Raw genomic sequence first — 126,813 nt, forward strand, 5'->3', positions numbered from 1 at the left:
GATACAGCATCCATTTATGACAAAAACTATAAATAAAATGGGTATAGAAGGAAAATACCTCAACACAATAAAGCCATATTTGAAAAGCCCACAGTAAATATCATTCTCAATGGAGAAAAACTGAAAGCTATCCCTTTAAGAACAGGAACCATAGGAGGATGCCCACTGTCACCACTCTTATTTAACATAGTATTGGAAGTTCTAGCCAGAGCAATCAGGCAAGAAAAAGAAATAAACGGGACTCACATTGGAAAAGAAGAAGTGAAACTGTCACTCTTTGCAGACGACATGATTTTATATCTAGAAAATCCTAAAGAATCCACTAAAAAACTTTTAGAAACAATAAAGGAATACAGTCAAGTCACGGGATACGAAATCAATGTACAAAAATTCGTTGCGTTTCTATACACTAACAATGAAGTAGCAGAAAGAGAAATTAAGAATGCAATCCCATTTACAATTGCAACAAAAAGAACAAAATGCCTAGGAATAAACTTAACCAAAGAGGTGAAAGATCTGTACACTGAAAACTATAAAACATTGTTGAGAGAAATTGAAGAAGACACAAAGAAATGGAAAGATATTCCATGCTCTGGGATTGGAAGAATTAACATCGTTAAAATGTCCATACTTCCTAAAGCAATCTATAGATTCAACACAATCCCAATCAAAGTTCCAACAACATTTTTCACAGAAATAGAACGAAGAAGCCTAAAATTTATATGGAACAACAAAAGACCCTGAATAGCCAAAAGATTCCTGAGAAAAGAACAAAGGTGGAGGTATCACACTCCTTGATTTCAAAATATACTACGAAGCCATAGTAACCAAAACAGAGTGGTACTGGCACAAAAACAGACACACAGATCAATGGAACAGAATTGAGAGCCCAGAAATAAACCCACACATTTATGGACAGCTAATATTCAACAAGGGAGCCAAGAGCATACGATGGAGAAAGGAGAGTCTCTTCAATAAATGGTGTTGGGAAAACTGGACAGCCACATGCAAAAGAATGAAAGTAGACCATTACCTTACACCATGCATAAAAATCAACTCAAAATGGATTAAAGACTTGAATGTAAGACCTGAAACCTTGAAACTTCTAGAAGAAAACATAGACACTATGTTTTTTGACGTCAGTCTTACCAGCATATTTTCAAGTAACACGTCTGCCTGCGCAAGGGAAACAAAAGAAAAAATAAACAAATGGGACTACATCAAACTAAAAACTTCTGCACAGCAAAGGAAACCATGAACAAAATGTAAAGGCAACCTAACAATTGGGAGAAGATATTTTCAAACCATATGTTAGATAAGGGGTTAATATCCCAAACATACAAGGGACCCATGCACTTCGACAACAAAAAAAACCAACAACCCAATTAAAAAACTGGCAAAAGATCTGAACAGAGATTTCTCCAAAGAAGATATACGGATGGCCAACAGGCAGATGAAAAGATGTTCAACATCATTAGCTATCAAGGAAGTGCAAATCAAAACTACAATGAGGTATCACCTCACTCCGGTCAGAATGGCTATTATTAACAAGACAGGAAACAACAAATGTTGGAGAGGATGTGGAGAGAAACGCATCCTCGTACACTGCTGGTGGGAGTGCAAACTGGTGCAGCCACTGTGGAAAGCAGTATGGAGTATCCTGCAAAAATTAAGAATACATCTACCATATGATCCAACTCTCCCACTGCTGGGTATTTATCCAAAGAACTTGAAAGCACAACGGCATAAAGATACATGCACTCCTATGTTTATCGCAGCATTATACACAATAGCCAAGACATAGAAGCAACCTAGGTGCCCATCAAGGGACAAATGTATAAAGAAGATGTGGTATGCATACACAATGGAATACTACTCAGCCATAAGAAATGATGAAATCCAGCCATTTGTGACAACATGGATCGTCCTTGAGGGCATTACGCTGAGTGAAATTAGTCAGAGGGAGAAAGTCAAATACCATATGATCTCACTCAGAAGATAAAAACAATGACAAACAAATACCTAGCAACAGAGATCGGATTAGTGGTTACCAGAGGGCAATCGGGGCTGGAGCAGGGCAAAAGGGGTGATTAGGTTCACATGTGAGGGGATGGACTATAATTCGTTTTTGTGTGTTGAACATGATGCAATCTACACAGAATTTGAAATATAGCATGATGTACATCTGAAAGCTATATAATGTTATAATCCAATGTTACTGCAACTAAAATGATAAAAAATAAAAACATAAATTAAAAATTTTTTTTTAAATAATGAAAATTTGCTACCAAAACAACACAGTAATGATTCATAGAGGTAACATATTAAGAGGATACCAAAAGTGCAAATGGAATATTTACTACATATACATTTTTTTTTAATCCCAGACTGTGCTTTACCACCTGCCTTTGCCTGGAGGAGTCACGCCTTGCATGCTGATAACAATTCTGGGCACAGTGAAGCCTAATGCAAACAGGTGAACAGCAAGATTAGCAAGTCTGACGTATTTGTTGATTGGATTAGAATTTTTAAAACTACACATTTAGAATCTTGGCTATACCACAGGACGGGATTATCCCATAAATCAATATGTATTCCCAATAGGGGGACAACGTTTCCCTCACTGAATCTTAAACCAGAAGAATCAAGAATAAAACAGAGTCCTACTCTCTGAGGACAAAGAGGAAGAGCAGGAAACCCATTCTGTTGGTAATTCCTGGCAGTGAAAGTCTTAGAGGTCAAGGAAACGTGAAGCTTTTGTAATGTGATACCTGGCCGTCCCTCCACCTCTGAGCCATACATTGTCTAAAAACTCAAGCATGCACTTTATGTCTACATGCCCGTCAAAAACAAGGTGTGAAAACAAAAAGACCCCACTGGACATTGTTCTGAGTTGGTCTGAGCACTTGAAAGTGATGCCACTCTGTCCTGATGTGCGTGCAAATCTCCCCGCAGTTGTGCAGGTCACAGTGCAGTCTCAGACCTTGCAAGCTCGGCTGCCATTTCCATCTTCATAGTGGGGGCAACAGCAGGGTCACAGATTCCTATGGCGTCAGCCTGGTCTACAGATGACAAGTGGCAGGATGGAGAACCCCAGTTTTTCTGAGCAGACTCTATATACTTAGAAGATTTGAACAGATTCCTCAAGTTACAAGACTTCCTCAAAATAAATCAACCTTTGCCACTGGAACTGGTTTGACTGAGGTGAGCTAGGATGGGGTAAGATTGGAGCTAACAGGTAAATCTGTGCTGATCCATGGCTGCCCTGGGATGCCTGGGCCTGGTGATCACCACTGGTTATACCTACGTATAGAACAAGAAGGCTAAGGATATCCTGAAGCTGTCCAGTACGCCCATCCCTGAGGTCAGTGGTACCAATAAAGCTACTGCAGCCATTAACTCATCTGTGTTTCTGGGTCTTATGGACAGAACACAAAAGGCACAAATTCAAGCTATGCACACAGGTTTATTCAATAATCTGCAAACAGACTCCATGAGTGTCTGTCACCTTGTTCCTGGTGAATCAAAGGGAGCCACCTCCTCTGTTAGCAGGAGATAGACTCAGCTCTGATCTGATCATTTTACATCCAAATGGCCCACTCACTCCAACCTCCAGCCAGCTTCTCTGGTTCTGCATGAAGGTCACCACCCTAAGCCAACTGCTACTTCCACACAGCCTATACAGCTTCTATAAGCACAGTTCTTCCCTGCACAATAAAGCTCGCCTCATAGCAAAGTACAAAACATATATATCCTCTGCCTATGTCCTCATCCATCTTTCCTCCCAACATAAGGTAGGACCCAGCACACCTTACCCTGTGCATACAGCACTCATGATTTGTTAATATCTGCTCTCCTCCCTGTACGACCCCGCTCATGCAGGACCACACTGATATATATATCTTTGCTTTATTTAGGGTTATTGCACTGGGAACGTTAGCTCCAGTAACACTAGAGATGCAGACTGACACTGCGGCCGGTCAAAACTAATTTTGGTTGAAGTGGTTAAGGTGGTCTAAACTGAAAAAGCTATTGCTTGGTCCTGCAAGTTCTATGTGAGGAATTACATGAAAAAAAAAGAACGCTGAAGGTGGTAGAGATGACAGTATCTTGCTTTTCACTGCAGAGGAAATATAGGCATTGGATATTCAGTGAAATACAAATTCTATTGCCATTGGCTCTCTTCGTCCTTTCCCTGTGAATTTAATCATTGGAAGATACAGTGTGGTGTATGTGTCCATTACTGGGTGAATCAAAATATCCAGAGAATCATTGTTAAAAGGTCTAGAGTGCAGACGTTGCTTTAAAACCAGAGCACCTGCTGATTCTGATGTCAGTGCTCTACGGGGTTCGCTGAGACACTGAGGGAAAGAGTCAGTGCTTCGACAGCCAGGACTTGTGTTTGCCTTGACATCCAAGTAAAAGAACTTGGGTCAAAAAGCCAAGCAGCACTTTCGTTAGTTCCACTTCACATCATGGAATGTTTATCACATTTATTGTCACGACTTTACAACTTAGCGACGGAATACTGAACTTTAACAATGTTGTCTAGTTCTGGCTGTGTCAGGACTCGGCTTTTGGTTAACATTAGGAAGCCAAGTATTTGAAAGCTCTTATTTGTGTGACCGGTTTGCCGTTAATAGGTATTAAAAGCAGGCTGGCAGGACAGGAAGGAGGTAACAGTTATTCTCTGCAAAGTAAAGCATAAAGTGCCCTCAAAGTGGCCCTAAACCTCTGTGAGAAAACCTTGAGGAGCTTTCATGGGTAGAGGCGGTAAAGAGGGAATGACAGCTGACTAGAATGACGTGACCAAGACAACGAGGCAAAAAACTCAGCACGTTGTCTTGCTTCCTGTCAGATGCTTCTGTGTTACATCCAGTCCTTGGCCCAGTGTACCGTCCAGTGTATTTTCTGTTTAGAAAATTGTCATGTATCTATACAAGGATTTGCTCTTGAGAAAACTGCATGTTCTTCACTTGATACAAATGCACAGCTTGAATCATATTACTAACTCTGGTTTTTGGTTTAAAACAGGCTTGCTTGAGATTTCAAGAGAGGGCATGATGTCGCCTTCCACTTTAACCCGCGCTTCAGTGAGAACAACAGGAGAGCCATTGTTTGCATTACAAAGCAGGATAATGTCTGGGGAAAGGAAGAAAGACAGGTGGTTTTCCCCTTTGAAAGTGGTAAACCAAAGTAAGTTATTGCTACTATGAGATATTGAAAATGTCTGTTGCTCATGGGACTCGCTCGAAACCACAATGCCCTTGAAATGAATTTTTATCAGCTCTCCTGAGACACCTAACTAGGACATCTCCTCCCCATCCCAGGGGACCAGGCACTGCAGGCTGGAACAGGGCAGGAGCGGCTGTCGTGCTTGCGGCCACCACTCTGAGTTTAAGCTCTTCTGGAAATGAGAAAGATATTATCCTTAATAAAGAAAGGCAGAAAGTCTTTACAGTGCAGTTGGACTGAGACTCGCTTCCTTGAATCAACACAGTTGGCACGGCAGTCAAAACTAAAATCTTTTTTTAATTCTAAAATGAATACGTGCCTGTTTTATGAAAAAAATTATATATTTTTAAAGTGGCTAAAAAGTCCTCCATCCTTCATCCCTTCCACCATCCTCACAAAAGCTGCAGCTTGGCGAACATCTTTCCAGTATTGTCTACGACACACAGCACACTTTCTGTGTTTAAGTGCTGCTTCAATAGATATTTCCTAGGTGCTCCCTGTTGGGCCGTGGCTGGCTGTAGAGTGGGCAAAAAAACAGCTTGACTGTAAGCTCCTCGAGGGCAGGGAGCGGAGGGACCCTATGCTACATCTGGTGGACGTCTTTTCCTCTTGAACATCGTTACCCAGTGCTATGTCATTGTTTACGTGTGTGATAATTCAACCGGTACTCTATTGATGAAAATTTGGAATATGGAAAATTCCAAACAAATAAAACCTGGGAAGGTTAATTTATTTATTTTACTGAAATGCTGTAATAACTATCCTTATAAATCTTTGCTCCCTAGAAGAACAATTTTATTCAAAGTATAGACACGTTTAAAATTTAGGGAAGATATTGCCAAAGTGCCCCTTCTGAAGGATGTGAGGATTAACAGAGCCACAAGCTCCTGGAAGAGTGTGTTTTCCCTGCTCTTGCCAAAACTGGTTATTACAGAGCTTCGTAACATTTGCCACTCTATTAGGGGTGTCCTACTTTCGTGTTTATTTTTTACTTTTATGTGTTTTAGACCATAAAAAACTTTAAGTTTTAATGTAAACTTTATGTTTTTATTAATGTTTTCCTTTATGGCTTCAACTATATATTTTTTCTAACAATTTTATCATTTTGTTTTGTGTAAATCTTTAAATAATCTAGAGTTTATTTTTGCTGTAAAGTTACTCTTTCTGCACTTTAATCAGTTCCACAAATGATCTTAAAGATGGAACATCGGGCATCCTGAGCTCAGGCTGACTGGTTTTGAAATTAGTGGGCATTTCTAACAGTTCTGCGTATGTGCCATTTCAGATACAAGTGCTGGTTGAAGCTGACCACTTCAAGGTTGCAGTCAGAGATGCTCACTTATTGCAGTACAATCATCGGAAGAGAAATCTCAGAGAAGTCAGAAAACTGTGAATTTCTGGTGACATAAATCTCACCAGTGCTTCGCACACTATGATATAATCTTAAAGGGGCAGATGCTTTTTAAAAAAATGAAATTGAATGTAAACTTTGCACATTTAAAGGGTTTATGTACACTATGAGTGAAGTTTTACCTCTATTCATCAATGTCCTACTTGTAAATCATCCATTTAATAAATACTGTAAGAGTTACCTATCTTCATATGTCATTTAATCATATGTGCATTTATTTTCAATAATGCACAACGGAAAAAGAAATATGTAGCAATATTAATACTGTGTTGGAGTCTCCCAAAGCTTTCTATACTTCCTAAAATATTTTTTAAGACAAGAAATAGAAGTAAATACTATCCTCAAATTAACCTCTCTCTTCCTGGGTTTCATAAAAACCAGGAGATGCCACAAGGAAATCATTCTCCCATTTTCTTACTTCAGGAAATAAAATATATTCAGGAAATGAGAAAAGCAGAAAGAGTTTACCCATAGATGACCCTTGACCCATAGGCAATTACTGTTAGCATTCTATTTCTTTTGACTCCTTTTAAATCCTATTTTGTCTCTAAACTATACTTCACTGCTTTCAAATCAGTATTGGAGACCGACATGAGACTATCTCCCAATAGGTTTTCTTGGTTTTTATGAAATCTCTAAATTTGTAGGGGGGAAAAAAGTCATTTCTTAATTAAACATATATCAGATTCAAAAGTTTAATAGTTCCCATTGTCAACATTCTTAACTATGCCTTTCTGCCCTTCCTTTCTCCCAGCAAGCCCAAAGAATAATAAAATTTCAAAACTAGGTTGTGGTCACACGACTTCATTTTATAGAAAACCAAAATATTATTGTATCTATTATTGTCTCTACAATACCATCTTCTCAAGTACTTTAAATTGCTCATTGTCACAGGCTGGTTTCCCCGGGAAGCAAAGAGATCAGAATGCAAGTGGTTTATGAGGGAGCGCTCTTGTGATCAACTGCTGTAGGGACAAGAAGGTACAGGATTGGGCAGAGGAGGACATGGGGCATGGATGCCTCAGCCCACCCTGCAGGGGAGCTGAAGCTGGGATGATCCTTTAGAGTAGTCAAGAGGGGGACAGGTCCTTATAGCTGAACTCTAGTCAACAAGTACCGGCCACCTGGGAAACAGGGCGGAAACGTGGGTGAAGGGTCTGTCTTCACCTGAGGCCGTTCTCACATGGGATGATAACTGACTGCGGGCTGTCTGCGCTTCCGATGACTAGAGGAGTTAATTCTTCAGTCCTTCAGAGGGATTGGGCAGCACATCACAGCACATTGTAAAAACTACATAAATCCCTTAACCTAACATCTGGTCTGGACCGCCCTTCTCCTATGGTTAAATGGAAGAACATAAGCTTTGGAGAAAAGAGGGAACTATGTTTACACAAAATAACTCCTCTGAGCCTCGGTTCCTTTGTCTATAAAATGGGCAGTACAGCACATCTTTTGTAGGGTTACTGTGGTTGCTAAATATTGTTTGCAAAGGGGTCGTCATGTAGTAGGTCTTCAATAAATGGAAATGCCCTTTCTTTTTGATTTTGGAAAGGCTCTTGTTCTACTCAAGCAGTTTCCTTCCATTTGGTCTTCACAGAGTTTTCTCATGCCTCATGGTTCTAGAGTCCAATAGCCCAGGAACACTCTTTCTAGTTGTAGGAGACACTGATGGCTGCCTTCCCATTTATTTCCCATTTCTATCCCCTACTGACTCCTATTGATCTGCAGATGGGCAAGTGGTATCAGTTGGCCCAACCGAAGGGAAAGACACAGTTCTGATTACCACCCACAGCCATCTTATGACCCTGAAAGGACCCAGCCTTGGAGAAGCCGACCACGAGGGTGACCAAATGAACTATGAACCGAATGTGGACCTTGATGCCATCACTGAGCTGCTGATAGTAAAGTGCCTCGAATCATCCTGATGACTTAGTTAAGCCAGTTTGAGTTCACTTTACTGCTACTTAACAGCCAAAAGCTTTCTGAACGATTCAGTAGTAGATCTTATTAAACCTACCACAGAGAAAAACCTTGCTTACAGACTCTGTCTTACTCTCATCTACTTTATCCTCGAGGGCAAGTATTATTTTATGTTGCATATTGTTACTTTGTACTCACCTCTTTTACATGTTCCTGGCTCTGCACCCTTAGTAAACCCTAACTTCTATATGTATTTCTTTGTTCTGCATGTCTTGCTTGAATTATTCATTGACAGACTTAATGAATAAAAGCTACCTTAATCTCGGGTAAGACTAGGCATTCTGGGAACATTCCTCACACAGCCTCCCAACTGCTCACATGGACTTGATAATAAACACCGTCTCCCCCACAAGCCGAACATATCTTCCTTTGACAACAGAAGTGGATGCGTTTTCTTTTCTTGTTTGCAAACCCCTAATCTTGAGGGGTTATCCATAAAGTTCCTGCTTGTTTGGTCAACACCTCCAACCCTCAGCCCATTTGCTGACAGAAACAACTGGACCCAGGTCTGGTCACAAGCTTTAGCTACTCCGAGTCTTCTTGCTGCTCCGTTATTCTGACGGTCCTGTCTTCTACAATCTCATAGGTGAGTCTCTTATAAAAGAACATTTCAAACCCATCGTGATTGATCTAATTCTCTTCAAAGGAAGAAGGCATTTCCTTTAAAGGTTGTCAGTTATGTCAAAGGAAAAAGGCAAAACTTTAATGGGCACCTCTAATAATTTGATCATTTGAAACAGCAGCATGTAAACTGAGTTCAGAATCCAGATAGCTCATCTAAAGAAACGCAGTACACCTGGAAAATGCAGCCTGCAAAGCTGCTCAACACCAGCAAATTTAAGAGTTCAAACTAAGAACAGCGTATGAAAGGATGTAAATATTTCTGTCAAAGTTTAACACATTTTGATTAAACTGAAGAATGTTCATAAGCTGTGAACATACTTAGCTTAAAGTTTTGTTTTTTTTAAAGATTGTCAACAGTTGTTATCTCAGTTGCCAATGTTTTTCTTTTTTCTTTCTCTATTTCTCCCCAAAATCCCGCCGTTACATAGTTGTATATTTTTAGTTGTGGTCCTTCAGTTGTGGCACATGGGACACTCCCTCAGCGTGGCCTGATGAGCAGTGCCATGTCCGAACGAGTGAAACCCTGGGCCACTGCAGAGTAGCGCACGAACTTAACCCCTCGGCCACGGGGCCGGCCCTAAGCTTAAAACATTTTAAACAAGAGAGGCTAGGCACAGTGCATTTTTTATTCTGCATAAAGTAAAAAATATCCCCACTTCCTCTGAAAAACAGTATCATATCTAAAACACAAATAGTTAATAGTAAATATTAACTATTAAGACATTACATAACACTATATACATGAACATGAATCCATATTCTTTAACTTTTCAGTATTCAAAGAATACACTGCAGCATGGAGATTACGAAAACAATGTTTTGCTTTTTTTTAATTCACAGTTCTTCTGGTTGATTTCCATTAGGAGGCGTTCGAGGTGAAAAGGCAATTAAGCCCCCACCAAAGGAAGAGTGTCTGGTGTGCTCCTGTCACCTCTCCTCCACCTGCATGAAGGGATCACTGCACCCCGGGCGTGGCTAGAGAACAAAGTCAGAGAAGTCACTAAAGTAACACTCAAGTTTCACCAACTTAGTCTGCAATATTGCAAGTTAATAGTGGATTAATTAATAACATAACATTTTTGTACCTAATAAAATTATTAACATAATGATTATGCTACTTTCTAGCAGATATAATGTCGAAACTATAGCTTTTTTCATTGAAAGGGTGATTAACACATAAATGGACTCAGCAGCACATGCAGAATGAATAAAACTGAGGCCACATCTTAAGCCACTTATGTAGAGTCCACAAATCCTAACCCATAGAGCCGCACTTAATATGCCTTTTACTAGTCGGATCCTGTGGGATCCTTTCCTCTGTTCCCCCTCAAGCCCCAGTTCAGGCTCAAGTGATGCCATGGAGCAAGTCATAATTTGGGTGTGAAAGGGACAGGGGGACCAACAAAAAACATATCAAAAAATCAAAATTCTAATATATACAGAAGTAGAAAAGAATTCACAAGGAGAGTAAATTATAAGGTACTAAGATTTATCAGCAAGATAATGTATAGATAACTGTAAAGTACTTGTAATCATATTACTAATATATGAAAAACAGAATATTGTGATTCATTAGCTTCCAGATTTACTTATAAGATCATATATTATCAGAACCTACCATTCTGAGTTCAGATCTAGGAACAAGATGAAGTCAAGTTTCTATAAATGGGCCTTATGCCGAAATGCCTGACCCTCTGGTCTCAGCCTGCGATTAAAGGCAGCTGGAACCAAGAAGGACCAGAGTGTGGGTCACAGTGACACACTTCCTTCTGCCCCTGAGACACCTGGCCACCCAGAAGCCTGAACACCAAGAAGGCATCTTTGAGAGCCAATGAAAGCCAAGATAACAGAGGTCCTGAAGGAACTGGTGGCTTCAGGAAGCCAAGCATTGGCCAGGCTTCATGAGGTTAACAACAGCTGCTGCTGTTTGATCCCACACTTGCCATAATGAATTGTTTACATTCTGAAATCAAAGATCAACAAACCAAGGCCATTCCCTGAGCCATTTTAGCAATTGCCCTGGAAAATTTCAAGGTAAGGCTGTACACCAGAGTTTCAGCCGGGCTACACATTAAAATGACCTGGCAAAGGTCTATCCCAGATCGCTGAACTGCAACCACGTGGAAGGGCAGAAAACCAGGGCAGCAAACACTCAGTGGGCAAGACAGCACTGCTGCATCGTGCCCGTGCCAGCGGCCCTGAACACGAGGCAGACGCTCTGCCTGAGAGGGGCAGAGGGTGGACCAGGGAAATGGAGCCCTGAAGTTACAACATGCTTTAGGAACATAACACATTCATATCCCTCTCCTCATAAGAGATTAAACATGTGCCCCTGTGCCTGGACATGAGGCAACACGGGAGAGACGAGAGCGTCCACGGGAAGGCTGCCCAGAGGGCTGATGCTGGAGCTGGAGTCAGAGGCAAGAGGTCACCAAAAGTAAAGGCTGGGAGCTTCCAAATAAAATAGAACATAATTAGAGTAATCTAAGCAAATTAGAATGAAAACAGCCAATGACACCTGAAGCTAGGCTAGACATCGTGTCCCCAAGCGCATGCTTCAGATGGGTGGAAACCTTGCCTTACACTTTCCTGCATCACTTAGAAACACCTGCATAACCCGGGCCACATGTTAGATATTCATGTACTCAACCGACTTGTCACAGCACATTTGACACATAAGTCACATAAGGAAATATACCTTCAGAGCTTAATACTAAAACAAACTATATTTTAAAGTATGTAAACATGAAATTTTGTTCCCATTTTGATAAAAATGAATAACAAATGGATTTCTGAGTTAAAAAAAAAGATCTAAATTTTAAACTGCATTTCAGTTAAAAACTGAGTAATATTCATTTTATAAAACAAATCTAGAATATAAAAGAACTTTTCAGATTAAGTTGGAAAATTTACTGAATCAAGATGATGGCACTCAGTCATGAGATTTTTATTATCAAATACTGCTGAAGAAAAGAATTTTTAACTTTTTAAATATTCTCACAGTCAAGGGTTATTAGAAATGGACAAAGCTTTGAAAGATATGAGAAGTTCCATATATCAAATGCTAAGACAAAAATATAGATTATCTTATGCTATAACAGTTTTTCAATGTTGTTAAATTTTTTTTAGCAAAATTCTCATCCTTAATTTCAGCATAAAAAGGGACTTCTACAAACAAATCTCATGCTTGTAACATTAAAGGTGCCCAAAACAATCTCAATGAAGAACCCAGCTGGGGAACATGAAATGTCTGGCCAAGGTGATGTTTATTTTGCGTTAGGCACCAGCCAGAAGAGCACCACAGAGCAGCAGAAGAGAGGAGGCAGAACTATCACACGCTATATTATAACAGAAACGCAAGAGCCCTTTCCTAATGCATGACAATCACAACAAAGTAGGTAGGAGTAGGCATTAGGGAAGAAAAATTGGTCATTTTGAAGAAAGGTTTGACGATGTGTGTTGAAAAGGAAGAGAACTAAAAAAACTTCAGGGAATTTCTCTAATTCTGAGTCTTTACAAACAATGAAGGATCCCAAATAGTTTGGTCTAATGTAAAATGCTACTTATATCCAACATGGATTAGTATCTGCTGTTGATTTTATTTTTTTTTTGGTGAGGAAGATGGCCGCTGAGCCAACATCTGTGGCAATCTTCCTCCATTTTGTATATGGGATACCACTGCAGCATGGCTTGATGAACAGTGTGTAGGTCTGTGCCCAGGATTCAAACCAGCAAACCCTGGGCCACCGAAGCGTAGTGCACAAGCCCAGCCACTATGCCACCAGGAAGGCCCAGCCCCTGTTGTCGATTTTTAATAGGTCTACCACAACTGGGCTCTACCTCAGCTGATTTCCTTGGAATATTTTGAAATTAGCACATTTACTGTGTTTCAAAAGTTCTGGGCAAAAGTTTTGATACAAATGAAGATAAAACAACATCCACCTTCCATAAGCATCATTTTTTAAGCACAGCCAGAGAAGTGTGATGGTTTGGTGCCTAAGCTTCCTTTGCATCTGAAATTCTCATCCAGCCTGGCACCAACCTGAAGGAAATCACCTCACTCCTCATCATCTCCCTTCCCTCTTGGGACCTGTGACCTTCCTCCCAGGACCGTGGGGTTAGGGGCTAATAACAGAAGTGAAGTTACTTAGCAAACACAGAAAAGCAACTTTAGGAGATTTGTCACTTCAAGTAATCTAATCCCATCCATCAAACGAAATCTGCAAGTGTTTGGTGGTGAGGATGTGGTCTATTTTCCAGAAATCACAGACAGCTTATATCACTTCCTGTGAAAATTTTTTCACCTCCTGTACAAGCTCCTATCCAACCCAAATACTTTTCTTAAGTAGTCTCAGCAGAAAAACTAACCTGAGAACGATTTAACGGGACTTTCGATTCTAAAATATCCAGCGTCAAAGGTTATATGACCAACTTCCTTCGGCCCTCAGCCTGCTCTCCCTGCTGCATCCTCTCTCTCATTGCCTTCTTCACAGCAGCAAGGCGACCCCCGTCTGGGATCCCAGCACCATCCGTTTTGGTTCACTCGCTATACCTGAAACAAATTTGTCCTACAAAGAGAAATTATGACATTTACTAAAGCAACTCGTTACCACCTTATAAGAAAAATAAATAAAGCATACCTGAAGTATTTCACACATCCGTCTTATACTTATCAAGTTCCTAGTTTGTGCTAAACGTGCTAGGGGTCAAAGGTAAAGGGCAAAGTTCCTGCCCTCAAGGAGTTAGTCTAGGCTGTTGTTGTCATTTAATGTAAACAAAGACAAGACCCCTCAACATGTCTAAAAACTGATGGAAAAGAGAGAACAAGGCTAACTGATGGAGAGGTCAATGAATAAGAGGTCTGAGGGAATGGTTTCAAAGTACAGATAAAAGATTAGTTTGATTTTACTTGTTCAGTAATCTTAACAGTGGCCTATACAATAAAGTAGGAGAGGACCAGGAGGAGGGAGAAGCCAGGAAGAAATGGCGGCAGCGCCTGCAGTGTCCCCCGGGGAGGCTGAGCCGGAGATGGAGCCCGTCCCCGCAGCGAGGCCGGCACGGACCCCCTCCCGGTCACGGCCACTGAAGCCTCGGTGCCTGACGGCGAGGCCGACGGCCAGCAGTCCTCTCCTCAGGCCGAGCCGCCGCCGCCGCCGGGGGAGCTCGCCCGCAGCCCGGAGGCGGCGGGGCCGGGGCTGGAGGCCGAGGAGAAGCTGCCCGCCCGCCGGGTGCTGGAGCCGCGGCAGCCGCGCTCAGGAAGGGCCCGACCCTCGCCTTCCCCTGCCCGCCGCCCGAGAGCCCCCGGCTCCCGAGGAGCGCCCGGAGCCGCCGCGGCCCCAGCCCGCAGCCCCGCGCTCGTGCCGCCGGCGGGCGGGACTCCGCGCTGTCGCAACTCATCCCCGCTCGGAGGTGCGGGTCACGCTGCACCCCGTCACTGAGGACGCGCTCGTCGTGTCGTCCCGCCTGGGGAGAAGCTCTTCTCCGGGGTCCTCATGGATCTGTCCAAAAGATAGGAAGTGCAGAGACTCCCTTTCACGGCTCTCCATTCTGTTTCCTGCAACAGCACACACTCCGATGGTTTGGGCCCCGTGGGACCCTTGTGACAGTATTTCCCAAAAGGGAATAGAAGGATAAACCCGAAGCTATGCAGCTTCAAAGTAACACATTCCAAGAAGGGACAGAAGTCCAGCGAGAAGTGAGTGGTGCTGTTCCTGGGGATCCCCCTCCTGTCCCGCCTCCCCAGCCGAGCTTGGCTGAAAGCCTGTGGACTTCCAAACCACCTCCTCTCTTCCACGAAGGAGCACCTTATCCTCCCCCTTTGTTTATCAGGGACACATATAACCAATCGATACCTCAGCCACCTCCGCGGAAAATTAAGCGACCCAAACGAAAGATGTACAGGGAAGAACCTACTTCAGTAATGAATGCTATTGAACTACGGCCCAGGCAAGTCCTGTGTGACAAACGTAAAAACAGTGTTGTTGCTGAAAAAAAGGAAATTAGAAAAGGTAGTAGTGCAAGTGACTCTTCTAAATATGAAGATAAAAAACAGAGAAATGAAAGCATAACTACTGTGAACAAAAAACTGAAAACTGACCATAAAGTGGATGGGAAAAACCAAAATGAAAGCCAGAAAAGAAACGCTGTGGTTAAGGTTTCAAATATTGCTCACAGCAGAGGCAGAGTAGTCAAAGTTTCTGCTCAGACCAACACATGAAAAGCTCAGTTAAGTACTAAAAAAGTGCTCCAGAGTAAGAACATGGATCATGCAAAAGCTTGGGAAGTGTTGAAAATTGCCAAAGCAAAGGCACAAAAGAAGCAAAGTGAAACCTCTACGTCCAAAAATGCACATTCAAAAGTCCCTTTCACACGCCGCTATCAGAATCCTAGCTCAGGTTCCCTTCCACCTCGGGTTCGTCTAAAGCCACAAAGGTACAGGAATGAAGAAAATGACTCCTCTCTGAAGACAGGACTTGAGAAAATGCGGAGTGGCAAGATGGCACCCAAGCCCCAGGCTCGCTGCACCTCTACCCGCTCAGCAGGTGAGGCCCCTTCAGAAAATCAGAACCCCTCAGACGGCCCTGAAGAGGCCAGCTGTGCGGTTCAGGACACAAACGAAGTGCTTGTGCCTGGTGAGTAGGAGGAACCACAGACACTGGGCAAAAAGGGCAGCAAAAGCAATATCTCTGTTTACATGACCCTAAATCAAAGAAATCTGACTCTTCCGGTGCGTCAGTGTGTAGCATTGATAGCACGGATGAGCTGAAATCCTCCAACTCTGAGTGTAGTTCTTCTGAAAGCTTTGATTTTCCTCCAGGCAGTATGCACGCACCTTCCACCTCCTCCACTTCCTCCTCTTCAAAGGAAGAGAAAAAGCTCAGTAATTCCTTGAAAATGAAAGTCTTTTCCAAAAACGTCTCTAAATGTGTCACAGCAGATGGCAGGACCACATGTGTAGGGGACATTGTTTGGGCCAAGATATATGGCTTCCCTTGGTGGCCAGCCCGTATTCTTACTATAACTGTGACCTGGAAAGATAACGGCCTTTTAGTTCGACAGGAGGCCCGGATTTCATAGTTTGGGTCTCCAACAACGTCTTTCCTTGCTCTTTCGCAACTCTCCCCCTTTTTAGAAAACTTCCAGTCATGCTTTAATAAGAAGAGAAAGGGCCTGTATCGCAAGGCTATCACAGAGGCAGCTAAGGCTGCCAAGCAGCTGACCCCTGAAGTGCGGGCTCTGTTGACACCGTTTGAAACGTGAACATGGACAGGAAGGTAGGCAAGAACCATTGGAAGGCGCCACAGATCTCCTAATTTAGTTAGGAGTAACTTCTATGAAATAGCCTGGCCAAATTGGAGAGAGAAATTGCACTCAGTTGGCTGCTTTTTTTATACTTACCTTATAGCCATTTTTAGACTGAGAAGCTTAAACTGAAGAAGCAATCAAATTTTGTCTTAAGGAAGTGAGATTTTAGCAGTATTTTTGAGTTTTGATGTCTAAAACCATCCCAAGGCAGAGGAGCCATAGCCTCAACTGAAAATGAATTTTTGCAGGGACTGTTAATTGCCATTTGTACCTAGTACTGTGTGTATGTGTGTATATATATGCAGACACGTACATATGTGTGTGTGTATATACACATATATATATATAATATAGCCTGTCACTATGTGAGACAGGTTGCATATTCGGGATTGCAGTAAGGCTGGTGAGCTGGGGGGAATAGTGTGGATATTTAATGACTACTTGCTTTTTAATTAACGAACACTTAGCCTTTCTATGTGCATAATGGTGCAAGAATGGCGCATAGGTGTCTGAAAAACTGAGATGCTTGCTATTCAGTTGCAGACTGGGTACCTAGCCCAGTATTTGAGATTGAGACTGTCACAGCTGGCTAGGTTTGAATCATCACTCTCTCTCTTTCATCCAATGGTAATTTAACAAAAACTTTCAAACTTCTGGTTTGGGAATTTAGATAGCTTTGTCTTTGGATATGTAAATAGTCGATTGCTGAATTTGGTCAGATTTCCTGACTGGCTGTTCCTAAATTCTTAGGATACGTCCTAGTAAATTACACTTTATGAATTAATTGTCATATGTGTAATTGTTGCATTTTGGACGTACCTAATTTGATAATTTTTAAAAAATATTTTCATTTAAGGTATCTGTTTGCAGGTCAGAAAGTGAGAAAATGTAATTGTGTAATGCTCTGAAATGTAAAAAAACAAGCCGTAAATAAAATCAACTAAATCCAAAAAAAAATAAAATAAAATAAAGTAGGAGAGAAACACTGGGGGTAAGGGGCAGAATTACAAGGCTCTGATATAATGCTATCTTGACACAGCCATTATCTGCGTAGCTGGTGGTGTTATGTTCCCAGGACTAAGCACCAGATAAAAAATGCCCACAGGAGGTCCAAATGTCCCAGCATCCTTCCTGCTTAACAGACTTGAAATTCATTCAGTCACTGTCCTCAGGGCCTTTGTCATTAGTAAGACATTACCAATGTCTTACTAAGACATTACTTCATTAGTAAAATAAGGAGACTTCATTAGTAAAATAATCCTAAAATAATCCTTTAATACTCTAACATCTTAAACTCCTAAGACAGAATTCAAAACACAGTTTTTATTTGGATTACACAGCATAATAAAGTACCAGTTTAGAAACCTGATTTTACAACCACAGGCGTTCTTCTAAAATCTAAAAGAAAAAGTGGCAGGGCTCCAAGGTGGCTTGAGAAGTAGCAATCTGAACCAAAAGCTTGGAGTTAAAATATTTTAGGAAAAAAATTACTACAAATAGATAAGAATGGAATCTATCATGTCAACAAAGCCAATTTTACAGAGAAAATAGGAACTTTTCCATGATAAAATTTGGGAAGAAGAGAGAGAGTCTAAGAGTCATTGTTCCTCTTTTCTCCTTAGAAAGTTCCTTCATTTTGAAATACATCACGCACAAGAGTATATAAAGCAGAGAGATGGCATAGCCTGTGGGTTAAGAACATGGGTTCTGGAGTGAGAAACCCAGCTCCACCTTGGGCACGTGCTCGAGTCTTCCTGGCCTCAGATTCCCCACCCAGGGATAATGGCACCCACCTCACAGGACTGCTGTGAGGATTAACTGAGTCCATGTGTGTAAGGGCCTGGGAAGCATAGTTGGCACATACTAAGCATTATATAAATTATTTACTACTGCTATCATTACTACAAAACAATGGATAGGTACAGTCTAAAGAATAAAACACACTGGTACATACCACTCCTTAGCAACTCAGAAGCTCTCAGGGGGACCAAATCCAATCCCAGCCACCCCCCCCCCGCCGCCCCCAGAAATGACCATCCTGAATTTTGTGTTGACCTTTCCTCACTCTTTCAAGACAATCAGGACATTGTAAGTAATAGATGACACGTTTTGTGAAATGATGAAAAACCTGAAGCTAAATGTTTCTAAAGCTTAAATTCATTAAAGTAAAAGAGTCTATATTAGAAATCCACAAATTTACCTGAAACACATCTTTGCTCGTATTGCTGGCTTTCTCCCATCCACACTCCTCAAGTATGGTCAGACTGTTGAATTTGTGGCGCAGATCCTGTATCTGTTAATAAATAAAGCACAAGTTTATCAGATTAATGCTAACCATATTAAATTTACAAACTAATGAACAAAAGTTTCAAAAAAATTGACAATGACTTGGACTGGTGACATAAATTTAGACTGTCATTTTCAATTTAGTATTGAAATCACTTCTTATGGTAAAATTATTCATTGTTACTTTATGTTATAAACCTCAAAAATCTACATAAAGGATGTCATATGTGAATAACTCTCCTAAATTATTTTGATGACTAAAATGGTAGGAGAGATATCCTAAATTATACAGTGTGAACACAATCTCTCTCCCTTTTGTTGTTCTTGTTGTTGTTTTTTACAGTTTATGTATCCCTTCTCCTACTGAAGAACATATTCGTTGCTTCCAAGTCTTGGCAATTATGAACAAAGCTGCTATAAACATCTGTGCACATTTTTGTGTGGACACAGGTTTTCAGGTCATTTGGGTAAACACCAAGGAGCGTGTCTGCAGCATCGTATGGTAAGACTGTTTAGTTTTGTAAGAAACTGCCAAACTGTCTTCCAAAGTGGCTGCTCCATTTTGCATTCCCAACAGCAATGAATGAGAGTTCCTGTTGGAGCAGAAATCAATGAAATTGAAAATAGGAAATCAAGAGAGAAAAATCAATAAAACCAAGAGCTGGTTCTTTGAAAAGATCAATAAAATTGATAAACCTTTAGCCAGGCTAACTAAAAAAAGTCAGCCATCACTGCTGATGCTATGAACATTAAAAATATAATAAGGAAATACTATAAACAACTCTATGCCCACAAATTTGATAACTTAGATGAAATGGATCCAATTTCTTGAATGATATCAACTGCCAAAACTCATATAAAGAAAAATATATACTCTGAATAGGCCCATATCTACTAAAAACATCAAATCAATAATTAATAACCCTCAATGAAAGAAAGGACAAGGCCTAGATGATTTCACTGGATCATTTCTACCAAACTTTCAAGGAAGAAATACCAGTCTATAATCTTTTCTAGAAGATAGATGCAGAGGGAACACTTCCTAACTCATTCTGTGAGGCCAGAATCACCTTAATACCATACCAGATAAAAACATTATAAGAAAGGAAAACTAAATATCAATATTTCTTATGATCGTAGATGTAAAAATGCTCAGCAAAATATTAGCAAATCAATTCAACAATGTATAAAAAGAATTACACACCATGACCAAGCAGAATTTACACCAGGTGTGCAAGGCTGGTTCAACATTTGAAAATCAGTTAATGTAATCCATCACATCAACAAGCTAAAGAAAAAAAATCATACTGTCTTATCAATAGATGCAGAGAAATCTAACACCCATTCATAATAAAAACTCTCAGCAAACTAGGAATGAAAAGGAACTTCTGCAACTTAATAGAAAATGTTTACAAAAAACCTACAGCTAACATCATACATAATGGTGAGAAACTAGAAACCTTTCCACTAAGATCAGGAACAGGACAATGATGTGCCCTGTCGCCGCTCCTTTAGAACATCGTACTGGAAGTACTAGCTAATGCAATATGATAATAAAAGGATATATACAAGGCAAACAGATTGAGAAGGAAGAAATAAAACTGTCTTTGTTCCAAGAAGACACAACTATCTATGTAGAAAATCCCAAAGATCAACATATAAACTCCTGGAGCAAATACATAGCCTTGTATCCTACAGGGTACAAGGTTAACATGCAAAACCCAGTTTCTTTCTTATATACCAGCAATGAACAATTGGAATTGGAAATTAAAAATACAATACCACTTACATTAGCACAAAAATTGAAATACTTAGGTAGAAATATAACAAAATGTGTACAGGATACACATGCAGAAAACTAGAAAGTTCTGATGAAAAAAAATCAAAGATCCAAATAAATGAAGATGTATCCATTGTTCATGAATAAGAAGACTCTGTTGTTAAAATGTCAGTCCTGCCCAACTTAATCAACACCATCACAATGAAAACCCCAAAAAGTTATTTTGTGGATATTAACAGAGTGATTCTAAAGTGTATGTGGAAAGGCAAAAGATAGTGAATGTACTATACTGACTGAGAAGAACAAAGTTGGCGAACTGACATTACCTGACTTTAAGACTTACAATAAAGCTACAGCAAGAAGACAGTGTAGTTCATGAAAGGACAGATAAACAGGTCAATGGATTAGAATAGAGAGCCCAGAAATACACCTATATAGTCAACTGTAAATAGTCCTTTAGGAATGTGATGATGAAGTGGGGGTGTGTGGGAAGAGGAAGTGTTCTATAGTCCTGTGATTAGGTCTCAGGATTTTAGTAAGCCTGTGCCTCAGCCATGAACTTGATAAGTGCTTCTCAGGACTATTTACAGTAGCTCCTTTTACTCAGTTCATCATGTCTGCCTAACAAGATACAGCTACAAGGCATACCAACAGGCAAAAAAGAAAATTTGATGAGACAGAGTAAACAATAGGACAAGACGTGGCAGGGATGTTGGAATTATCAGATTAGGAATTTAAAGTAACTATGATTAATATGCTACGGGCTCTAATGGATAAAGCAGACAGCATGCAAGAATGATGGGGAACATAAGCACAGAGATGGAAATCCTAAGAAAGAACCAAAAAGAAATGCTAGAGATAAAGAAACACTGTAACAGAAATGAAGACTATCTTTGATGAGCTGATTAGTAGACTGAACATGGCAGAGGAAAGAATCTCTGAGTGTGAGGGTATCCCAATGGAAACGTGCAAAATTGAAAAGCAAAGAATCAGACTTAAAAATACAGAACAGAAAATCCAAGAACTGTGGGACAACTACAAAATAGGTGACATATGCATAATGGCAATACCAGAAGGAGAGGAAAGAGAGAAAGGGACAGAAGAAATATTTGAAACAACAATGATTGCAAATTTCACCAAAATAATATTAGACACCAAACCACAGAAGCAGGAAGCTCAGAGAATACCAATAGGATAATAGCCAATAAAACCTATGCCCAGGTATGTCATTTCAAATTACAGAAAATCACAGGTAGAGAAAAAGTCCTGAAGAACCCAGAGGGAATAAACACCTTACCTATAGAGGAGCAAAGACAAGATTTACATCCCACTTCTCCTCAGAAACCATGCAAGCAGGAAGAGAGTGGAGTGAAACACGTAAGGTGCTGAGAGAAAAAACCTACCAACCTAGAATTCTGTACCCCGTGAAATTATCCTTCAAAAGTGAAGGAGAAATAAAGACTTCCTCAGACAAACTCAAATTTAGGGAATTTATCACCAGTAGGCCTGCCTTGCAGGAAATGTTAAAAGAAGTTCTTTAGAGAGAAGGAAGATAATATACAGATCAGCAACTTGGATCCATACAAGGAAAAGAGGATCAGAGAAGGAGTAAGTGAAGGTAAGATAAAAACTTTTAGTTTGTAATTACTAATTTCTTTTAAAGATTTTATTTTTTCCTTTTTCTCCCCAAAGCCACCCCGGTACATAGTTGTATATTCTTTGTTGTGGGTCCTTCTAGTTGTGGCATGTGGGATGCCGCCTCAGCATGGCTTGACGAGCAGTGCCATGTCCGCAGCCAGGATTTGAACCAATGAAACACTGGGCCGCCTGCAGCGGAGCCCGCGAACTTAACCACTCGGCCACGGGGCCAGCCCCTTTTAATTACTAATTGATCCAACAAATACGTTTGTTCAAAATAATAATAGCAACAATGTATTCAATTATGTATGCTTATGTATACATAATATGTACACATATAAATATATGCTTATGTATGCTTATATGTAAGTTAAGTGAATGACAGCAATGATGCAAGGGAAAGGAGGGAGGAATGGGGGTTATTTTGAAGTGGGATAGTGTTATTGGAAAGTGGACTTGGATTAGTTGTAAGCATTGTAAAGTTGAGTGAAACATTAGTTGTAAAGTTGAAAACTGTAGGGCAACAACTGAAAAAAGTAAAAAGGAGAGAAAGTACAATTGTGTAAAATGCTCAATTAAAATCACAAAAGACAGAAAAAGAGTGGAAGACAAAACTAGGACAAAGAACAAGGGTAAAAAATTTTTTAAAGTAACAAATATGGTAGATATTAACCAAACTATATCAATAATTACTTTGAATGTCAATCGTTTAAACGTATCAATCAAAAAACAGAGATTGGCAAAGTGGATCAAAAAACACAACCCAACTATATGTTGTATGTAAGAAACCCAGTTTAACATAAAGATACATATAGGTTAAAAGAAAGTGGATGGAGAAAAATATACCATGTTAATAATAATCGAAAGAAAGCGGGAGCAGCTATATTAATTTCAGACACAGCATATTTCAAAGCAAGGAAACTTATCAGGGATAACGAGAGGTATTACATAATGATAAAGAAGTCCATACCCTAAGAAGACATAACAATCCTTAACGTATGTGCAGCTAACAAGAGAACATCAAACTATGTGAGGCAAAAGCTGATAGAACAGCACAGAGAGGTAGATGAATCCACTATCATAGCTGGAGATTTCCACACCCCTATATCAGAAAAAGACAGATCTCACAGGCTGAAAATCAGTGAGGACATAATTAAATTCAACAACACCATCACATCAACTGGATATCATTGATATCTATAAACTACTTTATCCAACAGTGGCAGAATACACATTCATCTCAAGCTCACATGGGACATTCACCAAGATAGGCCACATTCTGGGCCATAAAACACACCTTAAAATTTTTGAAAGAATAGAAACAATACAATGTCTGCTCTCAGGCCACAATGGAATTAAGCTAGGAATCAATAACAGAAAGACAGCTGGAAAATCCCAAAGTATTAAATAAAACAACACACTTCTAAATAACACTTGGATCACAGAAGAAATCTCCAGAGAAATTAAAAAATATTTTGGATTAAATGAAAACTAAAACACAACTCATCAAAATTTGTGAGATGTAGTGAATGTAGTGTTTAGAGGGAAAGTTATAGCATCGAATATGTATACTGGAAAAGAAGAAAGATCTAAAATCTATAATATAAGCTTCTATCTTAGGAAACTAGAAAAAGAACATCACATTAAACGCAAGATAAACAGAAAGAAAAGAACAAGAATTAAAGCAGAAATCAATGAAATTGAAAACAGGAAATCAATAGGGAAAACCAATGAACCCCAAAGGCAGTTCTTTAAAAAGATCAATAAACTTGATAAGCTTCTAGCCAGGTTAACTAAAAAAAAGAGAGAGGACACAAATTACTAATATCAAAAATAAAAGAGAGACCATCACTACAGTTCCCTTGGATATTAAAAGATAATAAAGGAATACTACGGCAATTCTGTGCTCACAATTTTGATAGTCTAGATAAAATTAATCAATTTTTTGAAAGAAACAATCTGCCAAAACTCACACAAGAAGAAATAGACAATCTGAATGAGCCTGTATCTGTCAAAGACATTGAATCAATAATTCATAACCTTCCAAAACAGAAAGCACCAGGCCCAGATGGGTTCACAGGTGATTTCTATCAAACATTTAAGGAAGAGTTTATAGCAATTCTCTACAATCTCTTTCAGAAGATAGAAGCAGAGAGAATACTTCCTAACTCATTCTATGAGGTCAGCATTACCCTAATATCATAACCAAATAAAGACATTACAAGAGAGGATTACTACAAATCAGTATCTCTCATGAATATAGATGAAAAAATGCTCATCAAAATATTAGCAAATAGAATTTGACGGTATATAAAAAGAATTATACACCATGATGAAAGTGGGATTTATCCCAGGTGTGAAAGGCTGGTTCAACATATGAAAGTCAATTAATGTAATCCATCACATCAATAAAATACAACAGAAAAACACATGATCATATCAATAGATGCAGAAAAAAAATGTTTGAAAAAATCCAATACCCATTCATGAGAAAAACTCTCAGCAAACTAGGAAAGGAAAGGAACTTCAACTTGATAATCAAGAACAGCTACAAAAACCTTCAGATAACATCATACTTAATGATGAGAAAGTAAAAGCTTTCCCACCAAGATGAGGAACAAGGCAAAGATGTCTCCTCTCACCATTCCTTTTCAATATCATACTGAAAGTCCTTGCTATGCAATAAGGAAATAAAAGGTATAGTATTGGAAGGAAGAAATAAAGCCATCTTTGTTTGTAGATGACACAATAGTTTATGTCAGAAATCCTAAACAATTAACTAAAAAGCTCCTGGTACTAATAAGCAATTATAGTAAAGCTACAGAATACAAGGTTGATATTGCTTACCTATATGCCTGCAGTGAACAACCAGAATTTGAAATTAAGAACACAAGACTGTTTACATTAGCACCCCAAAAATGAAATAGTTAGGTATAAATCTAACATAGTATGTACAAGATCTGTATGAGGAAAACTACAAACCTCTGATGAAAGAAATAAAAAAACTAAACAAATGGAGAGATGTTCCATGTTCATGAATAGGAAGACTCAGTGTTGGTTCTTCCCAACTTTATCTATAGATTGAATGCAATCGCAATCAAAATCTCAGCAAATTATTTTGCAAATATTGATAAACTGATTATAATGTTTATATGGAGAGACAAAAGACCTAGGACAGCCAACACACTACTGAAGAAGAAAAAGCTGGAGGACTGACACTACTCAACTTCAAGACTCAGTAGGCTACAGTGATCAAGACCGTGTGTTATTGGCGAAAGAATAAACAAATAAATCAATGGGACAGAACAGAGAGCTCAGACATAGATCCTCATATAGTCATCTGATCTTTGACAAAGGAGTAAATGCAATACAATGGAGCAGGAATTTGACAATTGGAGCTGGAACAACTGACATCCACGTGCAAAAGAAAAGAATCTAGAAACAGACATTACACCCTTCCCAAAAATTAACTTAAAATAAATTATAGAGCTAAATGTAAAACACAAATTATAAAACTTCTAGAAGATAACAAAGGAGAAACCTTGGGTATGGTGATGACTTTTTAGATACAAAGGCACAATCCATGAAAGAAATAATTGTAAGTTGAACTTCATTAATATTCAAAAATCTGCTCTCTGCTAAGCACAATGTCGGGAGAATGAGAAGACAAGCCGCAGACTGGCAGAAAATATTTGCAAAAGGCATATCTGATAAAGGACTGTTATTCAAAATAGGCAAAGAACTGTTAAAATTCAGCACTAAGATAACAATCTGATTAAGAAATGGGCCAAAGACCTTGAGAGACACTCACCAAAGAAGATACATAGATGGCAAATAAGCATATGAAAAGATGTGCTACATTGTACGTCATCAGGGAATTGTAAATTAAAACAGCAATGAGATACTACTACACATCTATTAGAATGGCCAAAATCCAGAACACCGACAACACCAAATGCTGGTGAAAATGTAGAGCAACAGGAACTCTCATTCGTTGCTGGCAGGAATGCAAAGTGGTATAGCTACTTTGAAAGACAGTTTGGAGGTTTCTTACAAAGCTAAACATAGCTTTACTACATGATCTGGTAATTGCACTCCTTGCTATTTACCTATGGGAGCTGAAGACTTACGTCCACACAAAAACCTGCACACAGATGTTTATAGTAGATTTACTCATAGTTGCCAAAACTTAAGAAGAAACCAAGATGTTCTTCAGGAAGTGAATGGATAAGTCAACTGTGGTTCATCCAGACAATGGAATACTATTCAGTACTAAAAAGAAATGAGCTTTCAAGCCATGAAAAGACCCAGAGGAAACTTAATGATGTATATTGCTAAGTGACAGAAGCCACTCTGAAAAGGCTACGTGCTGTATGATTCCAACTATGTGATATTCTGGAAAAGGTAAGACTATGGAGACAGTAAAAGATCAGTGGTTCGGCGGGGAGATGAATAGCCAGAGCACAAACAGAGGATTATTAAGGCAGCGAAAATAGTCTGTATACTACTATAAGGGTAGATACATGTCATCATACATTTGTCCAAACTCATAGAATGTACAACACCAACAGTGGGCCCTAATGTAAACTATGGACTCCGAGAGTTAATGATGTGTCAATATAGGCTCATCAGTTGCAACAAATGTACCACCTGGTGGAGGATGCTGATGGTGGGGGAGACTGCATATGTGGCGGCAGGAGGTACATGGGAAATCTCTATACTTTCTGCTCAATTTCGCTGTGAATCTAAAACTGCTCTAAAAAATAGTCAATAAAAACAAACAAAAACCTACTATGAGCAGGAGTCAGCAGAAACAACAAATGGCAGAATTTGCCCTCTGAATGCTTCAGATACCAAACCGTGTTCAGTGTGACTCTAAAATGAGTGCGTTTAAATCAAACAGAAATGAGAAACACCGCCACTGAACTTAAAAAACAACAGACTGTTTATAAAGCAGATTAGGCACAGTTTATGGGAGAATTAGGGAACATCAAGTTAGAGCTGAGGCAAAAGACAGGAAGATGGAAAATATGAAAGAGAGGGCTAAGAGTCATGGAGGAGAGAATGCAAACGTCCAACCGAGGAATATTTGGAGTTCAAGAAGGAATGGAGGAGCGGCAATATTAAAAAGGATAAAATCTGATAATTTCTCTGAACAAATGAAATACAGGAGACCTCAGGCCAGGAATCAGTGAGCGCCCAGCAATGTGAGGAGTATGCAACGAAAGTCCCTCTAAGCAGAGAGGACCAAGGATATAAACCACCTCCGAAGACCTTTCCCCTTTGGCAGATGAAAGACTTGCTTATAACTGTGGCTTTAGTGATAAAATGTCTCAGTGTTTGCCATTTCCTCTCTCTCTAGGGAGCTGCCCTTTCAATAGAGGCATCTTTGTTGTGCTGAGGGAAGGCTGATTCAACGCATATGGCAGCCAGTGGATTTTCACTGTCATACCTTCTCCTTTTCCGCTTCCTCCTCTGTAATGAGGATTTGTCTAGTTGGTTTGAGGCTGTCTCATTAATTAGTGTGTTTGGGGGAGTGAGTTAGAATGAGTGAGGTTCCTCAATCAGACATGCATGCTGCAGGCCTTTGCTCGGGCTCATGGAGCGGATAGTCTGGGCCATGCACCGATGGCTTGTTCCAGCCCCATCCTGCCCAGAGCCTGGGTCAATGCAAGTGCACACACCCGCCCGGGCCTCAGCTGTCATTTCCCTTAGGCTTCATGAGCAAAAACCCAACACGAACGAAAACACGGTTGCAGGGTGGATACTTAGTGCGACCCATTTCCAAACCTTTGTTGGAAGCAGTGAATAAAACAGCTTTGTAAAAGAGGCAGTAGGCAGGAATAAAGCACACAGCCTGTCCCGGGGTGGGGTGGGAGGGCCAGTCTGAGGCTGGGCTGTGACAGCTCTGACGTGGGGCTCCTTTCTGCTCCCTCTAGTGCTAAGATTACCATAGAGGAGCCGTGCTTACAGCCCATCTTCCTTGGGCCAGGCTTTGAGTGCAGGCACAGGATTGGGGAAGGGGACTCTTGAGAAGGAGTATTGAGTGAATGAAGAGCAACTCAGGTTCTGCCAACAGGCACACAGTTCCTGTCTGTCCACCCGTGGATTCGTTCACTCCATAAATCTTGGCTGAGCCGCACTCTGTGCCAACCATGTGCTGGGCGTCAGGCACACAGAGCTGCCAGGCTGGCCCAGCCCTGCTCTTCTGAAGCTTACTGACTGTCTAGGTTTTGGTCTTCCCAAAGCTGACCTTGAGACAGGGATTAGGGTGAAATAGTTCATCCGGAAGGTGAAACTAGGCAGCCCCAGTAGGGAAGGGGGCAGGAGACAATGAAGACTGTGATCATGAGTGGGGTTTTCTGGGGCTCCATCCTGATGGGGCCCTTGGAGTGACTGTGCAGAGCCCACCCCTTGTTGCCCTGATTAGCAAGGATGCTGGGGTAATCGTCCTTCACGGGATGCTACTGGGGGCAGTCCCTCCCCACGATATCAGGCCTGGCCAGTGCACTCCTGGGGCCTGAGAACGTGATCAGAGAGTTGCAGTTGCTGAGGTAGGAAGCCATGCATGTGTTTGGGAACTGTCTATAGATGCTGCAGGTGCCCTGGATGGGCTGGTGGGCAGCCCACAGACAGTGCCAGCTACAGCATCTGGTAAGGGGAACAGGTAAAATGCAGTAAACCAGCAGACAAATGAACAATTACAATGGTGGGAGGTGCCTTGGAGGGAACCATCAGGGAGCTGGATTCAGTAGGAGAAGCAAGGATCTCCTTCAAATGGGGGGTGTCTGTGTCTGGGAGGGGTCCCCAGTGAGCAAGCAGGAACCTGCAGTCATACCTCCCTGGGAGACTCATTCTTGCCTTTACCCAGAGCCTCAGTGGTGACGTGTGAGCCAGGACTGTGATCATACATGTCTTCACTTCTGCTAGGAATTGTTTAAAAGCACATTATCATTTGACATCAGATAGTTTTTTCAATTGCCAGTAGATGACCTAATGCTTATTGCTGGAAACAAAACTCACCAAGAGCTCCTGCTTGCCCTTAGTGACCGCTCCCGTGATCTTTTGGCTGACATGGCCTGCATCATTGACCCTCACCCCACTCCATGCCCCAGGAGCGCACCTGATCCGCCTGCCAGTGTCTGCCCTGCCACCTGAGGAGACCACGTAGACTCTCTCTGGTTTCTCCTCTCTGCCCCAGGGATCCCAGCACAGGTGCTGGATGCTGTGCCCTCTCGAGTTTAATTTGGTCCTGGTCTTTGACTTACAAATGGCAGAGTGGCCATGAGCCCTTTTGATGGGCTGAAGTGAGAGGAGCTGAGGAGGAAGAGGGGAGGGAAAAAAGAGGAGAGAGGAGAGAGACAGGTATAAGCTTGCAGAAGGGGGAGGAGAAATACATTCCTTGGGGCCAAAATGTTACCTGGGTTCCTACCTGGGATTTCCCTATTATCTCAGGACCTAAAGAGAAGAGACCAACCAGAGGTGCTTGAGTGCCTCTCACAGAAAGCTGCCTCCAGCCCACAACACCATTGCTTGGCAGCAATTGGAGCAGTGCACGATTAAGACCTTTACAAGCCCTAAGCACTTGGAACAAAAAGAAAAAACAAAAGCAATACTAAACCCTAGACAAGTGTAAGGAACCCCTTGACATTGTCATTTTCCCCATCATGACTTTACTACTTCAGGCCTGACGGTCTGGGTTTGGATCCTGACCTCCCCACTTCCTGCCAGACTAGTCACAGCTCTGTGCCTTGCTTTTCTCATCCACAAAATGGAGATGATGATAGGACCTCCCTCATTATGGTTGTCACAAGTGTTAAGTGAATTGATATGTGTGAAACACAGCACAGCGCCCAGCAAAGAGCAGGTGCTCCACTGTTGGGGCCAATTAGTTTTATTACTAATATATTTTTTGATATGTAACATTTTAAAATAAAATGTTCTCCCTTCTGATTTTGGTGCCCTGATTTATCGGTTCCCTAACGTCACATCTGGCTGCTAACCACTCTCCTCGCACTGACCTTGAGCACTCCTCATGGTTCCTCAGAGCAGCTGAGAGTAACGGGGGGTTGTCTCCCACCACATTCATTAAACAAACGAGGACATGTGGTTCATGAAGCATTGCTAGAAGACCCTGGTTGTCAAACCTGAGTGGTCAGGATAGTACCCTGCAGGGCTTGTAATCACATAGATTGCTGGTCCCACCCCCAGAGGCTCTGAGTCAGTGGGTTTGGCTGGTGTCCACAGTTTGTATTTCTACCATGTTCCCAGGTGCTGCTTCTGCTGCTGCTGCTCCAGGGCCCACACTCTGAGAGCCACTGGTCTCGAGTGAGGAGACCAGTCCAGAAGCCAGCTGAAATGCACTGTCTTGGAAGGTAAAGAGCATTTTTCTGGGGGATGTGATAATTAGTAAGACTTGGTCCTGGGTACCTGAAGCCAAGTGAAGGATGACAACAGATTCAGAAGAACTGGAGGGCAGGACAAGATGGCATAAGGAGCATCAAGTCCTGCAGGAGTTCGGAAGAGAGTTTCCAGCTGGGTGAGAGGATCTGGACTGGGCCTCCGCGGCCAGTGACTGCAGTCCAGCACCTGGCCTTCAAGTGCAGTGTGGTGGTCTTCAAACACGTGCTCTTGCCGTAGAGAGGTGTCTCCTGTGGTCTGTCCCTGAAACCAGGTGTGCTGTGGCTGCTTAGACCACAGCAGGGCCCACTTGTCGATTTGGCACAGCAGGCATGGTGCCCAGGGCCCATACTTTTAGGGCTCATGAACATGTTTTAATTTCTTTTAAAATCAAAGGAAAGAAGAATTTGATAATAATGAATCCAGACTGGATTACATTTAAATAACGTAGTCATAAAACGTAATCTTAATATTTCTTTGGAGGAAGGGGCCCATGAAGGCAAGAATTCCGAGGACCCTAAAAAGTCATAAGGTGGTCCTGCCAAGTGAGTGTGATGGAAGCGATGCCCTGTGACTTCTGAAGCTGGGTCAGCAAAGGCCACACAGCTTCCGCATGGTTCTCTTAGGACGCTCCCAACTGCCCCGAGTTGGCCTTGCTGGAGAGGCATGAGGCCCATCAGTTGTGGGCATGGGAGCCAGCCACCTCGGACATCCAGCCCAGCTCAGCCCTCACAGGACCAAAGACAGATGGCAACCACACAAGGGGCTCCAAGCCAGAACAGTCCAGTGGAACTCTCCGCAAATTTCTGGTCCACAAAACAGTGACCAAAATAAATGGTTTATTTGAAGCAGGTACATTTTGGTCTAATTTTTTGCAACATAATTCTAACCAGAACGTTCAGCCAGGGAAGGGAGCTCAGAGGCTGGTTCTTTCGTAGGGTGACGAACAGATCGGTAGGTCCTGATCCCAGCAACTCCCGCAGTTTGGGTGAGTTTTATAAGAAACTGGGTCACTGACTCCTGATAGCCCACCTAGTCATTGAGAGCCCAGTGCGCAGAAGGAAGGAGACAGGAGTGTGCACTGCCTGTGGCAGTGGGGTGCTGCTGGGAATTTGAAGTTAGGAGCAACAGAGCTGTGCTTTACAGGGATCACTGTGGTGTGGAATAAAGATGGATTGGTGGGGGTTTGGGGAGGGGCACGGAGAAGGTGGGGAGACATCAGCAGTGGAAGCCAGTGCCTAGGACAGAGTTCTTGGGTGCAAACCACAGAAACGACATCCAGCCAATTTACGCAGCAAAGGAGTTTACTGAATGGCATCGTTTTTTTTTTCCCAACTGATGCAAGGCTGGAGAAAAAGAGCAGGGCCATGGTGGACCAGGCATCTGTGAACGAGGCCGGATCCCGCCAGGGAACAGTGGGGAGGGTGCCAGGGTATGGAGAGCAGCCACTGGACACTCACCACTGCTACTGTACAAAAATCTCCACCTCCCCCTCGCTCCCTGGGTGGCGGCCATAGGGGACAACTGAATTGCCAGGGAGTAGGAAGAGAAAGCATCTGCTCCCTTGTTTTTGTAGGGACCATCTCTGTAGGACACCCCCAAACTGAGGTTTGGATACTGAGTAGCCCAGACTGAAACATAAGTTCTACTCCAGCAAGTGAGAGCTTGGCCTGGTCCCAGTATGGCGATGGGCAGGGAGAGGGGACAGTGGCTATGCGAGGATTTGAGGAGGGACTTGGGGTAGCTGGTGGCCCAGAGTCAGGCTTTAGCCCCACAGTGTTTGGGTTCAAATCCTGGCTCTGCCACTTGGCAGTGGGGCTGGCAGTCGGCACTTTATGTGACTATTTGACTTCCCTCGGTCTTTGCTTCCTCGCCTGAAAGATATGGACACTAACTGTATCTACCCTACTGTTGTGGTCAGGAAGAATCGTGGGCATTTTGATAAGGTGTTACAAAGGTAGCTGTCCACAGGAAGACTCCCAGAGGTGTCAGCTGTTGTTTTACTCATTATTTTCAGTAACTGGCGGTAGTCCTGGGGGGGGACTGAGGAGTCAAGGATAACACGTGGGATTCTGTTTGGGCCGCTGGGAGTGGAGGTAAAGAAGACTTGGGGAGATGCAGACCTGAGGGGGAAGAGGATGCTTTCGGCACTGGTGGCTGCGTTTCTGTACTTCTGGGAAACTCTGGGACAGATGTCCAGGAGGCCATAGGAGCTATGGGCCTGGGCTTCAGAAGCACATCCCAGGCTGGATCCAGGTTTGGGAGTTCTTGGCAGGCAAATGGTGACTGCACTGTGGGATTCCATGTGAGGGAGAGAGAAGGGTGCTTCAAGGGAGCCCGGAAAACACCATGTGTCAGTCTGGGTTTCCTCAGAAGACTCTGAGTCTAGCACTCCAGGATCAGTTGTTTATCTGGGAGATGATTTTGGGCGACACCAGTACGGGTGTGAGGAAGCAAGATGGGAACAGGTCCCTAGAAACAGCAGAGACAGGGTCTGGATGCATGAGCTTTATTGGGGTAGAGAGGGCTCAGGGGTGAAAGAGGCCAGAGAGGAGGGGAGGAGCTGCTCAAGGATCTGCCCGTAAGGCCAGTTGAGCCTTGGCCTCATCCATGAACAGAGAGGGGTTTGGAGCAGAAATGGCTCTGCAGAGTGTAGCTGTCGAGGCAAGGGAGCAGCCCCCTCTCATGCCTCATGTACCAGCAGAGGAACCATGTGTGTGGGTGGTGTGGCCTGGGTTAGGGGCTTCTGTTAGCAGAGGGTAATTCTGCAGGTTAGGGGAAAAGGTGAGCTGTTAGCAGCCTACATTGAGGTGGTCGGCAAGAACCCAGGAAACGGGGTCTGGGCAGGCTGCCCACAGCACTTAGGAAGAAAGCAGTATGGGATGTGATAATCAGCAACTAATTGATGCACAACCCTGCTGGGGGCCTCTGAGAGGAAGACAGGAACGCATGCCCAAGTTAGTCCACTCTAGACCTGGGCTGGGGTATTTATACTCCAGCTCCTCCCAGTCTCTTGTCCAGGGCTTCTTGGACGTGTTTATCCTTAGCAACCGCTGCTAGTGGGCAATGTGAACTCTGGAGACCAGAGAAAGTTCCAAGGCGAAGATGTGCAGGTGTGGACACTGGAGGCCAGGCAAGCCCGGCAGTGGCACGGTCAGAGTAGGAGACGTGGACAGGGCAAAATAGCATCAGCTACAGCCACCTTTAAATGGCCACAAAAGCAGCCGAGAAGGAGCAGAGAGGAGGGAGGAAAATCAGAAGAGGAATGGAGCCACAGGACTCCTTTGTGCAGAAACGGCGATACATTCTATTCACGCGTGTGCATCCCACTGCTATTGTATCTGTAATTTCTAGGGCCAGTCTGGCTAGGGGAGGCTCCGAAAAGCCCAAGGCGGGTCTCTGCTGAGCCGCTCACGCCCGGTCCAGTCTCAGTCTGGCTCAGCGAAGAGCTGGGAGGCGCGAGGGGCTGGGGCGAGTGGAGCACATATGCGTGGTTGGCGACAGAGAGGGCCTGGAAACCTTCCCTGGAAAATAATGAGCGGAGAAAGCCTCACTGATTAGTTAAACCCCGGATAATCCTGGCTGATGAAGGCAGATCCGGACCCCTTAACGGATTTAGGGTTCCAAACGGGTCCGGGTGGTGACTTGGGGCGGGGCCGCTCTCGAGGGCTGGCTCTGGTGCAGACTTGTCTGTGGGGGGCGGGGGGGAGGGCTGGGAAGAGCCTGCCTCCCCCCTGCCCGGGCGTGGAGGACTTGCCCAAACGTGGGCGCCCACTGCATGGTCCAGGCATCTGCCGGGCGCAGGTGACGCGCGAGCGGTGGGTGGCTCCGGGGCCCGCTTTCTCGCTCCTTCTCAAGTCTCCTGAGCGGCTGAAAGCCCTTCCCCCACCTGGGCTAACGCTAAGAGAAGCGCTTCGTCCTGCCCGCGCCGATGCGTCCCATCCGTCTGAGCCGAGGATCTGAGCTGATCCCGCAAAGTCCGGCGCTGGAGTGGACGCTCGACCCCCGCAGCAGCTGGGGGTGGGGGTGGGGGCATGGACTGGCGCGGCGGGGGTGGGATGGTGGAGGAGAGGCGCTTCTCACTGGGGAGAGGCAGTGAAAGTGCCTGCGCTCCCGCCGCTGGAAGAGGCCCCAGGGTTCAGCTCTCCCCGCGCCCTGGTCTTGCCAGCCCCTTCCTGAAGATGGGGCGGGAGGAGGTGTTAGGAACTCCTCTAAACAGGAATTGCAGAGTCCCCTTAGAGCTCCAACCCGGGCTCCTTCTCTCCGGTCTCTGCTTCGCTTTCCTGGTTTCTCTCTCCCTGTCCGGTGTGAGCGGGTTAATAAGCTTCAGTTTCTTTCATCTGCAAAATGGGTTTTGTAAGATCCTTCCGAAGGGTTTGGAAAGCTGTGTGTTCTTGGCTCTGCGCGGCGCTCACCGTGTGGGGTGGCCCAAGTGGGGCTCCTCTCGCCTGGCCTTTTGGTACCTCAGGGTCCCTGGCCATCTATTTGCGGGCTGTCCTCTCGGTGAGCTGCTGCCTCCGCTGGCACAGGCTAGGGAACGGAGACTCTAAGACCCTGCCCAGGTGTGGGGGCGCCGTCTGCGCTCGGCCGCGAAAGCCGGTGAACCGCCTCTGAGACCCTCCGCTTGCGAATGACCCGGGTTGGGCCACCTTAGGGCCAATTGTCCTGCCTGCCCTGGATTCGGTCGGTAAATGTGTGGATCGTTAGGTTTCCTCCTTAACTGCAGCCCCAATTCTCATCTACAAACGACAAAGAGCCGGAGCACGTAGGCGGGTCCTGTGCTCCCCACGCCTTCCCCTGAACTCAGAGAGAAATTTGGGGAGAAATTCCTGGCGGAGCCAAAAACCACGCCAGCGTCTAAAGCCGCCCCCGACCCGGAGCAATTCACAGAGCAATTATCCCAAAGGAAAGTTATTGTTTTGCTAATCCCGAGAACAGCTTGCGAGGGGAGATTTGAGTCTTCCTCTAATAATGGAAAGTTAAGACCTAGCCTTGCAATTATCTTTATCGGAAGCCCCTCGTTTAATCTGCATGGGTAGCAGAGGGCCGGCTCCAAGGCGCCGCGAGCCGGAGACCCGCTTGCTGAGTTCGGGCTCCGGCCGGGCGTGCGCGCCGCTGGCGGCGCGGCTGGCCTGGGCGAGCGGCCGCCTCCCGCGGGGTGACCTCAAACTGCTGGGCCGTCAGGAGCTGCGACCGAAGAGATTCTGCTTCGGGGGCTCTGTGTTTGAGAAGGATGGGCTCAGGGCTCCGGGCGATTCGGGTTGGGCGGGCTCAAATTTGCCGCATGCGAGCCCAGGGCGGCTCACCCCCGTGCTTGGGCGCCAACATTAACAAATATGGGCTTTTCACGTGAAAATCAGGCTCTCTTTAAATAATCGTTAAATCGGACAATAATTTGTTGGCCTCCGTGAAGAGAGGTGGGTCCCAGCAGACAGGCCCTTAATTTCCAGTTTACTGCCCTCCTCCCCTTTAGGGTTGCCAGAGAAAATAGTGATACATATTATACTAAAATTGTATGTTTATCTGAAATTCAAAGTTCACTGGACCTCCTGTAATTTAGTTTGCTAAATCGGGCGCCCTTTCCCATCTTCTGAGCCCGGTCACTCTCCTCCCGTCTCTCTCTCTCCTCGTTCTTCCCCCGGCTGGTGTGGATTTTGCGACCCCCTACAGATCCGCCGTTAGAGCTCTGGGGGATGGACTTGGCTGGAGGTGGAGTGGGCGCGGATTAAATAAACGGGGATTTTCGGGGAAGGCCCTCGTGGCTCCGCAGGTGGAGTTGGAGGTCTGGCGGGGGTCATACTGATGGTAGCAGTGGGAGTGTGGCTGGGAGTGGGGCCCTAGATCTTAATGCGCGGCTGGAGGGTGGGAGGAGGCTTCAGGGCAGCTGCGAGCCGGGCTGCCACCCAGAGAATCTGGAAGGGAATCTGGAACCTGCGGCTTTTAGCTGACCGGCAGATAGCGGGGTCGCTGTCTCCTCCCTGCTTGGCTCCCACCGAAAACCGGGGTGGGGGTGGGCGGGGGGACAGCTGGAGAGGAGAGGGGAGAAGGAGGAGACTGCAGCTGGGAGGGCGGCAACCGAAGGGAGGGGAAGTGGTGGCGTCCCCATCTCGCGGGGTCCGGAGCAACGACGCGTCCGCGCCCGGCTGATTGGAGCCCTCCTGGCCTTCCGGGCCCGACGGGAGGTCCAGTCGTATAAAGCGCCCTCTGAGCTGAGCTCCCTCTGCAAAGGTGACCTAGGGAGGGTCAAGCCTAGCCGACTAAGAAGCCATGACGGGCCGGGACGCGCTTTCCGACGGGCGCTCCAGGAGCAGGGCGCTGGTGCCTGGTGGCTCCCCCACCGGTCCGCGCCCCCGAGGCTTCGCCATCACTGACCTGCTGGGCCTGGAGGCTGACCTGCCGTCGCCTGCCGGCCCCGGGCCGGGATCGGGCTGCGAGGGCCCGGCGGCCGCGGCCTGCCCGGATCCAGGGCTCGGCGGCCCCTGCCTGGCGCGTGGGGCCCTCCCGCTGGGGCTCGGCCTCCTCTGCGGCTTCAGCGCGCGGCCACCCGTGGCCGCTCGGGCGCCCTGCCTGCTCCTAGCCGATGTGCCGTTCCTGCCGCCCGAGGGGCCGGAGCCTGCTGCCCCGCAAGCCCCGAGCCGCCCGCCTCCCGCGCTGGGCCGCCAGAAGCGCAGCGAGAGCGTCTCGACGTCCGGTAATCAGGCCAGGTCAGCCCATCCCGCCCCTGCCCCTGTTCCCTCGGCCTTGGGCCGTGCAGGGGTAACACGCCGTCGCCCCCACCCCCAGCATCCCAGATCTAAAGGCAGCCGGGACACTGGAGCCTGACCCCGTCGGGGGAGGCGTGTTCTCGCAGCAGCATCCCCTGCCCCTTGCCTCTGCCCATCCCTCCCTCTCCTCCGGGATCTGGTCGCCGCAGCCTTGCGGATAACAGCGTCACCCGGCCCCGGACCTACCTGGGGATCTCGGCGACCCAGCAGCAGTTACCCGAGGGCCTTTCCGCCAGCGCCCCGCGCGACTCTCGGCCTCTGGGAACGGCGTAGGTCGGAGGCCTGGGCCGGTCTTGTTGGCCAGCAGCACAGAACCCTGTATTGGCCGGCGCTCAGACGTTTTCTGAAGTGATTGAATGATTGACAGGTCCTTGGAGGTCGGGAGGCCTGGAACTGTCCGTCTCCCGGGGTGCTGAAAAGGGAGTCCGGGTACCGTGCTTTTCTCCTCGCGCAGCCCTCGCTCCTCCCCACACGTGAGAAACAACCTCGCCAATTTCACTGTAATTATGCTCAGTGTTTTGTCGTGAGCCCGCCTATTTCCTCAAAGAAGTCGAGGTGGATTATGGGGAAACAGAAGGAAGCAATGAAATTCTGTAAAGGACAAGGGCCGAGAAATCAAGAGTTTTGGGTGTGGGGAAGAAAATGGAGAATTACGCAAGAAAACGTGAACTGAGAGAAACTATGTAGTAGAACCTAGAGCTTAGCATCCAGACAGCCAAAGCAAAAAGAGTCCGCGAGGCCTCCACTAATAATACGAGGGTGCATGCCAGAGCATCAGGCAAGCGGGCTTCCATCCTTTTGGAGGACTTTATTTCACAAGTCTTTGTGGAAGATAAAATGGATCCCCCTATTAGTTGTCTCACTAAAAATGCAGACCCACCTTCATAGGATGGGTTCTTTCCTTTGTGAGCACTGATTAAATGAAAGGCAAAATGCAACTACATCCTAGTCTGTGAGGCCATTTCTGGGAGATCAAGAGCAACACTATCCAATAGAAATATCACGCAGTTGTGAGTGCAATGAAAATTTCTCAAAGCCATATTAAAAAGGAAAAATAAACAGGTGAAATTAATTTAAATACTATATTTTATTTAATCCAATACATATAAAACATTATCATTTTACATGTAATCAATATAAAAAGTATGAATATTTTACTTTTGGGGACGTCCTAAGTCTTCTAAGTGCACTGACTATTCTCCAGTTGCAGTCGGGCTCAGTTTGGACGGGCCACATTTCACCTGCTCAATAACCTTATGTGTCTAATGGCACCAGCCTGGACAGCACGGATATTACAATATTATAATCCAAGCATACAGTTTTCTGGTGAGCTAACCGATGTAGGAGAAAAACTAATAGTGTCTTATTATTTTTGCCTTTATTAATTTTTTTTTTGTATTTTGAAGCAAATATACTTTTTAACAGTGAATCTGACAAGAGTTTAGTCTTCTAACCTTCTGGCCTGTGATATAATGAATATTGAAGGACAAAGCATAGTGGAGCAAGGCTCCTAAACATTTCCAAGTGCGTCTATGAGTCATCTGGGTGCACTTGTCGAGAATGAGTCCCTGCACTCCGTGCCCAGAGATTCGGAATTGGTACAGAGGCGCAGGGAGTGCAGTTCTGAGAGAGGTTCTGATGTCACAAACCTCAACCCTCCCTTTGAGAAATGCTGGTATATTGGCTAAGAGGAGGATGTTGGAGGCAGAAGGTAGCAGATGAATTTGGGAGCCCAGTGGGATTAGGAAATGCAATTAGCGGCCAAGTAGCCTTGACTTCACACAGTCTGGGGTTTGAATCCCAACTTCATCATTTACTACCCACGTGATTTGGGGAAAGTTACTTAATCTCTCTGTGCCTTGGTTTTCTCCTCTGCAAAAATATAATAATAATGATAGCAGCTACCTTGGAGTTCTTTTAATTTATGAAGAATAATTGCAGTAATGCATGGACAGTGCTGAGCACCATACCTGTAATATAGTGAGTGCTGCAAATGCTAGCTTGTATGGGTCAATACTCACATTTCCTGACAGGTCCATAGCTTCAATCCTCAAATGAAAAATCCAGAAAATAAAAGGAAAAGTGTGCTCACCTTTAAAGTCCTCTCTTTCTCCTTGTGCTAACAGATGAGGACAGTCCGTCTGAAGACAGGAGTGAACTGAAGGCGTCCCACACCCCAAGCAGGAGGAAGAGGTGGCGGCACAGGTATGGGGCCAGGCTGTCTTCCCTGACCCCTTCCTCGGGACTCAGCATCTGAAAATGCGTGGCTCTGCGTTACAGCAGGCCTAGCGGCCAACTGGTTGGCAGTGGGAAGGGAACAGTAGCCATTTGAGAACATATTTCTGTAGTTCCTGGGAGGCTGCAGGACAATCTTTGTAGCGCTTTATAGACACAATTTTGTGTCTTTAAATGGGTCTTAGAATGAGTTGATGGAATTCATTGAGGAGAAAAAAAGAGCTAAAGAACTCTGTATTGTTTGAACTGAACTTCTGTACTTTCCAGAGGCTAACCAAAGGTAGGATGCTCAGCTATTAGGAGGTGGCCTTTTGGGGTGTGGACAATGGGAGAGGCAGGCACAGGGGTCCTCTAGGCTAGGAAGCCTGTGGCCTCCTGTGGACATGTGCCCACGTGTGTTTCGGGCCTCCCCGCAGGACTGTTTTCACTGCCCACCAGCTGGAAGAGCTGGAGAAGGCATTCAGCGAGGCCCACTACCCTGACGTGTATGCCCGGGAAATGCTTGCTGTGAAAACTGAGCTCCCTGAAGACCGAATACAGGTGTCTTGGGTCCCCTTTCTCCTTTCCAAAGACATCACAGAGAACATCTTACCCTCACGTGCAGTGAGTCAACCCACAGCCACCTCTGAACAGCTCAACACATTCCCCTTCACAGCAAACTGAGGGTCATTTAGATGCAAGCACCGCACTGCTAGAACCTTCCTTTATGTTTATTCCCAGAGGATATCCCCGGTAACTCTCACGCCTTTTTTCCTTTTGTTAAATCATTCTTAAAAACTACACAATAATGGGTGCTGCAACTAGAAACTATATAAAGATATATCAGTGAAAAAAAATGACTATCCTTGCACTACAAACCCTTAAAGAAACCAATGTAGACATGCTGATGTCACCTTTCTACATACCATCTCCATGTCAGACATTTATCTGCCCCCCAAAATGTATATATACATAAATACACACACACATGTAGAATTTTGTTCTTTGTTTTTACAAAAAGGAGTATCACATGTTACTCCTTAGTCTCTTCACTGACAACACATCTTAGACGTTTGTCCGGGTCAGAAGATATGCCACTAGAGTAACTCACTCTTTTTTAACAGCTGAACAATATTCGATGCTACTCTTTAATGAAGATAATGCAATCCAATAACCTGAGATTAGAAGGGGCCGTTGCCAGGTGAACTGTTTCCCATCAGTGTGGAAAATGGGCTTCTTTACACAATGTAGGAATATTTAGATTTGATTTTTGTCATTCCTGACTCTGTGGACAACCTCAGTGGAAAGTGGCCATGCATTACCCCACCCTGTGAGTTTTGAGTGAACGGTGGCACAGCTCCTGAAAGGTCTGGGTCATAGATGCCACCCCGAGTGGATGGTCGGCCCTTTGTAGAGCCCTGAGCTACAGACGCCTCTAAGCATCCTTCTTCACCCTGTCTTCTCCTGTGTGCCTCTCTGCTTCCCTCTTGCCTCAAACCAGGTCTGGTTTCAAAACCGGAGGGCCAAGTGGCGCAAACGGGAGAAGCGCTGGGGCGGCAGCAGCGTGATGGCGGAGTACGGGCTCTATGGGGCAATGGTGCGACACTGCATCCCGCTGCCTGACTCTGTCCTCAACTCCACTGACGGTGGCCTGGTTGGCTCCTGTGCACCCTGGCTCCTGGGTAAGGAAGAGGACCCTGCAGCAAGCATGAGGGCCAGAGAAGTAGGGGGCGTACCCATGTAGGGCACTCATTTGTAAAGCAAAGCAATGTAAATTTACTCAGATTCAGGCTCAGAATATCACATCTGATTTTTAATTAATTACGAGGCTTGGACTATCTGGTCAGTTGCCTTATTTTTCACTGGAACCGTGTAGACTGTGGAAAGGTCACATCAGGCCATGGTTTTAGGAAAGGAATGATATACTTTAATTATGTGAAATGTGTTTCCCAAATGTCGAATGCAATTAGCACTTGTGGAAACCATACCACTCAGAGGTCACGGTAATAGGAATCAGGACCGTGCAGGGCATGGAACCTGCAGTCAATGAAGCCCCTGCACACTGGAGTCAGAGGGCAGGTTCCTGGTCCTGGTTCTGCCCTTAACCACCTGAAGCGTAGCTCTTCTGTTCCTTAGGTTTTTGGTGCTAGAGCTGTCTACACTGGTGAGGTCCGAGCTTCAGGGCTGGGTGTTCTGAGGAGGCGGCACCCTTATTGGTCCGTTTGCTGTTACCAGAGACCAATGGGCTTGGAGAAATGAGTCACAAGACAGCACCCCAAGCAGGGAGGGAGGCTGCAGTTAGGGAGCTGGGGCAGCATCTTAGGTGGGGGAGGGGGAGGGTTTTGTTTGGCAAACATTTTCTGAGCCCCCTGCCACCTGACACTGTGCTGGGACTGGAGAGTCCAGTCATAAATATGGTGTCGACTTTGCCCTCAAGGATGGAAGAGACTGAGGGAGAGAGTTGGGCAGGGGGCCGAGCCCACCCTCTGAACCTACACAAGCAGGTGGGTGGCAGGGTGGGGGCCGATTGGGGGGCTAACTGGCACGAGGTCTGTGGCCATACAAGAAAGAGGGCCCAGTGCTGCCAGACACTCTGACTTTTTGAAAGAAGCTGGAAGTCTGGTTTTTGATGTGCAATCTCCAATTTTAAAATGTTGGTAACGAATTTTAAAACAAAATTTAAAAAATCATCGTGTCATCCAAACAAGGCACCTTTACTGGCTGCACAGGACTGGCAGACACTAGTTTTCAACCCCTCATGGTGGGAGTTACCTACCTTACTCTCCCGGAGGCCCCGGAGACTGGCACCAAGGGCAACTCTAATGGCATCTGGAGAACAATGACAAGGAGGAAATTTACTTAGTTGCTTTATTTAGAGATATCTATTTTTATTTTTTTCTTTTCTTTTTTTGCAAGGGATGCATAAAAAATCCATAGGGATGATAAGGAAACCAGGAAGTGAAGAAAAGATGGCAGGACTCTGGGACTCTGACCACTTCAAGGAAGGTTCTAGCCCAAGTCAGGCAGGACCCCAGAAACGCTCAGACGAAGGCAGCCCTGAGAACGGCTTGGAAGATGTAGCCACTGACCTCTCCAGCTCCGCCAGGCAGGAGACCAAGAGAGCATACCAGGGGGCCAGCTCCCAAGGATGCTCAGACTCCGAGGGGCTGGAGGGGCTCCTGCCTGGGAGGGTGGGGGCTCTCTGAGGCCCACAGGTCCACCCTCGAAGGCTGGAAATGGGTGCCTTCCTCCCTGGTATTGTTCAAGTTGTCTAAGATGAATCATCTCAGTTGGATTTTCTTCTTACGGTGTCAGGATAAAACGCAATGCCACTTGCTTAAAGAAGACAAACAGGTGACTTAGGGAAAATTCTATTTCACTCTAGAATGGAAACAAATCCTTAAACGCACTTGAACCAATTAATCTGGTGTAAAATTTTACTTCTCGTTTGTAGAACTCGAGGAGGGAGGATTTAAAGTCCAAAAAGCCTATTTACCGCTGGCGTCATTCGAGAGTGGGTTCAACACACTGTGCAGATTAATAGTTTAGGTCTGATTCGCACCCCGAATTTGAAACTATGGTTATTTAACCCCCAGAGAATCAGATGTCTTTATAAATAGTGAAGACCCCGCACAGACGTATTGAATGAATTATTATCTTTACCTTGAACTTAGCTTTGGATATTGCAGTTTCCTTGTTTGGCAACAATTTTGTGTTCTGCTGAGTGTCACTTGATAGGCTCTGCACAATGGAACTCAAACAAAGCAAGCCATACGTCCCTTCCTTCTGGGATAGCACGGGGCCACACTGCAACAGCTGCTGAGCGTGTAGAAACAGTGTTTGAAGGGCAGATGAGGCTTCTCGCTCTTTTAAAATTTCCGTCTGACAGCACTGTGGTGGCCGGGACTGCATGCACGTTTCCTTCCCTGTATTTCCTCTGCTGCTCATTTAACAATAAATGTCGTGTGCTGTGTTTGCTTCTCAAGGCACTCCTTCTGTTACACACATACACACTGAGCCCCTGACACGGGCTCCCCTCTCTCACTCCTTTTCAATCTCAGAACGTCTCAGGCTGTCATTCTTCAGCCTGCAGCTCTAATCATGTGTAGCTCTGTAAACGTCTATGGGGCAGCAGCCACGTCAAATTCACCCTCCAGAGTTCAGAGTCCGGAGAGAGCTTACATCTCATCGAGGGGGAAATGTGGACGTTCATGAAGAAGGCAGAGCAAAGAAGCAAAGTGGGGAAGCGCACTTTCGAGGCTTCCTCTGGAAATCAGCACGTCGTAAGGCTGGGCCTGTTCTCCCTTTCTCCAGATGAGAAAACAGAGGCTCCCTTCGTTTGGCCTCTTTTTTATCATCCTAGGCTAGTTCCATACTATTGTGAGAACTAAGTGTCACCTGTTCCTTACTGCAGAATCGGAAAACGAGGAGCCCTAGCTGCTTCTCTTCATTCTGGCCAGTAGGGATCATGGCTGCCGCCCGAGCCTGAACGGTGAAAGAGCAGGTGCTGGTGAAGAGCTCTCAAGTCATGTCCTGTCTAGAGGCAGCAGACCAGGCTCAGAGCTACGCAGCCACACTTGTTCTGGACCGTCTTTGCCTACCAGCTGGCTCTCAGGTTCTCGCTTCCATCTCTCTGCCTTAGTTTATTCCGGGTTGAGTTTTGAGGAGGGAGCCAGTAACCTGTGCAACTTATATACATCACACTCATAAAATACAATAGTTTGCAGCCACTAAATAACAACAAAGCATATTTATTTATGTGGAATGATGTTCATGAAATATTGTTGAGTGAAAAACCCCTAAATAAAAGGAAAAAAGAGACAAGTAGAAATAAACAAATATGTAAAGCAGAACAAAAATGAAATAAAGAAATTTAACTGGTTCTGCATAGAAAACATACAAATACTGGACAAATTTCTATGTAATATTATAAAGAAAAAGGAGAAAACAGGAAGAGGCAAAGAGAAAGGGGCTAGAGCGAGTAACATAGACCGTTTTAAATGAGTCCGAAAATACTATTCACACCTGAAATGTAGATTAATACGTTTTAAACCCTTCCACAAATGCATACATTTTCTGGAAAAATACGTATTACTAACAGTGACTCCAGAATAAGCATGGCATAGGAAAGATCAATAACCAAGAAAGTCATAAAACAATTATACCATAAACTGGCTCTAGACCCAGATGGCACTCCACTGAATTCTAGAAGGTTTTCAAGGAAGAGTTCATTTGTATGGTAAAGTTGTCCCGAACAGGACACGGGTGGAAACGGTTCTAATGTGAACATAACCCCGGTTCTAAAACCCAACAGAGATAGTGCAACCCCTCCCCACAAAACTCTCTACTTAGCCCCATTAATGGGAATGTGAAAGTCCTAAATAAAGTACTGATGTTTAGAATTCAATGGTATACTGAAAATGATCTTGGAGTACAGAAGGTCTACCCCAGGAATGCAAAGATAATTTAATTTTGTGAAAGGAAATTATTTATACATTTTATTAACAGCTCAAAGAGTTTATCTTAATAGATGTTGAAAAGTATTCAATAAATGCCTGTTTCTTTAAAAAAAAAAACCTTAAAAAGTAGGAATAGAAAGATGCTTTCTTAACATGAGAACTTATTTCAAAACGGCATCTTAATATTTTATAATGTATACGTAGATACTTATGGATATATATATATGCACAGTTTCTGAGCTCTGTCACATTCTAGCTGTGTGACCTTGGATGAGTTACATAACCTCTCTGACCTCTCAGTTTTCTCAGTCATAAAACGGGGATAATAATGAAACACTCTCATTTTCCCGAAGATTAAATGAGAGGACACGAGTAATGTACTTAACGCAGTTTCTGGCATGGCAGAGAAAGAGCAAAATAAATACCGACTTCTTGTTACTACTCTTACTGCCATTCCTATTAATATCAAGACTCAAATAAGGATACTTACTATCATCATTATTAAACAATCTGGGATCCACCAAGTGAATCTTGGAATAACAACTGGCTGGAACGCTCTCTGTAAACAACGTTTAAGAAGAGCTCCAGGAACACAGCAGACACCCCCCTAAGCGGGGCAGGTGTGTCAGCCGGGGGGCCTCCGTCCCAGGAGCTCAACAAGCTGTGCCCATGCAGGAGAACCGTTCACTGTCTCGTATGACTTGAATGTGAACACGGGGTCTGTCAGCGGCTCAGGCTCATCACCGGGAACCCGGGAAGCTTCTGTTCTTCCCGTCTGCCATTTTCAGCCTTTCCGCCTCAAGCTCGTCCTTGCAAGGGCGCAGGACGCCCCTGCAGACCGCCTCTCCCTCCTCATTGATCAGAACTGCATGTCACGCTCAGGCCTAAACCAATCATAAGGCAAGGGGCCGCTGTGATCCCGCCTCCTCCAAGAGTTGCCCTAAATCTAAATCTAATTGGGCTCCTTTAAGGGAAGAAGGCGAGCGATTGCTGACGAGCCAAGCAAGAGGCCGGCCACGGGCAGGATGTAGAGTAGCGCGTGTTACATTAAAAGAGAAAAAAAGAAACCTGTGCGTAAAGACAAGAAAGCAGATGACAATCCTTTAAAATGTTCGTAGCATTTAGCTTTGGATCATGGATAAATGAATACTTTTTAAAAATATTTTCTAAGTTTTGTAAAATTAGTATGTAAAAGTAAAACAGCTATTATTCGTATTAATGAAGCAGTGATACCTCTCTCTCAACTTAGGGTTAAGTTCACAGAGGATAAAAACTCTTTTGAAGGTACGGTGTGAAAACTTTTTATGATGAAGAGTCCATGCTTTGCCTGCGTCTCCGGTCTGGTTCTCACAAGGGCCAATTTGATAAAGAGGAAAGGACCAGGCGTTTTCCACGTGGTCCTATTAAATCCTTGCTCAAATCATGCAACAGGTCAAACTGGAATCTGACCACAGACTGACAGCAGGACTGAATTATTTCCAGCTTTCAAAACTGTTTGCCAGCTGAAATGTGGCTGTAAAAGTTCAAAAGGAGATTAAAAAAAAATACAGTTTTAGCAAGGCCAATTTGGGAGGAGTCCTAATATGAACCAGGGTCGCACATCCAGCTGTCAGTAACAGGAGCCGGCCGTCAGTCCTGGAAAACACTTGCGAATTCAGGAGATGTTTCAGAACTGACAGAAAAACAGGCTATGGAGATCAACATTGTTTGCTTAGGTTTAGCAATATAAATACAATAAACTAAAACTCTGTTGTTCCCGGGACTCTACAAATTGTGTCCATATTTATTGTCTTTTTCAATTCTTCCAGCAGATGAGAAACTGGGCTGCAGAGAAATTAAGCGAACTTGCTAAGCTGATTCTCACATTTATAAGACTCAGAGTCAGGAAAGCTAAAACACCCTCGAAGATCAAGGTGGAGGGCCTGCTGTACCACATATCGATACTTTGATAAAGCTGTGATGATTACATCTGTATAGTTTTGGCTTGGAGGAGGCAGACAGATCAGTGCATCAGAATAAAGAGCAGGAATCCCACACACGTGTGGGTACAGAGAGGTTGGCCACCAAGGAAAGGGTTGACTTTTTGATGTTATTGGGACAATTACCTGTGTATATGGGGGAAATTGACATTGAACCTTGACTTCACACTTTACAGGAAAACACTTCTGGGTGGATCAGACATAAATGTGAAAGGCAAAACTATAAAGCTTTTAGATATTTGAGTTTAGAAGATGCTTTGGTTATCCCAAATTTGTGGCTTGAAACAATCATTTTATTTTGTTTGCAATTTTTTCAGCTAGGTTCATCAAGCCAGAGCACCTCGTTTCTTTATGTCTATCTACACATTATACATTTCTATATATTTTATAATTTTATAAATATATTTTATATATTTCTATATTTTTCTGAACGATTTGCAAGGAAGTTGCTCACATAATCTGCTCCTTTATCTTTTTTTCCCAGCCTTATTGAGACATAAACCACTGTGTACGTTTAAGGTGTACAAAGTGGTGATTTGATAAACGTATATGTCTTGAAATGTTACCACAATAAGGTTAGTTAACACATCCTTCACCTCACGGAATTATCATTTTGTTGTTGTTGTTGTTGTGGTGAGAATATTAAAGCTCTGTTCTCATAGCAACTTTCAAGTGTTACAGCACCGTATTGGTAACTGGAGTCACCGTGCTGTGCCTTGGATCCCAATAACTTACTCCTCTTATAGCTAAAAGTTTGTCCCCTTTGACCAACATCTCCCCATCTCCCCCACCCCTCAGCCCCTGGCAACCACCATCTGCTCTCCGTTTCTGTGAGTGTGATGTTTTCAGATTCCACAGGTAAGTGAGATCACACAGCGTTTGTCTTTCTCTGTCTGGCTTATTTAACTCAGCATAATGCGCTCAAGGTCCATCCAGGTGGTTGCAAATGGCAGGATTTTCTCCTCCTTGTATGAGTGAATAATATTCCTGTGTATGTGTGTACGCATGCACGCACGTGTGTACGTCACCTTTTCTTCATCCATTCATCTGCTGTGGACGCTTAGGTCGTCTCCCTGTCTTGGCTCTTGTGAATAATGCTGCAGTGAACGTGGGGTGCAGATGTCTCCTCAAGACAGTGATTTCACCTCCTGCAGATGGATGCCCAGAAGTGGGGTTGCTGGATCAGATGGTAGTTCTATTTTTAACTTTTTGAGGAACTTCCATGCTGTTTTCCATAGTCGCTGTATCTGCCTCTTTATATCTTAATACTGTGTGTATTTCCTAAGAATAAGGACATCTTGTTACAAAACCTGAGTAGTTATCAACTTCAGAAAATCTGAATCAATACTTTAATTTAAATCTGAGTACCATATTCTAAACCTGAATAGAATACGGTATTCTAAATTGGAATACTATACTTTTATCTAATACAATATGGTATCAATCAGGTACAATATCTAATACTGAATTAAATACAGTATTCTAACCTGAATGTAACACTTTCATCTAATAAAACACTGTATTGACTACAACATTCTAAATGTGAAAACAATACAGCATTCTAAATCTGAATAAAAGACTCTTTATCTAATCCACCATTTACATTCCAATTTTGCCAAATGACTCAATAATGTTCTTTACTGCAATTTTCTTTTTCCACACAGGATCCAGTCTAGAGTCACATATTGCATTTCTAGAAGCACACTTTGCTTCAATGTAGAACATTCCTCAACCTTTGTCTTTCCTGACACTGACATTTTTGAAGAACACACATCAATTATTTTATAAAATTCCCCCTCAAATTGGGTGTGCCTAGTGTATCTTCATGATTAGATTTCAGGTTATACTTTTTTTTTTTTGCTAAAGAAGATTTGCCCAGAGCTAACATCCATTGCCAGTCCTCTTCTTTTTTTGCTTTAGGAAGATTAGCCCTGAGCTAACATCTGTGCCAATATTTCTCTATTTTTTGGATGTGGGACACTGCCACAGCATGGCTGATGAGTGGAGTAGGTCTGCGCCCAGGATCTGAACCCGTGAACCTGAGCCATCAGTGCAGAGTGTGCAGAACTTTAACCACTTGGCCATAGGGCCAGCCCTAGGTTATACATTTTTGGTGGGAATACCACTGAAGTGAGCAGCTAAAAGGATGAAAAGGTTGACTCTGCGTGGAGAGGCTGGGGTGGGAGACAGGAGGGCAGGGGCTCCTATTATCTGCTGTACATCCTCCTGTGTTATTTGAGTTTTTAATGGGGACATATCATTATTTGATACAATTTTTTAAAAAAATGGATGCCTTGTTGGAAGGCACATATTTTGGAAGTAAGCAGGCATGCTAGTTGTGTTCCAAATCCTTTGAGTAGGCCAAAGGGGTTGCCAAGGCTGTGCATGATTGGGGACGGAATTCTGTCTGTCCAGGAGAGTGTCTCTCTCCTGTATTCTGGTGTTCACAAGCTCTTCCAGCAGGTGGCTAGGGATCCGCGTTATCAGTCCTCTGAGGGTTGAGAGACCCGGTCTTCTTTCTGCTCTGTGTTTCCATTTGCTGAGCTCATGCTGGGCCTGGAATGGTAGCTAATGAACTCTGGGCATTGATTCTGATATTGCTTTTGAGATTCTTCAGGCCACACTTTGGAAGCTGAGTAGGGGCTGCAAAGGTTTTCAGAATCCTGGGATTGTGACCAAGGGTCTTGTCGTGGGTACAGCAATTTCCCCAGTAGTCCCAGAGAGACCTGCCTTTCCAAGAATTGTTGCGAAATACTCTATTTTCCAGTTTTAGCTTCTGCTCATTCAGGCCCCTATTTACATGATTTTGTCAGAGGACAGGCTGCTTCAAACCCTGTTTCGGTGCATGACCACCTGCAGCTACACCCTCTCACGCTGCTGAAGTTTTCTCCTCGGGGAGTTTCTCATGCAGCTTTGTTCTGCCTACATAAGCATGCCCATTTCCCTGTGTCATCGCTGGGAGCCCTGCTGCTGGACTTCCCTCTTGCAGGACCCCCAGACATGCAGACAGCCCAGCGACCTTGGAACTGGAAGCACTGGTCTCCCAGGTTTATTATATTCCTCCCCATATCTGCTACCTAGTTGATGAGAGTAAAACCACATTCATGACATCTAGGTCCAAGTTACAGATGTAGAAAGCTTTCTTACAGAAACACCTCTCTGTATTAAAGGGCTTTGGCCATCGCTCTGAGGTCCTTCCACACAAGCCTCCTGTCGAGAGGGAACTGTAGATAGCCATGGCATAGTTCTGAGTCTTTTGGTTCCCCCTCCTTAAAAGCTCATCCAAGGCTGGCTGCCTTTTCTCTCCTCTTTCGAAAGAAAGAATGAAAGAGGGAGGGAGAGAGAGAGAAAGGGAAAGAAATATCATAAATAACACATAATCACAAATAACACATTGGTGCCACCTGCTGGCAGGCATGTTGATATGCTTTTGCCTTGCCTTGTAGCACAGCATCCATCTGAATGCACAGCCTGACCGTTTGTATGTAGAGGAATTTCCGTTCTTCTACGCCATCCTAACAACGTACCCTCTAAATCACCAGCTGCGTTCGTCTCCTCTTTGACTGCTGATCTTCGAAATGTCTTCGTTCACATAACGGCCCCATTAGCCACCCTTCTGGCCACTTGTTCAGTCTCATATTACCATTTCAGGACTTCTCTTTTGCTCCCTTCCACCGAAGACCGCCTACACCACCTCTTTCTCTTTCCCTCTTCACCACACTGTCAGTGACTAAAGCTGCCTTCAGTCCTGAGCAGATGCATGATGAATGCCCATGAGATGGGGAGATTCTGGGATTTCTTAACGTCATGTGTAGGGAGCCCCTGGAGGGCCAGGGATTCCATAATAACGCCCAGTGTAGGACCAATATCGCAGGGGAATAGGCGCATGTGTGTGTGATGGGGGTGTGCAGAAATCCATTTACTTTACCAAGTAATACAATGAAAAGTCCTCCAAGAGATTTCTGATCGGGACGCTCCTGTGCCCCACGTCACACCTTCTCAAATGTCTCTTATTCCAGCTTCAGCAACTGGCTTTGCAAGTCGGGCCACTGCATTGGGTACCTCTTGTTTCTGCCTGGGCTTCTCAGCCATTGAGGTGTGGATGCTTCTGGGAGCTGCCTGGTCCTCTCACCTGGGAGACATGGATGTGCAAGGCAGTCCACAGCACATAAGGGCACTTGGGTCCAGCGGGGTGGGATCCCTGTGGGTGATGCTCCCTTTCCACTTCCGCAATGGACGAGCCCACAGTGCAGGCTACAAAGCAATTTGAAGGGATTCAGGGGACCCAGCCCCAGTGGCCACAGGGGTGACAAACCGGAGAAATGAACCCTTGCTTTGGTGTTCCCTCCTTCTCTGTCTCACGCTCCCCAGTTCCCCACTCCTCTCCTTTCCCTGGATCACCTCCCAAACCAGGCCACCCGCTCACTCACCTTTAAGGGTCTCAGGTCGTGTACGGGGTGGGGCAACATTCCTAGCCACGACAGAAGCATCATGGAATCTGAAAGAACTATTATGACCTAAAATCCCTTCTGCACACACAAACCGGTTTTACTGAATTCAGTTTTGTAACCAAAGCTTGAATCCAGCGAAACAGCCACTTTTGTAAATCCGAGTGATACCCAGTCACTCTTCCGATTTTTATGAGATGGTTTTTCGGGTTGTGTATACATGGCCTGAAAATATTATGAGGGTCGATGTGTCAGTTTCTCCTTGTATTTCTGTCAATTTTTGCTTTATGCTTTTGGAGTTATATTTTTAGGTGTTTGCAATTTAAGAATTCCTGGATCCTCTTGGTGACCATTTACCATATGTAATTTCCCTTTTTATCTCTCCTCTTGCATTTTGAATTACTGTCCATTTTGTCTGCTGTCTAACCGATATTTATTTGATAAACATTTCCATGCTTTCACTATCAATATTTCTGAATATTTACACTTTAGGTTTAGGTATGTCTCTTGAAGAAGTATCTAGTTGGGACTTTTTATCTACCCCAACAATCTTTGTCTTTAAAGAGAGAATTTACTCCATTTATGTAGAATATAATTATTGACATTTTGAAATTTATTTTCACTAATTTATTTTTGTATTTAAAAAGATTTCCCACCTTTTCTTTTCTTTCTTTTAAATTTGTTTCTCCTTTCTTTGCATTTCTCAGATTTTCAGACTTTCCTTATTCCATTCTCCTCACCACTAGATTAAAAGTTACATATTCTGTTTTTATTTGTGGTTAATCTAGAATTTTTTTTTTTAAATAGGAATCTTTTATTTTTTTTTTAAGATTTTATATTTTTTTTGCTTTTTCTCCCCAAAGCCCCCCGGTACATAGTTGTATATTTTAGTTGTGGGTCCTTCTAGTTGTAGCATGTGGGACACCGCCTCAGCATGGCCTGACGAGCAGTGCCATGTCTGCGCCCAGGATTCGAACCAACTAAACACTGGGCCGCCTGCTGCGGAGTGTGCGAACTTAACCACTCGACCACAGGGCCGGCCCCTAATATAGAAATTTTAACATGTGTATTTATTTATTTATTTTTGAGGAAGATTAGCCCTGAGCTAACATCTGCTGCCAATCCTCCTCTTTTTGCTGAGGAAGACTGGCCCTGAGCCAACATCCGTGCCCTTCTTCCTCCATTTTATATGTGGGATGCCTACCATAGCATGGCTTGCCACGCGGTGCCATGTCCACACTGGCCAATCCCGGGCTGCCGAGGCAGAATGTGTGCACTTAACTGCTGCCCCACTGGGCTGGCCCATTAACATGCATATTTAAATTAAACTTAAAACTATCCCAAGCATCGGAAGGTCCTCCCTGTCATCTTCTGTGCTCCTGTTGTTCAGGATTTTGCCTCTGTCTTGTTTCTTTTAGCTCCGTGGTGAAGATATTATTGTCCTAATTTCATATTGCTAGTGTCTGTTTGGATTTACCCACAAGTGTAACCGTTTCCTTGGTCATTGTCCTACTTGCATTTCGGGTCTTCGTTTGGGGATGATTTCTCTTCCTCCTGGTCTAGAGGGTCTAGAGTGGGGAACTCTACTGGTGTGTGTTTGCTGAAGTGTATTTTGCACTTGTTCTTGAAGGAGGATCTCACCAACTACTCTGTTCCTGGTAGACAGTTACTTGTCTGTAACACTTCAGAGGTCCCCCACCTCCAGCTGTCGATGTGAGCACCATTCCTGGTCGGTGACCCTCCTTTTCTTTCTGTCTCTGAGCCCTCTGCTTCTCTGTGGTTTTCAACAGTTCCACTGTGACGTGTAGTAGTGCTGATTTCATCTATTTAACTTTGATTTTGTGTACTTTCTGAATCTGAATATTGTCTTTCATTAATTCTGGAAAATCTACAGCTTTTAACTCGGTAAATATTGCTTCTTCCCACTCTCTCCTTCTGGAACTCCAAATGTGTGTGCGTGCATGTGTGTGTGTGTGTGTACTCCACATCCCATGTCTTGTATCCTGTTTTCCAAATTTTCTGTCCCTTTGAATCTCTGCTACAATTCCTGTTTAATGGGGAAAAATTTAATTAATTCACAGCTATTACTGATATGATGTTTGGATCTAGCCCTTGACCTTATTTTCTATTTTCTAAGTTACCATCCTTGCTTGTTCCCTCCCCCACCCGACCCGTTCCTGCCTTTTTTTTGATTGACCAACCATTTCCGTCACCAATGGTTTTGAAGTTACACATTCTAGTTTTAGTTTTCTAAGAATTATCCGTACATTTTAAGCATATATAAACATGTTTCTATAAATATCTAGAGTTCACGGTGCTTATCTCATTCCCTTGGCCAGACATGAACTTTTGCGTGGTTTTCTCTCCTCTATCCTGACTTCTCCCTGACTCCCAACCAAACACCCGATGCTCCCCAGAGCGTCCTCCTGCCGCTCACGTCTCACCTCTCCAGGTCACTTCCAACTTCTCTGTGTGTTTTGGGCTGTAGCTTCTTCTCTTAATTCCATCCTGTCTGCCTCCCATCTGCCAGGAGCGCCTCCTCAGCATTTCTCTTCAACCAAGGTGTTAGGACTGAGTTTTTGTGTCCCCTCAAAACTCAGGTTGAGATCCTAACCCCCAGTGGATGGCATTAGGAGGCGGGGCCTTTGGGAGGTGATTAGGTCATGAGAGAGGAGCCCCAGGAATGGGGTTAGTGCCCTTCCAACAGACCTCAGGGAGCTCCCTCGCTCTTTCGCCCCTCTGAGGACACAGTGAAAAGCGTGCTGTCTGTTCACTGGGAAGTGAGTCCTCACCAGACACTGGATCTGCCAGTGCTTTGATCTGGGACTTCCCAGCCTCCAGAACTGTGAGAAGTAAATTTCTGTGTTTAAGTTGCCCAGTTTATGGTACCTTTTCTATAGCAGCCCAAACTGACTAAGATACAGGACCCCATCTTTTACCAGCTTACCAGATTTTTAAATAAATCTCATCAGTTACTTCATATACCCAGGCCACCGCCTTGATCAACTCTCTCTCTGTCGTGTGTGCAAGAGCTCTCTCATTTGCTTAACGAGAGTGTCCCTCCCTTGAGTTCAGGACTGCCATGCTGCCTTGAACACAGTCGGTCTCCGCTCTGTTGATGACTCACTGGAGACAAAGACTATTCCAAGGGCTTCACTGCTCAGGAAGCACTCCTGGACGTCCCTGGATGACGACTTGGTGAGGAGCGTGTTGTGTTCGTCTCGTTGGCTTTCCTGTGGATTATACACGTTAGATCCCCAGACAGGATAGAAAGTAGCCTTAAAGGTAAACGTGGAGTCCATCGCCAGGTGGCAGTGTTGGCCAGCTTTAAAATTTCTCAAACTCAGTGATGTAAGAAATTCAGGGGGGCCAGCCCCATGGTGTAGTGCTTAAGCCCGGCGCACTTTGCCTCAGCGGCCCAGGTCTGCAGGTTCGGATCCCGGGCGCAGACTTACACCTCTCATCAAGCCATGGTGTGGCAGTGACCCACATGCATAATAGAGGAAGATTGGCGCAGATGTTAGCTCAGGGTGAATCTTCCTCACCAAAAAATAAATAAATAAATAAATGAAAGAAAAGAAATCCAATTGATGATACTAGATTCCTTTTGTTTCCTATAACTCATCTTTCCATTCAATCAATCAATCAGTATTTATTGAGCTCCTGCTCAATCAATATATATTCTCTTGGATCCCCAGGGTGTACTCTTTGTCCCTGTTTAATCTCTTTTTAAGACTCACGGGGACTGGCCCCAGAGGGAGCAATGTCCCCAGAGGCGGTCAGCATGTTTGCTGGCTGACCCCTGTGCTGCCATGCTTTTTGTCTCAACGCCTTGCCCGGATCATAAACCCTCACACTTGGGTTGATTGCGCTGAGAGGCTGGGGAAGCCCAAGGGCTCCTGAGGTCACAGGCAGAGGCAGCAGCAGCAGTTTCAGCTGCCTTTGCAGCCTCGGGGCAGGAAGAGGGCACTGACAGCTCAGACCTGCTCACAGGCTGCTCCCTGGTTCTCGCCCTCCCCTTATAGCCTCTCAGGGAAGAGGCAGGCAGCCCTGGTGATCACAGCCAACAAACGCGGCAAGACAGCCCCTGGGCCGAGACCTCGCAGGGAACGCCACCGCTGCCGGTGGCATTGGGACCTTTGGCTCAGACTGAGTGGACTGTACAGGCTCCTGCTGATGATGAACCCACAGGACAGACCATGAGGACAAGTGGCCACTGGGCTTTCTGGCACACGTGGGAAAGCCACTTGCTGTTGAGGATGATTCAGTCTTGGTCTGGGAGTTTGCGTCTCTGAGCAGTGCTGAACTTGGCTGTCCCACCCCCTTTGCCGTCTGGAGTATAAGCATCCTCCTCCTGCTGTCACCTCCCCACTCTGAGTTGTCATTCGAACTCAAAGGAAACTCCGATAACTAGCTGAGAGCACTGTTACTAGCTGCCCACTCCTCAATTTGTTATTTTATGTGAGTCAAAACCAAACCTTCCCAGCCAGAAACGGCTGCTAATCTCAGAAACTCCTGGACTAGAAATGCACCAGAACATCGATCCCTGGTTGCATGGAAGTCCGGGATGAAGTTGGTTGTAGTAGGGCCAGCTTTAAAAGAAAACCGCAAAGGTGTCCCTGACTCCACCACTCAGCTGCGAGCTCAGGTAGATACACGCCTCTGCTGGAGCCCGAAAGTAGTGTGAGAAACAGTGCTGCCTGGAGGAGGGGCAGTGCCCATCGGGCTGAGGGTGGGGGTGGAGGGCATTCTACTGAGATAGACACCAAAGAAAGACAAGGAGTGGGAAGAGGCGGGACCTGAGATCTCCAAAGCTGAGGTGCAACAGTCCTTAAATACATCTGCGGAGTCCCCCAGACATCTAGGGAGGCCCCTGCACATCCGGGAGTCACATTCAGGGAGTCCCTCCAACATCCAGGGAGTCCTCCCACATCAAGGAGGCCCTACACGTCAGAGAGTCCCTCACACGTCAGGGAGGCCCCCACACGCCAGGAACTCCCTCACACGTCAGGGAGGCCCCACCTATCAGGGAGTCCTCCACCCGTCAGGGAGGCCCCCACCCATCAGGGAGGCCCCCACACGTCAGGGAGTCCCCCCAACATCCAGGGAGTCCCCCCACATCAGGGAGGCCCCACCCATCAGGGAGTCCCCCACCCGTCAGGGAGGCCCCCACTCGTCAGGGAGGCCCCCACCCATCAGGGAGGCCCCCACTCATCAGGGAGGCCCTCACACATCTAGGGAGGCCCCTACACTGGCAGAAGCTGTGATTTTATGGAAACAGAAGAAACTCTGGGTACTAAGTCTGGCATATCCTTATTGGGATGAATGTACCACTTGTAGTTTTAGAACTAAAGGATCCAGAATTTGGCTCCCATTTGTTCACTTTGCAGATGAGAAAACCAAGGCCTAGAGACGTGCGGAGACTTGCCACATGGTGGGCTGGGCTGATCCAAGGCTCTAGTCCAGGTCTCTTGGCTCCCTGTCCAGTGCTCTCTGTCCACTAGGGTTCCTTGGGGGCTGACAAAGGAAGAAGCCAGGGTTTGATCCACAGTGACGGCAGCTATGGCTCAAAGTGCTTCCAGCTCGGCCCTCGGAGGGCCCCTCATGTGTCTGTGTGATCTTCACCAGTAATGCCAGCCTGGCCTTGAGCAGGGGCAGACTGTGCTGTTGCCCCAGCAAGGGTGTCCCCTCAGGAGAGGCAGCTTGGAGCCCGAGGAGACAGGGGCGTAGGTAGGGGTCCTTGCTCTAGCTCCCCTTGGCCCTGTGGCCTCGGGGAAGTTAGGGGACTGGTTCTTCCAGGTATCAATGACTACTAGTCATAGGAGATGGCCATTGTCTTCACCAGTGATGCTCTTGACCACTGTGGGTTGCGCGGGGTCTCACACAGGCCAGTAGTGAAGCCAAAAGTTAAGGTCCTTTGTGGGCTGTGGACAGCTGACCACCCCAGCCTTTCACGCGCAGGGAGGGTTAGAGCGCGTGAAGAGTCTCCAGGGTTTGGTGTTGCTGGAACGTGGTCAGTGTGTTGCTAGAGCTGACCGACAGCAGACTCCACCACAAAGCCTGGCTGCTCCACACTTGGCACCGCCCTCAGGTGGGGGGTCCCCCAGCTCCAGGAGGATGCCCTGTTGCCAACCCAGTGACGTCTGAAGTCAGCGCTAGTTTTCATCTCCCATCTTCCTGCTCTTTGGTGGTGAACCGTCTGGTCCTGGGGTTGCAGTGCGCTGTTGGGTCTGCCTCGCAGGGTGTGGGGTGGGGCATGCTCCTCCACAGGGATCTGGTGTGCCGCGGTGTGGGGACCATGGAGTCCTGCTGCTGAAGTAGGTGTACTCAAGCCTCCCTGCACGTCATCGTCACCAGTGAGGGCACGGGAACCGCAGGGGAGGATGAGCCTGCCACCCTGTGATGCCACTCTCAGACTCCCGGCCACTTGGGTCGTCGCCTTCTTCTGACCCGATTCAAGGTTCTGGTTATGGATTTTTTGTTTGCATTTCAGTTATTTGAACTGGCATGTCTTTCTGTACCACTCCCTCCCTCACCCCCAAACAGTGACCTTGAGCTCAGGAGCTGTGTCTGGTTCACCCTTGTCAAGCTGACAGCCCTCAGCACTGGGCCGCGCACACGGGGGGCTCCACAGAGGTCTTTGTGTGTCACTGAAGGGAAGAAGTGGGAGAATGACGGGAACAGGAAGGGCAGAGACGCAGGGACGAGGACACAGAGCGCTCTGTGGGTTCTCGGGGGCAGCCGACTTCACAGTGAATGGATGTGCGACTCAACGCGGGGTCTCGCGGTCTGGAGGCAGCTGGGTCTCCCAGGAGACTGGTTACCAATGAAGACTGTTTCTTAGGAGCATCCAAGTGCCGCGATTCTCCGAGTAACGTGGGTGGTAGGACTTACGAAGGCAACAGCAAAGGACTACACCCCTAAAGCTGTTAAAACTGTAAGTTCTGGAGGCAGGAGGCTAAGGCTCTTCCACTTGCTGGCTGTGTGGCCTTAGGTGGGTGTCTATCCTCTCTGTGCTTGTTTTCCCATGTGAGGCGAGGACCAGAGCATCTATCTCTAAGGATTGTGAGGCTCAGTAATCACAGCTGAATCACTGTCTCCAACTTGAGCATAAGGTAAGTCCCAGGCTCCTACTGGACACCTCCCAGTCCTTCCTACTCCTGCACCTGCCAACTACAGCTTTCAGCTCTGCTCACGGTAAGGCCAGGGGCTTCTTGGGTCGAAAATGTGACCAGCACTGCCTGGATGGCCCGCTGCTCGCTCAGAACTGCCAAGGCCCCATGGGCAGCAGCCCTGTGGACGTGGCTGGGGTGGGGGTGGGTGAGGTGTGGCTCCACCTGTGGCAGTTCCGGGAGATCTGTTTCCAAGACACAGCAGGGATGGCCCTGGCCTCAGGGGCTGTGACACTCAGGAAGGAGGTCCTCAGTAGCCTCTTAGGTAAGTCTCTTGGGCTGCAGGAAGTGCAGTTCTGTACCACCTGGCTGGTTCTGAAATGTTTCATGTACACATAATCAATTCTCTTTATCTAAACTAAAGGAAATGGGAGCTGTGTGCGTCTCGGTTTTAAAGTACAATGTACTGTGTGCTTTTTTCATTGTTCTCGCTGTGGGCTCTCTTCCTCCAGAAGGCTACACCTGCTCCCTTACAGCATGGTGCTGGGTTCCAAGAGAGCAGGGGCTGCAGCCTCGGGCCCGGGCCTGTCAGGGCAGCCCACTGCCACGGTCTATGGTGAAGCAATCCCATCGGCCCAGATGCAAGGGGGAAGCAGGCCCCTCCTCTTGACAGAGCAGCAAGCTTTCACACACACACAGGGGTGAGGTCTTGATGGCCATCTTTGGGACGCCCTGCCACAGCTGTGGTCCTTCTCCATGAACAATTTTCCATATTCTACTAAAAATGGGGATTCAGGCCAAGTGGGGAAGCATACACGGAGGCAGGAGTGGGGTACCAGTGCTGCTCTTGCATCAGCCCGCCGCATGCTCTCCAGCCAGTCTACGTGTTTGGGCTCAGTTTTCTCATTTGTTCCACTAGGGGTTGATAATTGGTGAAGTTGATAGCGCTAGATAATTTTTAAACTAAGTAAAAAATGCTGGTCAAGCGCTTGGCACAGAGCAGGGCACATGTCCAGCGCTAGCTATGATCACTGGTTCTCCAGCCTCAAAACCCTCTCTCATCTGGCAGGAAAGAGGCACTCAACACCCACAGTGGCCTGGGGCGATGACTTCTCTGAACGCAGGGTCTCTCCCTCTGCAGATCTCTCAGCTAACAGGAAGGAATCTGTCCCAAACCCAAAGAACTCAACCAACCAGTTTTCCAAACCTCCCCAACGCAACTCCCTTGTTTATCATGTGTTACCTCTTGGGTGTTGAAATGTTTAAGAATCTGGTGGAGACAGGTTTCCATCTATGCTTCCCGTCTTGATGGCAAAAACCTCCCTCCACTGTTGAGCTTGCCGTGCTCCATCCCAGGCCGGACGGCTCACAGACACGTCTCATTTATTCCTCACTGTAGTTCCAGGGAGGGAGATACCACTCCCGTTTTCTAGAGAAAGAAAACGAGGCGCAGAGAGGTTAGGAGGCTGCCCAAGGTCACAGAGCTAGTACAGCCAGGGTTTGAGCCCAGGCTACAGATGCTGGAGCAATCGGAGAAAACGTACATGGTTCCAAATCAGCCGAGGTTAGTGTGGCAACTGCTTCTCTGTTACACTTCCCTCCAGGCAGGAGGCGACCCGGCGGGGCTGAGGGCGGCAGCTGGGTGCTAAGAGCACCGGACCCCAGACCACGCTCCAGATCCCCAGAGCCCCCTGGCCCGAGGGCCCCTGATCAGCCCGTTCAGCCCATGGGGGCTGTTTGTGTGTCTGGACCGTGGGCAGGCGGCCCGGCCGAGCGCGGGGTTCACGCTCAAGGGTGCACAGAGCGATGAACGCTTTGACTTCAGTCTCTGAGACGCCGAAGCGACGTAACTTCGGCAGTCCTCGGACCCCCTGTGCGCCTCGCTCCGCCGGCCGCTTACGTCCTGGGCCCGCTCCTTCCCGAATTTCCGACGGATCCCGGATCTCCGCCGGAGCCCGCGGCCCGCGACGCACGTGTCTCTGCTGTTCCTCGCGCCGCGCAGCCGTCGGAACTTGAAGACGCACAAACTGAAACCAAAACAGCCGGACGCCCAGCGTCAGGGCGGGAGCGCCGACAAGGGGGGCGCATAGCAGCCCCGCCAGGCCCGGGGACCCCGCTCCGCCCCGCGCTCCCCGGAGCCCCCTCGCTCGGCTGCTGCCCCTCCTCCCTCGCGGTCCCCTTCCCTACGGCGGGAGAAGAAGGGGTGGGGACCGGGGCGGGCTCCGGGAGGCAGCTGCAGAGCGGGAAGGGGCCCCCAGGAGTGGGTGGCGGCCGGAGGGCGGGGACGGGGCGGGGCCCGAGGAGACAGAAGGGGGCCCCTGCTCGCCGCTCGGCCTCGGGGCGCAGAGGGCCTCGGGGCTTCGGGCGAGATGGCGGCGCGCAGCGTGGGCCGCGGCGTCGGGAGGCTGCTGGGCAGCCTGCACGGGCGCTCGGGGCAGCCGGCACGGCCGCTGCGCGGGGGGAGTGTCCCGCACCGGGCGGCCTCCGGGCTGTGGGACAGCGCCCCCGCCGCCCCAGCCGCGCAGCCCGGCTCCTACCAGGCGCTGAGCGCGCAGGCCGCCCAGGAGCCGGCCGCCTTTTGGGGGCCGCTGGCGCGGGACACGCTCGTGTGGGACACCCCCTACCACACGGTCTGGGACTGCGACTTCAGTAGCGGCAAGATCGGCTGGTTCCTGGGAGGCCAGTTAAACGTGTCTGGTGAGTAGGCTGCGTGGCCCCAGGTGCCCCTGAGGGGACTCACAGAACCCAGCTGGCGGCAGCCACCCCGGGGCAAGCGGGTGGGGGCCCCACCAGAGTCCCCTCCTGCAAGATTCTGCCTCTTGCGCTCTAAACCACGTCACCCTCGCCCGCATCCCGCCGGGTTCCAGAGGCCCCAGCCCCCCGCCCACTGTAAACCCCCGTCCCGACTCCACCTTCCCAGCTCGGGCCGGTGTCAGCTTGGTCACCCAGCTGCTGGCCTTGCCCCAGCTGGCTCCTCGATCGGCCGACTCCTCCATCGATCGGTCGTCTCCGAAGTTTAACTACCGGCTTCCACCGCACCGCGGAGCGCAAGCCTGCGGGCAGCGGCGGGCGACACCTGGGCCAGGCTGAGGCGGAGGGTGCAGCGCCCCCAGGAGTCGGAACTTCCCCACTCCTGTCCCGGGACCGGAGACAAAACCCAAAAGCCTCTATCTGTTGTCTCCGCCAGCTGCCCTGCCGGCGACCCGCCTGGGGAAGAGAATCTGCCCACGTAAACAAATCGAGCTTCTGCCGGGGCCCGAGGGAGGAGAAAACCCCGGGCCAGCAGCGGCACTCAGTTATCTCCTTGCTCCAGGGCCTGTGTGCGGGAAGGAAGGAATGGCGAGGCCTCCCAGTTCTCAGTTTCAGCTGCAGCCCAAAGACCCACGGCTTGCTTTAGACCTGGTGGCCATTGAGGTCCCAGAAACCAGTTCCACTAGCCAGTCAGTCCTCTGGTATCTGCTGAGACTGAATCTACAACGGTTTTGCTAAGATTTGGGATTGGGGGGTGGGGAGAGTACACAGTGTCCCCACCAGCAAGGGGAGAATGCCCAAGAACTGGAGGCAGTGGGGCCAGACAGGATAGGCCTGGAGTTGGGGGGCCTGGGGAAGAGGGAACTTGCAGCCAGGGGTGGTGGTCAGCAGGGCTGTGATGTCAGGGACAACCAGTAACCCTGTAGGTGGGGTCTAGAGGGTGTGTAAGGACAGGACCTGCAGATTTTCTTGGCAAGGTCATTCCCTGACCACGCCCTAAACCTGAGGTCAGATCCGCCGGCTCACACAGCTCCACCATTTGCTGGCCCAGGTGTTCTCTCCTCTGAGCCTTGGGCTCCTCCTGTATGGACTGGGGGCAAGAAGCCCACCTGCTGGGCTGGTCGCGAGGATGGAGTGCTAGAAGATATGGCACCTGCCCAGCACTTACTAGTGACCACTAAGTAGTAGCAATTTTAATTTATTATATTCAGAAATAGCCATAAAATTATAGGTAGTGTCTTGCAGTTATCTTTCAAACAAAGAAACTTAAGAGAACTTTGGACCGGATTTTTTTTTTCATATTGTATATTACTTTGCTGGTTTAATCAAAATGAGTCATTACTAGATAAGGGTTTTCTCTAAAATTGAGTCAGCAGCAGGTGTCCTTGAACTAGTGGGAAAAAAAAACAAACCCTTCGGTTTGCAGAGTTGGTGGAATGTGCCCTTGAAAGGGAGGAGAGCGACTTGCAGCAGGAAGGGGGCAGACAGTGTGCAGCTCCTTTGGAAGCCGCCTGGGACTTGGGACACAGCCTGAGGCTGCTGTGGACGATCACATTGGCTCGCGCCCACTGCAATCTCTCTCTCAGATAAAACAGTGGGGTGGACCTCACGGTCTGGCAGCAAGGACCTTGTGAGCTGTGTGGGGTGTGGTCAGCAAGCAATTCTGCCTCCTTTTCCTTTCACTTATTTCTCCTGAGGATGCAGCCTTTATGGCTGCTTTAGCCAGAAACTGAGCTTCAGAAAACTGCCTTGTAGAAAAACAGCTTTTCAGCAGCATTCTCACCCCGGATGTGTATGCCCACCCGCTCACCTGTCAGGAATCTCTCTGCCCTTTCCCAGTGTCTGCACTGATGGCATGAACTACAGAACTGATGGCATGAAGAAGGACCTGGCCAGGTGCTGGCTGTCGTGGGAGCCCCTAGAATGTTGTGGAATGGGTGGGAGTGTTTTGGCCTGATCTGTCTGTGCGTGAGAGTGTGATGATGGCTTGTTCCGAAGGGGCGTCACTCTCGAAACTCCCATTATCCCTTCCGGAAGATCCGTACCAGTGGTTGTCACAGTGTGGTCCCTGGATTGGCAGCATCAGCATCACCTGGGAACTTTTTAGAAGCGCAAGTTCTCAGGCGCTATCCTAGACAGCCAGAACCAGAAACCCTGGGGTGGCCTGCTGCTGGTGTTGAGGAGGTCTTCCAGGCGCTCTGAGGCACACTTGAGGGGGAGAACCACTGACCTGGATACTCCAACGTAGGCAGATCAAGGCACTTCTAAAATGGGCAGAATTGGGATTAGTGAACTAGAGATGACTCTATGAAACAAACGAAAATGGTATGTGGGTGGTGTGGCACAGTTTAGTGGCTCCGGGTCTGTCTTTAGAGTCACACCTAGGTTTGAATCTTTGCTTTCCCCTTACCATTCCTTGCATGCATTCCCTCATCTGTAAAATAAGGTAATGTGTAACTGAATTCTGTTCTAGTTACTATTGTTGCATATCAAACAGCCCCCAGGCTTAGCGGCATTAAGACGACATCGGTTTTATTACTCACAGATCCTGTGGGTCAGGACTTTGGACAGGGCCTGACAGCTTGCCTCACATGGCTTGCTTCTGCTCCCGATTGATGTCTGGGGCGGGCGGTTGTCATCTGCCTCCTTCTCACTCCCAAGTCTGTGGCCTGGGCTGGGATGACTGCGGGCTGAGTTCAGCTGGAACTGTGGCCCAAAGCACCTACCCAGGGCTTCCCACAGCATGGCAACTGGGCCCAGGGGACGTCAGCGACCAGAGGTCCCAGAGACCAAGTCAGAAGCTGCTAGGCTTCTTCTGACCAGCAGTGTGTGACTTGGGGACACCCACGGCTGTCGTTAGCATCAAGTGAGAAATGCTCGTAAAGCACCCTGGACTGTCTTTAGCATGTACTCACACCCAATCGCTTGCCTTTGTTATTTATTAATGAATCGTGGGGGGAAGCTGTGACCTTGAGCCTGGCCTTCAGCAGTGCTGCTAAGAGCACTGCCTCCTCTGAACAGGACCACATGGGTTTGCATTTGATCAGCCTGGAATAGCTGAGAAGCAGGCTGGGGAGGGCATGCAGGTGGACGAACAGCATGGCTCTCGAAGCCCAGCCTGGAGCTCTGAGATAGCTGGGTCACCAGGTGTGGTCAGGGTGTCAGAGGTCCCCTGGGCAGGGGAGGTAGACCTCCAGCCCTTGCAGTGACTTGCTTCTATTATGTTTACATAAAACTGCTTTGCAGAGGTTCTTTGGAAAGCCAAGTTCTAAAAAGGATTCTTTCCAGTCTTTGCAGTTTGCCTGTGTCCTTCGCAGGGCTCAGCAGCTGTCTTTGCTCTGTGGTATGTAAACTCAAGATGTCAGGAAGTTGCAAGTACAGAACCGGAGGGTAACGACATGTGTTGCTTTCAAAACACGCCACTAAACTCTATTTTCTAAACACCAAGTTCTGAGTTGATTTTTTTAAAAGTGTATACATTCTTACTTTCAAGCAAGGGTGTAGAGAAACTATTTTTAACCAAGCATTGAACACAGAGGTTTCTTGGATGCTTTTTGGAACATTAGTTGCAGCAATGGAAACCGTTTTTGCTGCACTCCTCTCTCCTCTCAGTGTGCCAGAAGGCAGACACAGCGAGAATGGCAAGGCGCTACTGGCCTGGCCTTCTTTTTTCTCTCAGTGGTTAAAGTAACTTGTCTAAGGTCTCTCAAGGAACTCTAAATGAAAATGTAACCCCAGGTCTTCTGAAGAGAGTCCTCCAAAAGAGTCTGAAACGTCCCCAGTTGTCAGAGGCATGACTGACTTTAAATAGCAAATGCTTCTGGAAAGTTGGCAAATACAATTTTTGTGGCTATGTAATATCTTAATGTGTGCCAGGGAGATTTTCTATTTAAAGAAAACCCATTGTGAGCCCTTTTGTGAATATTAAGTCCCTCATTTCTTTTGATTAAAATTGAATTTCTGTATGAAGTTTCACTTAAAGTTGGGGAGGGGGAGGGCTGGATCCAAACCACCAACAAGAGTTCTTGAAAATTCCTACATACGTGAGCGCCACCTTTATAATGGAAAGGATAAGCCTTTGTAATCTTCATTAAAAACAACACCCCAAACCCCTGAACCACCAGCAGCATTTGCTCAGCCGCTCGCAGGGCTGTGTCAGGGCTGGGGCGCAGACCTGCACTCCGGTGAACACAGTGGACTCTCATCTCCTCTCATCCTCACGACTCCAGCGTGAAGTGGTTGGTGGTCCCATTGCACGGATGTGGAAATAAAGGCTCCAATTCATGGATAGTGACAAAGAGTGAGGAAATGCCCCAGTGCCACGGAGCCTGCATTCTAATGAGGAGATGGACCACAAATCAGTCAGGGAGCAAATCCATTCTGGGGTAACCTGTTCAAGGTTTTTACTGCCACAAGGGGAGAATTACGGTGTCATCCACCCCACCCCCATAATAAAGGAACCCTAGGGACGTGGTTCCTGCCCTCTGGAACCTCAGGGGAGGGTTTAGTAGAGCTCACCTTGTGTCCCAGAATGGGGACCACTGGGCAGAGGAAGCAGGCATTAAATAGTGTGAGCCACTATTGATGAGTGATGGAGAGGGAGAGATCGTCATGTGCTGGGAATTTGGAAAAGGCTTGAAGCAGGAGGCAGGGCTTGAGCTGAGCCTTAAATTGTGCTTGGTCCTTGCCCAACTCTTCTTGGAAATGCTTGGAAATGGAATTTTCTTGTCCCACTGCCCAGTTCTTTGGTTGGAGCTATTTTTTAAATGGGGACATGTAAGAATTCCTTTCTTGCCTCCCTTCTTTTCTCCCTGCCATTGAGGCAATAGCAGGAACTATAAATATGTGTTTTTATACATACATGGCATTTTAGGGCCCTGTCACCCCACACCCTGCACTGTGCTTTCTCTAGGTGCCCGTATCATCTGAGTGTCATTCACGGAGCAGTGAACTGTTTCCCTTGGGAACACTGCCACACCATCTGACCCCGTGACAAGAAACTCTCCAATGGTATCTAACTCTTACGGTCACTCCCAGAGTCAGGAGCCGTTACCCCCCACTATGGATTAGGAAAGTGAGATTTAGATTAAGTTACAAGTGCATTGTCTGTGGCTAGTGACTGGTTGGACAGGGGCCAGACTCAAGAGCGTGGTTTCCCCGTGACTCCAGGCTGCCATCCAGTGAAGGCGTGGCCAGATGTCCTACAGAGCAGGCAAGCAAGTTTAATTACTTCTGTCCCCATAGGACAGGAAAGACCCTCTGGAATCTGGAGTGTACTTACAAAGGAGACGTGCGTGCAGACGTGTCTATCCGTCAGCATGGTCCTGCACCAGCAGCACGGTGTCGCATCAGGTCTTCTTCGAGGTGAAGATGCTCAGGCCCACTCCCACTGCTCATTTGGAGCCTCAGGGCAAGGCCTTTCCATCACTGTGCTAACAAGCCCTCTGGGGGACTCTGGGGGCCTTAGAAGTGCTGATTTAGGCCAAGAAGAGACTTTCTTGAGGGACAAAGCCACAAAGAGAGGAAGAGGTCTATTCCCTCCCCTGGGCATGGGGTCAAGCTATTGTCATTTGGACCCCAATGTCCCCCTCAGCTTGAGGACTGGAATGCTGTCTGTCATGCAGGCTTTGCCACTCTGTCTGCTCTGTTCTTTGGGCTACCTGCACTTGTACGACCGACCGTGAGCAGGACCTCTGGCCCTGCCCACGATGGCTGCAAGCTGTAAACATCTCAGGAGAGACAGAGGGAGGCATGAAGCGCTCAGTGAGAGAGTGAGGACACGGAGGTGCAGACCCACATGAGGGTGGGAACCAGGTGAGGGGCTGCAGTCAGGGAGTGGGACAGCATCTCTCAGGCAGGGAGAAACTGTGCAAAGGCCCTGAGGCAGGAAGGTGCTCACCCGAATGAGCAAGACCAGTGAAGAGAGGTAGTTCATTTGGGGCCTTGGTGGCCACTTGTCCAGCACCTTCTGTGTGAAGGAAGGCACCTAGTGGACACTGCACCTGGGGCTCAGTGCTGACCTGCCTGGATTCCTGCCATCTGTCAGCCCTGGGAAGAGATGACACACAGTCGGTCTCATTCTGGGTGCTGTCTGTTCTGTGGCAGGTCCTCTCCCTCCACCTGGCGCAGCTCTGCCCTCCTACTTGGTGTAAAGCAGGTGCAGGGGGCCCTGCTGGGCTCCAAGGCTGTGAGGGTCTTGCTCCAAGTCGGGCAGTCACTCTCAGAGTGAGAGGTATGGCCCGGGGCCCGGCTGCCCGGGAGCAGGCAATGAGGGGAGATGAGTCCTGGGTGAGGCGTCATGCATGTTCTGAGGCCCTTCCTGCCGCTTCCTGGCTGGACTTTGGGCGGGTCACCAGATCACCTGGACACTGTTTCCTAAGCTGTATCTGAGTTGGCCACTTTCATGGTGACTCAGACGGTTCAGCGTAGAGTGGGAGAAGGTGTGCTGCAGCAGGCTTCTTGGATAAGCACGTGTGCACACATCTCCTGGGGTCTTCTTGGGGCAGGTCTGGGGTGAGGCCGAGTGTGTGCATCTGTAACTAGCTCTCCAGTGATGTTCATGTGCACGTGGGAGCGGCGCCTTCCTCCTGCGGGACCCCTGCTCAGTGCACGGCTGTAACCCAGTCTGTTGGTCCTCAGCTGGGCACTCCAAGGCTTGTCATGACCTGCTCAGGGGCACCACTTCCTGTTCTATCCATCAGGTCCTCCAAGGCCAGGCAGCAGGGGTAGGGGACAGGGTCTGCCCCTGCTGAGGGGTGGTCACCACCTCAGTTCTCAAGCGAGGGTGTGGACTTATCTGCTGATTGTTCCAGAGAAGCCAGAAATCCCTGGTTTTAGTATGAACACTCTTGCTTTCTAAACTTGGGACCAGATTGACACACACACTGATGTCGGGTTTGTCACACAATCCAGGTTTGGCCACCCAGCTCCTTCTTGTCAGTTTGTCTTCTTGCTTTTCCTCTCTTCTATTTTTCGGGCATTCCTTCTCTTTTTCTAGTAATTCAAAGAAGTTTTCTGCATCAGTAAGTAGTATTGGTAATTTTTTCCATGACCTCTATCTTCCTTTATTAAATTTTTTGAGGTATAATTTGTACACCTGTTAGGAGCCATAAAGTGGAAATGAAATTTTTTAAATTATGAGAGTAAATGATAGATAAAATAACCCAAGAGGAAAAAAATGTAGTTCACACACACACACAAGCTAAAGTATGTAACTGTTTTCATGTGAGTCCCCTCAGGAATCGGGGGATCATGTGCTCTTTGTGGATAGGCTCTTCCATAACTTTGTCAGAAGGGCATTCCAGCAGGAAGTATTTACGGAAGTCTGTGCCTCACAGCAGGGAGCTCGCTCTGGTTACAGGACCTGTATTCACATAACAGCACTTTGACATCAGTCTTCCACTTGATCCTGATCATTGCCCTGGGAGGGATACGTGACAGAGATTGCATCTCCCATTTATATAGTGGAGATTGATTTGGGGAAGACAAGTAACTGCCCTGAAAAGGAAAAAAGAAAAAAATTATATACTTGGACATGGGGGTGATCCTAAAGACCAGGGGGGCAGATAGCAGCTGGCCCCCAAAGCTATTCGTGGCAGTGAGGGCTGGTTGGAAGGGGGCATGTGCTGGCATTAACCAGCCAGAGCTACGCTCCCTTTGAAATCAAAAGAGTAGTGAACAGGATGTTAGCAAGTGAACATGATCCCACTAATCTTCAGGTTTACAGTAAACTCGCAGAACTGACCTGTGTTTTGTGGGCAGTCATGTGATCTGAGCTTTGTTAGTGGAGGGGGAGAGGAGCAGAGCCTTCCGGAAAACCAGCGTGGCACTTCCCCATTGCTGCATGGCTTCTTGGAGCAGAGGCTGGTTTGTAGGGTCTGTCTGGACACCTGAGAGCCTGTGTGGGTCCTTGTCCCAGGAGCTGCAGACTGAATTGGGGGCGCGCTCTGTGCATGAAGTTTTCTCTCCAGCAGCTCAGGCTGCTTCGCTCAGCCCCAGCTGCCTAGTCCATCCCCAGGGAGCCTTGGAAACCAGGTGGCCAACTGGGTCTGGTTGCCCTGGGGTGGCCAGGTGATGCCAATGTGTGGCTGGGGTGGGACTACTGGCATGAAGCGCCTGCTTCACAGTGTTCACAGGATCACCCTGTATGTGTGAGGTCGTATTTGTATAGGATCGTCTCGTTTTCCCAGGCTCTGAAAATCACCCTTCTCCTGGCAAGGAAGTAGAACCTTGCCTTTCTCAAGGGAAAGGTCCACCTCTGGGGAGTGTAGCACGGGCCGCAGCAAACCAGGTCCTCCCCAACTCTGACTCGAAGAGCACCAAGTGTAATGTCCCTAAACCTATTTTTGTGCAGTCAATTGCCTGGACCAGCATGTTCAGAAGTCCCCGGAGAGCGTCGCTTTGATCTGGGAGCGAGACGAGCCTGGAACTGAAGTGAGGATCACCTACAGGTACCGTGTGTCCCCTGATGGCGGGCATGTCAGCGCCCAGCAGCGTCTCCTGGGCCTCCGCGTCTCTGAGGTAGACACTGGCGACAAAGCCCTCTGCCGGGCTGTGAATAGGAGCAGGATCGTCCAGCCTGGAGGAGGCCAGCCTTCTCGGTCACCTTGGCAATGCTTGGTGTCTTTAGATCCCCGCAGAAGGAACTGGGTCTTGGAAACAAGGATGAGGAGTGCTCACGGCACGGGGAGGCTTTGCACAGTCCTGTGTGCTGGGTTCGGTTCTGGGCGGGGGTTATCCGAGTATCCGGGGGCATGTTTCAGCTTTGGAAATGTTCTCTGGTCCCAGGAAAAGTAAACGTGAATGCAGGCTGAATAAAACACGTGCTGGAGTAATGACGGTCAGCCCCGCCTCCTACTTGTGGAGCACTTACGAGAGGAGGACAATAAATAAGACGGAGTCTTTTAAAGAGGGATACACCTGACATCTGTATTCTTTGATTCCTTAAACAAATTCTTCACATTCTCTGTGACAAGCGTGCTTCTGGATGTTGTGTGCATGTTGGGGGTTTGAATGAACGGCAAGTCCAGGAACAGTGGCCCTGGACTTCTGAAGCACTGCCCCCTGCCAGGACTGCCTTGCCCAGAGGTCCTTGTGGTCTGTCACTGTGGGCGTGGGTTCCCCTTCATCGAGGTGGAACCCCCTGCGCTTAAGCCTCAGCATACCTTTAGGACGCTATCTCAGACCCACCGTGAACCCAAGCTGTGTGTCCTATATCACCAGACCCCGCCTCCATGGAGAAGTCATGAGCAGGATTACTCTCCTGCTGGGTGGCTTACACCTTTTCAACAAGTTTCATTGAGTACCATTCTATCAGTCAGGACAGGCTCCGTTATGTTGTAGTGACAAACAATCGCCAAACACATGGCAGAGTGTGGCTGGGTGATCACTTTAGATTGCAGCAGTCAGAGAAGGCCTCCCTGAGGAGGTGACATTTAAGCTGAAGTCCTACTGACAAGAAGGAGCAGCCTTGAGAACACTGGGGGAAGAACATCTGGGCTGTCCAGGGCCCTGAGAGGGTAGCACGGGCGTGCTGGGGACAGGGAGGAGGTGTGTGTGGTGGGGCCACAGGGGGTGGGGTCGGAGAAGGGGGTCCAGACCCTGGGACCTGAGAACAGCCATCAGCCTGTCACGAGTGACTTGGGGACCACTGGGCACCCCACGTTTCCTGTTTGTTTCTCAAACTCAGGTTTTATCACAGACCAAATTCACCAAACCTGGTAAAAGTGTATTCAAGTTGACTTTTGGATACAACAAAGTGACCTTGTTAACCTGCTGCCGCTTCTAGGGGGCACTGCCCTATTTCCCCTGCCCTCCCCAAACAACTTTGCCTCTCAAAGTCCATCACAGCCTTGACTGCCATTCATTGTATCCACCTCTCCTCCTGTGCATGTGACCTCCTGGCTCCGTGTGGCCCACAGACCCGCAGCATCGTTGCCTGGGAGCCTCCGGCCCCCAGGCGACGGAGGCAGAGCCCCAGGGGCCCTGTGCACACTGGAGTCTGAGGAGCGCTGCTCTAATAAACAAACTGGCTACACTGTTCTTTGCTATTATTGGCCCAACTTGGTTCATATGTGCTTCTTCAGTAAAAGATTAAGACGCTATGAGTTGGGGGTGGAGGAGCTAACCACTTGGATGCTGGAGATAGAGCAGGTCCGGCGATGGACTGACTTCCTCCCACAGCCCCTCCAGCATGCCTGGACCCTGGGGCGGGTGGGCCCTGTGCCATTCCGCCTTGGCCCTCGCTGGCCGCCGTGTGCACATGGAGCCAGTGTGCAGCTGCCTAGAGCAGTCTGAGCCCCTGTCGAGACATGTGGTTAAACATAAACCATGGGGGAGTTTCAGGGCTGCAGCGGAATGTTACAGCGAAGGACAAGGTTGGTCCCACAGCATCAAAGCAGCCCCAGGCAAGGAGAGACTTAGAGCACAGGCAAAGGCTCTGCTATTTCTCTCCGAAGATAAGCAGCCTGAAGTGGTTTACAGACTTAGGCGGGGCTCGGGGCCAGATGACTATTTCCATCTACTGTGTGAGTAGAAAGAAAAGTCTGTGTACAGGTTGTCTGTAACTGCAGTGGGTTTTTGAGGGACTTGGGTTAATTATTTTCCTGGTCATTTTAGGTTTTTGACATGAGATTTTCTTCCTCTTCTCTCAGAGGAAAGCCACCTACACACTGCTGCTGGTTGTCCTGCCAGCACACAAGCCGCCACTAAAATAAGTGCTGTCCTGCCCCGTGTCTCGTGGTGGCACCCGAGGTGCCCCAGGACGGCCACAGGGCTTGTTGGCCTGAAGACCACATTCCGGACTTGTAGCCGGGGCCCTTAGGAAGCCCCGTGGGGTGCTGGCAGCAGTGCAGTTTCCTGGGGACCATGCCTGCCTTGTCTGTCTGAAGATTGGGGTGCCCTGTCTCATTCCTCAGGTGCCACAGCCTCTCTGTGGGAGTCTGCTGAATTCGTTTGACGAGGCGCCTTTCTGAAGAGTCGCTGTGGAGCTTGTAAGGTGGCCCAACGACCCCTCCCCCGATGACACTTGGTGGCACCTCCACCCCCTCACTGCAGTCGCCTCTGTGGCTGTGTCTAGGCAGACACACACGTGCACGCACACGTGGGCACACGTGTGTGCACCTAATGCAATCACACACGGACATTTTAAACGTGCTCATTCTCCAGACACATTTCTCCAGCTGCTCTTGTGTTGGAGGATCCGTCTTGGCAGTGTCTCCCAGGGTGCAGGGCGGCCCTGCCCATCCTGGGAGCTGGGCCCGTCCTGGGAGCTGGGCCCTGTGATGACTTGGCTATGGCCTGTGGTGCACTCTTAGGTTGCCTTCAAGTGTCTGCTCTTCTGAATACTGGCGTGTATCTGTAACCTCACCTCCCTTGGGTGGGGGAGGCCTGGGAGGATCAGCTGTAGGAACCTTGCAGAGGCCCCAAGTCCCACCCTGTCCTCACCCCACCTGCCCCATCAGTTCTTTCCCTCTGCGACACCAGCTTCACCAGTTCCCAGGAGCCCCCTGCCAGACTGCCAAGGCTGTTGGGGTGCACTCACAGTGTGGTGGGCCTTGGGCTGGCGTGGCCACGTGGCCCCAGGGGTAGGAGAGCCTTGTCAGCAGTGGCTCTGTGCAGCTCTGTCCCGCAGAAGTGCGGTACTCACTTCCCACTGGGAAGCGAAGGGGCAGGAGCGCTTTGCCCGGCAGGGGTCAGCCTGGGATGGTCTGTGCACATCTCCCAGGGATGACGGCAGCCTGTGACCTCAGGCTGGAGCCAAGGCCAGAGGGCTGCCCCAGCCCGATTTCCAATCTCCCTCTGCCCATCGGTGCGTTCAGAGCTGGCCTGAGGAAACTGTTTCCTCATAGTGAACCAGCAGGACTGCAAACCGTGGGCCCCACTTGAACTGCCGGAGGCCTCCAAGGCCATGTGGGTGCAGATAACCCGGGTGGCTCCCCGGGCTGTGCAGCCAGATAGCACCCTGGGCACTGCTCCTTTCAACTGTCCACGTGAGCTTCTCTGGTATGGTGCCTATTTTACAGGATTGTCCTTCATGTCCAGTTGGAGTAGGCAGACTCTAGAGGCCCTGGGGATGGGGTGTGGAGAAACACGAATCCCTTTCCTTCAGGAAGGTGGAGGGGGTGGGTCTTGGGTAGATTCATGAAGCTTCAAGACCACTGCCTGCCTGTAGCCCAGGGGTCTGGGCCAGGCATTTTCAAGCTGGGGAGGGACACCAGGTGAGCAGAGCAGACTGAGGCCCTGTGTGCAGGGGTGTGGGGTGTGCATGGCTACCCTGAAACAGAGGACAGGGCAGGTAGTGGGTGCTGTGCTGGAAGTATTTACCAAAGCTCTGAACTAGCTCATCTTTTATCTGAGTTTCTCTGAAGACGGCCTGAATTTGAACCTGAGCCCAAATGTGACCCTTTTAATTAAGCTGGAACAGGTTTTAGCCCTGGCCAATTCTGTGACCCAGAGGCCCGCCAGCTGTGGGCCTCAGTGTCTTCATCTATAAAACAAGGGACCAGAGGAGACCAGCGCTGCCCCAGCACAGCAGGCATGGCTCAGGGCGGTGGTCGCAACCAGCGCTGTGAAACACTGCAGTGGAGCTGGGCATCCGTGTGCTGTGCCAGGAAGGGCAGACGTTTTGCAGGCGCCTGCAACGTGAGCTGAGTGTAGTTTTCATTGTAGGTCGAGCCCCTGGGGGGGGGCAGGGGGTGTGCGTGTGATTTCGCGGTTGTTCCATCTGGGCCTTCTTCCTGGGCAGGGGAGTTGTGCACAATGAGGGACCATGTCCAGAGGAGCAGAGGGGACGCCAGGACCCCTCCACCCGGCCTGACTCAGAGCCCCTCAGTATGCCAAGGGGGCAGCTTTCTCCCTGGGCATGCCAGGCCAGGCATTAGGTGTTGCTGAGACTCTATGTGGCCTGGTGCCTCATGTGTAGGGCCCACAGAGAATACAAGATGGGGCCTGGCCCTTTGGGGCACCCCTCTGTCTGGGGCAGCTAGACCAATACATGTGGGCTGAGGGAGCTGGGTGGGCCTGCAGCCTGGAGGCACCTACCCGGGAGGTTTGTTTGTGTCCTTGGTCCTGGGTGTCTTCGAACGTGGCCATTTGTTAAGGTCACAGATGTGGCCGGTCCCTGTGGGCTCCAGCAGTAGGAAGCAGGAAGCCTAACCAGGGACCCCCGGCTGGAGAAGGCCTTGGGGGAGTCCTGCGGAGGGCTGGGTTTGAGAGGCAGAGGAGGGGAAGGCATGCTGATGAAGGCAGAGGGGGTGATGGCAGGTGAGTGTGCCAAGGGCTGAGGCTGCCAGCTTTCGGGAAGGTGGAGGCCTGCGCTCTGCACCCGCTCTGCCCCTAGCTGTGGGACCCGCAGCAGACCCTCCACCTGTCTGACCTCAGTTTTCTCATCTGCAGAATGGAAACATGCTTCTCCTTCCCTGAGTGGCTGAGTGTTGAACAGCACATGGGCATGAAAGCCCAGAATAGTGTCTGGAGGGGCGTCTGTTTTAGCTATAGGTCAGAGCCAGCTGAAGGGAGGCCAGCCGAGGATTTCAGATTTGATCAGGGGAAGGCATCAGAGTGGCCCTGTGGCTCCTGGGTTCCGGAGCGGATGGGGTGGCATGTTCAGGGTGAGGACTCCACCTGGGAGAACAATCGCCCGTCAGCTAAAAGGGGGCCCCTCCCCTTCTCGTGGGCCCAAACCTTGCACCTCGCTCTTTTCCTTACCCTCACATTAATTACTTTAGTGAGCAAACGCCTTTATTAAAATATCAGGGCAATTGAGTGGGAGGGTCCTTAATAGGCATATAATGAGGTTGGGTGGGGTGCTTTGAGGTGAACCAGGGCCAGTGATCACCTGTCACACAGGGCAAAGTCGGCTTGTTCAGCGGGCTACCCTGGGCGAGGAGAGGCCAGTGACTCCTGGGCTCACGTGCGGTATCCCAGCTTCCCCGCCTAAGAGGAGGGCATGTCCTGGGCAGATCTCCTTCCCCTCTGACCTCTGAGTAACTCTGATCGCCAAACTTGGCTGGGAATCTGCATGCTGACTCCCAGAATCCGGTAGAAACCCTGGGTCACTTGGATGATGCTGGTTTTAAACCCGTATCTACCTTTCCTTAAGACTGCTCCAGATACTGAAGCTGGGAAGTGTTTTGAATCCTTCACTATGTGACCACACATTTTTGTTTGTCCTTTTGGGCAAGCTAAGGCTCTTGGAATTTCGTATTTTAGAATGGCCATATCTTGGGACTGCAGGAAGAATGACCCACACCGAAAGAGTCTATCTTTATGTCCAGGGAAATCTTCTCGATGGGGACCTTTCTGAGAATTTTCTGGGGTCAAAAAGGGGTAGAGATTTACTTCAAGGAGCACACACAGGCAAACACCTCCTTGGAACTGGATCCCTGCTTTTGTGAACCCCTTTCTGCCATGTAGGGGTATTGGGGGGGCTGGGTTATGGGAGGTGGAGGGTGCAGCCTTGTAAGGGGGGATGCAGGCTGGGGGGGCTGCCAGCTGGGGGGGCTGCCGGCTGGGGGGGGTGCGGGTTGCTGGCTGGGGTGGGTGTAGGCTTGGGGGGTGGTACAGGCTTGGGGGGTGCAACCCTGCAAGAGGAGGGTGCAGGCTGGGGGGGTTGCAGGCTCGGGGGGCGGTGCAGGCTTGGTAGGCTCCTGGGGGTTTGCAGGTTCCCTGGGTGTGCAGGCTCATGATGGGGGGCCGGGGTGGGGCGGAATGCAGCCCTGCAAGGGGAGGTTGCAGGCAGGCTCTGGCGTGGGGGGCAGGCAGTGCAGGCTTGGGGGAATGCAACCCTGCAAGGGGAGGGTGCAGGCTTGTGGGGGGAAGTGCAGCCCTGCAAGGGGAGGGTGCAGGCTTGTGGGGGGAGGTGCAGCCCTGCAAGGGGAGGGTGCAGGCTTGGGGTTGGGGAGCAGGCTTGTGGGGGTGGGTGCAGGCTCTGGGGTGGTGCAGGCTTGGCGGGGATGTAGGCTCAGGGGAGGCTGCAGGCTTGGGGGCCGGTGCAGGCTCGGGGGAGCGTGAAAGCTGGGGGACAGTAGGCTGGGGCAAGGGGGTGGGGGGGAGTGCAGGTTCCAGGTCAGTGCAGGCTGCGGGTCCGGGCTCATGCAGCCCTGCAAGGGGAGGGTGCAGGCTCAGGGGGATGCAGTCTCAGGGGGTAGTGTAGGCTCGGGTGGGATGCAGCCCTGCAAGGGTAGGGTGTAGGCTCAGCGGGGAGGGTGCAGGCTCTGGGGCAGTATAGGCTTGGGGGGGTGGTGCAGGCTCGAGGAGGGGTGGTGCAGGATGGGGGGCTGGTGCAGGCTTGGGCAGGTGGGTGCAGGCTCTGGGGTGGGGGGTTGTAGCCCTTCAAGGGGAGGGTGCAGGCTCGGGGTGGGGGTGCAGGCTCGGGGTGGGGAGGTTGCAGGCTTGTGGGGGTGGGTGCAGACTCTGGGGTAGTGGAGGCTTGGGTGGGTGCAGGCTGGGGTGGGGGGGATGGGTGCAGGCTCAGGGGAGGGTGCAGGCTCTGGGTGGAGGGGTGCAGGCTTGCCACTGGTTGCCTGGAGATGAATCTTCTAGAACAGGGTCTGTTGTTCCTGTTTTGTTTTCTCCCTTCTGCTTCTGGAGGGTCAAGACAGCAGGGTAAGCCTGACTTACAGCTTTGCTGTGGGCTGTGCTGTGGTGTCACGTGGCCCTGCCCGAAGTCCAGTCCCCATCAGGGCCTGCCTGGGATAAGGGGCACCAGGAACAAGTCCTGGGAAGGTTGTAGCAGCCATCCTGTAAGCTAGCTTGGGAATTGGGTGTCCCAGCTCTCTGTCCTCCTGAAGTCACACCTGACCCTGTGGCCTGAGGGCCAGCCTCTGGCTGATGAGGCAGGAGCTGATACAATGATCGTCGTTCATATTCACGGTCACCCCTTGTTTTAAAGCCCAGGACCTGATGCCCAGCCAGTTTCAGGAGCTCTCCTGCTCACCAGCTGGAAAGGCCAGAAATAGGGTTTGAATTCAGCTTAGCTTGGCTCTGACAACGTGCTGAGGAACCTGAGTCTTTCATCCTCAGCCTGAGGGAGGAGGTGAGGTGTAAATGGAGCCCCAGTGCTCTGCAGCACTGACTTGATGACAGGCGCGAGGCTGGTGGTTCCTGGGGTTGTGTGCAGAGGCTGAACTCTGCTGTGTGCAGATGATATGCCCTTACACTGACCAGGGCTATGTGTTCCAGATGTCGTCCCCCCACCCCCAGGACAAGCAGACACACATTAAGTTTTTATGCCAGCTGGGGAGGAGGGGGTTCATCAGTGCCGGAGGGACAAGGGACAGCTGCAGGAGAAGGCGAGGCCAAGGGCTGTGGGGTCTTGGTGTGATTGTGGGACATCGAGGAGCAGGAAGTGCATGGGCTCGGGTGCCTTGGAGGCAAGGCGGGGTGTCACTGTGTGTGCCAGAGGAAGGGGTGGTGGATGGGTGCTGGCTGCTCTTCAGAACAAGGGCTGCCCAGCCTGGTGCTCCTGCACCCTTCATTCTTTCTCCTGACCCTCCCAGTGGCTGTCTTGGACCTCATCTGAACGTGGTAACAGTAGGGGGTAGGGCTGGGTGAGAGGCTTGACAGTTTCTCATCAGCACATCCAGTCAAATTTCCCCTGCGAAGCCTGGAGCAAGGTTTCTGGGCCGCTGGCGGACAGGGTGGATTTGTTTGCTCCCTGCCCGGGCCACCACAGCTTCATTCTCCCTGTTGGTTCTGCTTGGAAGGGGACTTGGGGAGAAAAGCCTTGAGCAAGTTGATGAAGCCTTGTGGACATGGAATTCAGAAGAGGCCATGCGGGGTCTTAACAGACGCAAACATCTTCAGAAATTCCCTGTGGTCTCCAAACAGCCAGAGCTGGAGTGAGGTGTCACTGGTGGTATCAAAAGCAGTGACTTCCAGCTCTGGGGAGGTTTCTAACAACACAATACCCAGGCCCTGCTTGGGCCCCGCTGAGTCAGAATCTCCCAGTGGGGCCTAGGAATCTTTATTTGAAGATGCATCTCTGGTAATGAGGCTGCCTGCCCCAGTCAGCAGGAACGGATCCATCAGGATTCAGTTGCAGAAAAGGGAAGTCACTGCCGCTCTTTTAAGCAGAAAGGGTCTATACAGGGTGCTTACAAAGCCACTGGGCGGAGGAGCAGCCTCTGGGCTGACACCCAGCCCCAACCTCTGGCACAGTCAGAATGGACTCAGGAGACCCCACAGGCACTGCTGAATTTCCAAACTCGCCGCTGTAGCTTTGGTCCAGGGGTTGGGAAACCATGATTACTGCTGGTTCAGTGCCTCTCAACACCCTCGCAGCTGGTGGAACCTCTCCAGGAAAACCCCAGCATCGCCGGACTGTGCTGGCTAGCAGCAAGGCAGCAGCTTACCTTGCATCGCTCTTGCATGCAGCTACCTGGTGCAACCTGAGTCACATGTAGAAGCCCAGATGTGAGGTGTCTGATGTAGAGGATGCACCCTGGGGAGGCTCGACTAGACACCAAATGAGAGAACACCATGGTGACCACAGGTAGGTCCAGTCCAGGATGGGTTTGTGGACCCATATTCTGCTTGATGCTTGACTGTTACATTATGGGGACTGGAGCCGTAGCTGCCCAGATCCTAGGCTGCTCCAGTGGGGCCTGGTGGTGATGAAACCCTCTGAGTCACTCCTGTGTGCAGGGGCCTTTGGTCACCGCAGCTGTTCAAGGTGTTCTCTAATGAATAGACTCTGGTTTTCACTCTGTAACTGAGTACTTCCACCCAGGGTGGGCCTGACTAGATGTAGATTCATTGCAGGCCAGGCCGTTTTCCAAAGGGATAGCCTTCAATTCTCACATTATAAGCCAATTGTTTTCCTGGACTTTACAACTAAACTGTGGACAGTTTTCCAGGCTGATGTTCTACATGAGGAGGTTTTTGGCATGTTATCAGTCTTGTGCAATTGGGGGCACTTTTGTGGAACTACAGAAGGGTGCCCCTTCTAAAGGGGTGTGAGCCCTACTGTGGACTTCAGCATCCTGGGGTCAGTGCCCTGGAGCAGGGTGGAGCTGCACAGCCATCTGCAGTGGCCCTGGTGATGGGGCTGCCACAGGGTGTGTGAGGGTGCTCTCCGCCTTTGTCCCAGGCATGGGAGTGGAGCCTGTGGAAGCCCAGTTTCTGAACCTACACAGAACTTAGTGCCTTAACCCCAGGGTCAGGGGCCTGTGGCCTGGAGGAAGAGGTAACCTGGAGTGGAATAAGAGAGGTGTGCAGGGGCTCCTCGACCCTTCCTTCCAAGTGAATGATTTTCATTTTTATTAGCAATTATTTATTATTAAATGAATGATCATTAAATAAAATGAATTAAATAATTAGTCAACAATTATTGTTTTTTATGAAGGAAAGAATTAGTTGAAGTGGCCTTTAAGGACAGCCTCATGGGGGTCACAGGCTGCTTTTGGGGTGCTGAAGGCCCCCAGGCAGGGTCTGGTGTCACAGGCTCCTCCTCCCGATCCCCTGCTCAGTGCTCAGTGAGTCGTGTTGCAGCTGCAAGTGAGCATGGTCGGAGCACTGACACCACAATAACTGGTAAATGCTATACATCAGGCTTTTTTAACCTGAGAAAACTAGTTGTTAAACATTTGCCGGCACAACACTGGGCTCCACCTGCCTCCTGTTCCTTTCAGCAGATTTCATGTTTCTCCAAGCTGCCACCAAGAGGCCAGGAAAGCAGTATGGGCCCTTGGCAGTCACACCAATTCTTGTACCCTCTGAATCCCACGTTGTGGCCCTGTCTCCCTGCTTACTTTTCTCCAGGCACTAATTTGGAATGTGCCGTGGACTCACAGTAAAGCCTGAGAAATAGGGCAGCCCCCTCCTCACGTCTCATCTCAAAGTTTCCGTGTAATCTCGCCTGCCCTGTGTTTTGTTGTAGTCATTGCAGCCCCGTGGACTTGCGTGGAGCAATGCAGAGAGACCCACTTGATGACATGTGGGCATATAAACCTGGAGCAGGACCTGAAAAACATCCTGTGGTTTTTTTGGTTTAAACCACAGGGGAAAGTAAATGTTTTTAGAAAGTTAAAACCTACATCTTCTTCCAAATTCTGCCAGGGAAAGCACATCACTTCTGTGGCTTTCCCTGGGAGGTAAACAAGCCTGTCTGGTCCGTGGGTGAATGTCCTGCTAGGGCCCCAGCTGTTTTGGTGCTGGTCTCTAGGACTGGAGTCACCAGTGCACTCTTGCCTGGGGTGGCCAGCCTGCAGGAGCTTCTGGGGCTCTTGGTGCACTGGCTCCTGGCTCCCTCAATGATGCGAGCTGGGCTTTGGGTCTGGAAAGGAAGGAACTTCTTTTCCGGAGACAAGACTCAGGCTGAAGGCCAAGTGCTGAGGTCCAAGATGTTAATTAGGGAAGAGGACAGAGCTTTTCTCAAGTCTGACCCTTACTTCCATTCTGCGAGGGCTTGTTTGGAGGCCAGCTGCAGGCGGGCTGTGTTGGAGTTGGAGAGAAAGACTCAGGATTGGGGTTCGACCTGGACATGCCTAGGGAGACGAACCCTGGGGCAGGTGGTCCTGAGGGTGAAGGTCCTGAGTGTGAGTGATGAAGGAAAAGGCCATGCACTCCCTCTCCCCATTCTCCTCCATCCCAATTATCAGAAAGGCTCAATGTAACTACCAAGAGCCGGCTTTTAACTCTTCTCTTGCTAATTTCCCTTTTGAACACGGTCAGCCTCAGAGCCTTTAGTTTATTCTTAAAGTAAATTTACATTAAAAAAATAAGCCAACCCCCGCCACCCCTAAATGTTACATAAATAACAAGAGAGTTAGTGGATGGCAAAAATCATGAAGTTTGGGAAGCTGTGCAGTGGAAGATGGGCTGTTCTGATGCTGAGGGTTATGTGAGGAGCTGATTAAGAGCAAGACCCTTGGAGCCAGGCCTGGGATCAACTCCTGCCCTGACCCTTTCAGCTGAATAGTCTTGAGAAGTCACTTAACTTTTCTGTGCTTCAGTCTCCTCATCTGGAAAATGGGGGTGGCAGGGTGATAATAGCTCATAGCCCCCTGGCTGTTGTGAGGGTTAAATGGGTGTTGAAGGATTCAGAGCAGGCCTGGGCACAGGACATTTGCTGAATCGCTGTTACTGTCATCCTTCCACAGGAGGGAAATGTGAATAGGAGTAGGGAGGCAGGAGGACAGCATTCTGGATAGTAACACGTTGGGGCTGGGGAAGGAACCAGCTCCCTTGACGCTGAGGAGGTAGGACACGGCGGGCCTGAAAGTGGCTGTGGCTGGCCTGAGGAGGAGGCTCCCTGTGCTCACATTGGGCAGCAAGTGTGGCTGGAGAAGGTGAGGCAGCTGGTAGAGATGGCAGGGTGACACAGTCGGTGACAGCCTGGTGGCATGCGCAGAGCATGTGGGTGGGCCTGCCTTCTTGCAGCCTCTCGGAACCACAGGCTAGGGGCCAGGTGGCTGGCCCTGCAAGCTGGTAACAGCCCCCTCCTGGAGGATGCGTCCTTCTTAGGTCCACCCCAACCCCAAGGCGAGGACTCCTCATCAGCACCTGCTGCGGGGCATGGAGCGGGTGGGCTGTGCAGGCAAGGGCTTCACGCAAGGCATTCGAATACACTCGTGAGTCTCTCTGCTGAGGTATCCAGTGACATGGATACCTGCGACTTACAAGAATGTAAACTGGCATTTTCATTCTCCCTCCTGAGAAGCAGCACTGAGGTGCCAAACTTGTACTAAGGAACCACTGATTTTCACTAATTTTCTTTTTCTGCCCTTTTCTGCAATAATTATAGCTCCTGTTTGTAGGGTGCCTTTATATGCACCTGAGACTCCATATTTGGTCCTTGTCTTAAGTCTGTTCCAGCCGCTATAATCAAACACCACAGACTGGGTGCCTCATCCATAACAGATTCTTACTTCCCACGGTTGTGGAGGCTGGAAGTCCAAGATTGGGGTGCCAGCACGGTTGCATTCTGGTGAGGCCCTCCTCCCGGGTCAGAGCCAGTGCCTTCTCACTATGTCCTCACATGTGAAAGGGGCGAGGGGGCTCTGTGGGGTCCCTTTTAAAAGGGCACTAATCCATCTAAGGACCTCCCAAAGGCCCAGCTCCTAATGCTGTCATCCTTAGGGGTTAGGATTTCCACACATGAGTTTGGAGGGGACACAAATGTTCAGACCATATCAGTCCTCACAACTACCTTGGTAGTAGCTCCTATCATCAGGCTGTTCTATAGACGAGGTAATCAAGGCTCTAGGTGTGGGGATCTGGGGTGGGAGCCCCATCCCTCTGATCAAGGAGAGACTCTCCTGAGAGAATTCCTCCAAATCCAGTGCCATCCACAGAGTATAGAAGCATCTCAAGGAGAATATATTTCTGTAGGAAATTTAGAAAATATGCAGCTTTTGTGATCCCAAGTTCATGGGTTGACCTGGTGCCCTCAGTGGCAGTTCATCTTCTCTCCTGCGAAGCCTGACGTGCCTGTGCCCTCCTTGGCAAACAGAGCTTTGGGAGTTTTTTGGTTGTGTGTGCCTACTACTTTATATTCCACCGCAGGTTTTTTTTGCTAAAGATCATGGTCACAAAATCAAATAATGATGTGTGAGGAATTTCACACTTGGCTTATGCGCCTACTCAGTTGATTCCCTGGGCTTCTGTTCTCTCAGTGGCAACAAGTACCAGAGCGAGTAAATCTCATCACCATTAAATCGGATCTGGTGGGTGCAGTAACATGTGGGTCAGAGAAGGCTGCCTGAGGGCAGGAGTTTGTCCCTAGGCCTGGTTCTGAGACAGGATTCATGAGCCATCCATGTGCCCTGCCCGGCCCTCCACACTCTCCCTGTGGGAGAAAGAGTCCCTCCTGTTATGTTCTGTTTTCCTAAAGCTGATCCTTTCTTCTCTCACTACCTCCGACTTCCAGAAATGGTTTGCTGAAGAGACTATCAAATTCTAGAGACAGTGTACTGAGGACAGATGGGTGTCCCTTCACATTCTGCATCTGGACCATGGAGTGGACCCTCCTGTCAGCACCGAGGCTTGGAGGGGAGCAGTCACTCTGAAATGCTTTGTATCTGTCACTGGCCTTCCATTCACATATCAACACGATTACCTGGCTCTACTTCCCTTATTGGCAGAAGAAAATGAATAGAAAAGTAGCCAGGGGTTGGTTTATCAGTGGGGATGGTCCTTTCCATTTGCCTCTCAAAGGGTCAGGACATTTTCCTGCCAGTGTGATGCTGAGGTGATGGCAGCTTCGCCCTCTCTCTCTCTCGAGGAAGATGGAAGGCATCTGCAGAGTGGACACCTTGTGCCTGCCAGGGCTCTTCTCGTTTCACTTCCCTACTGTTCCCATTCATTCAACAGATATTTATGGAGCACCTTCTCTGAGCTGGGCTCTGCACCAGGCACTGGGAGGAAGGCAGTAAAGCCCCCAATTCCTGCCCGAGTAGAGCTTGTGATCAGTGGGGCAGATGGCCAGGGAAGAAGGTCAGTCTGTCAGCTAGTGTTTATTTAATGAACACTAAGAGTTAGAGTTACTGTAGGAAGTGAGCAAATCACACACTCCCGATTTGTTTATTTCTTAAATACAACAACACACACACGTGGCTTATCTTATTTCCCCGGGCTGTCACTGGGAAACAGCTAGGAGGGAAAGAGACTTTCAAATAGTAACTGTGAAAAACAGCTCTGATTGGAAGATAGATAAATAAATAAATATGAGTGTATTTCTTCCTCTTTTTTCTTCTGAACTCTGTTTCCAGCTATGTCCGGTTTTGGACTGAGCTGGGCCAGGGGGCCTCTATACCATCTGAGTCTGGGCAGGTGTCATGTTGGTTACAAATACTTGTGGTCAGATTATGTCTTTAGCATTGGATAAATGTTATTCCCAATTATGTTCAATAAGAGCTGGCTAGAGAAGGTCTCCTTCTTTCCGCCAAGGCCAGTCAGCATTTTACTGGTGTTAAGAAGCATGAATACAAGGCCAAATTTATATATTTGTGCACATTATTTGCATATGTCTACACTGAAAGGTTGGCCATGAGGAGTCTATATTGCAAACTTAGATATCTTGCTCAGTGCCTGAACAGATGTTATATTTCTCTTTGCACTTGAAAACATAACTTTAACTCATTTTAGTGAGATCATTTCTCAGAAAGCTGCACGTCACTGTCCCTTGGAAAGATCCCACAGGCAAGGAGGAAGCCAGTGTTTCCTGTAGCGACAGCCCAAAGCACTGGTTACTGAATGGCTGCATTATCTTTTTGATACAGAAACAGCAGCATTTTAGTTTGTGGAAGTCTTTGAGAAGTCACCAAAGAACATGCTTTCGAACAGTTTTTGAGTACTTGGAATAACATTTATTTTTCAATGATTTGAAGACCTAGGTTTGCTAACTATTTTTTCCATTGGTAGAAGTCTGGAGGCAATTGCTAATGAAAAGCAAAAGTTTAAAATGAAAAATCCAAGTTTAACAAATAATGGGTTAGCTGGAAAGACGAGGAGAAACTGAGATAGACTTAAATAGGGACAAATGGAAAGGCTGCTTTAAAAAAATAATTCCCTGATCATAATATGGGAAAGCCCTGGTTAAAGAGCAGCTGTTCTGTGTTTTGGGGGATGAAGGTGGGGTTGGTGACCTCATGTTGAATTTGAGCCACCTGTATCAGGTATTAAAAAATTAACGTCCTCTTAATCTACAGGGTTAAATATAGAGTTGAAGTCTAGAGTCTGGGTGTGCCCATATTCTGCTTTGCACAGACACCATGGGAATGTGGGGACCATTTGGTAACCTGCAGGTGTCTAGAGTGGGGCCCCCGAGGGCTGGACCAGAACCTGGGAGTGGAAAGGGCTTATGGGGCAGTGGGGGGAGGGGGCGGGTACTGAGGAATCTGAAGAGCTGTTGTCAAATGACAAATGAGATTTATTCTGGGCAGCTTTAAAGGGCAGAGCTAGGATCAAGGGGTGGAATTTGAACAGCTACAAATCTTGGTCCAACGTTAGGAAGACTGTTTCTCTACTAAAGTGACAAAGACAAGGCAGCCCTGTGAGGTGGTGGCCTCCAGCAATGTGATGTTTAAGCAGAGGCTGGACTGCTGTGCGCAGGATTCTGGCAGACAGTGTAGCCTCCTGCCCTGTCTGACCTTCAGGGAGCCCTTCGACCTTGAGGTTTATGGCCTTGGCAGAGTGCATAGGAAGCGGAGTGAGCTCAGAGATTTACCCGGATCAAATTCTTTATCAGAAATTTCTCCCATGGATGCAGCAGCAAGAGTGTGGGCCCCACCAGACACCCAGTTCCAGCTCGGGTGTACATGTCAAGGCCCCTCAGTCCTCCAGGGAACAACACATGGACTACCTTTGCTTGGTCTCCAGACCCTTCCCCAGGGCTGTAGGTCCACTACCCAGCTCTGACATTCCGGTGACTTCTGATTGTGTAAGCAGAACTCACTCCTTTCCCTTTTGCTGCCTTGTTACCCTTCCTCATAGCCACCCTTTCCAGAAAGCTGCGCCTTCACTGGCACGCATGTGCCTTCATCTCCCCAGTCCGAGCTGTGCTCCTGGAGGACACTCCCTCTCATTTCCTTTGTCTATGCCCACTCACCCCATGGTGCCTAAAACGGAATTTTTAACATCTTAGGAATTCACCAAAGTGAATTTTAGAAAATGATTCCAAATAAAGACATCTGATGGGAAACATAATACCTACTGAATGTTTGGGAGAGTCCTCGGTGGGTGACGCTTCTCATCAATACTTAGGACAGTTACCCAAGGTGACGGCGCCTTCTGTTTCTCAGGTGATCTCATGGCAGCTGAGACGGGTAAGCTTCCACGCCTACGCGGCTACTACACAAAGCCAACCAGGCCTCTGTCTGGACAGTTCACGTTTGTTTTCACTCCAAACTGCTGCCTTTGGCCTGCAGAATAAGGGCTGAATTTCACCACCACTGATGGGACACACACACAAGCCTCTGTCTCCTACAGCGCTGCCCGGACGCACAGGTCCTTAGCGCTGAGAAATGGCGCCCACACTGGACCCGAGTTACTCTTCCGCATTATTGACCACAGCTGCCTCCTCAGCGGTCAGAGGCCATTCCAGCCGCCTCCTCAGCAGTAGGAGGAGTGTTTCTGGACCCAGGACTCTGCGGAGTTTGGTGCTGAGGGCTGTCGAGGGGGGCTGCTCTTCCTTTCATCATAAACTTAGGCGAGGGGTGGGTGGGGTGCCACTGAATGGCGCCTTTGTCCTGCTTCTGAAAGCTTTAAGGAGAAAAGGAGAACGCAGCAGCAGAGGCGCGCTGGAGCCAGCCTGGCAGGAGTCCCGGCGGCCGGCGCGCAGGCTGCACTGGCTCTCGGCTGGTCTCCACGCACGGTGGCTCTGGGCAGTGACGACGCCCGCCGAGGCCCCTGCCTGCGAGGCCGCGGCCTGCGGCGGCCCGTTCATTCCCTTCCGCGGCGGCTTCCGGGCGGCCTCTCGTCGAGCTCTGCCTCCGGGGAGCCCTCCCGGCCGGGCCTTCGCCCTCGCACCCCGGGGAAGGAGCCGACGGGCGGCGGGCGTCCCGGGGCCGAGGCCGGAGCGCGCGGAGGGCGGGCGCGGCCTTGGTTTTCCCTTATTCTGTCCTTCCTTGCTACTTCTTTTTACTAAATAATAAATTTAAATCAAACTGTAGAGCAAAAATGGGAAAACGGTTATTTGCCGGGTCCACGTTCGTCAGAGCCAGGGGCGAGCGTGGCTCCCGGCCGCTTCCCCGCTTCCGGCCACGCGGCAGGGGCCGCCGCGGACTTCCGGCTTTCGGGGGGGGGGGGGGGTCCTGTCGTGGGCTCTGGTTGGGCCGGGTTGGGTCCCGTGCCAACCTCTAAGCCAATCAGCTTGCTCAGGGAGCAGTGGGTTCTGACCGCTGGCTGAACCTCGCGACGTCCCGGGGAGGAGTAAGGGGTGGCGGGGGCGTGGGAGGTGCCGGCCGGGGTGTCTGCTGGGCCTGCCAGGCCCGGGTTCTCCGAGCGCCCAGCACGGAGAAAGGTGGGGTGTTCTCTCTCCCGACAGCCCTGCCCCGGCGCTGCACGGGGAGGCCATCCTGCGCCGCCCCCTGTGCCGACCCGCTGTGGCTTTGCAGCGTTGGGTCTGTCGCCTGAGTCCAGGACCCTGCCTGGCAGGAGCTGGCGTGGTGCCACTGCAGGTGCCGATTCAGAAAATTGGGGCCTTACCTTCCCCACTAAATATCTTACTTCTGAGGTCTTTCGGAGGCGAATGTATTCAGAAGTCTCAGGATATGATCATCTAGGCTGTGGGCGCTGTGGTCTCTGGGAAGCCCTGCTCTAGATGATGCAAGGACCACCATTTTACCTCAGCAGCGTGGAGGGAATCTGTCAGTACCAGTCTACAAAGTTAAAAACACTGTTTCTGGAAAAGAACTTCCCATGCAATGAGTATTTGATTGCCCGCAACCCTCCAGGCAGTGGTTAGGTGTACAGAACTTGAAGTTTGCAGAATGGTTCTGCCCCCAGTTAGTCTGCGTTTTGGCCTTCCCCCATCTCTGATAGCCTTCTCTTCTCTGTGCTGCAGGGAACTGCTGGAGACCACATGCCGCCTGGCCAACACACTGAAGAGGCATGGGGTCTGTCGAGGGGACCGTGTGGCCATTTATATGCCTGTGTCTCCAGTGGCTGTGGCCGCAATGCTGGCCTGTGCCAGGATCGGAGCTGTCCACACGGTTGTCTTTGCTGGCTTCAGTGCGGAGTCCTTGGCTGGGAGAATCAATGATGGTGAGCTTGTGGGCAGGGTGAGGGAGGGAGGAACCCAGAATCCCCTGCTCTGTGTTCCTTGGGGTGTGGCCATCAGGGAGTGAGAGTGGAGACAGACATTAATGAAAGTCACACAGACAAATGACAGACACTACCAGGGACCGGCACATGGCTGAATGAGCATATGTTCTGTGAGCTGAGATCTGAGTGTATGTGTGGGATTTGACCAGATGAAGAAGGGAGGGAAGATTCTGTGGAGGGAACAGCATAGGTGCCCGCTGAGTGGTGGGAGGAGCACAGTGTGTGTGAGGGCCTGCAAGAGGCTGGCATGGCTGCAGGGGAGGAGGGAAGAAACATGTAGGGTGAGGTGGGCCTGGGGATGTACAGGGAAGGTCGCATGGGTCAACAGCTGGAAGGCTTCCTTCGTGGAGGATGATAGGGACCATCTCTGGAGGCCTGGAGTCAGGTGTGGGGGCCTCTGATGTATCTTTATGACTTTCTGTCCATAGGTGGGTCAGCGTCTCCTGGACAGTGTGCAGAACGATATACTTCCTTTTTCAGGTGTCAGAGGGCCCAGTGTTTCAGTGGTGCCCCATGTTCATGCAGTCTGAACCCTGCTCCAGTGAGATTCTAAGAGTCCCTGAGCTGGCTCCCCAAGGAGGGTGCCAAGGGGGCCACTGAGAGTTCTTTGTGTCTCATAGAAGACTTGCCTTTTGGTAGTGAACAGAGCTACAGGGTGGAGTTCTCAGACCCCTGCTGACCATGGGATTTTAGACAAGGCTGGGAAACCTTTTCCACTCCTTCGCCGTGTTTCTCCCTCCACTTTCAAGGGTTGGTGTTGCCATCCCTCTTTCTCTTTCTCTCTGTCAACTCTGTAGCACCTACTATGTGCCAGGCACTGTTCTAAGCACTTTGCAAAGGTCATCTCGTTTAACTAACTTAGTCCTCGTAAGTGTTGTATGAGATAGTGTTCTCAATATCCCCCCCCTTTTATTACCATTGTAACCATTTTTAAGTGTATACTTCAGTGGCATTAAATACATTCACAATGTTGTGTAACCATCATCACTGTATATTCCAGAACTTTTTCATTACACTAAACAGACATCTCATACCCATTAAGCAGGTGTTCCCCATTTCCCCCTCCACCTAGCCTCTGGCAACCACTAACCTGCTTTCTGTCTCTATGGTTTACCTATTCTGGGTGTTTCATATGAATGAACTCATACAATATGTGGCCTTTTGTGTTCAGCTTCTTTTACTAAGCATAGTGCTTTCAAGGGTCAGTCATGTTATAGCATATATCAGTACTTCTTTTCTTTTTATAGCTCAATAATATTTCACTGTGTGGATATACCACATTTTGTTTATCCATTCATCTGTTGATGGACATTTGACTTGTTTCCACTTTTTGGCTCATGTGAATAGAACTGCTATGAATGTTCGTGTGGAAGAACACCTGCTTTCAATGTGTTGGGTGTGTACCTAGGAGAGGAATTGTTGGCATATATGGTAATTCTATGTTTAACTTCCTGAGGAATTGCAAAACTGTTTTCCAAAGGAGCTGCTCTGTTTTACATTCCCACGAGCAATGTATGAGGGTTCCAGTTTCTCTGAATCCTCATCAACATTTGTTTTCTTTAAAAAAAAAAAGAAGAAAACTATAGCCATCCTAGTGGGTATGAATCTCATTGTGGTTTTGATATGCATTTTCATAATGATTAATGTCATTGAGCATCTTTTCATGTGCTTATTGTCCATTTGCATGTCTTCTTTGGAGAAATGTCTACTCAAGCTCTTTGCCCAATTTTTAATTGGTTGTTTGTCTTTTTGTTGTTGAGTTGTAAGTTCTCTATATATTCTGGCTGCTAGACATTTATCAGGTATATGATTTACAATTATTCTCTCCCATTCTATAGGTTGTCTTTTCATTCTCTTGATAGTGTCCTTTGATGCACAAAAGTTTTTAATTGTGATGAAGTGTAATTCATTGATTTTTTCTTTTGCTGTTTGTGCTTTTGGTGTATTCTTTAAGAATCCGTTGCCAAATCCAACGTCATAAAGATTTGCCTCTATGTTTTCTTCTGAGTTTTACAGTTTTAGCTTGCACGTTTAGGTCCTTGATCCACGAGTTAATTTTTGTATGTAGTGTAAGGTAAGGGTCCACCTTCATTCTTTGGCCTGTGGATATCCAGTGGTATCAGCACCATTTGTTGAAAAGACTATTCTTTCCCCCGTTGAATGGTCTTGGCACCCTTGTCCAAAATAATTTGACTATATATACGAGGGCTTATTTCTGAGTTCTCTATTCTGTTATACTGATGTATACATCTGTCCTTGTGCCAGTACCAAACTGTTTTGACACTTTAGCTTTCTAGTAAGTTTTGAGATCAGGAACTGTGAGTCTTCCAACTTTGTTCTCCTTTTTTGAGATTGTTTTGGTTATTCTGGGTCTCTTGCATTTCCATATGAATTTTAGGATCAACTTTTCCATTTCTGCAAAAAAAGGCCGTTGGGATTTTGATAGGGATTATATTGAATCTGTAAAACAATTTGGAGAGTATTGCCATATTGACAATATTAACTCTTCCAATCTATGAACACGGGTGTCTTTTCTTTTATTTATCTCTGCTTTAATTGTTTTCAGCAATGTTTTGTAGTTTGCAGTGTACAAGTCTTGCACCTCCTTGGTAAAATTTGTTCCTAAGTATTTTATTCTTTTTGAAGCTTTTGTAAATGGAATTGTTTTCTTAGTTTTTTTGGTGGATTGTTTGTTGCTAGTGTATAGAAATACAGCTGACTTTTGTGTGTTGATCTTGTATCCTGCAAATTTGTAGAATTTGATAATTAGCTTTAGTAGTTTTTGTGGATTCCTTAGGATTTTCTACATATAGGATCATGTCATCTGTGCATAGAGATAATGTCTTCCTTTCTACTTTGGATGCCATTTCTTCCTTTCTTTCCTTTCTTTTCGCTTAATTTCTCTGGTTAGAATTTCCTTCACAATGTTGAATACCAGTAGTGAAAGTGGGCATCCCTGTTTTGTTCCTGATCTTAGTGGGGGAACTTTCAGTCTTTCACTATTGAGTATGATGTTGTCTCTGGGTTTTCATAGATGATCTTTATCAGAGGAAGTTCCCTTCTCTTCCTAGTTTGTTAAATGCTTTTATCATGAAAGGGTGTTGGATTTTGTTAAATGCCTTTTCTGCATCAGTTGAGATGTGGTTTTTGTCCATCATTTTATTAATGTGGTGTATTACGTTAGTTGATTTCTGTATGTTGGACCATCTTTGCATTCCAGGAATAAATCTCCCTTGGTCATGATGTATAATCCTGTTAATACGCTGCTGGATACAGTTTGTTAGCATTTTCTCGAGGATTTTTGCCTCAGTGTTCATAAGGGATATTGGTCTGTAGTTTTCTTGTGACGTGTTTGTCTGGCTTTGGTATCAGAGTAATGCTGGCTTCATAGAATGAGTTAGAAAGTGTTTCCTCCTCTGAAATTTTTGGGAAGAGTTTGAGAAGGGTTGATATTAATTTCTCTTTAAATGTTGGGTAGAACTCACCAGTGAAGCCGTCTGATCCTGGACTTTTCTTCATTGGGAGGTTATACTCATTTTTTAAAGATAAGGAATCTGAGACACAGAGATGTTAAGTGACTTGCCCCATGCCACATTGTTAGTGACAGGCAGGATTTGAATGCAGGCATCCTGCCACCAGAGTTCATGGCTTTTATAGCATTACACTGGGCTGCCCCGTCCTCTCTTCCTGATGTGGCCACAGTTACCAAGTGTTTCTGTGAAGATCCTTTGAAACAAGCAACAGCAGTTGACTCTGGGGAATTTAGCATATGGGGATTTAGTAGCTGGATGCTGAGGTAGCTCCAAGTACTACAAACCTCAGAATCATAAACAACCAGGCCATCAGAGGGCAGGGGCCAGGTCAGCTCTGAGGGCCTCAGTTGGGGCACTCCTGTAACTTTTCTGTAGAACTTTGCCATTAAGAGGGCTCTTCCTCAATACCCTTCAGCCTTCATGTCCACCTGTTCAGGTGGCAGGTTCCTGGGGGCAAGACTGTGTTGGAACAGGGTCTGTGTCCTCTTCGCTCATTGAGGGGGTGGTTTGGTTGTCTACTGCTGTGTAACAAACTACTCCAAAATTTAGTGCTTAAAACAGTAATAAATGTATAATAATAAATAAAATATAACATATAAATATAATAAAATATAGTAATATAAATAATATAAAACTAATGAATTTTGCTGTTATATTTCATGATTCTCTGGGGTAGGAATCAGATGGGCAGAGTGGGAATGGCTTTTTTCTATTCCATGATGTCTAGGATATCAGCTGGGTTGGGTTGAATGATTGGAGGCTGGCCAGGCATCTCTTTCTCTTCATGTGGCCTCTCCACATGGCTAACTTGGGCTTCCTCACAGGATGGCAACCTCTGAGTCAGACTTGTTATGTGGTGGCTCATGGCTCCAACAGGAAGGAAGTGGAAATTGCTGGTTGTGTTAAAGGCCAGGCACAGAATACACATGGCATCATTTTCACTATACTGCATTGGTTAAACCAGCCAGCGGCCATTCCAGATTCAAGGGGAGGGGATCTAGACCCTATTTCTCCATGAGACTCCGTCAAAGAATTTGCACCTATCTTTAATCTGCCACTGGGGTGAGATTCTGAACAAGGCCACCAGGGGCTCACCAGGAGCTGGGCAGCCACCTCAGTTAGTATGTACTATTCTAGAGTTCCAGTACCCTAGCATGGCCTCCAGGCTCTGACCACTTCTCTTCCCTTTATTTTCCCTCTTACTTTAGGCTGTGTGAGGAGTAGAGAGAGAGGGAGGTATGGTGGATATGGTGGGGGTCAGTCAGGAGAATGGCTCTGAGAGGCAGTGTAGGGACAGAATATGGCCCCCACGGATGTCCCTGCTCTAATCCCCCAGAACCTGTGAATATGTTACCTTATAGCAAACGGGCTTTGCAGATGTGATGGACCTTAAAATGGGGAGATTATCTAAGTGGACCCAATCTAATCACATAAGCCTTTGAAAGTAGAGAACATCTCTGGCTGGAGGCAGAAGACATGTGGCAGGAGGGGAGGTCAGAGAGATTCAAAGCATGAGAAGGACTTGACCTGCCACTGCTGGCTTTGAAGATACAGGAGATCATGAACCAGGGGATGTAGGTGGCTCTAGAGGCTGAGAATGGCCCCTGGCTGACAGTCAGCAAGGAAATGGGGACCTCAGTCCTACAGTCACATGGAACTGAGTTTTACCAACACTCTGAATAGCCTGGCAGCAGATTTTCCCTGAGGGCTTCCAGAGGAGACCCCAGGCCCTGACATCTTGACTTTGGCTTTGAGACTTTGAGGAAAGAACCCTGCTGAGCTCACTTGGACTACAGAACTGTGAGCTAAAAATGAGTGTTCTGAGCCACTGAGTTTATGGTGATTGGCTCTGGGAATAGTAGAAGACTAATACAGATGCCAATACCTGCTCAAAAACCAGGGAGGTAAAATGGAATCCTCTCAGCCAAAGCATCAGGCTGATCCTGCCTGTGCCCTGATGCTGTGCACTTGCCCTGTAGCATCGCCCAGCCTCAGGGAACCACAGGCTGAGATGCGCTCCCCAAGCACCTCTCGGGCCAGGCGTGTGCACAGGTTCCTGCCTTTGAGAACTGCTCCAGTGGGAAGGTCTCAGACAAATGAGCACAAGGAATGAGGCATGTGCCATGGGAGGCCGCAGAGGAACTACAACCCACACCACATGATTCCAGCACCTGGGATGGACTGGGGCTGCTGTTTTCTCCTGGGGGTTCCTGAGCTTTCTTAGTCATTTATCCGCTTGAGAAGAGTAACTTCTCCCTGCTGAATCATCTCCCTTCCTCCCTCACAGGGAACTTACCTGGACCAAACCCATCTCCAGGGCTGTAGGCCCAGGGCGTCTCAGACAGTGTCTGCCTACCTGACTTTGTTGCCTCAGGGCGACAGATTGCCAAGTCCCGAAGAGCAGTGTGTGCAATTGGGGGTCCCTGGTGTGCAGAGCTAGATAACACTTCTCTTGGTGTCCCAGGAAGTCTGGAGTATCTCTCTGATCCCTGATGACCCTCCTGAGTCATCCAGCTGCAAAGGCCTGTGCTAGAGAATTCTCAGGTCACATTAGACAATCCTCAAAGCCACGTCATCTCTAGGGCTCTGGGGAAGAAGAAAGGGTGTATGTATGTTGCTAGAAAGCACTTTCAAATTCAAAGGCTGAGGGCAATTGGTGCCTCGGTTAGGGCTTCCCCAGAGGCAGATGTTGAGTTGAGAGTTCAAGTGGAGGCAGTTCATTTGGGAGGTGGTCCCGGGAAGCGCCGTGGGCCTTAGGGAGTGAGGCTGGATGAGGAATCAAAGCAGACCAGCTTCCACAGTGGGTGCCTGGGGCTTAGTCCCACAGGGAGAAGCTGCAAGATGATGGAACCACATGCATCAGGATGACCCCCTAAGGGGTGAGGTCGTTGGTTGAGGGCTGCTGTGGTTGGGGTAATCCCCCAGCACTTCTGCCTGTGGCTCCAGAAGAAGCCCTTGGTGCAGAGTGATTAAAGGTCTGAGGGATGTGTGTAGGGTCCTGCCAGTCGGTACCACAACTGAATATTTGTTCCAGGATCTTCCTTAGAGGCGAGTTGTATTGATAACCCACAGCAGCCTTGATCTCTCCAGGTCATCCGAGGTTGGGGCATGGTGTGGAGGGTCATTCTTTTGTCTGTGGTCCTGTGGCTCAGTTTGTGTCTATACCTGATTCCCTGCTCTTGGCCTCGCCATAGGTTAGCAGTGGAAGCTCAGGTCTCCGGGCATTGCCCTGGGCCTGGCTGAGCCTAACTGGGTCGTTGAAGAGCAGGTGTGGAGCCTGGAGGGCCTTCCCCTGAAGGTGAGGGTGGGGGCTGGCAGCTCCTGCATCCCCCAGGGCTGTGGTCCCTGTTCTCTGGGCAGTGAAGGTTCTTGGCCCTGGACAGGGCAAGGACCGCACAGGGCCTCTTGAGGCTTGGTCTCTGGCTGCCCAGCTGTCTTGGTCTCTACATCTTGGTGTTGCTCTGCCACCAGGGTGGCTGTGGCTGGGGGCAGTGTGATGGCATCTCACCTGGGAAAGTGCCCAGGGCAGGTGGGAGGGAATGGGTAGAAGTATGGAAGAGTTGAGCTTCAAAGTAACTTGCCTCCAGTCACTTCCCACTCTTCCTCAGAGCTGGGAAAAGGGCTGGTGCGTGTGCACTGAGCACAGAGATTGCATAGCAGGCAGACCCCTCACTGTTTTGTCAACTCTTTGACCCAGGATTGGACTTTGTTGATCACACTCTTAGGCCTGGATGTGTACCTGTTAGTCTGGGCTGTGAGGGTCACAATGGGGAGGAAACCTACCAGAAATGTCTGTGTTTGTCTCTGTTAGCCAAGTGTAAGGTGGTTATCACCTTCAACCAAGGACTCCGGGGAGGACGAGTGGTGGAGCTGAAGAAGATAGTGGACGAAGCTGTGAAGCAGTGCCCAACTGTCCAGTGCATCCTGGTGGCTCACAGGACGGAAAACAAGGTCCACATGGGGGATCTGGACATCCCCCTCGAGCAGGTGGGTTTACCTGACTTTGTACAGTTTGAGGAGGAGAGGTTATTATTGGGTTAACTGGGTCTGAGTCTTGTCAGATTTTGGTTCTCAATCTGGATCCCCCACAGGTGCTCAGGGTTCCCCTGTGGTATTTGATGGGCTTATATCCCAGCTGGGAAGATGGAACTCAAAGACCACAAATATACTGAAACACTTAATGTAACAGAAATTATTAGATCCATCCTTTCATTTTTTGTCTTTTTCACATCTGGAATTAACCTAGGGCAGGCCAGAGAAGGTGAACTCTGAATCTGGTCTGCCGAGTCCTACAGCAGCTGAGGGAGAGCTGTTCTCAGGGAGGCTGAATGGAGGGGAGAGGCTAACTGCCATGGATGGGGCTCTTTGTGTCTTCCCCTCACAGGAAATGGCCAAGGAGGACCCTGTGTGTGCCCCAGAGAGCATGGGCAGTGAGGACATGCTCTTCATGCTATACACCTCTGGGAGCACCGGGATGCCCAAAGGACTCGTCCACACCCAGGCGGGCTACCTGCTGTATGCCGCCCTGACACACAGGGTACGTGCCTCTGTGGAGGCTGGGGGGTGAGGGCACGTGGGGCCATGCCTCACTGGCAGGGCTCTGGGCAGGGGGCAAGTGGGGCTGGATTTAGGGCTATAACACAGTGCCCATGGGGGCTCCTCTTCTCCCGTAGCGTGTTCATGAGCAGGGCTACTGTGAGTTGTGGCACTAGCGCAGTGGACTGGGTGGGCAGAGGGGCCGTATTTCTGTCTACTTTGGAAGAGTCTGACTCCCAACCCTGAGTCTCAATGCTGGCCTTTAGCCCCTTCGCGCCTGTGCCTCTGCCGTCTGTCTGCTCGAAGGCCTGCAGGAACCAAGCCCTCACCTGGTCTGACATGCTCACTGGCAGGGCCACGTTCTGATGCTTGGGGACCCGGGTGCTTTGGCCTTCCTGGGCCCCTTCCTCCATTAAAAAATGTCAAAAATTATATTTTACAACTGTGTTGGTATAAAGGTGAATATATTACTTTTATATTAAAAGGCTTTCTTCCTCTTAAAGATCATTTTTTTTTCTGATTTTAAAACAAAGTGAAACATTTTCTTGGGCCCCTAAAAGTATTGTGGCCTACAGGTCCTGCTCACTAGGGCCACATTTTAAAAGTAAAATTAAAAAAAATTTTGGGGCCTGCCCCGTGGCTGAGTGGTTAAGTTTGTGCACTCCACTTCGGCAGCCTGGGGTTTCGCCAGTTCAGATCCTGGGTGTGGACATGGCACCACTTGTCCCGCCACACTGAGGTGGCTTCTCACATGCCACAACTAGAAGGACCCATAGCTAAAATATACAACTACGTACTGGGGGGATTTGGGGAGAAAAAGCGGGAGAAAAAAAAGGAAAAGGAAAAAGAAGATTGGCAACAGTTGTTAGCTCAGGTGCCAATCTTTAAAAAAATAAAATAAAAGTAAAATTAAAAAAACTTTTAAAAGATCTACTTTTACAAGGAAGCTCAAATTTAGTACACGGAAATTGTATTATAGTGGACCACACTTTAGGGATTATAGCAAGTGATATGGTGCATTTTTTATTCCAATAAATGCATTTAAAAATCAGAACTCATTTAAATGTGATTGGGGGGATTGCAGTTGAATGTGGCATCCTTGCTCCCCTTGGGGAGTAGTGGACACTTCCCACTTGGGGAGTGGGATTGCCTTTTGAGATACCATCTGTGGACCATGCCATCTTTGATGCAGAAGGCAAAACTAGCTCCAGCTGGTACAGCAGCAAAGGGAACTGACTGGCCAGGTGACAGGAAGGCCCAGGCCCATCCAAGCGGGGCTCAGACGCTGTCTTGGGTGGTGGTATCTTCCCTGCCTTGGCCCCCTTCCTCTGTGCCAACCAGGATCCCCACCAGGTTTGATTCCCATGTTTGGCTGCCCCAGGGGCTGGAAGGAGCCTTGACAATCCCAGCAAAATCACTGGCCTGGTTAGGGTACAGGGCCCCATTCCGGCCCAGTCAGAGGCTGAGGGTGGGGGTGGAATGTGTGGATTGGCCAGCCTGGGTGGAATGGGAGGCGAACCTCTTGGAATGCGTGTGGATGAGGAGCAGGTACTGGGAGGTAGAAACAGCAGGCATGCACGCTGCACCGGTCCTACTGGTGGCCACTCATGCCCAGCACTAAGGAAGTTGAAAGTGAGGCAGGAAGACAAACGTGGTACAGAACCAGGCTGAGCAGAACACAAATCTATATTAAAACGGTTGTCCTCTGGCCACTGGGTAACCTTGAGCATGTCACAGAGCTTTTCTAGATCTCAGTGTTCTCATCTGAAAAACCCCACCCTTCCTCAGTTCTTGGTGGGGAAGTTACAAAGATTGATACATCTTGTAAGTAAAATGCTTTGGAAAACATAATCACTGAGACGAGATATGAAGAAAGTCACAGAATGGATCAAATTGTTTCCGTCAACTTATGATAAAATTAACATTATGGAATCTGTAAATGTGCTGAGATTCTTAATTTTTTTGTGTTTTCAGAGTGTTTTGAGGACACTGTTTATATGAGCAAAAGAAGTGGGCATCTAGGATGGGGACCATCTTTTGAGTTTCTCTTCAATACATTGAGGTTTTTTTAAGCATTAGGAATAGAAACTTTCAGTTTTCTGTAGATGAGAGTATGTGTGTGTGCACACGTCTCTGTGTACACGTGTGTGTGCACACATACAGAGGGTATTAGGGATGTTGGCTTCTTCAGGGATGATGGCGTGTGAGCAGATTTTGGAGGTGGGCAGTGGGGTTAGGGCGCCAGCTGCCTGCTGGGCCCTTTGGAGAGTGGCTGGCCCCAGGCTCCTGCTCTCCATCCAAGAACTGCAGGAAGAGACATCTCCAGCCCTGGGAAGACTTGGCATTTCTGTTCCTGCATGCCGTGGGGCTTTGGGATGTGGGCATCCTGCCTCACCACTGTAGAGAAAGTGCAGTCTTCCTTGAAAGAACCCTCTTTACCCCTTGGGGACGTGGCCATCTAGAGACCACCACTGTGCTGTCTGGCAACTCCTGGAGAATCTCAGCGCTCGTGTACAGCAGCAGAAGTTTGGGGCCACTCACCCAAAGAATTTAAAAAAATCCTTTTATTGCAAAATAGAACACAGATACAGAAAACCACCCAAATCAAATTTGTGCTTAATGAATTATTATAAGGAAAACCCTACTTCACTTGGGAAATGGAATGTTGCCAGCCTCACAGAAGCCCCTCCATGGCCCCTCCGACCACAGGCCTGCCCCCACATCCTGGCTTTTAGAGTGACACTGCCCTGTGTTTTCCTTTTCCTAATTGTCACCCAAATGTGCATCCTTGGATACTGTAGCTTACTCTTGTCCACTGACATTTTTGGAATATGTTAAAAGGGGATCTTTTAAGCCTTTTTTAACCTGTAGGCTTCCCCCCATCCCCTCCATTTCCTTAAACTTTGCCTGGCTGTCTGCCCCTCTGTCCTCTGTGTTTCCTGCAATGGGGCAGCTGGATCCAGAGACAGGGTCAGGCTCAGGTTGGACCCTTTGGCAAGAATGCAGGAGTGTCCCTCCTCTTAGGCTCTTAGGAGCTGGTGAGGTTTGAGGCATTTCTTGGTCTTTCTGGCTTTTATTTTTTGTAGTTTTTAAGAGATTTTTTAAAACTATGTCATAATGCAGACAGGTGCTCATATTTTAAACATACGACTAGATGAAGTTTCACCTGTGGGTATGCTTGTGGCCACCACCCCTATCAGGACATGGGGCGTTTCCAGCTCCCAAAGGCCCTGGCTTGCCCCTCACAGGCAGTCCCCCAGCAGGCCAGCACTAGCGAGGCCTCCGGCACAGATCGGCTTTGTCTGGTTGGGGCGCATACCATATCCACTCTAGACTGCGAGAGTCAGCCGTTGTTGTGTGTAGCAGTAGCTCTGTCTTTTTACTGCCGAGGCTGTAGGAAGCCACCACTGTGCACTTACTCATCCCACTTTCAGTGGCCGCTGAACGACTGTGTCTCGCAATTAGAGCTCACTTTTAGTGACATGTGGGAACGTGCGGCAACAGGCTCCTGATGGCCTCTCCTCCTGTTTCTGCAGCTTGTGTTTGATTACCGGCCAGGCGACATCTTTGGCTGTGTGGCTGACATCGGTTGGATCACAGGACACAGCTACGTAGTGTACGGGCCCCTCTGCAATGGAGCGACCAGCGTCCTTTTTGAGAGCACCCCGGTTTACCCTGATGCTGGTGAGGACTGGGGACCCAAACAGGGTCCCCAGAAGGGAGCTTGAGAAAGGAGGAGAGGTTCATAGGAGGGTAGAGTGGAGGCCTGTGCTCTGGCCTGGCTGTGGTTCTCGTGGTCCCATGGCATAGCTGCTTGGTCTTTCACCCTGCCGGGTGGGCTGAAGCCAGGTGTGCAATAGAAGGGGGTCTAATTTGGTGCTGGAAGCAGTCTCAGGACCACCCACTCCAGCGTTCCTATCCCTCTAATATAGCTGCCTGCCTTGGGCCCTCTCCTTAGCACTGTCTCTCTCACTTCCATGGCCACTTGACCAGATCCAGCCCTTCTGGATCTGCCAGCCTCCCCAGGTCTCCACAGATGGAGGGGGCTTTCCCTGCCACCTGTGCTTTCAGGGCCGTTCTGTCAGAGCACGTTGTATGTGGCCTGGAGCCACCTCCATGAACTGAGATCACTTCGAGGGCATGGCCATGTCTTGCTCACCTTGGCATCTTCCTCTCACACAGCACAGTGTCCCCAAGTATTTGTTTTAATGTAGCTAAATAGTGGTGGCTCTGCCAGAAGCCTCTTGCTCATACTTCCCACAGTGCTGCCAATTATGTCCATGGAGCTTGTCACCTCTCCTTGCTGCTCTCCAGCCTCCCAATAGGACTGGTTGCACTCTAGGCAGAATGTTCGGGGGCATAGCTAGGCAGTAAGAGCCATGTCTTAGGTGTGATCTTAGACACATCACTTCAGCCACGCTAAGCTCAGCTTCCCGTGTGTAGAGGGGTGGTGGTGAGTTGTGGGGGTTTATGGGAAATCAGGTGTGTGCTGGGCAGTTGCCCTGCTCCCTGGGGTCATGCAGTGGTAGCCACTGCTGCACCAGTCACCACTTTAGAGACCATTTAAGTGTGACTAAATGAAAGTTCTATGTTAATGCCACATGAGTTATTTTTAAGATCAAGGCACTAGCCCTTTGAACTGATTTCCTGCTATATCATGTGGGATACACCACGTGGCTGCAGCCGTCCGGAGCCAGGTAAAGGCTGGTTCCAAGTGGGCCAGCCACAGGTCGGGGTGTGCTGGGAGGTGACTGCCCTGCAGAGTCCTGTCCCAGAACACCCCCCTCCCCTTTCAGTGGTGGAAGTTGAACCCCAGTTCGTGAACACATTCAGTTTTTTGCATGTATTCAGCACACAGCATCTGCTGACTGCTCTCTAAAAAGGTTTAAAATAGACAATGTCTGGTGGGCTCTCAGACCGATAGGGAATTTGGGCCTTTTTGTAGGTCGGTATTGGGAGACAGTACAGAGGTTAAAAATCAATCAGTTCTACGGCGCCCCGACGGCGGTGCGGCTGCTGCTGAAGTACGGCGATGCCTGGGTGCGGAAGTACGACCGCTCCTCCCTGCGGACCCTGGGGTCAGGTGAGCGGCCTGTCCCGCTGCGCGAGAGGGTGTCGTGCCGTGTCAGAGCAATGCAGGCCTCAGATAGTTTTAACCATGGAAGCTATGCATGTGGCTGCGTCTGTGGTGGATTCAAACAATGCCAGGCGCATGGAGTAGAAGCAGAGGTCCTGCCTGTGAGCCCCTCCCAGGGGCCCACTGCATTAACGGGCTGGGGCACAACTGTCCAGATATTTTCTGTGCCTGAGTTCTACGCTTTGTCTCTGTTATGAATCCTTACCAACTCCTTAAGGTAAGGCCAAGCCCTTTCCTTCACGGCTGTCCAGGATTGCAGGATGGTAGTCAGTTCACTGAGCATTCCCCTGTGGCTGGGTGTCACCATGGCCGAGTACTGTCATGAATGTCATTCTGCCCTTGTGTGCTGCCTTTACTGTAGACATTTCCAGCAGAGAGTTGTGAGATCAGAGGTTATCTCTGTTTGTAATTTTGATAGCTGCCACCAAGTCACATGATGGTAGGGTGACGTGGGGTTAGTTCAGACAGTACCAGGAGGTGGAGGGTACCCAGGCCTGTTCTCTCTCCTTTTCCCTTCTGTGTTTCATTTCTGCCCCTATGCGTGTTGTCACGTGTGGTCAGCAGGGAAAACAAGGTGGGGAGGCTCCTGGGGTGAATACACAGTTCTGCTTGGTGGTTTTTCATGGGGAAGCACGTGGGGCAGGTAGCACTGGGGGTGTCTTTCTGCCAAATATGTCCAGGGAAAAGGGAGGTGGGTGACGGTGTGCGTGTTACTCGGTGATGTGGCATGTGGTGCTGGGACAGGTCTTAGGGCCCTGGTTGGCTCTGCTCCCCTTGCCTGCAATGCCCTGCTGTCCCCTCCCTGCCTCTTAGGATTCCGACTGTCCCTCAAGGACCTTCTCTGTGCCTCGTCTATCCATGGATATCCTTGGCTGCGCTGGACCTCAGGCTCTTGGATGAGCCTATGCTCCAGTCACAGATATCTGTCCTCACGTTGACCATCTTGCTGGGTGGCGAGCTCCCAGTTGCAGCCATCTGTCTCCTCGGCACCCCTGTGCCCACACGCAGGGGAAATGCAGACGGTCAGGCGAGGGTTGACTGCTCATTGTGAAGCTGAGCGGCTGACCCTGGAGCAGGAGGCCCAGACAGTGCCCTGAGGGCTCCACACGAGACTCTGGCTTCTGGAGGGCACTGCTGCCTCCCTGTCCAGGACGGGCCGGGGCCCCTCCCTGGGAGACACATTTTCATGCTCCCAGCTCCTCCCTCCTCAGGGCCTGCCTCATGGTTTAGGTCAGTTTGTGTCTGGATGACCAAGTACTTTGAATTTTCCAGGTGGGGTGAGCAGAAAGAGTGTTGGGCTCCTTTCTAGATGGTGGTGAGTCTGAGATGCCTCTCTTGGCATGTTGGAGCTTGGAGGGTGAGGCCTGTGTGTTCCTGACTGGGGGCCAGTGTAGCTGAAGAGGACTTGCCCTCCACAGCACAGGGGCTCCACAGTGTGCCCCTGCTCTCTGGGCCAGGCAGTGCTGGGGCATCAAGAGAAGTGAAGGGGTGGCCAGGGCCACAGAAACCATCTCAGGTCCTCTGGGTATCATCTGCAAGGCCACTTGAGTGGGCCTAGGGAGCTAGGAGGGGACAGGGGTAAAGAGTGAGGTTTGATTTTCCAAATGCACTCGTGGGATTTGGTTGCTAAAGAAGGCTCACAAGGACCTGAATGACAAGGCGCATGCTCTGAGCATGTCAGGAGAAGGAGGCGCTGTGTGGCTCATTCGAGTGGGCACCCCAGCTGAAAGCAAGCTCACCCAGGGGTTCCCCGGGGCCCAGTACAGGCTCCTCTGGTACCCCCTCCATAAGGGCTGTGGCCACATACACTTGCTGTCTTGGACCAGGCACCACCATGTGCACAAAAACCTCTGCACCAGGGAGCTGACGGGGGTTCGGCTGGGCTCTTTGTATTTTGTGGGTCTTGTGGGAATACTCCTGTCATGTAATCAGAACCAACAGGAGAGCCCTGCATGGGTTTCCCTGGGCCCAAGTTATTGATAAACAGTACTGGCAGGGAGGTAGAAAGCACCTGGCAACTCCTCGAATTGGGGCACCAAGCAGCACTGTGGAGCAGTATGCTTCCTGCCTTGGCCAGAGTCAGCGTGGTGCTGGTCTCCTCCTTCGGTACCACAGCTCAGGCTCATCCGAGGTGGCTCGATTAGCCCTCACAGCACACCAGGCTTTGGGCATTTTGACTTCTTTTAATCTTCCCAGTCAGCAGAATCGAGCTCACTCAAGACTTTTACCCCAGGAGTAGTATTTCTTAAAAAAATTTCCTTTTAGCTTTCTGTTTCACAAATAACACAGATATATTATTGTGAAACGAAAAAAGTGGAACGTGGAAATGAAAGCTGACGTCCTCCATGAGCACTGTTCCTGGGGACCCTGCTGCTTGTGCACCTTCCGGAGTCTTCTTTGCAGTTGTATTCTTGTGCAAAAGGCACAGCTTGGTTCTGAGACGATTTCTTTAACATGAACGTGTTCACACTGTACTATTATCCTGTAATGGTTATTTTAACTCAACAGTGTGCAAAGTTTTCCATATGGTTCTGCCCGCTTGTTCGAAAACTTGCTCATACCCTCCTGTGGGGATTGCTGCGGTCCATGCAGTCACATCCCTGTGGTTGGATATTCGGGCTGCTGGCAGTTTCCCAGCCTATCAACCAGTGCTGCAGTTTTTACCTCCTTGCGGTGTGTGTGGATGCAGGGGTGAGACACCCAACACCCAGCCACCCTGCCAGGACCGGCCTTGTTAGCTTCTGCATGGTGGGTGGTCCTGAGCAAGAGGCAACCAGTATTTCACCCTTTAGCAAAAGCGTATCTAAATTGTTACATTCTGGCTGAATGCCAGTCTAGTATGGGTATTAGGATAGTGTCTTAGCTGCTCAGGCTGCTATAACAAAACCCCACAGACTAGGTGGCTTATAAACAACAGGACTTAGTTCGCAGAGCTGTGGAGGCTGGGAGTCCCAGGTCAAGGCGCCAGCATGGTCGCGTTCTGGGGAGGGCCCTCTTCTTGGCTCACAGATGGTGCCTTCTTGCTGCGTCCTCATGTGGTGGAAGGGGTGAGAGAGCTCTTTGTGGTCTCTTTTGGGAGAATACTAATCCCATTCCTGAGGGCTCCACTCTCATGATCTAATCATCTCCCAGAGGCCCCACCTCCTAATACCATCATCTTTGAGGGTTAGGATTTCAGCATATGAATTTTGGGGGCACACAAACATTCAGATCATGGCTTGACACTGAGAAGTCAGGCTACAGAGTCAGAGGCCATAAGCACATTTGTGTATATGTATATACGTGTATATAACTACCACCCAGCTCAAGCCATGGAAATTGCCAGTCCCCAGAAGGCTCCTTCTGCCCCCTCCCTGGCAGTTACCCCCAACCACGACCACTATTTGACTGCTCTCACCGTGGATTCATTGGCTTGTTCCTGAACTTCATCAACATGGGCTCGTGCAGCGTGTGCTTCTCTTGTGCCTGCTACCTTCGCTGGGGCTGTGACTCTAAGGTGTATCCCTGTTGGGTGTGGCAGCCGTTTGCTCATTTTCATGCTGGGTGGTATTCCACTGCATGAAGGTACCACCATTTGTTTCTCCATTCTACTCCTGAGAGACAGTTTTAGCTTTCGGTTGCTGTAAACATCTTTGTTCGTGTCCACTTTTGGTGGAGATATGCTCTTATTTCTGTGGGGTATATGCCAGGAGTGGCATTTTTGAGTAATAGGGTAAACATATATTTAGATTCCATCCCAAACAGTTGTCCAAAGTAGTTGTATCGGGTGTATGCACTTTTAAATATTAAAACGTGCAAATTGCTCCCCAAAATTCCTGTACTAAATTCTACTCCCACTGTGCATGTGACACTCTGTTTCTCCCACATTCTTGCCCTCTCTTGGACTTTTGAGCCTCTAATGATGAAAATACCTCATAGTAATTTGTATTTCTTTGATGACCTTAACGTGACGGATCTCACTGCTTTTTCGTCTTCTTGTATGTCCTTCAGGAAAATGATAGAGCTGTTTTCCCCTTAAAAATCTATTTTTTTGGTTTCTGGTTTACTGAGGTCTAGTAATATCTTTTTTCTTTCATGTGTGGTTTCAGTGGGAGAGCCAATCAACCTTGAGGCCTGGGAGTGGCTCCACAAGGTGGTGGGGGACAGCAGATGTACGCTGGTGGACACCTGGTGGCAGACAGGTGAGAGCGTCCCTCAGGAGGAGGGTCAGGGCGTGCCTGGAGGAGCAGGTGCAGGCTCGCTCAGCAGGCACCTCCTGTGACAGCTGTGCTCTCACATTAGTGAGCTGAGAAGGTGCAGCTAACTGCCCAGTGTGGAGGGTCAGTTGTGAGGCTATGTGAATGCAATCCAGCTGCCCCTCAGCCTGTGTGATTGCTGAAAACCTGGTGTCTGGAGTGAGAAAGCTCAGAGGTGTAAGACTTGGGATGTGTCGTGACCATGCTGAGCCTTGGCTTCCTCATGTATGAAGAGGGGGTGTTCACTTATAGGCCTTGGCTGAGGATGGGATAAGATGGTGCAACTAATGCATGTTGCCCCAGGACTGACGGCTAGTTGGTGCTGAGCTGAATGCCCACCTTCCTTGTAGGGCCGCCTTGTGAACACAGGCACACTGGATGAGCATGGGCCCTACTGTTTACAAGACCATGAGTCTCATTCAAGTTTTAGTGGGAAAGGAGTTTTTCTGTGCCATTTTGTTTTGATTTGCCCACTCTTCTCTTGGGTATCTGACTTTGGATGTTTAGGGCAAGAGACCACCACAGATGTAGTAATTGTGGCTCTCTGAGGTCTCGTCCTTCAAGAAGCCAGAAAGTGAGAAATTCCATGTAGCTCAATTCTCATCCATTCAGGAAGGCACAGGACAGAGACCCTTGACAGCTGAGTCTCATGAGGCATTTCCACTCAGGCTGCTGGAGCAAAGTGTTTGGGCCATGTGGAATGGGCACTGGCCCAGAGGCAGTTCTTTTCTTCCCTCTTACTCTGCAAATAGCTGGGCTCTGCTCTTTCCCACCAATGCAAGAAATCAACAGGCAGGGACCTCAGATGAGGGGGAGGCAGCAGCCACCCCGCTGGGGAGCACCACAGCTTCTGGAACTGAACCCTCCACCTTGGGCCCCATTCTTATTTCCAAAGTGGAGGGGACCAGAACCTGAGTCTGGTTTTACCTCAGACAAAGGTCCTTACGTCACTGAGAACCTGTTTCTTTGCCCCAAACAGGGGCAGTTCCACCCACCTCCCTCTCTGGGAGAGGACCTGTGTGTCTGTCATGGGCTTGCTGACGGCATGGCCTGGATAAATGTGTCACTGGTCCCTCGGCCCATCTGGCGTTTCTTCCCTTTCCTCCCTGCAGAAACAGGTGGCATCTGCATAGCACCACGGCCCTCAGAAGAAGGGGCAGAAATCCTCCCTGGTATGGCAATGAGGCCCTTTTTTGGTATCATCCCGGTTCTCATGGATGAGAAGGTGAGTAAGGGCCTCGCAGAGGCATCTCCCTCCTCTGCGTGTGCCCTTCTGAGCTGCCTGGTGCTCCCTTCCCCCTTCCTGGCCTCCTTTGCCCCTCTCCCACGTCGTGCCTGCCCAGGTCTGGCAGGTGGTGGAAGGGCAGGCGTCCTCATGCAGCGTTCACTGCGCAGGCTCCTCTCAGAGACCCAGTGGATAAAACTGCCTTGTGGGTAAGCCCAGGGTCCTCCTCAGAAGCCCTCGTGGGCAGCTTCCTTGAAGAGGAGAAAGCTCTGGGCAGTGCCTTTTGGGACACGCTCATCATTTTTCTGCCTCAGGCCCAGCAGTTAGGAGAACTATGCTAACCGTCAGTTTTCGTTTCTCATTTCGCCTGTTCTCTCACACATGTGTCTCCTGGGTCTGCAGGGGAATGTCGTGGAGGGTGGTGATGTCTCTGGAGCTCTGTGCCTCTCCCAGGCCTGGCCGGGCATGGCCAGGACCATCTATGGAGACCACCAGAGATTCCTGGATGCCTACTTCAAGGCTTATCCAGGTGAGCCGGCTGCAGTGGATCAGATCGTGCCTTCTTCACACACTGCTGGGATCATGGTCTCAGAGAAACGTCTGGAAGGTCGCGGTGACGGTACTGTAGGGCAGCCACGAGAACAGGCTCTTTGGAGGACAAGTTTGAATCCTGCCCCCTCCCCTTTACCTCTCTGACTTTCCAGTTCTCTGAAGTGGGAACAGTCCCACCTCAGGGACCTCCCTGGGGTCAGCAGGAGTGCTCGCAGAGCCCTTAGCACCTGGCCTGTCGGGTGTGCGCTCCTCGGGCTATTAGGAAAGAAGAGGGAAGACTACTCCCATGGCTGTGAGTTTTCTTCCGGTTTACTTTTGATTTTTTTCCCAGTTTGCTTTCGTATCACTGAGGTGAAGTTCATTTACACAGTGTGCCTCCTGGAACCAATCATCTTCAGTCTCAAGCTTGTAAACGAGACTCACTTTTTGAGGAGTTCAAGTGTGCTCCCTGTCTATCTTCTTCTCTCTGGACAGATGCAGTCTTGAATCCTCATGTTCTGCTGTTTCTGAGCCATCTGCCCTGTCACTAGCACACACCAGACAGCACCAACTAGAGAGTGTCCCCACGAGGGGGCAAGGAGGGCCACAGGGCACAGGCTTCAGTGCTTTCTTCTGTAGAGTGAGGTTAGGACGTGGGTCCTGTTGTGTCCCTCGTGGAACAACGGGAGCCCCACTGCGTCCTGGTTCAGAGGTACTGGTCCTGAAATCCCTTGCTGTGGTGCAGGCTACTACTTTACTGGAGATGGTGCTTACAGAACCGAGGGCGGCTATTACCAGATCACAGGGCGGATAGATGACGTCATCAACATCAGCGGCCACCGTCTGGGCACTGCAGAGATCGAGGATGCGATGGTGAGCACAGGCCAGGCCTTCTCCTTCGCTCCTGTACCTCCATGAGGCCTTGTTGGCCTCAGATTTGGAGTGATAATTTGCATGCTGTGTCAGGTGTCTCACCTCCCACATATTTTGCCTTGTCGTTCTGTCGTGCACAGGCTAACCACCCTGCAGTGCCAGAGACTGCTGTCATTGGCTATCCCCATGACATCAAAGGAGAAGGTGAGCATCCACAAAAGGAACTCCTCTAATTCCTGGTCTTAGACCCATCAAGGCACCTCTGTAAAAAGAACAGACTCCAGAGGATGGACAGGTGGTAGGGTTTTTTATGAGTCAAGCTGTTGGTTTTCTTCTCTCTCAAGTGGGGATTTTGGGTGGGAAGGCTGAACAGCACGCATGTTAGACTAGAGCCAGATTTCTGAAATGCCCTAGCTCTGCTGTCGTTCAAGGACACGCATCTCTGAGCAGCCGTGACCTGTCTGGCGCCCAGCTGAGCTTGAGGAGTTTCCTCCTCTGTCCATAGCGCCTCTGGCGGCCCTGTTACGGAGGACTTATAATGAAATGCCCTGCCCTGCCCTCAGTGTCTCCTTGTGCGTGCTGGTCCCAGCAGCTGGTGCCAACTCTGCAGCTGTCACACTGCCAGCAGATGGGAGTGTGCCCTGGAGCAGCCCGTTTGCCGCTCTGGGACTCTTTGTGGAGGAATTTGACCCACGGTTCCCACGGCACAGTGACGCGCCAGGGAAGGGCAGAATGAGTGAGAATGGTCTTTATTGGGGACACACTGTTCCAAAGCCTGCCCTTCCTAAGCGGGTGGGGCAGGATCACCTGAGTGTTATAATACCAGGTGCACGGTGGCCACACTAGCTTGGCTGGTGTGACCTGGACACTTGCTGACCCTATGCTGCACTGCTGGGCAGACTGACCTCTAATGCCCCGCCGAGTGGTGTGCAATTGCACGCTCTCCTTCCTGCTGTCAGGGACATCCTGTGTCAAAGTATGTCCCAAATGTCACTTGGCTCCCTGCCACGTTTGTGTGGCATTGTTTCATTATTTATTCAAACACTTTCTCTAAATTGATCTATTGTAAAATTTAACATTTATTTAAGTGCTTTAAAAAAGCATTTTCAGTTGCCATGAGAAGGATGAGCCCAGGATGGGGCTGTCCATTTCTTAACAGGAGACTCGGATGTGTGGGAGAGCTGTTAGGGATCGGAAAGGGCCAGAGGCAGGAACAGGTCCTCACGTGTGACTCTCAGTCGCCTCGGGCTGCTTCGTGCTCCCGTCAGCAGCTCTCAGCACCTCTTCCTGCATCCTCAGAGACTCTGGTATTGCCAGGTCTTAATGTCTGCCAGGCTGGTGGGGGATAATGTGTATATCATGGGTATGATGATATGCATTTTCCTAATTTCTAACAAATTTGAGCATCTATCCATTTTAACACATGAAAAACCCATCAGCAGTTCTTGGTGACCTCTGAAGCCATCTGCAAAGGCTGTTGTGTATTTATTTGTCCTCGCTCCCTGTTTGCACTTGATCTGACCAGTGTGCTGCACCTGTGCCATCGGCCTGTCTCAGCAGTCCCTGAGTTCAGCCTTGTGCACCAGATCCTATCTCTCAGCCGGCTCCTCCTCCCATGTTGAGGCTTTCCTGACCCATCTCTGCTCTCAGCACTCAACAGTCTAGGCCCACTTCCAGTCTCATCTCACTAGAGATACAAGTGATTGCAGGGAAGGGCACCAGCTAGAGACGGGTGGCTGGGGGGACATGGCAGGGCATGTCCACTGTGATCCCACTAGGGTTTAAAAGATGGTTGTATATACCTAGAAATTAATTTTAAATTTGGGTCTGGGAACAGCAGCCAGCAGCCCCCGAGAACCTGCTCAGTGTGGGCTCCATGCAGGGGCTGTCACCATTCAATCCTGACATGCAGCTGTGAGGCAGCTACTGTTAGCTCCCCATCTTACAAATAGAAAACTGGGCACAGAGTAGTTAAGTGGCTTTCCCAAGGCCACACAGCTAGCAGTGGCAGAGCCAGGATTTGGAGCCAGAGCAGTCTCTCCTGATTATCATACCGCACTGCCTCTGAGGGGAAGGATGAAAGGAGAGAGGCAGAGAGGGAAGGCATATTTTTGTTTTATATACTTCTATAGTGTTTTAATTTTTGGTAGTCAATATGTGTTGCTTTGGTGGTTTTTACATTTTAATTAAAGTCGGTTAGACCCTAGCAGACCTCTCTTGGTTGGCCTTCCCAGCCAGCTCAGGTGTTGGCTTTGCCCTCTTCCTCTGAGCCCCTGTGGTATGGACCTAGACTGCCTGCCCTCTCAACTCCCAAGGTGAACAAATGCAGCTCTTTCCCTCAAAGATCTCACAACCTAGTGGAGCATGAGGGGACCAACAGCCATTCACACAGCAAGTGCCCAGCCCGAGGCAGGGACAGAGTCAGGAAAGGTAGCTGAACACAGAGTGTTAAAATGTGTTAAATGGAACACACAGAACTGGGCCTTGAGGGATGAATAGGAGTTGGCCAGGTGGAAATCAGGGGGCCTTCAGGCAAAGGTTCTAGGTCTTTACAGACAGTAGGTTATTCAGGAAACACTCATGTACTGATGCATTTAGCTGATGCTTGTTGAGCACATACTCTGTTGCAGGCACAGTTCTGGATGCTGGAGACACAGCAGTGAGTGAAACAGACAAAAGTCCCTGCTCCGTAGGGCTGACATGCTGGAGGGTCAGGGAGTAGAGGGGAGAGACAGACAATCAACCATAAACATGGTCAGTGAGGAAACTACCTAGTGTGTTAGGTGATATGTGCCAAGTTAAGATGGGTGGAGCTAGTGCAGGAGTAAAGAGGCTAATGAACAACGGGAGGGCTGCACATAGAGGAAAACTTCATGATGAGAGAGGGGAGACATTGCAGGTCAGTGGGAAAGGGACAGGCTGTCCAAAATGGTGCTGGGACAGGTGACTCTCATATGGAGAAAACATGAAATTAGATCCCTGTGTCACACCACATACCAGATTATTCCAGATGGATGGAAAAGCACTGTATTTAGAGACCTGTGGGAGCCACTGTAAATCCTTTCTGGAACGTGGTAGGATATCAACAAACAAAACATAGTGTCTGTGCTAAAATATGAGTGAGCCAACTCTGCCTAGCAGAGCTCCCTGCCATGATGGAGCTGGTCTTCATCTGTGCTGTCCAGTACAGTAGCCACTAGCTATGTATGGCTCATACAACTGAGGAACTGCACTTTTAACTCGATTTAAATTTAAATAGCCACTGTGGCTAGTGCTTACCATGTTGGACACAGGCCCATGAGGTTAATGCCATGTGCCATATTCCCATGCACTGTCTCATGGGAGCTTCTAGTAAATCTCCCATCAGCCCACGTTCTGGGCTATTTCACAGGTGTGGGGACAGTTAGAGAGGTCACATGCACAGCCGGTCAAGACCACAGGGGTGGTGCCAAGCTCTCAACCGCACATGCTTACCCACCTAGGATGTTCAGAGGAGCTGTGAGAATTGCTTCCAGTTTGATGAAAATGATAATGCATCTTTAGGGCTACAACTAAAGAAACCAGCTGCTACAAGGTCACCAACAGGTGATGGCAAAGTCCTTTGGATTTGTGGTGATTTGTGTACAGCACTCTGCCTCAGGACGTGGTTTGGAGTCTGATACATCCCAAACCTCTGCTTTCCTTCCAGCTGCATTTGCCTTTATCGTGTTGAGGGACGATGCAGGTGACTCTGACGTGGTGGTGAATGAGCTCCGGTCAGCAGTGGCCACCAAGATTGCCAAATACGCCGTGCCTGATGAGATCCTGGTGAGTGGAGCTTCCGCCGCAGGTGCGACTGCGCTGCTCGTTTGAAGTCTCCTTTTCTGATTCCCGCAATGAACAAGTAACCATGATCCCTTCCATCAACAGCAAAACTGACGTTAGCGTTTGGTTTTCTGGGTGGTGGGCAAGGATGGCAGGTTGCTACATCCTCAGAGAGACAGGGAGTGGGGCAGAGCGACAGCAGCAAGAGTTTACACAGCTTACCTGTTTAGGGGATAGTGCTGGGCAAGAGGAGGTGCTGTCTTACTTTGGTATATGGAGGCTAGTTACAGGAACAGGAAGACAATTAGGGGTTTTATAGAGAGAAATATGTGGAAAGGACTAGAGTTCTCGAGCCCCTGTGTGCTTTCTGAACACATTTCCTGGTGCCAGTGAGGGAGCTACCGCCAGAGCCCTGTCTGAGGGAGTCGGTGTCCGAGTCAGTTCCAGGGAAGAATTGGGCCACCTTTTCAGCCCTGCTAGCGTTTTACTCCTTCCTTTGTTAACGTTTCCCTCACAGTGTTCTTTGGTTTGGAGATGGTCCTCCGAGGCAGGAGAGGCCCCAGCTTCACTTGTTGTCATAGGGGGTCAGACTGTCAGCCTGGTGACCAGAGTTTCAGGGAAACCTGAACTCCCCTTAGGTCACTATTAAAGACCCCCAACACAGCTTTTAATGTATTGCCCTTGCCACTGAATGGGCTGTGGTTGTTTGAAAAGGTTAAATGCTAAATTTTAAACACTAAGCAAGACAACATTTTTCTCTTAAGTAGCTCTCACCTCTTATGTAAGATAAAAGTAGCTGCGGCCTGCACCACGGGGTGCCGACGAGGTGCCAAGTCACCTGCTGGGTTTGGTTGCTGCCTGGGAGCCCTCGCTGCAGTAACTGAGGAGAGGAGCAGATGTAGTGGCAGTGAGGGAGACCCAGGTAGCGGTAGACTGCTGCCTCCGGAGGGCTTCAGCATGACACATGATTGATTCTTTCGGTTTGATAACAGCTTTCGGTCCAGATTATAGGAGGATAAAACCAGAGACCATGGGCCTGCACCATTCTCTGGGGCGGGATCCTACATATCAGGCATTCATTATTGATTCCCCAGGGAGGGGGTCATCCCTGAGCAGAGCCCCTCTTATCACAATGCCGTCTGACGCTGGCTGGGTGTGAGGGCGCCACCCCAGACTCTAATGCTGCACCCCTTCTTTGCCAGGTAGTGAAACGTCTTCCAAAAACTCGGTCTGGAAAAGTCATGCGGAGGCTCCTGAGGAAGATAATCACGGGCGGAGTTCAGGATCTGGGGGACATCACCACCCTGGAGGACCCCAGTGTCATCACAGAAATACTGAGTGCCTACCAGAAGTACAAAGACAAGAGGGCTGCTGCTCATTGATGGGCTCTTTGACCAAGACCCAGTGCCCAAGCCCCTAACTTGTCCTTCTAGAACACAGCTCTCAAGTTGGTTTATTCCTAGATGTCCCAGAAGCAGTCCTTTCCCAGCACATAAGCTACACTGTCCCTAATGTGAAGTCTGTGCCTAAATCTCTTCCTTCTTTCTGTTGGAGAACCCGTGAAGAGGTACTCTCAGACATGGTCAGGATTGGTTCCACTTGTCCCGAATTTGGTTTCCTGGAATGAAAAGTCATTGTCAGCTGTTTTGGTGTTCTCTGCAGACAGCACAGGAAGGTGAAAAACCTGCTAACGTGTGCCTCCTCAGATGACTGAGAATTAGAAATAACCACGTTTTCCCCAAAAGTTTCTAGATACAAAAGGCAGAGGTTTTATTTTTATATTTTGGAAAGATAATGTGCAAACACACACAAGTAATGAGTGGATTTACTTGTACATGCTTTTTTCAACATTTAGAGATATGAAAATCACTTTTTTTTTTTTTTGCCTCTGCTCACGGGGAAATGTGGAGAGGATCAGAAGGTGCACTTTTAATTATTGTTTGATGTATTTGGAAGTCTGAATTGGAAATGTTTGTACCTCTGTCTAAACACAGCTATCTTGAGAACTTTCAAGCTTGCAGCATCCTTTTTTGGTGTACATTTCTACTTGCCTTGGTTTGTGTATAATGAAACTAACTCCTAAAAGTGATGGCATGAATGTGTCCACCTCTTTAGTTCTCACACTCCTCCAGTTGTGTGCTCTGTTCCTCAAGCTTGGATCCGGAAGGATTCCCCTCCCCACTGTAGATGCCTCTTGGTAGGAGTTCAACATGCTCCAAATATGTGGAGTCGTTCAGGGAAGCTAATGAAAACTCAGGTGACTTGTGAGAGCATTAATTCGGCTAGAACTGGGTCCTTGTAAACTCTGCCTGTCCTTCATTCTGTGGCTGGGGTAGTAAGAACCACTGAGACTTGGAGCTCTCGATCAAGTCTCTCTCTCTTTTTTTTAATGTGCCTTAATACTCTGAACATTAGCAAGATGATGTGAATCATTAGGTTACAAAGTGCTTATTTATTAGCCAAGTATACGAGGACCCTTGGGTCCTTGAGGACAGAGAAAGATTGTCTTTATCTTTATGCCACAGTATGTGGTGCCCTGCAGCTGTGTAGATGTTCAAGGGGTGTCTGGGGTGCTGAACACCTACCGCGGACAGTAGCTGTGCTGGCCTCTCAGCGAATAGGCAAGTACGCCTGTGACGCCCAATAGGGTGGCCACTGCTGTAGCACACAGATACAGAGTGATCATCTGTTGTTCCAGCACTGAGCAGCAGAGAACCACGCACCTGGACCTGTCGCATTTGTGCTGGACTTGGTGGACAGTAGTTATGGCGCTGTTTGTAAAATGGCTTAGATATAAACTTGGACAGTGACCAGAGCCTCAGAATGATCTACAGGGAAGTTCAAATAAAGCTTTATTTTGTTCATTCTCTTCTGTGTGGTGATGTTTTTGATCAAATAATACCATTCTTTGTTGCTGAATATAATCCTGAGGGCAAAACTGGAAGGGGCCTATTCACTCAGAAGAGAACACTTAAAAAAAATCCATCATCTTACAGGGAGGAAATATACAATAAGAAGTCACCTATCTTAGACTATTACTTGGTAAATTTACCTGCCTCTAGATTGTTGTGCTGTCCAATACACTAATCACATGTGGCTATTTAGAAATAAGTAAAAAAAATAGGATAGAGTAAAATAAATAAAATACTCAGTTCTTAGGTCGCACGTGGCCAATAGCTACGAGATTGGACCACACGGGTAAGACCATTCCTATCATCACACGTAGCTCTGGTGATGAGTGCTGGCCCAGAACACAGATGAGAACAAGGAAGCAAAAAAGATCTCCAGGCAGCCAGAATCGGTATCAGACTACATCCATGAGGAGCACAAGCTCGCCTGTGAGAGACATCCCAGGACCCAGGTTGTCCTTACTGCAGACGTCGGTGGATGAGGTTTTCTGTCTCCACTGAATGAAGAAGCAGATTTTAGGAGAACACATTGGACTGGGTCCATGACAGGTGGGATCTGAAGGCTCACGTCAGCTTGTACCAAAGCCTAGACCAACTGCTGCTTCCCAAGCAGGAGCAGGGCAGCTGTTCCTGGGGACAACATCTGTTCTTGGGCCCCAGGGATGGATTCCCAGAGGCCTGTCTGAGGTAGATTCTGAATGCAGGGAGAGGCAACTCATTAGGAAAAGACATGTTTTTGCACTTCTGGATGCTGTGGGAAGTCACAGCAGGATTGCTGTCTTTCTGGAATAGTGTAGCCGCACACCCTTCCCTGGGGCAGGGCACCACGAGAGGGTTACAGACAGACTTACATCAAGTCATGTTGTCCTGGCCACCCCTCTTCTGGTAAAGCCACCCTGACTTCAGTTGGGGACCATCCCGTCCCCTACTTTGTCAGCAACCCACCCCCGGCTGCTTGGGGGTTATGATGGCCATTCCAAGCATCACAGTCTCTGGCCTAAGTAACATTACAGGCCTGGCCGTGTGATGCTGTCAGGGCCACCAAGAAACAGACACAAAGACAGCTTTGGGAAAGAAGCCATTGCCCATCCACCACTGGATAAGTCAGGATGTGGATTTGAGCGACAGCAACCTCCTGGCTGCCATGGGCAGGGCCTGACTGAGAGGGGAGAAGCACAGGAGAAATGGAGCCCCCAGGGGAGACACACAGAGACCTGGTCCACCCTACACCAGCCTTCACTTCCTGCTTGAAATGTCCTGACAAAGACCCAAGTCAGTGCCACTGAGAAGCACAGAAAAGATCAGGCAGCTACAGTGAAAGCAGAGGTGAGACCATCTCCTGGTGTGGAAACACAGAGGGATCAGACCGAGATTCAGAGACAGCTCATTTGAACATTAAGTACATCTCCAGCCTAGCGTGATACATTACATTCCTAATAACGATAAGTCCTGAAGACAAATTATATTCAGATTTAGAAAGAAGCAGTACGCAGTACCTTTTACGAATAATTCCCATATAAAGTTACTAAAACAAAAGTTCTCCTTAGGGGGCCAGCCCGGTGGTGCAGCGGTTCACATGTTCCGCTTCGGTGGCCTGGGGTTCGCGGGTTTGGATCTCAGGTGCCGAGACAGCACCGCTTGTCAAGCCATGCTGTGGCAGGCATCCCACATATAAAGTAGAGGAAGATAGGCACGGACGTTAGCTCAGGGCCAGTCTTCCTCAGCAAAAAGAGGAGGACTGGCAGCAGATGTTAGCTCAGGGCTAATTTTCCTCAAAAAGGAAACAAACAAAAGTTCTCCTCAAAGGGAAAATTCAGTTTTTCAACATGATTAATCCCCAAAGGGAAATATATCCCTGTTAAATACAAAAATAGAAAAAAGAAATCACGGCGAACGTTCATGATCTGACTGCACAACATTTAACTAAAAGTTAAGATGAGATGATTGAGGAACACACTCGTCCCTGGTTCTCCCGTGGCAACTGAGTTTATGGCGAAGAAAAGGTGGTGTGAACTCTTACCACATTCCCTCGGCCTGACAGAAGAGTGGAGATTTGGCTGTGGACTTAACAGCCTTTAGTCCTTGCAGAGCTGACGTGCACCTGCTGCGTCACTGTCCTCGTGATTCCCAACACTGGAACAATGACAGGAATACTTACATAGCTGAGCACCCTGTGCCGGGAGGCTCTGAGCAGGTTCTCGAGTCCATCACCCCCGTTTGTCCTCATGTCGCCTTCCAAGATAGACACTGCACTTTGCAAAAGAGCTGGCAAAACTGGCAGAGCTGGGGTTTGGGTGGAGCCCGTCTGACCGCAGAGCCTACACCCTGGACACCCCATGCTCAAATTAAAGGCGGGGCCCCTTTGTGAGAGAGCTTTTGAGGAATATCAACAGCATTGCATTTTGCTTTTTTTAAAATTATTTTATTATTTTTTTAAGGCACTTTACTGTTGACCTTTGAGCAGCTCTGTGAATTACCATCTTGGATAGGGGTGAACAGCAGCCTAAAGCCAGGCCAAGAGGAAGGCTTCCTGGAGACGGTGATTTTGGCGGCGAGGAGAGGTGGTGATGCCAACTTGAGTTTTCGTGACCTCTAATCTGAGTTATACATGTTTTTCATTTATCATTGTTTGGGGATTTTGGTGCATAACAGGACTGAAGTAAATATATCATCTCTGGGCCTGTAAGTAACAATTGTCCTTGCAGTATTATTTTTTGTTGACTATTTATTCTGCTTGGGCTCTGTAGGGCTTCTAGGATCTGTGGCTTTATGTCAATCTTAATCAGTTTTGGAAGTATCTCAGGTTTTTGCCTATTCTCTCCTCTTTTTTGAGGACCCCAAACTTCTCATATGTTGGAACTTCTCATATTCTATTTTCTCTCTTACTGCCTTAGTCTTGATTGCTCTGAAAGCAGAGCCAGATATAAAGGCTCGCATACAGGTAATTTACCTAGGACTGTAATTCCAGAAACAAGTGTTTCTGGAACTGGGGGTGGGAGTGGGTGTGAGATGGGAAGGAGGAAAAACCAACAGAAGCACGTTACTGAGCTGGTGAGCGCTGTGGGCAACTGCTGCTCCATCTTGTTGCCGGACTCACAAGGAATCTTATCAAATGTGTCTCTGAACCAGCTAACTCAGAACTGGCTGTCAGAAATGTGGCTTGGCCTCTCAACTTTCTCCTCTGAAACCTGCAAACGCACTCAGGGCGAAAGTGACTCCCAACATTGGGCGCAAGCCCTCCTGGATCCTGGCCCAGCAATTCCTCACCATATTCAGGCTCTCCAACATCTTCAAGCAAATGTTCTAAATGTTTGCTTCATCACTATGCCCACTGACAGTGTGAGTCTCAGTTATCTAATTTGCCATCACATGAAAAGAACGTCTTACATAGTATTCCTAAAATGTGGAAGATTCTGAAGTCCAACATACATTTCACCCAAGCCTGTCCCATAAGTTATCAAGGACCTGTATACATTACTTTATACTTGGTTTTTTCCCTCCGAATATAACATGAATATCTCCCCCCTCAGTACACGGGGACCCATCTTCTTTTTTGTAATGACTGCATATGGCAAGCCATTGAATTTAGTTAATCATTTTTAATGGATATTTAAGGTGATTCCAATTTGTCTACATTAGAAACAAGACTGAAATGGATATCCATGCACATCTTAGTAGCATGGATCAAAAGGTATACTTGACCACTGCAAAGGACTGAATGTTTGTGTCTCCCCGAAATTCCTATATTGAAATCCTAACTCCTAAGGTGATGGAATTAGGAGATGGGGCCTTTGGGAGGTAACTAGGTCATGAAGGTGGAGCCCTCATGAATGGGATTAGTGTCCTTATGAAAGAGGCCTCAGAGAGCTCTCTTGCTCCTTCCGCCACACTGGGACACAAGACAGCTATCTAAGAACCAGGAAGTGGGCCCTCACCAGACACCAGATGTGCTGGCTTCTTGATCTTGGACTTCTCAGCCCCCAGAGCTGAAAGAAAGAAACTTCTGTTGTTTATAAGCCCCTAGTCCATGGTATTTTGTTATAGCAGGCTGAACAGACTACGACAACTGCTAACCTACAAATGTGGATATTCTTGTGGACAAAACCCAAGAACTACAGACTGTACATAGATTCTTATGCAGTATAGGTGAGAAATGTAGCACAAACAGGAGGACCATTATAATACAAATAAATAAAATCTTGTATGAGATTATCTCGATCCTGAAGCTTAAAGAGCTGGAAATTACTGATAGGGTGTATTATAAATCAGTCATTAGCTGTTGAGGTAGATATTAGTCAGTGACCAAATGTAACAGAATAATTTTCAAATTGTGACTTTTCTAGCCATTCCCTTTTTGGGGAACATTTTCTCTAGAGGGTTGCAGTTAATAATGTAACCTTGAGATTTGCCTCCATGTAGAACTTCGGTTCAGAAATAGCTGTTATGATTTGGTCATATGAAGACAGTTTGTATTACTTTCATATTCAAGGCACAAGAGAGACATTTTATTATGAAATTCTCTTCTAAAAAATCATGTTTTGGAAGCAACTTATTATGTTAACATTTTATTTCCAAACTCCTGGGCTGGATGGAGATTTCTGCTTTCTTGAGTTCAAGTAATTAAGACAGCAATAAAAATAAATTCTATTTTCTCTCAAAAGTGGCTCTAAACCAGTTACATGCCAATTGCTATTCCCAGAATTGTGGATTCTTCGGGTCCAGAGGGCTCTCAACATCCACGTGCCCTGCCTGGCCTCTGTTCATGAGGCGCTGCCGTCCGTGGAGGGTGTGGTCACCAGGCAAAGCTTCCAAGGGCCAGCACCAGGCTTACCTGGCTGCTTGATGAAAACACAGATTCCTGGGCCCAACTCAGAACTGCCCAGCTTGAATCTCAGGAGGCGGGCGTCTGGAGATCTGGACTTTCAACAATTCCCAGGTGTTTTACGCAGTCGGCCACACCCTGGTGACCAGCTTTCAGGGATCACTGATGAAGCCCAACACCAACTGTATTTTCTTCTATTTCAATTTAAGAAAGCGACCTGGATAAAGAGAGCTTTCAAGCCAGGCAATAGCTTCTTTTAGACTTTTTTGGTGAAATAAAACAAACAAATAAAAATGTATACAAAACATAAATGTACACAAAACATAAATGTACAGCTTAACAATTTGATGTAAAATAACAACCCAGGTAACCCCCAGCATGTCAGAAGCCACTCCCCGCCCATTCCTCCTCCTAACTTGTGTTCCCACTGCCAGATCACAGCCCTTCAGGGGCCCAGCCCAGAGCAGGGAGTTTCATCCAGTCCCCCCAGCCCCTCTCAGCCAGGAGGTGCCTCTCAGATGCTTCCTGCGGGCAGGCAGTCCTTCAGGCTGGTGGGGGATGATTCTCTGGGTCTCCAGTCTTAGGGGCACTGGACTCAGACCCATGTCCCTCCCTCAAACTGGAGTGTCAGATATATTTCCCTGTTTCCCATTTCCCCTCTAAGCAGTGATGCTCAACTTTGGCTTTTACAAGTATCTGGAGAGCTTTAAAACTCCCAATGGCCAAGCCACACCCCAGACCCATTACATCAGGATTTCTGGGGCGGGATGCTGGCATCAGTGTATTTTAAAGCTTCCCAGATGATTCTAATGTGCAGCCAAAGTTGGGAACCACTGTCTTAAAATTCAGCACCATGCGTGACAGAATTCACGATGACCAGTAGAGGCACGAGCCACCACTGCCTAGCATACGTGTTTATTTTTACCTTCACGTGATGTCTTGACTCCAGTTGCTGACACTGTGAAGGCCACAACACTCCAATTATGGCGTCTAACCTCTAGGATGGTTCTTGTGGCACAGGTGACTTAAGAGGAAGCAAACTAGGAAAACAGCACCATGAAGGGGGAAGGCAAGGAAGAATTGCCCATCTGCTCAGTGGTGTCTCTGGTGTGTAAACGCTGGACAAGGAGCAGAACAAGAAAATGCCCCAGAGAAAATGTAAATACTTAGAATCAGTTTATGGGTTCAGGAAACCTTCCTTCTGTGAATTCATAAATGCCTTGCATTCCAGACTCCTTCCCTGTAAGGACTTTGTGGCACTCAGTGAAATGAAACTGGAGTGTGTCTGCAGTCACACACTGGTAAACAGTGCAAATAACACCAACACCAGAGCCAGCAGAGTGATCTTCCCACTCCAAGGCAGCACAGGGCCTCGGGAAGCGTTACTCACAACTTAGCATCCATTGCTTCGCCCTTTCCACCCAATGCCCAACAGCAGCTTCCAAACTCCCCGCCCTCCTCCCCGTCATGAAGCATGTGTGCATTTACAGTGACCTTCCTCACGTGGAGGGAAGCTCCCTGAGGGCAGGATTCACCTCCTGTCCCCAGTGCCCAGGTCGGGGCCTGACACACGGCAAGGGCTCTGTATCTGCTGAATGAGTCCACAGACGTCACACCTGCCTAGCAGTGTGTGAAGAATGGGGCTTTGGATTGTGCGGTGGAGTCAGGCATCGAACTCTACCGTGGAATGAGGGGAGTGGGCCCTGTGAAAAAACGGCACAGGCCTGGGAAGAACGCAACGGTTTTGACCAAAGCCCTGCGGGCCACCTGCGTGACACAAAAACCCTCCTGCCTGCTGCCTAGGTTTCAGAGCAAGTATCAGAGCAGGGGGATAATTTTGTTCTCACCCTCTTTGCTCTCTGGAGGGAAAAGAGGAGGAGGGGAAAAAAAAGCTAGGCCTCTATTTCTACAATTGGGGTGGGGAAAAGGGTCACTCTTTTGCTCATCTGCCCAGATTCCTCTTCTCCCTCTCTTAAGGACATGGGGAGACTGGGGACACCTCATGCCAGAGGCAAGCTGTGACCCTCCAAACACACCACCTGAGGGCTCCATCATGGTGGCTGTTGCTCACATGAAGCTGAAGCCCCCGCCTGCACCAGTCTTTGTTCCAACTAGTGGAGAAGGAGTTGGTTAGTGCCCCCAGGACCCGCACCAAAGGGTGCCAGCCATGGCCAAGGAGGTGATAATACAGAGGGCGAGACTCCTGCTCTAAATGAACCCAGAAGTAGAAAAGGGAAGAAAGCTGGATGTTGGCTGTCCTAGTACATTACTAACCAATCGTAAGTACTAAAGAGCTTAGAAAACCTGTTGGAACAGTCAGCCTGCCAAGTTCTCTTGCAACAAGGTGGGATTTTCTTGGTAAGAGCCACCAACTGGGTAACCCTGGGCTGTCAAGTCCCCCTGCTCCTGAAGGCCCACACTTCTGCCAAGCAGCCTCCTGGATGAGCAGACACACCTTGGGCTGATTCCCTTCTCAAAGAAGGACATTACCTCACCCAACCATATATCTCTTTATTCCTAAGAGTCAAGGAAACACTTCACGCTGATAAGTATGTACACGTTTGTTCAAAAAGGCAGAGCAGGAATCACCCAAAGAGAAATGATTAGCTGCTTTCAAGAAATGGTTTCTGGGTGCAATGAAACAACAGGTTAATGAGTGACCCAAGCCAACCATGAAATGTCAGTGTTAAGAGTCCCCAGGGAATAGTGGAGCTGGCAAGTTCACTTTTCAACAGAGAGAACAATTACAAACGTCCATGCACATGGCAGACACTGACCGCCGAATATCTTTCCTACTGAGTCTGGGTTGACCTTAAGAATTCTCTTCATTAGGGCAATTAATGTAGTTTTCTCCAGTCAACCTATGTATAATCCTCACCTCTATCCCTACCTGCTTTTCGCTGGGGCAGACATCATTCAATGTGCTGGTCCTGCCCTGCTCACACTGATACTGCCTAGTCTCCTGTCTTGGTGAATGTTCAGCGGTCCATGGGATCTTGTCGTCTAACACAGATAATCAGTCAGGCTTGGGCACTTTACCAAAGTGGGGAAAACCAGATTCTCAGTCCAGGCATTTGGACTTGGGACAAACAGACTGTAGTTACTTGGTGTGGGAAACTTGAAATGGAAAGTAATGGAGAGCTGGGCTTGAGGCAGTCATTTTCTGCCATGCGCATGTCAAGCAGAGAATGCTGGCATATCGTTATGGAACGCATTCAGGTGCAAGCACAAACTGCTCAGTTGACAGTGGCTCAAATGCACAAGGGACTGTTTCCCTCATGTAACAAGAAGCCCAGGGTAGGTGGCTGCTGGCAGTGGGTCAGCAACTCAATGGTCCCACCAAGGACCTAAGGTTTTCGGTTCTGTGTGTTCTTTTTTTATTTTTTTTTATTATTTTTTTTTTTAAAGATTTTATTTTTTCCTTTTTCTCCCCAAAGCCCCCGGTACATAGTTGTAGTATTCTTCATTGTGGGTTCCTCTAGTTGTGGCATGTGGGACGCTGCCTCAGCGTGGTCTGACGAGCAGTGCCATGTCCGCGCCCAGGATTCGAACCGACGACACACTGGGCCGCCTGCAGCGGAGCGCGCGAACTTAACCACTCGGCCACGGGGCCAGCCCCTCTGTGTGTTCTGTTAGGCCTCAAGTGTCACCACAGTCATAAGACACTGCTGCCACTCTAAGCATAACTCTGCAGTTCAAGGCAGGAGAAGAAAGGGCAGGGCCAGTACCATCTCTCTCTTTTACAGGAAAAGCAAAAACTTTCCTAGAGGTCAAAAGATTTCCTAGATTTCTGCTTTTATCTCACTGCCCCAGAACCCTGCCTGTGACCACCTTAGCTTTAAAAGCTGGAAAAGTGACCATCTATCTTTTCTGGCTCTACAGCGGGGGGCAACAAAAGAGAAGGGGGCCAGTCAAATACCAGGGATTGCGGCAGAATCACGGAAAGAATGCAGAGACAAAAGGCTACAAGGCATCAGGCAGGTGGAGAGGAACTTTGCTCCTGTTTCTCTAGGCCCTCGCCCCAGTTCCTGCGAGGCCTGGCTATCCTTTCTGCACCGGAGTTCCATAAGATATCCCCATATCTTTCCAATAAATCCCTCCCTCATCTTAAACTGGCTTTTGCGGATGCGTTTTTGGCAAATGAATGATCTCTGGAATGCTTATTCTACTGTGAACAAGCTAGTCTACATTCTTTTTTTTTTGAGGAAGATTAGCCCTGAGCTAACTGCTGCCAATCCTCCTCTTTTTGCTGAGGAAGACTGGCCCTGAGCTAACATCCATGCCCGTCTTCCTCTACCTTTTTATACGTGGGATGCCTACCACAGCATGGCTTGCCAAGTGGTGCCATGTCTGCACCTGGGATCGGAACCAGCGAACCCCGGGCCACCAAAGCCGAATGGGCGAACTTAACTGCTGTGCCACCAGGCCGGCCCCTAGTCCACATTCTTTAACTTTCTTCTTTCCACTGTCCCACCTGAGCTGAAATCAGAGCTTCCCATAACAGCTTAGCTTGACACCCTGTTCAGAGCAAGCCCCTGCTTCTCCCGCTTTCCCGGATTCGGGGCAGGGAGGACGGCTCAGCCTAGCTCTGCTCCTCTTTGGCCCTTTCAGACGATTCTTCTTCCTTGATTACTCATAACCTTGCAGTTTACCGGATCACCACCCCTTGTTGACCAATTCCTGGGCACCCCACATTTCCCTCTTAGCCTGTTGCTTCTCCTTCCCCATCCCCTCAATCTGTCCCTTATAATCTTACTTGTCTAAGACCTGGTTCACTGGTCACTCCCACCTAACGGGACTCTTTCCTCACAGCCCCCAAGGCACTGTTTTGTGGCACTGTTTTATATTGATTATTCTGCTTCTTATCCCCCCTCCCAGACTGTAAAGTGCCTGCAGGCTGGTGCACTTTATCTCACCTTTGTTTTGTCACAGCACTTAGCTGAGTACCTGGAAGGCTTTCAGGAGATACCTGCTGAAGAAACAGAAACAGCATGGGATTGGGAAAAAGCACTGGTTTCTGGTTTTAGTGGTGAGGGCTTCCCAGCATCACTGTCTCTTCTTCCATGCTGTCAGAACCCTGATTTTGTTGGGAATAAATGCCCTCTGTGTGGGCCAGAGTTTCAATGGAAACCTGCCTGATCACTAGTCTCGAGGTGGGGGTTGGGGGGGTGCGCATGGGTTCTGGTTGGTCCAACCCAGTGGTTCTCGATCAGGGGTTATTTTGCCCCCCTGGGGACACTCGGCAATGTCTGGAGACATTATTGATTATCAAAACTAGGTGGGATACCACTGGCATCCAGTGGGTGGAGGCCAGGGATGCTGTTAAATATCTTACAATGCACAAGACAGCTGCTACCTGCCTCCCCCAACAAATAATTATCTGCCCCCAAATGTCAATAGTGCTGAGGTTGAGACACCTGGTCTAACCAATCATAGTGGTTCCAGCCCCCTGCCAATAACTGGGTGGCAGCTAGGCTGGAGTGTGGGGTGGGGGTACTGAGAACTGGAACAAACCACAACTAGCAAAGCAGACCTCACCATGACTTGCAAACAGAAAAACAGTACTAAACCATGCCATACAACACAATGATCTAAATTCAGATCACACAACCAGTTTAGTTCATTCAGACCATGTACTCAGAGATAAGACCACAAGCTGATCTCTAATAACTCCGCACGGACTCATGTGTTCCAGAGATAATAAGACCACTGACTCCTGTAGTGAGTCTCCTAGTTTACAAATTGTGACCCATCTGGGCCAAGACCATCTGTGACTAACTCCAGCCCCAAACCCCACAAGGAACCTTCCATAACTCCCCTATCTTGAGGAGCCTTGTGGGTCCTCTGGGGTATTCCTTTGCTGCAGCAAGTTCAAAATACCTAACTTTATTATGATTATTTTCTTTTTGACATATATTCCTGGCTGTTTTCGGTTGGTGGGCTTTAACACTGGGCATGGAATAGCAATAGCCCCAATTCAATGTCCTAAGTCCTAGAATCGGGATGTGTTCATTAGGCTTTAGAAACAAAGATGTTCAGCTTGAGAAATTAGGAAAGTATTTTCAGCAGTGATACCTGAAGTGGGTCCCAAATGATAAAAATGGTTTTGGCCAAGCGGAGGTGAAGGGAGGCATATCAGAGGAAGAAGGAACAATACAGACAAAGGGAGAAAGGCATAGAATTAGAAACAGCAAGCAATCCTGAGTGTCTGAAACATGGGATACAGGGCAGGAAGGATAATTCAGACAAGTAGGAAGGGGCCAATCACACAGTACTGTTAAAACCATCCCATACAGACTGGTTGTATTAGACAGGGAATGAAGTGAAATGTTACCAAGGCCTGAATTACAACCTAGGACCCCTGCAGAAGTGGATTTACATAAGAACTCTTCACCTCCCTCCTACTGGTTCTTCATCTTGTCTTATGGGACAGTCACATGTGACTCTAGTGCCATCTAGCACGGAGAAGGGTACTGGCACGTTTGCATCAGGAAAGCCTTCAGGCGCAATAAGAATATCAGTTCTTAATATACCGCATTTTGAAGATGCCTTTTTAGAGATGATGCAAAGTAACAGGACTTAGTTTCTTCTGCCTGGAAATCCTCCTGTTTCTTCCCCAAACCCTACTCATCTTTCAGATCCTTCATCTGTCAGATGCATTTAGTGCATTTAAAACTTTACATTTACTTTCACAATGATCTGCTTAAAGTCGACTCCATCATTAGTTTAACTACCCTGAGGGAGACTGTCTGTGGATTTTGCTCACCATCATCTCCCAGCACCTGGAAGTACACCTGGGGCACCAAAATCCTGTCAAAGAACGAACTGATGACTGCTTCATGCTTTCTTGGACTTTATCTATCGTAATTAATGATAGTTTCTATTTACACCCCGGCCTTTACTGCTAAGGGTTATCCTTTCATAAACTTTATCAAATGTCTGTTTAACACAAATATTTAATACTCAACATCTGGCCCTAACCACAAGGACAACACTGTCTAGCCTAAGTTTCCCCCTTAACCGGATCGGTTTGGAAAAGTCAGATAACTCTCAGGC

General features: G+C 48.3%; 2 protein-coding genes, 1 long non-coding RNA gene and 1 pseudogene across 17 annotated transcripts; 3 read left to right on the forward strand and 1 right to left on the reverse strand.

Moving 5' to 3' along the window:
- Positions 1–7,798: 7,798 nt before the first annotated feature.
- Positions 7,799–69,733, reverse strand: LOC106841784 (uncharacterized). Of its 14 annotated transcripts, none has more exons than XR_011494491.1 (13): positions 60,180–60,770; positions 59,879–60,064; positions 50,603–59,010; positions 50,231–50,383; positions 45,587–48,356; positions 43,301–44,436; positions 42,414–42,466; positions 39,516–39,676; positions 37,610–37,835; positions 30,690–35,333; positions 18,756–18,848; positions 13,619–13,818; positions 7,800–10,225 (listed from the first exon to the last, which is right to left on the reverse strand). It is a non-coding gene; the product is annotated as an uncharacterized lncRNA (long non-coding RNA). The 14 variants fall into 14 exon arrangements; XR_011494490.1 differs by adding an exon at positions 61,548–69,733 and having other exon boundaries at positions 7,803–10,225; positions 50,231–59,010; positions 60,180–60,662; XR_011494493.1 differs by having other exon boundaries at positions 7,803–10,225; positions 51,004–59,010.
- LOC123277464 (PWWP domain-containing protein 2A-like) lies at positions 13,812–16,727 on the forward strand (annotated as a pseudogene).
- On the forward strand, positions 36,900–44,565 carry LOC139040289 (visual system homeobox 1-like). The gene is made up of 5 exons (XM_070485459.1): positions 36,900–37,350; positions 39,550–39,628; positions 40,075–40,198; positions 41,139–41,319; positions 42,554–44,565. The coding sequence occupies exons 1-5, from the start codon at positions 36,927–36,929 to the stop codon at positions 42,841–42,843; spliced, it is 1,098 nt and encodes a 365-aa protein (XP_070341560.1). The 5' UTR covers positions 36,900–36,926; the 3' UTR covers positions 42,844–44,565.
- Positions 60,921–114,895, forward strand: ACSS1 (acyl-CoA synthetase short chain family member 1). Of its 2 annotated transcripts, XM_014857969.3 has the most exons (14): positions 60,923–61,332; positions 69,740–69,836; positions 87,893–88,092; positions 95,497–95,672; positions 96,070–96,222; positions 99,758–99,905; positions 101,167–101,304; positions 105,447–105,539; positions 106,706–106,818; positions 107,221–107,347; positions 108,095–108,222; positions 108,363–108,426; positions 111,911–112,029; positions 113,229–114,895. In XM_014857969.3, exons 1-14 carry the CDS (start codon positions 61,005–61,007, stop codon positions 113,406–113,408), a joined length of 2,064 nt encoding a protein of 687 aa, XP_014713455.1. In that variant the 5' UTR covers positions 60,923–61,004; the 3' UTR covers positions 113,409–114,895. The 2 variants fall into 2 exon arrangements, with proteins under 2 accessions (XP_014713456.1, XP_014713455.1); XM_014857970.3 differs by lacking the exon at positions 101,167–101,304 and having other exon boundaries at positions 60,921–61,332.
- Positions 114,896–126,813: the final 11,918 nt, after the last annotated feature.

The sequence above is a fragment of the Equus asinus genome, chromosome 15, assembly GCF_041296235.1.
Source record: "Equus asinus isolate D_3611 breed Donkey chromosome 15, EquAss-T2T_v2, whole genome shotgun sequence".
Classification (NCBI taxonomy): Eukaryota; Metazoa; Chordata; class Mammalia; order Perissodactyla; family Equidae; genus Equus; species Equus asinus.

Bases quoted from the DNA above. Each gene is read 5' to 3' on its own strand.
- LOC139040289 (XM_070485459.1), top strand. From the start codon at position 36,927: ATGACGGGCCGGGACGCGCTTTCCGACGGGCGCTCCAGGAGCAGGGCG. The intron at 37,351-39,549 runs GTAATCAGGCCA...TTGTGCTAACAG, and splicing joins CGAGAGCGTCTCGACGTCCG to ATGAGGACAGTCCGTCTGAA. The intron at 39,629-40,074 runs GTATGGGGCCAG...GCCTCCCCGCAG, and splicing joins AGGAAGAGGTGGCGGCACAG to GACTGTTTTCACTGCCCACC.
- ACSS1 (XM_014857969.3), top strand. From the start codon at position 61,005: ATGGCGGCGCGCAGCGTGGGCCGCGGCGTCGGGAGGCTGCTGGGCAGC. The intron at 88,093-95,496 runs GTGAGCTTGTGG...TGTCTCTGTTAG, and splicing joins GGCTGGGAGAATCAATGATG to CCAAGTGTAAGGTGGTTATC. The intron at 108,427-111,910 runs GTGAGCATCCAC...CTTTCCTTCCAG, and splicing joins CCATGACATCAAAGGAGAAG to CTGCATTTGCCTTTATCGTG.